The sequence below is a fragment of the Spermophilus citellus genome (genome assembly GCF_964194105.1).
Source record: "Spermophilus citellus genome assembly, chromosome: 5".
NCBI classification, from domain to species: domain Eukaryota; kingdom Metazoa; phylum Chordata; class Mammalia; order Rodentia; family Sciuridae; genus Spermophilus; species Spermophilus citellus.
This window is the reverse complement of record NC_138186.1, coordinates 2,252,349-2,374,244: the sequence shown is the minus strand read 5'-3', so window position 1 is coordinate 2,374,244 and position 121,896 is coordinate 2,252,349. Positions and strand designations below refer to the sequence as shown.

Below are 121,896 nucleotides of genomic sequence, written 5' to 3'. Positions count from 1 at the left end.
TTCAGTGAGCATCAGACCCTGCTGCTGCCAGCTTCCTGGCACCGTTGGGTGGCTGCACACTAAGGCTCTGCACCCGAGAGGCATTTCCCAGCAAACGGCTTTCCCAGTGCCCCGTGAGCACCTCTGAACGAGTTCCGCAGCATTGAGCTCATTGGCTTTTTCTGGATTGTCAGGTACCCATGAAGGGAATCAGCCCCTCCTGCCGACCACCCTCCCGGGTCTCCTTCCTCTCCAGCTTTTGGAGGCAGAAGTGGTGGGAAGTGGTCATACCTGGTCATGTTTTGAAGGTGGAGGTGGAAGGAGCTGTTGGCAGAGTGGGTGTGAGAGCAAAGATAAAGGATGATTTTGTGGCTTTTCTCTTGGCTCATAGAAGCGAGATATGAGACACGAGAGGAGGAGAGTGAGGATGTGGGGGCACAGGAAGAAGAGCAAGGGGGGAAGTGAGGACATGGGGACAAAGCATGGTTGGTGGCTTGCAGGTTCTGGTGACCCCAAGGAACTGGATATCGTGAGGAGAGAACTGGACAGAGAAGGCACACTTGTATTTTAAAATATAATCTTTTATTCAGTCATTATATGAATTTTAACATAGATTCTATTGACAAATGTTACATTTATTTTTAGTGATAAGTGAATATATTACTATATAGTGTAAATCACACAAAAATATTTCCTGGATTCCAAACATTTCTGCTCTGCAAAATATGTGAGGTCAACCAGAAGAATCAAGCCCTATTGGTGTCAATAGGAAGCAGACGACCAGTGTTGCAATTGCCAAGATTTAAGGAGACAAATTCCACCACATTCTGGAATCTTAAGAAAAAGAGGTAGAATATACAATCAAAAAACAGGTTTTGATTTTTCAAATCAGTGATGTGCATTGGAAACATCAACACATAAGACAGAAATCTACCTAACAATCGTATTTTTCTAGAAATTAACTTCTATGTCCCAAACAATTATATGAATATCATAAAAATCTACAGTCATTAACAAAAACAGGCAAATCAGTTGCCCATTTGCACCATTTGAAACAATGTTTTTAAGAGTTTAGAAGAGGGTTACTCACTGTTTCAGGAAATTGAGTTTTTTTTGAAAATTTAAATTTTTTAAAAACTTTATCTTTCCTGTTTCTTCTATGCTTGGATTCATATCTCAATTTGTTAGGCCTTGTTTTGCATACAGGGCTTGTTCCTATTGGATTCATTGTTTCCTTCTATTGAGAATTATGGGTGAGATTTATATATATATATGAACCCAGTACTTCATGCATCTAAGCATATAATCTGGCACTGAGCAACACCCCCAGAAAAATATATTTGCGTATCTGCGTAGTGATCCACAAGTTTTGTAAACATCTCACGAAGGCAGCATGACATCCGTTGCTTATGTGATAAAGCGTAGTTTCTCTGGGATGAACCTGTATCAAGGTGGAGCAGGTAAATTCTTGAATTCTTCATGTGGTCTGGCATCCCTGTGAGTGAAAGAGATTGCTAATGAACAACCATTGAACCTCATCTCCATACTGCCCTTTTTCTTGTTGCATTGGACACATCTTCGTTCTTGCACGTAGTTTGAGCTCTAGAGCTGCTTTATGGTGAGGGAGAATCTAGGATGTGAACTGGGATTCGACTTCCGACCCTTTGCACTTTGCTGGGTGGCTGCCCGTACGTGGCATGGCTCTCCTGTGTGGCTCATAAGGTCCACGTGGCCACCACCCACTGCCCACTCAGCCCAAGCTTACAAGAGTGACCTGTGGTGCAGCCTAGTGGGCCTCCTTAGCATGCCCTCTAGCTTAGGATCATGACCAGAAGACCTAACCCTACGCCTGTGCTAGACTACAGTGTGGAATCAGGGCTTTGCAACTGAGAAGGGTGTAAAAGAAGCTCCGACTTGACCTTTAGTTTTACTAGTAAAGACAACGGGAGCCTATGTAAGAGGCAAGTCTCACTGACAGTGGGAGAGAAAGATGCATGTGTTCCTTTCTTGCTTGAAGTCACGATCGCACTGGGCGCGTGCTAAGCACGGGGCTGGCCAAGTAATAGCCTCTATGCCGCAATCTTGGCTGGGCACAGAATCACGAGCCACTCAAGCAGGAACAAAACTTTATTTTGAAAAAGCCGCCAAGACTCTGTAGGCGCCGGCAAGCCAAACCCGGTCCTCCCACTCAGGCGTCTACCGGAACCTCGCGTCTCTTGGAACCGGGGGTCCCCCCGACCTCCCCCGGAATTTCCTCCTACTATCCTTCCCCAACCAATGGGAACTCTCCATGAGTCCCGTAACATGAGTCTGTAACATGAGTCCGGTAGCAGGCCAAGGTGAACAGCGGGAGTCCAATTTGCATATGAATGTAAATCTTAACATAATCATATCTCAGTGGCTAGCTGGCGTCACTTACAACCAAAGGTGCCATACATCGTATATTTGCTTGTGGCTCCTAGCACCTCTAGTTGAAGGGACTCATCATCTACGGGGAGGAACCGTCACCAGCTTATGGCTGGAAAATGAGAAGGGATCAATTGCTGTCTGTGGAACAAATAAACGAAAGCAAGAGTCAAGGGGAGACTGACTCCGTAGGAAGACTATGTGGTCCTTTCCATCACGTGCATTTGGAAACAGTGTGTAACTCGGCCGATGAAAGGACACCTCAAGCCACAGACAGAGTGGCCCCTTCCGTGTGTACCAGACAAGCTCCCTCCTCCACTCCAGAGAAGTCATAGGTCTACAGGACGCGGAGGGAATGGTTCCCATCTTACTCCGTCTTTAGATTTTCTCTTTTGTTTTGCTGCTGCTATCCTTGTGTGCTCATGATTTATTTCTGAGCGCTCACTGACATCTCAGAATGGATTTTGTTTTGTTCACTAATGGCTGTGTGTTCACGTCAACCTGACCGAGGCTTGTGTGGTCCCTGGACTGGATGCCCTCACTCTCTTTTATTCACTTTCTTTTAAACTTTAGCATTCTTGTACCGTTCACTCTGTCTCAATCCCCGAAAGTCAGGGGCCTGCTAACTTAAGTGACAAAGAGCAGCAGAGTGTCTCCCAGTTCCACAGGATGCTCTACCTGAGGAGTCCCAGGTCCCTCTAACCACAGTGCATCAGGAAGGACTTCCAGTTGGGTGGCGTCAGTGGCAGTTTTATTTGAAAATGATTCCAAAACCTGTAGGAGACATAAAGCAGGGAAATATGTTTTGGAAACCCCCACACCTCCCGTTTTGCCAGGACCTTTTGGATACTGCTTTCAGTTCTCCCTAATGCAGCATTTCTGAACTGATCAGGGCTCAGGAGCTTACAGTTTTCAGGGTGTTGAATACAGAGAGTCCCTCAAAACAGGATGAGCCTGTCTTTTTCATGGCATTGTTATGAGCCTGGCTTTAAGGAATTCTCATAGGTGAAAAAACCCAGATTTATATGCCGTACACAAAAGCATTAGGGCCTCGGCTTGGCAAAAGGGCAGGTGAATGTGTCTTGGGGTACATTATTCATAGGATGAAGAACTGGCTTCCTGAAGAACAATTTGGCAGAGGGCACCAAAGGCCTAAGCCCTGTGTTCACCAGGCCCGTCAATGACACACCCAGGAGTCTGTCCTCAGGAAATCATTAAGAAAGTGTGCAAGATAGAGCTGCATGCTGATCTGCCCAGCCATGGGTTGGGACAGTGAAAGTTTGGGACAACTTAAAGGTCAACCCAAGATGGGCTCCACAAAGTCTGGACATGGGCAGATGGTGTCAGGGAGGTGGGCATCAAAGAGGCTGGGGAGAGTCTGCAGGAATGTGGACAGTCATGATGATAAAGTGTGGAAAGATGCACAGCATTGTCCTATTTTTATTTAAAAAATGCAAGTGTTTGTGAACAGAAAAAGGATGATTAACTAGACACCAAAATTTCATTGCTCTGTCAACGTGATGGGATTATTTGTGGTCTTAATTTTAAAATATTTTTAAAAATTTTCCACAGTGAATTTGTGTGTTTTTTGTAAGGAGAATACTGTTTGGCAAACCCACTCATTCCGTTTTAAGAGCAACAAAGATAAATTGGGCCGTGACTGCATCCTAAGATTCATCAATGCATCCTATCAAAACACGACACACCAAGATCATCTTCAGCATCTAGGGCCTAGAAGTTCCCAAGATGAATTATTTTCATTAAGAAACCTCCAGAATCTCCCCAAAGTTGCTGCATTCTCCCCCCAATCCTGTCAGGACAGGAAGCTGGGTATATGCTCTGTTGAAAATGAACAAAACTTGGGGTACATTTCAGCCGTTAAAAGGCTATGGTGTGCCCTGCGGGTCCCCACGTATTTGGACGTTAAGTTGCACAACAGTTGCACTGAAACCGCATTTAAAAACAACAGCAAGGATACCGCCCCATCCCCAACAACACAGGACATTTTATTGAAAACAAATCTATCTAGAGAAATGCCGAAGGATCCAGAAATGGGCACTGTTATCAAGGGTGACCTTGAGTGGGTGGAGGGTGGGGCAGGAAACAGATGTGGTTTCCTGGGAGGTGCCTGGTGGGGTCACTTTGTGTTTTATATACTTCCACCTTCTTCTAAATTTCAAACTATAAGCATTCAAAGGAAATAAATTTTTAAAAAGTTTGAATAAACGCCTGTAATTGCATTTAGATAGTGGGTTTTTCTGAGGCATTTTAAATGAGAGGATTAGAGGTGATTATAAGAAAGAGTGCTCCCTTCTTCAGTAATTATTTTCCAAGTGTGAAAATGGAAAATGGCCTTTTCTGAGAGTGCAGTTCATGTCTTCCAAGTGTGAGTGCAAAGACTTGCACAGTTGTGAACAGTTGTGAAGGCTGAGCGAGCCGCAGGGAGTGGGCCATTCCCACAAACCAGCTCGTCCACCCAGGTCGCCGTCAGGGCTGGGCGGAGGCGAAGGGGGACATGGGGGTGGACTGAATTCAAGGTCCATCCACTCCTGGTTCTCGCCTTGCTGTCTTGTACAGCCTTTACCATTCCCACTCAACACCGCCTCCGCGAGTGATCAGGACACTGCTACGTGGAGGGGCAAATGACCCTTTGGAAGTCCTTTCCCGGCCAGATCTGCCTCCAGAGAGCTCGCTGAGGAAGGGCCTGCTGGGGGAGTCCCCCAGGCAGGCTGGGCTGGGGCCGGCAGGCCTGTGCACTGCCCCCGCGTCCTCTGCTGTGGCCAGGGGTGGGGGACAGGTGCTGCAGACTTACAGGTGGTGGTATATGTCGGGGTCCCGCTGCAGCCGGGTCTGGAACCCTATGTACAGGTCATCCCAGAGGAGCCCGTTCTTCACCACGTGTCTGATGACGTCCACCCGGCTGCGAATCTGAAACAGACGGGGAGCAGCTCTCAGGGTGGCCAGGCCCAACAGGGCATGGAGCCCCATGCCCGGGGCAGCAGCTGCCCCAGCCAGCAGGGGGACAGGAGGACCGGGTCACCTGGAGCAGAGAGCATAGCTGAGGCGGAGGGAGATCAAGAGCAGTGGCATGGAGGGAGAGAACCAGAGGGGAGTCGGGAGTCTGGGACGCAGGGCCTGGAGCCCACTGAGGCAGACCGCTGGTTCCAATCCAGGTTTCAGTGGCGCAGCCTCGGTACCTTCTGTGCCTCACATGCAAGTGGAATGAACCCAAGAGAGCATTCCTCGTAGGACTGTCATGAGGATTATATGAGCCAGTGCAAATAAAATTCTTAAAACAAGGTCTGGCGCATAGTAAGAATTGGACGCGTGTTTGTGATCATGGTTATTACAAAGCAGAGTGTCCACTTCTCCACCTGGACGTCCAGGGTAACACAGAGCCTGCAAGTTCAGGGCGGCCTGTGTGTCCAGCCTGTGGCAGAGCTGGACTGCCTACTTCAGCCGGTTAGGACCTGAGCCTTAAGCATCCTCCACTGCTATACTGTTGGATGGTCAGAGTAGCACAGGACCGGAGGGGGCAGACGGCCCGTGTCTCCGCCTGTGTGGAGTAACTGTGTGCTCTCATGCCTGCGGAGGCTTGGCTTCTCTATTAGGAAACTGAAGAGAGACAAAAAGTGAATTCATATCAGCAGCAGGAAGGGATGGTATCCTGAGACTGGACAGGTTGTAACAGTCTATCTGTCAGAACCTGCGTAGCATTTACAGAAGCTTAAGGATCAGTCTCACATTTCTTTTTTTCCTGATAAATATCCTGTAAAAGCCAATGAAGGCAAACTTTCATCATTGACAGGTGTCATATTCAAAGGCACGGATGACTGGAGATGGGCGTCTGGATCCATTTCCCTTCCCAGCTCCCTTCCTGTACGACAATCCTATCATTGTGAACTGAGCTTACGAGAAGTTAGAGGATCTGTGTCTTTGCCGGGAGAGATGGAGAAACATAATTCCCCAGTTGGGTGGGTTAGGGTGGCCTGGCTAGGGTGCTGTGTGGGGACTTCCTTCTTTCTAACCAGGAGAGGAGCTGTGTGATCTCATGCCAGTGGAGGCTTGGCTTCTGTATTAGGAAATTGAAGAGAGACAAAAAGTGAATTCATATCAGCAGCAGGACGGGATGGTATCCTGAGACTGGACAGGTTGTAACAGCCTATCCATCAGAACCTGCGTAGCAGGTAGTATCTGTTCCCAGGACTGTGTCGGATTCAGTGACTTAAAACTTGCAACCCCCCCCAAAAAAAAATGGAGAATTGAGGGTTGATCTGAGAAATAGCATGTAAAATGAAGGCCGATTAGATTTGAGGATGAGGGAACAGGAAGAGTTGGGATGGTGTCCCTGTTTCTGCCATGGCTGACTGGGGACCCATGATGCCCACGACCAGTTAGAAAGGCAGACAGGTCAGTTTTTAGAGAAAGGAGATGACAGGTTGGATTTTGAACTGGTTGAAAATGAGGTACCAAGCATTCAGAAATCTGAATGATGGTATCAGCAGGCAGTTGACAGCCAAGAATCCAACACTTGACCAGAGCATGGCAAGTCCAGGACGGATGTGGATCTGGGGGTCACTAGCAGAAAAGTGAAGTCAGCAGATGAGTTCACTCAGGAAGAGACTGGAGGAAAACAGTGGTTTGTGCACAGCGTTCTGGAGGGAAAGAAGAGGTTCTGGATGCAGAGGAGGAACTCTGAAGAATGCCCGAGAGGCACAGGAAGGGAGGGAGGACAAGGGCACCGTGTCACCGGAGCTCAGGACAAGATTTTTCATACATCCCCTGCCTCCTCTGCATTCCCAGACCCAACCAAAATGTTGACAAAGCAGTTACACAGGTGCAAACCACCACGGTGAAAAGGAAGGGGGTCACTGACTGGAGAGTCCACCTAGTTGAGCGAATAGACAGTAGGCAGACAACACCCCTTTTGCTCGGGATGGAGGCTGCAGAGCGGATGTGGAAGTAGCCTGGATAAGGAGGGCGCAGGAGGGACCACAGATGAGCAGAAATGCATGTCCACCAAACAGCTGGCCCCTCACCTACCCCCACGCACGGTCCTCACCAAATACGTTCAGATGATTCTCTGAACGCACAGACTTGATGTCTGGGGAGAATGAGGGCAGAGAGTATGTTTGTGAAGCTCAAAACAGGGCCCCCCACATTTGGGCACAGGGTCCCCAGCCTATGGATGGTTCCTCACCTTCATGATTCCAAGCATACTGGTGACCCCTGAGCAAAAGGGGTGTTGTCTCACCAAGTCACAGTCCTTAACACATTTGAATTAACTATCTATATTTCTGTATATTTCACATGAAAATCTGTATTTTCAAGTTCTCTGTAAAACCCAGAGCTGGAGCTCAGCAGGGCTTGCTGGCTTCTGACCTGGATTTGCTTTCCACATGATGCCATCCCACCCAGCCCCACCCCTCTGTGAGACCTGCCATGGGCCATTCTGAGCAGTGAAGTGTGGGGTCCGCACCTTCAGGTAAAGTCCACGGGTTACCAATCCTGCCCTGTGCAGCTGGCCTGAAATTAGCCTGCACATGTCTTTTTATTGGGAAACAAGGACTCATCATCTTTAAAGTCATCTACAAAGGAGGAAGGGTCAGCTGGCATCCGTCTTCTTTGGAGTAACTTTGCATGCCACTAGTGTCTATGGGAAGGTTGGCCACCTACAACCCCACGTCGGCCACGCTGTCCTGTAACCCAGGCAGTGGGGGAAAGGCACCCTGTCTCGGGCTGCTGGTGAAGCAGAAGTCCAGAAAGGAGGGAGCAAGGAGGGGGAAGACATGGAGGGTCTGGAAGCAGCAGAGGAGGTGGGTTTGCAGCAGACCTGGAGCTCACCCAGTCTGGAGAAGGAGAAAGGCGGGCCTGAGTCTAGGGACAAAAAGGAACGCAGTTACGGCTTTGCAAGGCATTAAGGCAAAACAAACAAGCAAACAAACAAAACAAGGATGGAAGCAATATGAGAAGGCTCTAAGTCCCACCAAGAGGGTCTTTTCCAAGTGTGGACACAAACCACATGTATGGTGCTCTCACTAAGGCCCTAGGAGGTACCACCCACGAGCCCCACCACAGCCCACCGAGGGCACGGCAGGCACGGTTTACCCACAGTGTGTTTGAATCTGCAGGACAGTCACCACTCTATCCAGGGGATGTATTATGAAAAGCTTTGAAAAAGCGACTTGTTATCAAGTTAAATATTTTAAATGACCTTGTGTTAACACTTGCAAAGGTGATTCTCCTTTAAGACTAGCAGACACCTTAATCTAGAGGTTTTCTCAATCCAGACATGAGTGTCCACACAGGGGCTGAAAACATCCACTCTGGAGCTTGACTGCTTGAGCCCAATGCCTTGCACCACAATTTACCCGCTGGATGATGACCTTGGTGAGTGATCTCACTCCAGAGTATCACATCGTAGAATGGGACAAGAGTAGTATCTGTACCTAGGGCTGTGTCAGATTCAGTGACTTAATACTTGCAACACATGTGAAACTGGGCTAGGCATAGAACAAGCTAGGTAAATGTCATATAACAAATCTTGAGAAGATTCCTTTTGCTTAAGATGGGAGTAAACGTAGCCAGGCGTGGTCCTGTTTACCTGCAGTCCCTCCTATTCAGGAGGCTGAGGAAGGAGGATTGCTTAAGCCCAGGAGTTCAAGGCCTGGCAACATAAAGATATTCCATCTCAAAAAAATAAAAATAAGAAAAGTGTAAACCCATTCCTAATCTATATGGTGCTTCGTGCAGGGCTTTCTTACGTGTAAAACCCCAGTTTTCCAAGACCTGTGAGTCAGGTAGGTGATTATGGGTTTTCCTGAGGTTTCAGCATAAGGTTATCTTCAATAACAAGTACTTCATGAAATGTAAAGATCCGAGCCAATGTACTAGAGTGTAATTTAAGAGCACATGGAGGGGCTGGGGATGTGGCTCAAGTGGTAGCGCGCTTGCCTGGCATGCATGCGGCCCGGGTTCGATCCTCAGCACCACATACCAACAAAGATGTTGTGTCTGCCGAGAACTAGAAAATAAATATTTTTTAAAAAATTCTCTCTCTCTCTCCTCTCTCACTCTCTCTTTAAAAAAAAAAAAGAAAAAGAAAAAAAAAGAGCACATGGATTACCTCTGTTATAGCCTCTACAATCAGGGCTTCACACATTTAAATGGTACTTGCAAAAAACTCAAGGGCAGACTGTGTGCCCTTGAAACTTATCTAGTGACTGCAACACTCATACAGAATTCTACTGTGCAAGGCACGCTCATGTAGATTACATTATTTGATTAAGGCATCCACCCAGTGGGAACGTGTCCCATGGAAAAGCCAAGGTGGCCAGATGAAAGAATTTGCTCAAGCCTCAGAACCAGAGACCATGACCAGCAGGGCTGGGGTACCAGTCCCAAGCTTGACCGTCTCTCAAGCCTTGGCTCTCTCCTTGACCCGTGCTGCTGAGGGGTCTGCTCAGAATTGGAGTGTGACAACACACATACATGGGCTTATGTTGACTTCCTTCACCCAGTGGGTCCACCTGGGGAAGGAGACGCCACTGGACAGAGGAAAAGCGAGCTCTAACAGCAGCTGAGACCGAGGGTGTTTGGAAGGAAGCAGGTGGGAAGCCAGTCTGCACAGACGGCTCAGGAAGAGGCAGAGGGGCACTTGAGCTAAGAGAGGGTTGTGAGCTGGGACAAATATACAATCTCAAAGTAGGGGGTCAGCAATACGCGTGCTGTCCCTGAAACGCTGTTAATCTAAAGTTATTGTAAAACCAGAAAGGGAGAAGGGAGGAGGGCGGGAGGGGAGGAGGAGGAAGGGATGGAGGAGGCAGGAGGCCCCTCCACCAGTGCTGCTTACCTCCTCATAGGGATGCTCCCGGCTTGGTCTTTCTTCAGGAAAGGATAAATCCAGGAAGTCCACCAAGTAGTCATACCCTCCAGGAAAGGGGTTGAAGTCCTCATCCGTCTCGATCATCTGTGCACATGGAAGGAGGACATCAACTGGGGGTCAAGGTCTTTGACAAACCCTAAGAATGTTGGGCCCGATGTCCTTGAAGGACAGCAGTGTGTTGGCAGTTGGGTTAGTCCCCCACCGACCCCCAGGTCTGGAGGACATTCGAACTCTAGCCTTCTACAAGCAGAACTGCTTGCTACCACTACCTTCAGTCCGATTCACAGAGCAGGCCGTCAGGATCTTAAGCACATCAGGTGAGGGGATACACAAAACATGGGCTGCTTGTCCGTCGAAGGGCAGCCACGCATCAAGTCTCATTGAAAGCTGCAATGGTTTTCCTCATTTCCATACTAATTGTCCAAGTTAAATATCATTTAGACCCATGTTTCCCAGGTCTTTGGATTTTTTTTAAATCTTTATTTTATTTATTTTTATGTGGTGCTGAGGATCTAACCCAGGGCCTCGCACGTGTGCTAGGCGAGTGCTCTGCTGCTGAGCCACGATCCCAGCTCCCAGGTCCTTGGGTTTCAAAGACAATTTCCTAAAAACATATCTGGGAGCTAACACAGGTAACGACATTTTATTTTGCCAAGTGATGACTTGGGAAAAAAGTCTGACATCTGCTGTCCTTGTATGTCACTCAAGGAAGATGGCAGTGCCTCGAAAACCATCTTGGAATACTGATGACTCATCCCAGGAAAAGAGGTGATATCTCTGTACCAAGAGCATAACCACATCTTGACTTTTTTCACTACTGACCAGCAAAAATGTTGTCACAGGCGGGCAATGACCCCCCCAGGAGGTTTTGGGGAGTCACGGTTTTTGAGCAGGGTGTGGCGTGGCATTAATGTTCAGGGATTGATAGGTAATCTGGGGAATAGCTGTCTCCCTGAGGGTGACCGACGCTTGCCTCTAGGGCCTGAGGTTTTTGCATTCCTGGTGCCATCCCTAGCCTCTGCCCCACTACGTGGCCTTGGCTGGCTGCTCGCTGACCTGGCAGTCCTGATGCCCATTTCAGGCCCCTTTCCCTGCACCCCTGTAGCTGATTTGCCTTCTCGTACACCTCCAGCTCTGCCGGGTTTTAACCTGAGCTCTTCTGGTGGCCCTGAGCACTGCTGTGGCCGGGGTGTGTCCTGGCCTAGCCCGACTCTTGGTGCCTTCTGTCCTCAGCACATCTGTGGGTACGAATTACCTGCTCTGTCTCCCTTGTCTTCACCCTCTGGGTGGCTCCCACCTCCTCGCCCCCCAGTTTGAGTACTCACTCCTGCCAGGCCAAACACCGAGACCAAAATGAGACCCCCACAGACAGACACAGACGACGGCAGCCCACAGTGATGGGAGAGAACCGAGGCCTCCAAATAAAACTGCGCTGGACTTCAGAGCAGCCCCCACTGTACAGGAGGGGATGCTTATCACAATGCCAGATCTGTTCTCTGCCAGACTGGTGACAGAGGGGACTCCGTGTATCCCCACCATGCGAGGGAGCAGTACGAAGGCCTACCCTGACCACCAGGTTATAATTCTTAAATCCAGCCCAGGTGAAGTATTCTTTTATCCAGGATGGGTGCAGAAAGATCTCGTCGCCCACTGCAGCACGCAGGGTGTCCAGGTATGGCTGGAAGTCCCAGGAATCCTTGTAGATCTTGGTCCCTTCTGGAGGCTCCATGATGCCCTTGCTTAAAGACACAGCGGGACAACAGTGAGGGGAGAGTGTGCAGGCGGGGAAGGCAGGCCTCCAGAGCAGAGGCTGAGGCTGCTGGGAAGTTCCGCCTGAGCCTGAGCCAGGGCAGGGTTCCTCCAGCCAGGCCTCCCTGAGGGGTCCTGTCCACGCCTCCTGCTCCTTCTCTCACCAGCCCTGAACTCAGGCACGTGAGACCCCCGAGGGCAGGGACTTCCCCACCGCTGTATGCCCTGTACCCGTGTGAGGTCTGGTGAACGGAGGCGCTTAATGAATCATTCCTAAATCAACTCATGTGTCCATCACTCTGAAATTCCTACACTCACAAAATGCACAGTGCTATTATCCCCTTCTCCAGCACCCACCACTGCCTCTGGCTGGAGCCCCCTGTCCCTTCCCCTCCCCTCCCCCTCCCTGCCTCCAGCCTCCCCCTCCTAAGACATCCCTAAATGCCAAAGACTGCAGAGGGTACCTCTCCTGTCCCCTCCAAAGGAGGCCCTTAAGCGCTTACTCTCTGTGTCCCTTATGCTGAGTGTTAGCACCGAGACCCAACACCAGTGGCTCTGGTTTCCCAGAAGCCCTTGGTGTGGCACCAGGCTACAAATGCAGATTCCTGGACTCCACCTCAGATCTATGGATTCAGAACCTCCACGGGAACCCAGGGAGCTGCATTGTAAGTCCCTCCGGCCCCTGATGTTCATCAAGTTTGCTAACGACTGTAGCAGGATGCCTCTGAGGCTCCGGGGAGATGACGAGCCCAGTGCTGAATGACGAGAGCTCCTGGGCGCCACTAATAACCACCTCTCACGCCTGACCTGAAGAGGACAGCCACTTCTGTCCTGGGGACTTTGGGGACATCTTAAAGAAATTTTAAGCAGGGAAGGAACAGGAATGGTTTCACAATGGAGAAAGATTCACTTGTCAGCAATGAGGACAGGAGCTTTCAAACATTTAGCCTGTAGTCCCAGCGAGAGCTGCCTCTTCATCAGAATCCACGAGCCAGGGCTCTCTGTGAACAGAGGTTTCGTGAAGTGATACCCTTCTTAGGTGCGTGCTCGCGGGTCTTTGCTATTTTGTTCTGTTCTGCCGTATTCCTCCATTCCACCCCATTCTGTCCCTTAATGGAGACGCTGTTTGTGAGAGGTGACATTGATTTTACAACCCCCCTCTGGTGTGGGACCTGCAGATTGAAAAATGCCTGCATGGAGCTGGATGTGGGGGTGGGGGACAGGTGCCCACACAAGTCAGGGTCACTGCAGGCAGCCAGGTGAGGAGCTGTGAGCAGTGGGATGGAGGCCGAGGCCGAGATGCTGGAGAAGAAAGACGGGCGTATAAAAACTTCATGAAGATTGACTGGGAGTTAGTTTGGCGTGGAGAGCCAGCCGACGGGCAAAATGGTCTGACTGACCCTCCATGCAGACGTGGTAAGGCTGGGCCAGGGGTGCACGGCCCTCCCCCAGATTAGTGCACTTCTAATGCCGGGAAGAAACCTGGGCTGCTGTTTGGCTCAAGGGGAGGACTTAGGTCCAGGTTTGTGCCCTCAATGTGAACCCTGCTGTTTGTGACCTCAGTGTGACTCACACTGCCTGTGTGGAGGAGCTGCCTGTGGGCCAGGTGGTCAGCAGGGTCAGCGCTGATGGGAAGACGGGCTTTCTTGTTTGTTGTTTTTACTTATATAAAGCAACATAAATTTTGTTAGAGTCTGTAAACAAGTCAAGATGGCACCTGATATTTTGCCAGGGGGAGTGGTTTGTGAAGTAACGCCAGCGAGCCATTAAGTGTGGAGATTCCTTATTGGTTGACTGATGTATCTAGTTTATGTTAATTAGGATAAGCTGTGAGGAATGTATATATACTCCTCCTGTCCTACAATAAACGGCTCCCACTCCTGCTGTATCAATCTACACAAGTTGTTCGTCACCCCCCGGTTATTTTGCTGCAGCCAGACTGCGGCAAAATTTGAGCTGATCCATATCAGAAAATAACTTACTCTTCACCCTTTAGTAAGGTGATTATCACATAGGATGAAATGTTGGAAGCAGACTGTCTTCTTTTCCCTGAGATTTGAAACATATGTATCAGTTCATTTTACTTAAATAATAAGAGCTGTAGTTTTCAAGGTGCTATGTGGATCTCATGGCATAGGAAGCTTAATAAGCAACTCAGCAGACTCCAAGACAGGAGCCGGTCCAGAGTGAGAGAGAAGCCCTTTTTTTCTCAAAGTCCTGAAACATGTTTGTAAAGCATTTTCATCTTCCAGGAACATTCGAGACAAACCTGTCCGTTGGGTCCTTCAGCACCCTGCCCAGGTCAAGGGTGGCTCCAGGCCGTGGGGTCCACGTGAGCACATCAGAGTTTTTCTTGATAAGGTTGTTGAGTTGATTTGGGTCATTTTTGATGTTTGTTTCCTTAATGTATCTGAGAAAGAAGGGCATTCCCATGTAAGAAGGTTTCTTCCCAGAGGCGGGTCTGACTATGAGAGTGACAGAATCCCCGCTTCCTAACAGCCACCCCCATCAGTCCACGGAAACCTAAGGGCTGGACTGGAAGGTGCGACAGACAGAGCTTGTCTCCACAGTGCCTCCCGAGAGCGCCACCTCTACCCTGCTCGCTATAGGCAGAAGGAACCTCAGGTCTAGAAAACTGGCTGGGGCCTGAGTGGGCAGTCCAGCCCAGGACCCACACAGCCCCAGCAGGCACGGCTGCAGGGAGGGGCTGCCCCCAACTCCAGGCAAGTCTGAAAAGTCCCCGGGTTCAAAGCCATTTAGAACCCTCCACCCTCAACACCCCCGTCCTGAGACCACACAAGGCTCAGTCACAACCCATCCTGGACCCAGCTCCTACTGACCCCGGAGGTGGGGCTCCCAGGTCTGACACCAAACCACGAGCTCTCGGGAGCTGTAGCTTTTCCAACTCTGTGTCACACTGGAAGGCAACTGGTGGGGCAGGGGCAGGGAGAACGGGAGGCGAAGGCGTGGTCTGGACAGACAGCCGGTTACGTGCTACAGCATGGCTGCCTGGACTTAGAATGCTCAGGTGAGACAGACAAAGCACACGGAAGCATTTGTAGCTGGGAATCAATGAGCAGACATGAGCAAAGTCGTTGTCTCTGCACCCACAGGTGTCTAAGCCCTTCCTTTTCGGTCCCCATCAATGTCCCCCCGTGACTGAGGTCCTTCATCTACAGCAGAGCCACCACTCTCTCTTCCTCTTGCTGCCGTTGGACTCCCTGCCTTCAGTGGCCCATCTCAAGCCTCTTCCTAAAACACAATGTGTGGCATCACCAAATTCCACAACTTCTCGATGCTTTGCCTTCTCTAGAGCCTTGATGAAATCTAGAGGCCAAGCTCTGAAGGGCGCGGTGGTGCTGAGGGTGACGTCCACATCCACCAGCTGCTCACATACAGACTTGCTTTCAGTCGCCTCCAAAGGCAGCCTCTGGGTAGCATGTCAACCCCCTCCCTCCTCTCCAAGTCCCTGCAATCCCTCATCACATCTCTTCTGTCTGAGTTCTCGTCCCTGTCCCTGTCCCTGGTCATAGGATCAGCCCTCCTGTCCTCTCCACCATACAGACATGCAACCTGGCATCTAGTTGTGTCCCTGCTCCTCACTGGATGCCCTGTTGGCTGCCCACCACTCCAGGGTGCAGTCCCAGACATGCCCCTCCCCTGCCCCTCACAGACCCCCATTCTCCCTGCTGGGCTGCGGCCTCCTGTCCACACCTGTTCACCTTGCTGGTCTGTGGCCACCCAGTAGTCCTTTCCTCACCACCACCTGTGTCTCTTGGCCATCAGAACATTCATCACACCGTACTGAAGTGCCTCTCTTCCAGTAAACCCTAACTGGGGACGGCCACTGACCTCTCGTCCCCAGCACCTAGCACAGGCTGCTCACTACAAGGAAAGTGCTGGGCACGGGGTGCACACCTATAGTCCCAGTGACCCGGGGGCGGCTGAGGCAGGACAATTGTGAGTTTATGGCTAGCCTCAGCAATTTAGGAAGTCCCTAACCAACCTAGACCCTGTCTCAAAATAAAAATTTAAAAAAGGGTTGGGACTACAGCTCAGTGGTTAAGGGTACCAGGATTTAATCACTGGTACCCACCCCCCCAAAAAAAAACAATAAAAACAAACATAAAATAAGATAAGTGATACATGACTGAGGGACAGCATTGATAAAATAAATCATTTTGGGGGGCTGGGGTTGTGGCTCAGCAGTAGAGTGCTTGTATAGCTCTTGTGAGGCCTTGGGTTCGATCCTCAGCACCACATACCAACAAAGATGTTGTGTCCACCGAGAACTAAAAAATAAATATTAAAAATTCTCCCTCCCTCCCTCCCTCCCTCCCTCTCTCTCTCTCTCTCTCTCTCTCTCTCTCTCTCTCTCTCCCCTCTCTCACTCTCTTTAAAAAAAAAAAAAAAAAAAGAAATGCAATGATGATCCAAGGGACTGGATCTGGGTTATAGAGAAGACAATTAAGGATAATTAAAAGCAAAGGACTTCTTTACAGTTCTCACAGGTGAAAGCCATGAGCTGAGTTCCTATTTACAAACTCACTCCACAACCCATGAACCAACCAAGCTTCCACGGTCCCTCACTGAGAGCTGCCAGGGCCCTGCTCGTAGCACTCGCACCCTAACGTGATGTGAGGCACTGACGCTGAGCCTCGTTCTGACTCCTGACTAATCAGGTGGTCAGAAGCAGCAGATCCAAAAGCAGAATGGGGAGGTGCAGGGATTTGACCCACCAGGAAGAATGACAACTTCTTCTTGGCAAGACCACGAGAAGGACACTTAGCGTCTCTCTGCCTGGGGCTGCTGATGCTGGGGCAAACACCCCGCGGACAATGTTCTGCTACAGCAGCTTCGGTGGATCTTGGGGACAGCAGACTGTCACAGCAGATCCTAAAACCCTGAAGTGATGATACTGCAAGGTCAAGAAGAGACACATTGTGGCCTAAGGTGCTTTCCGAGAAGATGATTCTACCAAAATCAAAAATTTCCATGTCGAGAGCAACAAACTCCAGGACTGTGCCACCCAGCACGGCTCTTATCCACAATGACCACGTTCTGGAAGAACCATCGAGCTGAGAGAATGGAAGGGGAGTGTCCCCGACACAGGAAGGATGACAGTGTGAGGCATTTCGTGCCAATCAGCTAGACTGTCATTCTGCAGGTATATAAACAGCCTGAGACATCATTACATGATAAATATATATGATTTTATCTGTCAACTCAAAAATAGTTCAAACTTTTAATGAGATTTTGGACATTTTTTTTTTCTAATACCAAGTCTTTGGAATCCAATGTGTATTTCAAACTTATATCTCAGTTCAGGTACTAAATTTTCATCAGAAAAACTTTATCTGTATTCATATTTAATAAAATTTATAATTTGAAAAGTAGAATCACATGCTCAAGTTGTTATAAACTTAAATTTTTCTAATAACAGAATTAACCATCAAAAATTCATCTTTATGTAATATTCCAATGTAGATTGACAAAACTGGCTCATTTTTTAGAAGAATTAATTTGATTTTGAAGAAAAAGCATATCTAGCTTCAAAACTGTGTCTATCTGCTGGACATGCTGGCACACACACCTGTAATCCCAGCAACTCGGGAGGCCAGGGCAGGAGGATTGCAAGTTTGAGGCCAGTCTCAGTAACTTAGTAAGACACGGTCTCAAAAAATAAAAAGGAAAGGGATGGAGATCAGTGGTAGAGTATCCCCGGGTTCAATCCCCAGTATAAAAAATAACACCACCAAATATACCTATCCAAGTTTAGGGAGTTCACAAACTTTTGTAGCAACTTGTTAATATTAATACTGACTTCATAAATCATTCATAAATCATTAAGCAACTCCAAATATAACACAACATTCTTCAAATTCTACTTGCAATTTTTCAGTGAACTGTAATGCTGTCAAATTAAAATAAAACTATCTGCATATTTAATTTAGAAAAATATGTACAGCTATAATATTGATTTGTGTCATGAAAAGTTTCCATTTTAACACAAAAACTCGTTATGGGTTGAATTGGGTTCCCCTCCAAACAGATTCGTTGGTGTGCTAACCCGCAGTCCCTCAGAAGTGACCCTTCCAGAGAGGCAGACACTCCACAGAGGTGGTCAAGGTAAGATGAGGCCATGAGTGGACCTTGATCCAGCACAGCTGGTGCCCTGATAGCACAGATATGCGCAGGCAAGGCCACCTGCAGACAGCGTGGCAGAAGCCTGGAGCCGCTCCTCCCCAGCAACCGCAGAGGCCTGACCACTGCACCGGGACTTCAGATGTCTCAGCTCTATATCCATGAGACCACTTGCTGGTGGTGTCCTAAGCTGCCCTACAGTATGTGGCAAGTTTTAAACAGCAGCCCTAGGAAACTAGCACCATCCTTATAGAACCAAGTCACAAAGAAGCCTTGCCTCTCACCACACCTTCAAATCAAGCGGTTCCATGATGAGAAAATGTAACCACACTGCCTGATTTTGTCTTTGATTCTTGAATATCTGCCAAGCATTTCTTTTGCGTCAGGAATCCCGAATTGGATCAACAGTGTAGGTCTTCCTGACTTAACCAACGTGCTTTGGCAAAATGCACGAGATTGGAAAATTCAATCTTTCCATAAATTGGTGTGTTCATAGCATTTGAAGAATTCATGTTGCCTCAAGAGAAATCACATCACATCCCAGGATATGAGAACGTAGCCTCACGACACAGTTCTATTCTGAGGTTCAGGGGGCACAGAGAAGGCTCTGGAGCCAGGCAAACCAGGGTGTGCTGCTCAGTGCCACTCTCCAACAGGGTGGCTGGGGCACGTCCCTTGCCTCAGTTCAGACTCCTGACCTGCAGAACAGGTACATGCCACCTTCTTCACAGGTCATCAGGGGGCTAATTTAGATGGCTTGGCTAACAGCCCTCTGTTCACTTCTTGGCATGCCCTCAATAAATGCCTTGCTCTTCCCTTGGGGATCTCTGAGGCTCCCTCTGAGCTTACTTGGGTGTCTTCTGCCTCGTGCTCCCTGTTCTCTGGTAGCTGTTTAACCAGCTCAGGGCTCCTCCCCTCCCCTCCTCTCTCCCCTTCCCATTGCATTCCAGCACAGTCACCCACTCCAGCAAGTATGAACTTGTGTGTAAAAACCGTACGAAGTGTCCAGCCGTACTTGTCTGATGGGTGGGACTCCACAAAATACCCAGCGAAGGGACAATAGATCCGGGGCTGCAGGTCCTTCACCAGCTGAGCCTTGTAATTCAGCAGCTTCTTCCTCTCTGTCTTAATGAACTGGGCTTTCCACTCCTCTGCAATGACAGTATTTGGGTTAGAGTCTCCTCTGTTCAGAAACCACAGAAAAGCGTATGCTCTGGTAAGCTGGAGCTTGTTCAGAAGGAAGATTGACAACTAGAGCAGAATAAAGCTCTGAGGCACTGGGTTTTCTCCTTGATAGGGGTAATTTTTTGGACCCTAGCTAAATACATAGGTCAGCATGTATAGTCACACCTTGCGTGTGAGCACATTTTAAAGGCACTTAATTCTAACACACATAAATGATTATTACCATACTTTTAGTGTATTATAAAAGTATAATAAAAAGTATTATAAAGTCTATTTTTCATGCCTTTACAATGCAAGCAATTAAGAGTATAAATGTTGAATCAGATTTAGGATCAAGGTCCTGCCCCACCATATACTGGTTGTGCAATATTGGGTTAAACTACCTATTTTCTCAACGTAGGCTTCTTCTCTGTAACTGGAATCCTGATGTCTACTTCACAAGATTGTCATCCACCAATCCATTCTCTTAATCAATATCTGTTGTGCACCTACTATGGGCTAGAAGTGGTTGTAGGCACTGGGAATACAGTAGTGAACAGGACCTGGCAGGTGCCTGCTCTCGGGGGCATTTGCTCTAGTGAGAGAAGTAAATAAGAAAAGTCTTTACAGAGAGTTAGGTGCTAGGAAGAAATTGAAACTGGGCCAGAGGACAGAGGATGTCTGGGGCAAGTGGGTGGGAAGGAGGGTCTTTAGGCAAGGTGGTCAGGGAACCAATGGCCGTTGAGACTTGGACAAAAAGATGGCAGTCACACAGTTTGTGGGAAGGAGGACCCCAGGCAGGGGAAAGAGCCAATGCAAAGCCCTGGCAGGAGGCATTTGGAAAGCCGAGGGTGAGGAACAGAAGGCAGGCAGGGCGGCTGGGAGAGAGCAGGTATCCAGAGATGGGCGGGAGAGGGAGTTGGGGAATTAGGCAGGACCAGAGTGTGCAGGGCCAAGGATCAGAGAGCCGTTGCTATCGGTTATTGCCATGACATTTGATAAAGATAAGAACATAATAAAAACAGTAGCTACCCATAACCCAGATACAGGCACTGATAGCATTTCTGGCTCTTCCAGCTCCTCCCGGATGCTGATGCCTGCACACACACTCACACTGACAGGTACGGTGCTGGCTAACCCGGAATGAGTGCCTCCCTAGCACACCGTGAGTTCCCAGGGCCAGAAGCCTCCCTGACTTCCCTGATCCTGGAGGCTGTGAAGCCGACTGCAGAAGGAAGCAGGGGCATAGGAGAGGCTACTTCATTCCACAAGGAGGGCATTTCCTGCCACATTGTCAGACAGGGATCGTTGCTAACATGGTGATTCGCTAATCAGAAGTAGTGAGCACTCAGATGCTGAGGTGGAGGATACCTAATGAAAGAAATACACCACTTACACATTTTCCTCATGCTAAGCCGTGCTCTGTTCTTGCAGTGCCCTGAGTAAAAGGGCTCCTGTCTGGGACCTCAGACTTTAGAGAGTCTCCTCTGTCTGTGCCCTTCCCTGCTGAGTTTACACAGGACCAAGAGGATGTGCCACCCTGAGGTGCACACAACCTGTTCTGGATCACATTCCAAGGGCATTTAAGCCTGGGCACCAGTCTCACACCTTCCCCATTCTGCTGGGCTCCAGAAACCCCGTTCAATCTTTCTCTTAGCTCTTCCTGTCCTGCTTCCTGATCTTGGTGTTCCTTTCATGTACCACCATCAGATTCTGAGCTGGGAGCCTCAGTTTGCAACATACGTGGCTGTCAGTCTGGTTTCCCTGGAAGGCTGCAAACTTCTTGCAGGGAGGAAGCACATCTCCATTATCTTTGTACTTATTCTCACATCACTGAGCAAAGGGCCATGTCTGATGTTTGGTATCTCGTTGATACAAAATATTACCAGTGAATTTCCCACCGCTGAAGGTCATTGGAAAGCCTGATGCTCCTCCAGCAAAATCACTCATCATCAGAGCAGCGTTCACGGGCAGCCTTCCCCCATTGGGTCTGGTGCAGTCCACCGTGTTGAGTATCTTGTGACCTGTGGAAAGAGAACACGTGTTCAGGTGGAATCTCAAACAGCACAGCTTGAGTTCCCATGCCAGAAGTTTTCTAGGTAAGCTCTACAATCTGACTTATTTTACTATAGAATTGGTTACATTCAAGGAAAAAAAGAAGAAAATTGCAAAATATAAAGACTTCAGTAGCATACTCTAAATTTTCAAGTGAATCACTGCATTTGATTGGGTAGATTCTGGTGTCTCAGGAAGACAATTAGATTGATTCCACTCTGGGTCACAGATAGCTCACCCGTCTCAATCAACTCTCTCCAGACGTTAAGCCAAAAGGATGCAAAGAAGGAAGAAAGACCCGATCATCTCGAATCCTTCTATCTTTTGCAAATTCTATGCAAAGTTCATACTTAAGTGATTATCAAGGCAGGAGGATCATGTTCTCATAAGAAAGTCCAAACTGTATGATTGGATTTCCTAATGAAATTTTAAGATGAAAGTAACTAAAGACATTTATTCACGAAAGATACTTTTGAAAAAATTACTATAAAATATAAAATACTATAAAATATAAGAACTACTATAAAATATAAAATATTGATTGCCCAGTAGAAAAAATCTTCACCCCTCTCATATGTACATTAGATTATTGGTAATTTTTTTCTCTGAAAAGAACATAGGAACGGCTACTAGTCTTACTAAGACAAGGATACAATGTACTCTATCCTCTGAAAATGAAGATACAGAGAAGATGAGCATAGGATGAAGCTGCAGGTGGCTACCACCATCGCTCCTACCCAGAGTATTTTTCATTTTTCATTGTTGCTAAGGAGGAGAAAGTACCTTTGTACTCCACAATAATGCAAGTGTCCATCTCAGGATGAACGCCATCCATCAAGATCATGAATCGAAGATTTTTGTCTACCTGGAATTTAACAATAAAACCAACAACTGTGTATATCAGTTTGGGCTTTAATCCAGTATTTGATAAGGTTGTCACTTCTGGAAAGACTGGTCAACCAGACCTTTTTAAAAAAACCTTTCAGACAATTTTTTAAAAGCCCCTTATTTGGAATGGGATTTATTACCCTGTTACTGTTGCCAGTGGAGATAAATCATCTTTTAATCCTCTTTTACTTAACTGTGCAACATTTGAAGCTTAAATGAAGGCAGTATTTACCCAGCACAGGTCGAAACAACATAGCCTTTTCTCTAAGTCACCTCATCTAAAGTCGACCTCAGAAAGCACAGGTGGAAACTACAGAAGGGAACCCATCTCTGACCTGCTGCCATGCTCCAAATGGCACCACGTTGATGTTAGTCAACTGGACCCCGCTGTGTTTCAGATTCCAAAACACTGGTCTTTCCGTGTCGCCAACATAAATGGGAACATCCGGTCGTCTCTGGGAAAGCTTCTGTAGTGTTGGGTAACTAGGATCAGAGAGAGGGAAAAGTGAAAGATGGAAAAATAGGGTTGTCTAGGATAAGAGACTGTCTGTTCCTGAGACCAACACGTTGACTGCAGAGCAAGGAATTGAAAATCAGACCCTCACCAGAGACCAGAGGAGCATCTCTGCTCACGGCTGATTAAAGTGGTGAGGAGAGTCTCCAGGAGATTGCGCTTTCTCCTCAGAGCGTGCACGCACCACACGGTAGCTCTGTAGAGGGTCGTTATGTGCCAAGGTTGTGTGTGCCACTGGGGGGTATGGCGAGGACGAATGATGAACGGCCAGCCGCCTACTGTATTTCACATGTGCACGAGTTCTAGGCTCTTCTTCACACTTTATTTGATTCTCACAAAGAGCTCTGAGGTTGTTTGTAGACGAGAAAACATCTTCAGAAATACACAACTCACAAATAGTATGTTGGCACTCACATCTGGATTTTCTGATTCTGAACCTGGTGCTTCTTTTAGAAGGCAGGTCTAACTTTCAAGAATGTCCTCTCCAGTTTAAGAATCAGACTCACACACAGAATGAAATGTCAGGTGAAATAAAATATGTAATCATAAGAAAAGTGTGAGCAAAGTCTACGAATGGGATTTATCAACTGTACTGACAATGTTCACAATCCAACACTGTTAAAATAGGTCCAGTGGGGAAGAATTGCCTGGCTTTCTTTGAATAAAGACTGTCTGCTAGAATACACTGACCATTTCCCTTGTTTTTGTGATTCAGGGAGGTCTTATTCAATAAATAAAGATCAGATGGTATGACTGGGGGCAAATGAACTCAACACTTCTTGTTCGACTAAGAAAGAGTTGAAAATGGTCAACCAAAGAAATGACTCCAGGGAGTAAAAGTCACAAGCCTCAGCAACTTTCCACTGATCAGTTCTTGGCAACACACTGCACTGGTGTCGGGCACTACAGTGGAACCTGGTGTCTTGGTGCATGACAACTGTGCCACACAAGCCTCTGAAGCTAACCTAAAAAGGTTTCAGCCAGTGGCTAAAGAATAGACTGACTAGATGACATTCAAAATTCTACCCATGCACCTAAAACTCAGTGCATTCCCAGAGAGTGTTCTCATTTGAACTTTAGGCAATTACATTTTATAGCAGACACCATAAAACAATTGCCTCGTTATCATGATACTGTTATCATGATGTCATGACCAACCATACAAAGTTGTACCACACACCTCAAGTCACTGTGCAGCACAAGAACTCAGGGTTGTGCAAAGTTGGTTCCGAGGGCTTGTGTAAGACAAAGCCATCAGATGGTCGATTAGTGGACTTTTTGGACGGTGGTACCACCACACTGCAGTGGGCTGTTGTCAGTTAAGGAGCATGTTGCAGGTACTCTGTTAGTAAGTCAGTTAATTAAAAGAATTAAACTACTGCCTTTAAAAAATAAAAACAAAAGCGTATCCATGCCCCATAGTTCCCGTGTGCTTTAGAATAGACCAGCAAGGAGCCAGTCCACCAACGGCCAGCCTATTAACCCTGTCACGTAGGAGAAGGCGAAGCCGCCTCAGAAGAACCCTGCGGCCATGGCTCTGTGTGGATGATGGCAACCGAGGAAAGGCGATGACGCCTGCAAACCAGGTAATCAGCACCAGCCTGCAGTTCAGCTGAGGGACGGGAGAAGGTCCTCCCTCCTCTGATACAGCTCATTCACAAATACGAGTGGCTGCTCCCTCCTCTCTCCTCTGACGGCCTGGGTTGGGGATGCTTCTTCGGGATCACAGTGTCCAGTTCCTCTGGTTTCAGCAAAGTGTGGCCTGGGTTTGACTCGGGCTCCTGAGCCCTGCAGGAGCTTCAGGGGCTGTAGACCAGGCCTGGCAAGCCAGCGGCGGGAGCCAAGCCGGGCCTGCTCTCTGCTTTTGTGTGACTTTGCAAGCTGAAGTCAGTTGTGTTCCCCTTTTAGATGATCGTAAAGAAAATCAAACAGACAATAATAATATATGATTCATAAAAATTATGTGATATGAAAATATCATCATCCCTGAAGTTTTATTGGGAGAGTCATTTCCTTTCAGGACCATCTGTGGCTGCTTCTGTATGACAGTGGTAACGTTGACTCTGTCACAATGCTGATTACATGGCTTTCGGAGCCTAAAATATTTACACTGGCTCTTCATATTAAAAAAAAAATAAAACAGAAGCCGATTCCTGTTATAAATGCTGAGCTGAGGAAATAAAACCCCAGCGCCCAATCCTGCTGACCTTCAGCCTAAACTTGCACCACCTAGTCTAAGGGTGGCACGTGAGGGGACAGTGAACCCTGTCCCCCTGGCAGAGCTTCCTCATTCCCACTGGTGCAGAGTGTGGAAGCCCTTGTTACATTGAAATTGCAAAGTGCACGCACACATCCGTCTCTGTTAGTGCTCTTCTCTTCATTCCAAATGAAGTGCTTCGGAGCGAGTGGTCACTGCAGGAGAATTGGAGGACTGTCCTACTCGTATCGCAGCGTTATTGGCCCCCGAGGTGGTGCCAGGGCTCCTTACCTCAGGTGGTCTGAGTGCATGTGGCTGATGTAAATCAGGTCTGCTCGGCACAGCCTCTCCAGCCAGTCTGAGGGAGGCTCATGCAGCAGCCACCATCCTCGGGCAAAGGCGGGACCCATTAGCCAAGGGTCAAACACCATCCTCTTGTCTCCCAACTTGAGGTCCATGCAGGCGTGCGTGAGATACGTTACCTGTGAGCAGAGGGAGATTCCTGTGATTTGAGTCAGTACTGGGCAGCAAAAGTAAACAGAAAGCTTCGCCTGGCTCACTGAGAACTCGAGTCGGAGAGTTTTGTTCCTAAGCAAGGTTAGGCAAGATCTTGGGCTCAAGTGCAGCTCAGCAGGTGCCTGAAATGAACAAATTCCCAGCACAGCCCTGACTCTATCAGAGCAGACGCTCTCGTGTTGGGTCTTAGGTGTCAAACCAATTGATTTACCCAAACTCACTCTATCTAAATCTGGCATTTATGTGTGACCTGCACCATGAATGTCTTTTGTGACCCGTCCTTCAAAGCACAGTCTGCAAGGTGCTGTGACCAGCATTGGGGATCTAAGCATGAGAGTGGCTGTGAACAGGGACATGAGGGAATGACGGTTGGCACAGCTGAGCAGCCTGGATGGACCCGCCATGTCCGCCAAGAGGCCTGCGTGGCCTTCTCTTCCCCATCACCCGCCAGCTCAGCCTGCAGGAGGCAGGTCCTGGGAGACACAGTGGCTTACACAGACCAGCACAGACTGGGGAATTCCAACCCCATTCCTCCTGATCCTGCTTCCGCCTGGCCTGAGAAAGGTAAGGTAGCAGGAGCCCAGCATCAAAGCCAACGGAGCAGGGCAGAAGAGGTCAGGGTCAAATCAGCTCAAATTCTGCCCGTCTGGGGTGCCTTCCCTTGTTTTTCCTGAAGAAGTAACTGCTCAAACATACCCTCATTTCCAAACACACAGAGAAATGAATTTAAGATTGTCTCTCCCAAACTAATGTTTCCTCTGAAAAATCCCAACTTCTAAGTCTGGAAAAATAGATAAGGAGGTTTTAAAAGATATCAGGGCAAGATGTAGAAATACACCACTGTCCCTTGCTGGGGCTTGGGTGTGGCTTGTCCCCCACAGTCTCCTGTATGACCAGCCTGGTGCCATCAAGGCCGGTAGAGGTGGGGCCTAGAGGGAGGCCTCACCCTCAGAGAGACTGATGCAGGATCAGCCCAACCGCCCAGGGGACAAGTTGTCACAGGTGGACTGGCACCTTTCACAAAGGTGCTTCTTGCACGGGCTCCTGCCATTGGGATGCCATCCAATCAGGAAGCCCTCACCAGAGCTGAGCAGATGCCAGCTTCAGGCTCCTGGACTGCCAGAACTATGGGTCAGTCTCTTTTCTGTATAAATTACCCAGCCTCACATATTTTGTTACAGAGACAGAAAACAGACTAAAACACCATTCTGTCTGACGAGGATTTGGCATCCAGCTAATTTCTAAACTTCCTCTAGTAGTTTTGTATGGTTCTCCTTTAGGATCTGTTCTAAAGTTTTGTATTTTTTCCCCCTGAATATACATGAAGGATATTTTTGTTTTATTTCTAAGAATATTAAAACTTTACTGTTTCCTTACCTGCACTTCCCCAAAAGCCAAATCTTCAGGGGGCCTGGGATCTGAATCCCAGGGGTTAGGAGGGTTTAGTTCTAGAAGTAAAAGTCCACTGTTTTCATCCATTTCAACAACTGGAACCAAAGGGAAATAAATTTGGATTATTAACACAAAATGGCTTAAAAAGTGTTACTGAAATAGCAATCTGTGGTTCAAGTACTCAGAGTAGAAAAAAAATCAAAGGAAAATTAAAATAAGTCCACCTTCAACTCACTTTACAGCCCAGAACCCAGAGACCTGCGGCGCTGGACACGCACCACTTCACCGCAGTGAGCGAGGGAGAGGGATGGGCTCGGTGCCGTGAAGTGCCCTCTGGCAAGGGCCATGCCTGTTTTACACCGTGAGTGGCCCCAGCCAGCCTGGGGAGTGGGGTGTCTGGGAACCGGAGAACCCTGGTGATGTAGGCAGGGGGGACCGGCCCCAGCATGTGCGGGTGCCGGGTGTGGAGAGCTCGCTGTTCACAAAGTGCCCGGTAAGTGACAGCCTGGCGAGTCAATGGCCGATGGGGACTGGACCAGTCAGAGCCTGAAGGACCCCACGTGCCATGCCCGGTGGTTGGGGTTTTATCTTGGAGCCAGGAGGAATCAGTAGAGACTGTGAAGGCACTGTGGGGACCCTGGTGGCAGCCTGCTCAGGGCCCACGGTCCCCCTCCTCCTTCCTGCAGCCTCTGTTTCCCCGAGGAGGTGGTGTGTCGCTGAGGAGGGCCACTCAGGAGGCCACTCAGGCATGCCTGCGGCCGTGCGGTCCTAGACAAAGCTCTTACACATTCTGTGCACAGCTCTGGCCGGCGGGATGTGATGGATGTCTGCAGCAGGATTTGCGGGAACACTGCTCCTTCCCTGACCAAGAGGAAGGATCCAGGGACCTGCCCCAGTGGCCTTCCACTTTCCCCTCTTATTTGGGACATGGTTGCTGTTCCTGTAGGGACAGGAGCCGTCATGAGACCCTGAGGAAAAGAGCCACTTACTAAGAGACAAAGCAGAGAGGAGGGGAGCTGGCTCCTAGATGGAGCCTTGGAACCACAGCACTTTGCTCTCCGCATTGCTGTGATGTGAGAAGCAGGCCCCTGTAGGGTCAGGACCCAGGATTGGGTTTCTATTGCACGAAGTCAAACCAGCACCTCAGGATGCAGCAGGAGGGTAATACAGTTAGACTTGGTCTGAGATCATTGAGAGATAAGGGAGGCTCTGCGGGAGGGAGGAAGAGCACCCGGACGGACGGTCTCCCTGTGGTGTGGTGGGCGTGAACTGGAGACAGGTGTCCCCCGCAGAACTCTCACTTCCCCACTTCACAGTGGGTGACCTCCAGCAAGGCACCTGCTCCCCCTCTTTGATGTTCTTATCTTTAACCTTTGCTACTTCCAAGGATACCAGGATAATTGATCCTAATAAACACTGCAATTGTACCAATTGCTATCTGAGGGCATATGTCGTCTGAGACCACGGCAGTCCCTGTCAAGGGAATCTCCAAAAGACAGCAACCAATGGTGCTGGAAAACTGGAAATCCACATGCAACAAAATGAAATGAACCCCCTACCTCACCCTGACAAAACTAACTCAAAGTGAATCAAAGACTCAGGCCCTAGACCAGAGACCCTGCACCTAATAGAAGAAAGAACAGGCCCAGATCTTCACCAAGTCAGCCCAGGACCTGACTTCCTGAACAAGACTCCTAAAGCACAAGAAGTAAAATCAAGAATAAATAAATAAGATGGATTCAAACTAAAAAGCTTCTTCTCAGCAAAGGAATAATCAATAATGAGAGGACAGAGATTACAGAATGGGAGAAAAATCTTTATCACACACACCACAGATAGAGCACTAATCTCCAGGATATATAAAGAACTCAAAAAAAAAAAAAAACACAAAAAACAAACTTAATTCCAATTAATAAATAAATAAATAAAATCCAATCAATAAATGGGCTAAGAAACTGAACAGACACTTCACAGAAGAAGAAATACAATCAACAAATATATGAAAAAATGTTCAGCATCTCTAGCAATTAGAGAAATGTAAATCAAAACTACTCTAAGTCAGAATGGCAATTATCAAAAATATAAGCAACAATAAATGTTGGTGAGGATGTGGAAAAAAATCATACATTGTTGGTGGAACTGCAATTGGTGCAACCACTCTGAAAAGCAGTATGGAGATTCCTCAGAAAACTTAGAATGGAACCAACATTTGACCCAGCTATCCCTCTCCTTGGTCTATACCCAAAGGACTTAAAATCAGCATATCACAGTGATGCAGCCACATCAATGTTTATAGCAGCTCAACTCACAATAGCTAAGCTATGGAACCAAACTAGCTACCCTTCAGTAGATGAATGGATAAAGAAACTGTGGTACATATACACAATGGAATATTACTCAGCCTTAAAGAAAAATTAAATTATGGCATTTGCAGGTAAATGGATGGAGCTGGAGAATATCATACTAAGTGAAATAAGCCAATTCCAAAAAAAAAAAAAACAAAGACTGAATGTTTTCTCTGATATGCAGATGTTGATCCATAATTGGGGCATAGGAGCTCAGGAAGAATGGAGTTAGTTCAGATTAGGTAGAGGGGAGTGAAGAGAAGGGAGGAATAGGGGGGTAGGAGAGATAGTAGATGAGTTGGACATGATTATTTTGTGACACATATGTCTACACAGCCGGTAGGATTCTACATCACCTAAACCAGAAGAACGAGGAATCATACTCCCTTTATGTATGATGTATCCTAGTGCATTCTACTGTCATGTATAACTAATTAGAGCAAATTTTAAAAATGTTAAACAAAAGGCATCTTCACTCTGTCCTAGAAGCTGTGTGCTTTGCAATGACATCAAATGTGGAGATGTCTCACCTGCCCCTTTCAAACCATTGCTAATTATACTCACTTTGAAAAAAACTACCTATGGAAGAAAATGAGGTAAAAGTGACCACAGAATAAAAAATGACTCATTTCAGAATCAGTCTCGGCCACGGTAAACAGAGATCCCTTCATCAAACTTCAAGTTTTCTAGGTCATTTGATGGACCATACAAGAAAAGGACTGAAAATGTAAAAATTCACTTCCTCTAAAAGCCTTTTCTTCTCCCCATGCCCCTCCTGAGCTTCTCCTTCCCACTTGTGTTCCTCCCTCTGCCCTGGCAAAAGGGGACTGCCTGGGAGGCAAACCTGCCCCTGCCTATCAACCTGCTCAGCCTCTGGCTCCACTGGGACCACATGTAGTCTTACCAGAGAGAGCCTTCCTCCCCCTTTCCTTCCCTCTCCCTTCTTTATCCTCCTCCTCCTCCTCCTCCTCCTCTTCCTCCTCTTCCTTCTTTTTCTTTCTCTTTTGGTCTCTTATATATAAAAGGTTGTGGCTCAGTGGTAGAGTTCGCCTAGCACAATGTGCAGCCCTGGGGTCGATCCTCAGCACCTCATAAAAATGAATAAATTTTTTTTAAAAAGTGCGCCCAACTACAACTAAAAAATAAATTTAAAAAATTTACTTGTCACATAGTAATTATATATACCTATGGGATACAATGTAACATTCATACATTTAAGTATGTAAACATATGCACACAGGCTATCAGATCAGGTGATTGGCTTTTCCCTCACCTTGAACCCTTACAATTTCTATGTGCTAAAAACATGCAAAATCTTCTCTACCACCTAGTTTGGTACAACTAGATACCACTAATTCTAATCCCAGCTACGCCGGTGCTAAAGAACAGGAAGCTGCATCTCCTGTGGCACCCTCCCCTGCACCTATGGGCCACCCTGTCCAGCCGGAGGCTGCCGTCCCTCCCTGGCCTCCAAGTCTCCTGTTTTCCTCTCATTTCATATTATCATAGGTGCATGGAGGTTGTTTGCTCATGGTCCATCTGTCCTGCAAATGCACGCTCCGCGAGAGCAGGATCATTCTGCTTGTCATGGTTCTGGGTGCCACAAGCCATGTTGGGACCACGTGGGATTCACTAACTGTGTGGTAGTTGACTCATGGTCTTGGCATCTCATCTCCTGAGACTGTCTTGGGCTGCACGGCCCCTCTAGGTGCTGCTCCTGCCCAGACCTGACTTAAAGAAGTCAGCACCTAAAAGAAGAGTCACCTCAACATGATCGAGAAACATAGTGCATCCCTTTTCTTTGTTCTCCAAGGCACTTTGAGGGCTGGAAAGGGTCCCGGCAGGCAGCCCCCACGGGTCCCTCCTGTCACACCTCCACGTTGCCTTCCCTCACCTGTCCACTCTGCTCCAGGAGTGGACTCCGGCAGACCACACCAAGGGCTTCCAGAGCCTCTGCCTTCCAGGCGGGTCAGTGGGTGGAGCTGCTGACTCCTCCTGCCCTCGCCCTGGGCCACTTTGACCTGGCTGTGCTCTGGGCACCAGCGCAAGAATCATACACATACTTCACGTAGCTGGGGATCAAATGAGATGGTGAATCCTAAAGTGTCTAGCGCCTCGCCTGGGACAGAGCAGACATTAAAAGACACTAGCATTGTTAGGGTGATTATTCGACACTTTAAGAAGACTTAAAAAGAATGTTCACTGCAGAGCAGACAAAGCGGCCTGTTATCAGTGGGCAGCTGGAAGACACAGTGGTGTCAGGGACACCCTCCAAACCTCTCGCTCTGATAGCATTCCTAAGGACTTTCCTTCTTCCTGATGTTTTTCTCTTAAAAGATGCAAAAGAAATTAAGAGCCGGAAACTCTTAACCATTGTTCTGAAAGTACAAAGATAAATTGCATTTATTCAGGGAAGAGAAACTCTCCGCCTCTGTACATAAAGTGGTGAGAAAGTGGTATCCTGATTTTGACCTTGCAGACTATGAAATCTACTTCATTTGGATGATAATTTAATTTCCAGAAAAACAAACAAATGATATTTCTTAAAGTCTTAAGTAAGGAAGAATAATAAAGATGAACTGGAACAAAAACACATTAGAAAACTATAATAATAAAATAATCGATTCTTGGCATTAAGATCACTAAACAATAGATCCTTGATTATATAACTGATTGATAAGGATATTCTAAAGAGAGTATCACAAATTGGCAGACTGTCTAATGAATCACATTTCTTGGTTGGTTAGCTAAACATTCCAGTTAAGTTAGGACAAAGGAATGCGACCTTATCTGGAAAATGTATGATAAATAACTACCAAGGGAGAACTTTTCAGTTCAGTAGCAGTGGAAATAATTCCATGGAAAATCTAAATAAATACAAATGTAAAAGGAAAATGTTTCAACGCTGAAACAATATGTCAAGCATGTTTTGCTAAATGATAGTTAAACAAACTATTACCATCACATTTGTTAGACAGATGTTAAGTAAAAGTAACAAGATACAATTTTTGCCTCAATGAGAAGAGTCTGAGGGCTGGAGATGGAGCCCAAAGGTAAAATGTTGGCCTAGCACACCCAAAGCCCTGGGTTCAATACCCTGCACTGGAAAAAAATAGAAAAGTCTTGAACATACTAAGCTGCTTATGACTAGATGAATTTTTTCTTTGCTTGTATTTTTATTTTTCCTTAAGGCACAGTAAACTTTTTAAAAAATAAAAGTATTTTGAAAACCTATAAAAAAACCGAGAAAAGTCTGAAAACCAGGAATGCCCTGAGCTAGTTAAGGTATGGGAAGAAAAGTCATGCACAGATACTATTTGCTGGGAGCCAAAATTCATCCGTTCTGAAGAATGGGTGGTAACACACTTCTTAATGGAGAATGGGCAATGACTCATGCACTCATGTAGGATCTCTAATTAAAAGGGCTGTGTTCATCCTACTTCTCAATTCCTGAGGTATTTGATCCATGTAAAGCTACTTTCTCTTTTATTTGCTCCCTTTATCTCATTTCACTGCTTTACAGGGTGCCCTTCAGAGTATCTGTGCAGAAGGTGCTTTGCGTTGTGTGCATTAAGTCCTATGCCCAATGCAGGGTCTCCACATCAGTAGACCCCCTGATGTTGAGGTCCACGGTGTTGCCAGAGGCACATTCAGTGCTCCTCTCATAACAGTGCTGAGCAGTCCACGGTGGGTGTACATCCACCACATTTTACTTACTCATTCCCCAGATCCTGCCTCAGCGGAATTTCTCATGATGTGAACAGGAGTAGGATTGATGGTGGCTCTGCCAGACCCTTTCTAGAATGGCTGCACCAGCCACGCTCCCAGCAGATACTTCGAGATCCCTACGTCCCTGAGAACATCCAGCGTCGTCTTAGTTTCTATCTTTTTTTTTTTTAACCAGTTAAAAAGTTGTCAAGTGAAATCTCCTGGCTTCATTGGTAGTTTTCTGGTTACTAATTAACTTGTAGTTTTTTGGTTTATGAGTTAAAGAAATATTTTTGTGTGTTTAGTAGTCTGTGGGTTCCTCTGTAAAATGCTAGTTCCTGCCCTTTCTTCCCTTCTTTGTTGCATTTCCTGTCTTGGTCAACTTGAAATACTTCCTATCATCTGCTGGGTATTAATCTCTTGTTGGTTATGGATACTGCAAAATATTGGAAAGTGTCACATGTCTTAGTTTTTTTTTTTTAATCCATGATGCCCTTCCTTAACCCGAAATCCTAGATATTGATGAAATTATATTTGTGAACTTTCATGACTGTCTGAAGAGTTGAGAAGTGCCACACTGTTTCCAAGCCAGAGATGTCCTCCTGTGTTTCTTCTGTAGCTTTGCAACATTGCTCTTCATGTTCATGTGAAGCCTGCTGTAGGTGCAGGCGTAGGAAGTGTGATGTGGGTGAAGGAGTTTAATTAATCAGACCTTTTGCCAGTAACTCAGCGACTTCGTGGCAACACCACTAAATGCAGAGAAGCTCTTATTTATTTTTGTGGTGCTAAGGATTGAACCCAGGGCCTTGTGCATGAAAGGCAAGAGCTCTACCAACTGAGCTATATCCCCAGCCCATCAGTTTTGTTTTTGATAGCAAAAACAAAAACATAAATAGTTTAAATTCCAACAGAGAAAGGGCTAAATGAATTATATGTCAGCACTTAATACGAACACACTTAAAAATTATATATAGGGTCATGAACCTCATAATGATGCTTCATTCAATGATGGGCCACATGTAGACCGTGGCCCCTAAGATTAAATTGGAGAGTAGAATCCAAGATGGCGGACTAGAGAGAGGCAGCATTCTGTGTCACTCCGGGACCTGGGATCCAAGTAGTGGGAATACTGTTTCTCTGCGAGTGATTAGAGAACCCCCGATAGCTGCTGCCACGCAGGTCTCCAAGCCTCAGAGTCAGCACAGGACTACCAGCACTCATCCACGCAGCTCCTCCAGGTGCCCGAGTAGGACAAAGGCATTATTAGCACTCGTGCAGGACACCCAAGTGCAGCCCATGCACAGGAACTCCTGTGTGGACCCCCATCTACCACGTGGGGCTCCTCTGGTCACCTCCATCTTGGGGCATTGCAACCACTGTCACAGTCCCCTATACACGGTAGCCTGAACCTGGGTACACAGCCCTGGATCCAGAGATAGCCACCAACCACACTACTGCACGCCACTGAGCTGCATCTCTGAACAAGCCGTTCAACACCACTGCCTGGCCCCACCTGACCCAACACCCCATTGCTGAAAGCAGTCACCTCCATCTTGGGATACCTTGGTGGCCATCTTTAGTTGGGGCAACTCCTTGCTTGGAACTCTGGCTGGGGCTTAGAAGCAATATCAAGGTACCAAAAGTCCCCAACTCCCTCCTCTCACCAGCAGCTGCTAACCTGGCACAGTGCCTGAGGCTACGCGGCTGGTCTTTAGCTCACAAAACTGGGTCCTGAACTGTCCAATATAAAACAGCTCTCTGTGACTGGGCGCAGCCCCCAGAGTGCAGCCCACAAGATGTCCAGAGAGAAAGGTTCCCAATTAGGAAGTAGAACGGGAGGGGTGAGTGAGATACAGTTTAGAGACTGTTAGAGACCAGGAATTGTGAGGTCGACAGGGATATAAGGAGATAAGACCAGGCACCCACATCACACGAGCAGGCCCCAAAGGAGATCCTTGGACCAACCCTCCCACCCTGATGATCTTCACCATCCTGAGGGTGAGATATCAGCAAACATCAGATGACCCCACCTACTGGATGAGAAGCGAAGCTGGAAAGATACTAACCTCCCACAAAAGATCTTCTTTCCAGATTTCTTTTTCCTCTCTCTCTCTCTTCTCCCACCCTCACATCCCCAACATTTGTGAAACCAAGAATTGGGCTACTGAGGACTGGGATGTCTGAATAGTATGTCACAATGATGTTGTATATTGTTTTATCTCCTATTTTTACATTTTTTACTTTCTTAATATTTATGTTTGTTTTTGTACTCTACTGTCTTCCCACTTATTGTCTCCCCCAAATCACTTTCTCTTTCTTCTCCTGCAACTAACCCAACTTTTTTTAGATTCCTCTTTCACACTTCCTAAGATCTAATAAGTCTGTATCCTCACCTCCTACCCCTCAACATCTCACCCTACACCTCACCCCTGGTTCTTAGTCCACCGCCAGAAACTGTAGACCCTTTTGCAAACCTACTGTTTATATTGTAGATAATAATTGAACTCACCATTTCTGATATTGTGATAAAACCATAAATGTCTCAATAGCAGCTATTTGGTTTAAGGCTGTATATCTTTGCATTGGGATCTGTTCACATTGTTCTCCCCCTTAAGAGAGAGGTCCTGGAAACCTGCAGGGACACCATAAGCCTATAGGGTAAAAACTGTCACACCTCAGATCCCCAGAGCTAGCAGGGAAGGAACATGAACAACATAAAACCACAAGGGAAGAAAGTGCCCCGACAAACCAGGGTACTACATAATGAGAATCCACGGCCAGCACAGCAGAAGAAATGACAGAGGAGCTCAGGGTGTACATAATTAAAATGTTCTGTGAATTAGAGGGTGAGATTAGAGAGCAAATACAGGAAGCAAAACATTACAATTAGGAGATAGAGGTTCTGAAAAAAAACAAACAGAAATCTTTGAAATGAAAAAAAAAACAATAAACCAAATTAAAAGCTCAATACAAAGCATCACCAACAGATTAGACCACTTGGAATACAGGACCTCAGACAATGAAGACAAAAGATAAAATCTTGAAAAGAATGTTGACCATGCAGTGAAGATGGTAAGAAACCATGAGCAGAACATTCAAGAAACATCAGATAATGTAAAAAGACCAAATTTAAGAATTACTGGGCTAGAGGAAGGCATAGAGGTCCAAACCAAAGGAATGAACAATCTGTTCAATGAAATAATATCAGAAAAATTAACAAACATGAAGAATTAATTGGAAAATCAAATAAATACAAGAGGCTTACAGGACACCAAATGTACAAAATCACAACAGATCCACAACAAGGCACATGATAAGGAAAATTCCCAGCATACAGAATAAGGATAGAACCTTAAAAGCCATAAGGGATAGGAATCAGATCACTTATAGGGGAAGACCAATTAGGATCTCTTCAGATTTTTTCAACCCAGACCTTGAAAGCTAGAAGATCCTGGAACAACATTTACCAAGCTCTGAAAGAAAATAAATGCCAACTGAGAAACTTATATCCAGTAAAATTAAGCTTTAGAATTGATGAAGAAATAAAGACCTTCCATTACAAACAAAAGTTAAAAAGAATTTTACAGCAATAAAGCCTGAACTATAGAACATCCTTGGCAAAATATTTCACGAGGAGGAAATAAAAAACAACAATAAAAATCAGCAAAGGGATATAGTACACTAAAGTAAATACTGATCAAAGGAGAAACCAAGTCATGTTAAATACCAAAAATAAACAAAAATGGCTGGAATACAAATCATGTCTCAATAATAACCCTGAGTGTTAGTGGACTAAACTCACCAATCAAAAGACATAGGCTAGCAGATTGGTTAAAAAAAAAAAGACCCAACAATATGCTGCCTCCAAGAGACTCATCTCATAGGAAAAGACACCCACAGACTGAAGGTGAAAGGTTGGGAAAAATCATACCACTCACATGGACTGTGGAGACAAGCAGGAGTGTCCGTCCTCATATAAAATAAAGTAGACTTCAAGCCAAAGTTAATGAAAAGGGATAAAGAAGGACCCTACATACTGCTCAAGGGAACCATACACCAACAGGACATAACAATTATATATGTCCCAAACAGTGGAGCATCTATGTTCATCAAACAAACTCTTCTCAAGTTCAAGAGTCAAACAGACCATGACACAATAATTCTGGGTGACTTTAACAAACTTCTTTCACCACTGGATAGAACTTACAAATAAAAACTGAACTAAGATATCTATAGAACTTAATAACATAACCAATAAATTAGACTTAACAGATAGAGAATATTTCATCCTTCAATGAATAAATACACTTTCTTCTATCAGATCACAATGGAATGAAATTAGAAATCAATGATAAAATAAAAATTAGAAGCTACTCCAACTCCTAGAGACTAAATAATATGCCATTGAATGAACAATGGATTGCAAAAGATATCAAGGTGGAGATTTAAAATTTCTTAGAGGTAAATGAGAGCAGTAATACAGCATATCAAAATCCCTGGGACACTATGAAGGCAGTTCTAAGAGGAAAGGTCATTGCATGAAGTTCCTTCCTTAAAAGAAGAAAAAGTCAATAAGTAAATGATCTCACATTACATCTCAAAGCCCTAGAAAAAGAAGAACAAATCCACACCAAAAGCAGTAGAATAATTAAGATCAGGGCTGAAATCAATAAAATTGAAACAAAAGAAATAATTGAAAAAATTGACAAAGCAAAAAGTTGGTTCCTTGAAAAAATAAATAACATTGATAAACCCTTAGCCATGCTAACAAAGAGAAGGAGAGAGAAAATTCAAATTACTAACATGTGTGATGAAAAAGGAAATATCATGACAGACACTACAGAAATATAAGATAATTAGAAATTATTTTGAAAATTTGTACTACTATAAAATAGAAAAATATCATAGGAATTGACAAATTTCTAGAGTCTTATGATTTGCCTGAACTGAATCAGAATGATATACACAAGTCAAACAGATCAATTTCAACCAATAAAATGGAAGACACCATCAGAAGCCTACCAACCAAGAAAAGCCCAGGAAAAGATGGTACACAGCCGAGTTCTACAAGAAGAAGAACAAATACCAATACTCCTCAAATTATTTCATGACATAGAAAAAGAGAGAATACTTCCAAACTCATTCTATGAGGTCAATTTCGCCCTGATTCCAAAACCAAACAAAGACACATCAAAGAAACAAAACTTCAGACCAATATCTCTAATGAACGTAGATGCAAAATTCTCAATAAATTCTGGCAAGTAGCATGTAAAAACATATTAAAATGATAGTACATCATGATCAATTGGGGTTCATCCCAGGGATCAAGGTTGGTTCAACATATGGAAATCAATAAATGGAATTCATCACATCAATAGATTTAAAATAAGAATCCTATGATCATCTCAATAGATGCAGAAAAAGCATTGGACAAAATACAGCACCCCTTCATTTTCAATACACTAGAAAAACTAGGGATAACAGGAACATATCTCAACATCATAAAGGCTATCTATGCTAAGCCTCAGGCCAACAGCATTCTAAATGGAGAAAGATTGAAGGTATTCTGTGGTGAGCCATTTTGCTGCGCTGCCTTGTGTGGGTGTTGGCTTAGTTCTTGGACAATAACTCAGTGCTTTGTGATCGGCCAGTTCCAGAGCGAGCCGATATGATAATGTGCTGAGTGTTCTAAGAACCAGTAAAAACTGGTAAGAACCAGTTGACCTGTACTTCCTGGCTCTGGGCGCCAGTGCTGAATTTCTTGCCTTATTGGCTGCTGCTGTGTTGCTATGCGCTTTTGTCCAATCACATGAGACTTAGGCCGCGGCTCTAGTATATTAGGGGTGGTCTTTTCGGGCTCAGGGTCCTTTCTCTCAACGAACCATAATGGAAGCTCCCAATAAAGCGTGCTAGAGAAGAATCCTGTTTGTTGTCGTCATTCCTGCCGGCGGGTAGACGCGACAAGTGGTGCCGAAACCCGGGAATTGTCATCTGTCGGCTACGAGGGGACCCCCGATATTTTGCGGGAGGATTCAGAACTTTACACGCGGAGCGGTGGCGCCGGTAAGTAATCCCCTGATCCGGTGGCTCTGGCTTAGTATAGTGCTCTATCATGGGTCAATATCAGTCTGTTTTCCTGAAACCACTAAAAGGGGACAGGAGATTTTGGTGGAGCATCAGGATACTGGGTCAGAGTCAGAGGAATCTAAGCAAGAAAGACATGAAACAAAACAAAAAGGGGATCTAATGCAAAGTTAAGTGAAAGTGCACTCAAGGAACAAAAGGACGTGACTCCAGCGTTAGGAGCACGCCCGAAACTTTATCCAGATTTATCTGCCTTCCGTAAAGTGAAGATAGTTGATTCAGATGAGTCTGAATCGGAAGGCGAGTCAGAAGGCTTTACCCCAGAAGAAGAACAAAGCTTAGAGAAAATGGCGGCTGAATATGAGCATGGCCGCTATGACGCGGCAATGGCCGCTGCCCTTCTTCCTCCGAAGCCTCCAGCGTATCCTGTAGCCAAACAACTGTTGCCACGTAAAGGGTCCGCCCACTGCTCCAGGCGGAGCTTGTGGCTTCATAAAACACAGTACTTGGAGGAAGCTGGAAGAGGAGGGTGCATATCCTGTTGGTGCATATCCTGTTTTTGAAGATGCACAGGGACAGAGATATTTTGAGCCCATTCCTTATAAATTAGTTAAAGATATAGCTGAATCTGTAAGGACAAATGGTGTCACGGCATCTTTTACAATTGCATTGCTTGAACGCTTACATCTTAATGCTATAGCACCAATGGATTGGTATCATTTAGCAAAGGCTTGTCTCTCCATGGGACAATATCTTGATTTTAAGGCATTATACTTGGATGCCGCTATACAACAGGCTCATGCGAATGCAGCTGATGGTCAACAAGCCTGGGATGTGGAGATGCTGACCGGGACAGGTCAGTGGGCCCAAAATCAAAATGTTTATCCATTAGTAGTATATCAACAGATTAATACCTTGGCCTTACGTGCCTGGAAGGCCCTCCCTAATAGAGGTGAAACAATGGGGAATCTTACAAAAATTATACAAGGCCCTGCTGAGCCGTTTTCAGATTTTGTTGCTCATATGCTTGAGGCAGCCTCCAAGATTTTTGGGGACATAGACCAGACAATGCCATTAGTACAACAATTGGTGTATGAACAGTGTACCTCGGAATGTAGAAGGATTATAACACCAATAAAAGAGAAAGGGTTGGATGCCTGGATAAAAGCCTGCCGAGAGATTGGAGGTCCTTTGACAAATGCAGGGTTGGCTGCGGCAGTGGTTGCGGCAACCAAGGGGAGCCGAGGTTCTTCTTCTTCTTCTTGTTTCAATTGTGGTCGTAAAGGACATTTAAGAAAAACTTGTCCTTTCAAAGAACAACCAAAAATGTCATCTCCTCGCATTCCAGGGTTATGTCCAAAATGTAAAAAGGGAAGACATTGGGCTAATGAGTACAGATCTGTTAAAGACATACAGGGAAACCCACTTAATCCTGTGACCGAGTCAAAAAACGGGCATCGGGGCCCCCGACCTCAGGGCCCTCAAATATATGGGGCGCTACAAGAGAATGCACAGTATCAACCATCTTTTCGCCCGACAGAACCCCGAGGAGAGCAACACAAGGGTCTGCAGGGTTGGACATCTGTGCCACCACCAGACTCGTATTAACACCAAGTATGGGAATTCAGCCAATTCCTTCTGACCTTAAAGGTCCATTGCCCAAGAATTCAGTGGGACTGTTGCTTGGTAGGTCATCATCAGCATTGAAGGGATTGGTTGTTACCCCTGGGGTGATTGATCCTGACTTTGACGGTCAGATAAAGATTCTATGTTCTGCACCTAGAAATATGATAGTCATATCCCCAGGAGATAGGATTGCTCAACTTCTTGTGTTGCCTAGTCTTCATGATTATTTCCCTTCTCAGAAGGATGTGAGGGGGGATAAAGGGTTGGGCTCTACAGGAGTACAATTAATAAACTTGTCTTTACAACTAGAAGAGAGGCCAATGTTGGAATTAATCATTGAGGGCAAACAATTTCCAGGTCTCCTCGATACAGGAGCAGATAGAAGTGTTATCAGTGCAAGATTCTGGCCACAGTCTTGGCCACTGCAGTCATCTTCCCATACATTACAAGGGTTAGGTTATGCTAATGCCCCTCTGATCAACACCAAGTCACTCAATTGGACAACGTCCGAGGGACAAAAGGGTACAGTGATACCGTATGTTATAGATGTACCTGTTACATTATGGGGACGAGATATTTTGTCTCAGATGAAATTAGTATTGACCAATGAATTTTCTCCACAAAGCCAACAAATTATGAAAAATATGGGACATATTCCAGGTAAAGGATTGGGAAAAAAGTTACAGGGACAAACAGAACCATTAATGCCTAGTGGAAACAATGGGACCCGGGGGCTGGGTTTTTCGTAGGGGCCACTGGGGAAGCAATTCCCATACCTTGGATCACTGATAATCCGGTTTGGATCCCCCAGTGGCCCCTATCCTTAGAAAAACTCAATGCAGCCAAACATTTGGTAGATGAACAATTGCAGTTAGGACATTTGGAATCCTCTTGTTCTCCTTGGAATACTCCTATCTTTGTTATCAGAAAGAAATCAGGTAAATGGAGATTGTTACATGATTTGAGAGCAGTAAACGCTCAAATGCAGTTGATGGGTTCTATTCAAAGGGGCCTGCCTTTGTTATCTAGCCTGCCAAGGGAATGGCCTATAATTATAATTGACATCAAAGACTGTTTCTTTTCTATTCCTTTATGTAAACAAGATTGTCAAAGATTTGCATTTACTTTGCCTAACATTAACCATGAAAAGCCTGATGAAAGGTATCAATGGAAGGTTTTACCTCAGGGCATGGCAAATAGTCCCACTATGTGTCAACTTTTTGTGGGAGCTGCCATACAACCTATCAGAGACAAATTTCCTAAACTGAGAATATGTCACTATATGGATGATATTTTGCTTGCAGCACCTAATGATGCTCTATTAGAGGAAGCTTTTGCCTCTATGATTAAATATTTGGAAGGAGCTGGCCTTCATGTAACACCCGATAAAATCCAGCAAGGTGCTGTTGGGCATTTTCTAGGAGCTACAATAGACTCCAAGGTTATTAGACCTCAAAAGATCACTATACGTACTGATCACCTACAAACTCTTAATGATTTTCAGAAATTGCTTGGAGATATAAATTGGATAAGACCTTATTTGAAAATATCTACACATGAATTACAACCTCTTTTTGCCTTGTTAGAAGGTGATTCACAACTTTCCTCTCCGCGAGAGCTGACGCCTGAGGCTCGAAAGGCTTTACACCTTGTTGAGCAAGCTCTTCGCTCTGCACAATTACTCCGAGCAGTGCCCAACCAGCACATTCAACTATTAGTTTTGCCATCAAAAAATGCTCCTACTGGAGTTTTGTGGCAGGATGGGCCACTGCTCTGGATTCATCATTCTTCTATTGCTCATAAGACTATAGCTCATTATCCAACCATGGTGGCTAGTATTGCTTTACAAGGAATCAAATTGTCTGTTACTCCTTTACGTTATAATATGACTGCTTCTGTGGAACAAAGTAACAGATTGTCTAGATTTTTACAGGGAAACTGGACTAAAGAAGGAGAACGGCTCACTCAAGAATTGCTGTCTCAGATTGCCAACGTGAATGGAACACGTGTGGAGCCTCTTTCTGTTGCAGACTTTGCCTCCTGGGCCTCTTCTATATTTTCCTACTTTAAAGAGTGGGTAGGGGTTGGGTTATTCGGTATTATGCTTCTTTTTGGCCTTGTCTTATGCCTTTGGATGATTTGTCGTATGCGGCGCACGCAACAAAGTGATAGGGTCAAGGTGGTTCAGGCACTCGCTGCATTGGAAGCTGGGGCCTCCCCACAAATTTGGCTCGCCAGCTTGGCAAAATCCTAAAACCCCTGTTTTGATGTGGATGGCCTTTGCACACCAAGTGACCTTGTTGTCATTGCACCTTGGAAGGCTTCCATGTCTTAGGAAGACAGCCTTTGCACTCTGAAGGGTAAATGTTGCCCATTGCACTCAGAAAGGTGACTTCCTCGTTTGGCCTTTGAATGCCACCCTTGATCGGAGGGGTCATCATGAGGACACTTCCTAGATCGGGTGAATTTTAAATGGTTCAAACAAAATAAAAAAGGGGGAACTGTGGTGAGCCATTTTGCTGCGCTGCCTGGTGTGGGTGTTGGCTTAGTTCTTGGACAATAACTCAGTGCTTTGTGATCGGCCAGTTCCAGAGCGAGCCGATATGATAATGTGCTGAGTGTTCTAAGAACCAGTAAAAACTGGTAAGAACCAGTTGACCTGTACTTCCTGGCTCTGGGCGCCAGTGCTGAATTCCTTGCCTTATTGGCTGCTGCTGTGTTGCTATGCGCTTTTGTCCAATCACATGAGACTTAGGCCGCGGCTCTAGTATATTAGGGGTGGTCTTTTCGGGCTCAGGGTCCTTTCTCTCAACGAACCATAATGGAAGCTCCCAATAAAGCGTGCTAGAGAAGAATCCTGTTTGTTGTCGTCATTCCTGCCGGCGGGTAGACGCGACAGTATTCCTTCTAAAAACTGGAACAAGACAGGGATGCCCTCTTTCACCACTTCCATTTAACATAGTTCTTGAAACACTGGCCAGAGCAATTAGACAGATGAAAGAAATTAAAGGGATACACATAGGAAAAGAAGAACTTAAATTATCACTATTTGCAATAACATTCTATACATAGAAGATCAAAAAAATTCCACCAGAAAACTTCTAGAACTAATAAATGAATTCAGCAAAGTAGCAGGATATAAAATCAACACCCATTAATCAAAGGCATTTCTATACATCAGTGACAAATTCTCTGAAAGAGAAACTAGGAAAACTACCCCATTTACAATAGCCTCAAAAAAAAAAATACTTTGGAATCAACTTCACAAAAGAGGTGAAAGACCTCTACAATGAAAATTACAGAACACTAAAGAAAGAAATTAAAGAAGACCTTAGAAGGTGAAAAGATCTCCCTTGTTCTTGGATAGGAAGAATTAATATTCTCATAATGACCATACTACCAAAAGAACTATATGGATTTAATGCAATTCCAATCAAAATCCCAATGACATTCTGCATAGAAATAGAAAAAGCAGTCATGAAATTCATCTGGAAAAATAAGTGACCCAGAATAGCTAAAGCAATTCTTAGCAGGAAAAGTGAAGCAGGTGGCATCACTATATCAGATCTTAAACTATACTACAGAGCAATAATAATAAAAACAGGATGGTATAGGCACCAAAACAGACTGGTAGACCAATGGTACAGAACAGAGGACACAGAGACAAACCCACATAAATTCAGTTATCTCATATTAGACAAAGGTGCCAAAAACATACACTGGAGAAAAGATGGCCTCTTTAACAAATGGTGCTGGGAAAACTGAAACTCCATATGCAACAAAATGAAATGAAACCCTCTCTCTCACCATGCACAAAACTCAACTTAAAGTGGATCAAGGACCTAGGAATTAAACCAGAGACCCTGTGCCTAATAGAAGAAAAAACAGAAACCCAAATCTTCATCATGTGGGTTTACGCCCTGACATCCTTAATAAGACTCCTATAACACAAGAAATAAAACCAAGAATCAATAATTGGGATGAATTCAAACTAAAAGCTTCTTCTCAGCAAAATAAACAATCAGTGAGGTGAATAGAGAGCCTACAGAATGGGAGCAAATCTTTACCACATGCAGATCAGATAGAGCACTAATCTCTAGGATATATAAAGAACTCAAAAATCTTAACACCAAAATAACAAATAACCCAGGCAATAAATGGGCCAAGGAACTTCTCAGAAGAAGATATACAATCAATCAACAAATATACAAAAAAAAATGTTCAACATCTTTAGTAATTAGAGAAATGCAAATCAAAACTATTCTAAGATTTCATCTTACTCCAGTCAGAATGGCAGCTATTATGAAGACAAACAGCAATAAGTGTTGGTGAGGATGTGGGGGAAAGGCACATTCATACATTGTTGGTGGGACTGCAAATTGGTGCAACCAATATGGAAAGCAGTATGGAGATTCCTTGGAAAACTTGAACTGGAACCACCATTTGACCCAGCTATCCACTCCTCAGTTTATACCCAAAGGACTTAAAAACAGCATACTACAGGGACACAGCCACATCAATGTTTATAGCAGCTCAATTCACAATAACTAAACTGTGGAACCAAACTAGATGCCCTTTAGTAGATGAATGGATAAAGAAACTTTGGCATATATACACAATGGAATATTACTCAGCAATAAAAGAGATTAAAATCATGGCATTTTCAGATAAATGGATGGAGCTGGAAAATATTATGCTAAGTGAAGTTAGCCAATCCAAAAACCAAATGCCGAATGTTTTCTCTGATATGAGGATGCTGATCCATAATAGGGGTGGGAGGTGGTGAGCTTGGGAGAAATGGAGGAACTTTAGACAGGGTCAAGGGGAGGAAGGGGAAAGGAGGGACATGGGGGTGGAACAAGATGGACATCATTATCCCAAGCACATATATGAAAACAGGAATGGTGTGACTCCACTTTGTGAACAACCGGAGCCATGAAAAATTGTGTCCTGTACGTGTACCATGAATTGAAATGCATTCTGATGTCGTGTATAACAAATTAGAACAAATGAATAAATGTTTTAAAAAAGATTAAATTGGAGCTGAAAAATTTGTGTCACCTAGTGAACCCATAGCTGAAGAGCCAAGAAAAAAGGGAGCCCTCCGAGAAGGGAAAGGGGAGCTCCTAAGACTACGCAGGAGCTCTCAGACCTCCACCAGCTTCTTCAAAAGCTAAGGATCCAGGTCTCCAGCCCCAGAGGTCCTCACTAATAGGATGTTCACAGCCTGTTACATGCTAAAAGCAAATCTGTGGCCAATAAAAGAACTAACCAAGGAAGCTGCCATGGACCACCTTCTCCAGAGCGCAAAGGTCTTTTAGTCTCTATCCACTGCGCTATTGTCACCGTTCCCGCCCAGAACTTCCTGCTGGACCGAGCAGCTGGAGGGCCGGGCTGGAGGGCCGGGTGTGGTGAGCCTGACCCTGGAGGACCCCTGGGTGTGTGCCTTAGCCAGTCACAAAAACCAATTTAAGTCAAAACAAACAAAAACCACTTTAAAGTAGAAGAAAATATGTACAAAAAAGAGGAGAGAAAATACTTTCCTACAGCTACACAACTGTGTTTGTGTTTTAAACTAAGTGTTGATAGAAAGAGACAAAAAAAAAAAAATGTTCATAACGTTAAAAAGTCAGCGTCAGCCAGGGGTGATTCTTTTTTTTTTTTTTTTTAAAGATAGAGTGAGAGGAGAGAGAGAGAGAGAGAGAGAGAGAGAGAGAGAGAATTTTTAATATTTATTTTTCAGTTCTCGGCGGACACAACATCTTTGTTGGTATGTGGTGCTGAGGATCGAACCCGGGCCGCACGCATGCCAGGCGAGCGCGCTACCGCTTGAGCCACATCCCCAGCCCCAGGGGTGATTCTTAAAGAAAACTCAGTCTGTGGATTCAGCGCCATCCAGGCCTGCGCACCCAGCCCCGCGCCTGCATTCCTGGCCCCAAGCCTCCACTCCCAGCCCTGAACCTCCAGCCCTAGGCCTCCACTCCAGGCCCTAAGCCTCTACTCACAGCCCTGAGCCTCCAGCCCTGAGCCTCCACTTCAGGCCCTGAGCCTCAACTCCTGGCCCTGCGCCTCCACCACCGCATGCACCTCCACACCAGGCCCGAGCCCCCACTCCCCGCCCCACACCTCCACTCCAGGCCCCACACCTCCACTCCCAGCCCTAAGCTTCCAGCCCTGACCTCCACTCCAGGCCCCAAGCCTCGACTCCTGGCCCCGTACCTCCTCCATCGCGTGCGCCCATCCAGGCACCATTTAAAGACCCGGGGACTATTTTTACTGTCCTTCTCGGCGCTTAGACACACAAATACCCAGCCTCGTGCGGTAATTGCCTGCAGTACCCAGGAGCCGAGGCTGCCCTGTGCAAGCCGGGAGAGAGGCAGGCCAGGCCGTGGGACTGTGTCCACCACCTCTGCACCGTGGAGGTGGCGAACTGCCCTCTCAGCACGCGCCCCGCCGCCGAGCCGGCTCCAGTGGACAGTGGACAGCGACTGATCCTTATTATAACGTGAACAGGATAAACCTCAAAACGCAGAAATAACCCAGGGTGACTACAACCATTCGTCACGTGAAGCCCGAACAGAAGGCTGGAGAGTGGAGCAACTGGACAGAAGATCAACGGGAAATAGGAGACTTGACCAAGACCCAACCCGGCCCAGAGAACTCTCCACTCAAGGACCGCAGGACTCACGGTCGATCGCCCCAAGGACCTGCGGAGCCGCCTCCCGCACAGACCATCTGTCAGGCCATAAAACAAGTTCCAATCCACTTTAAAGGTACAAAAACATATAAAATACGTTCTGTAACACAATAAAATGAAAGTCGATACCAACAAGAGAACAACATTGGGGAATTCACAAATGTGTAGATATTGAACAACATAGTTCTAAGTAACAAATTGATTGATTAAAGAAGAAATCATGAGAGAAATTACAAAACACATTGGTCCAGGCATGGTGGTATACTCCCATATTCCCAGCTACTTGGGAGGCTGAGGCAGGAGGATCACAAGTTTAAGGCTGGTCTAAGCAACTTAGTGAGACCATGCCTCAAAACAAAATATAAAAAGGGCTGGGGCTATAGCTTAGTGTTAAAGCACCTTTGGGTTCAATCCTTAGTAGGAAGGAAGGAAGGAAGAAAAGAAGGCAGGCAAGTTGGCCAGAAATTGAAACAAATGTAAACTCAAAAACAATATGTCAAAACTAATGGAATTCAGCTAAAATAGTGTAAAGAGGGAAATTTATTCCTGTACACATTTACATTAAAAAAGAAAAATCTCAACCTCTTACCTAAGAAACCAGAAAAATAAGACCAAACAAAATACAAAGCCAGCAAAGGAAATGATAAAAATCTAAAGCAGAAATAAATAAAAAAGTCTAACAAAACAGAACATCAATAAAAATAAAATTTAGCTCTTTGAGAAGACCCACAAATTGAGAAAACTTCAGTTAGACTGAGCAAAAAAAAATAGAGGTTTCTAAATTATTCAAATCAAGAATAAAAAAACAGGACATTACTGTTGATCTTACAGAAAAAAAAAGATTACAAGGTAATATTATGAACAATTATACACGAACAGAATAGATAACCCAGGCAAATCGGAGTAATGTCTAGAAAAAATTAACAAATTAAAAAATCAACCTAAGTAGAAAGAGAAAAATCTGAGCGGACCTCTAACTAGAAAAAATTTTAAACTAGTTGTTTTTTTTAAAATATCCTGCAAAAATAGGGTCAGGCCCAGATGATTCCACTGGTGAATTTGATGAATAGTTTGAATTATCACCTGTCTTTCACAAGGTCTTCCAATAAACAGAAGTAGAGGGAACACTTTCCAACCCATTCAATGGGTCAGAAATAACCCGATAATAAAGTCAGATGAAGACATTTCAAGAAAAGAAAAACAAAGACCAGTATTTCTCATGAATATAGGTACAAAAAGTCTTAGCCAAATATAATTTAGGAATATAAAGGTTAAACATGGCCAAGAAGGGTTTATGCTAGGTGGTCTCAATATTCAAAAAAATCAGTCAGTATAATACATTCCAAAATAAAAGGAAAAGAAAATCACATGGTCATCTCAATTGATGCAAAAAAGGCATTTGACAAAATACAGCACCGTTTCCTGATCTAAAAAAGCAACAAGGAAACTAATAATAAAAGGGAACTTCCTCAATCTGATAAAGGAAAACCCCATTGTTGTTTTTCCCCTAAAGGCAGGAACAAGACCAAGAGTCTGCTCTGGCCACTTCTTCCTGGAGGTTTTATCAAGCCACTGGGCAAGAAAATGAAATAAAAGACATCCAGAGTGGGAAAGAAGAGGTAAATTGCTTCTCTTCACAGAGGACACCATCTTGTGTGCAGAGCATCCAAAGGTCTCCACTGGGAAACTGTTAGACTCAATAAATGAGTTCAGCAATGCTGCAGGACACAAGGTCAACACAAGGTCTATGATATTTCTGTGCATTAGTAATGAACAGTCTTAAAATGAAACTCACAAAACAATTCCATTTACAATAGCACCAAAAAGTACAGAGTGCTCAGGAAGAAGTTTAACAAAAGAAATACAAAACTTACACTCCAAGAACTATACAACATGGTTGAAAGAAATTTTAGAAGACTCACAAGGCATCCCATTGGGGCTGGGTTATGGCTCAGTGGTAGAGTGCTCGGCTAGCACATGTGAGGCACTGAGTTCAAGCTTCAGAACCACATTCAATAAGTAAATAAAGATTTTGTGTCCATCTATAACTAAAAAAAAAAATTTTTAAAGGCATCCCATGTTCATGGATCAAGAAATATCCATGGTTGGTAATATTCAGATGGAAATACTCCCTCAAATTAACAGATTGAATATAATCCCTATCGAAATTCCCATTGCCTTTAATATTTTTTTCAAAAAGTCCAAAAGCTGACTCCAAAATTCACATGGAAAAATCAAAAGATCCACCCAGAAGAGCCAATCAGTCTTGGAAAAGAAAACCGAAGGGCTCACACTTCCTGATTTGAAAATAAACCCTTTCATTGTGATCGACTGATTTTCAACAAAGTTGCCAAAATATTTGAGCCTCTTAGAAGATCAGCAGGAAAGATGGAGAATACAGAGTACAGGAGAGGATGTGGAGGAGGGGAGCAATCACACCCAACTAATGGGCATGGGAAAGGTGTGGAGCGGCAGAAGCACCGTAACAGTCCTCCAGGTGACCACAGGCTGCCTCGTGACCCCACAGTCCCGTTCCCAGGTGTACGGCCAACAGAACCACCCAAGTGTCCGCGTGAAAGTTTGCACATGAATATTTACAGCAGCTTCACTCATCCTCGCCTGAGTGGGATGTAGCCACGGGAAGCAAGGTTTGGCCACTAAAGACAAGGACATAAAGATGTGACACTGTGACACAGACCAAACTTGGACACACTACACAAAGTAAAAGGAGCCAGACACGTGTTGCAGTACCCTGAGTATGTGACATCTACAGAAAAGGAAAACTCATGAAGACGGAAAGCAGATTTCTGGTTGCCAGGGGCTGGGAATAAAGAGAATGCGGAGTGACCACTGGGTCACAGGGTTTCTCTTTGGAGAGATGAAATGTTTTGGAATTAAGTAGTGGTGGTGGTCGAGTAGCTGTGTGAATATGATACAAATCATTAAACTGGACACATTAAAAAGGGTGGATTTTATGGTACATGAGTTGTTTCTTGAAGAAGGAGAAGAAGGAAGAGGAGGAGAAGGAGATGGTGCAGGAGAGAGGGATGGCGGCAAAGTCTGGAATGAGATATATCAAAACGGCTTCCACGAGGGAGAGCAGGTGACCTCTTCTCACTTCTGCCTTTCTGATTCCCAACTTTCTGATTATGGCTCTATATTTTTTAATGATGATAAAACCCCATACTAGTTGAGAGCCTGCTCCGAGGTGGACTGAGCCCACCGATTTCTTGGGACTCGTTATGAAATCATTTCAGTCTTGGCAGCACTGGACTGAAGAGGAAGCTCTGTTTGCAGATCTTCCCAGTCCTCAGTTGAGCAGAAGTTGAACTTCCTGGGGGCTGGCCATTTCCTGGGCCACCACCTGCTGCCTCCTCTGGCTTTGCCCTTTACCCACCAGAGCCATGAGCACCAGCCCCCTCCATCGGCTCCCAGCCTTCATGGCTTTTCCAGCTGAACCGACTCCATGCAGGTAGGGAAATCCCTCTTTCCTCTCCCGAGGATACACGAAGGTTACTTGAGACATACACACCCAGATAAATCATCATGCTCTGTGCATCAAGTACTGAGAATTTAACAAGTGCTAATTTTAAAATTCTTAAGATGGCAACTAACAATATCATTTCCACTTTGCATTTCTGGAAACTGAAACACACAAAGCATCACAGAGCTGGGACTGGAAGGCAGTGTGGCAAGCCCATCACTTTCCCCCCACCAGGGTGCTATGGCGGCTCTCGGAGCTCTTGTCTAATAGACCTCGCAGTTTCCAGAAAAGCACCTAAACAGCTCTAGATTTCCAAGTAATATGTTCACAAATCTGCTCATTTCACTTCTGCAAACTAATGGTATTCATGCCTAAACCTACGTATCTTGTCAGTTAATGCCAGATAAATTTAATAATATTTACACAGCCCAATAACCAGTTCCTAGTAACGAGACTTGTCTGCGGGCTTTCCAGGCCTGCTCAACAGACCTTGTCGACGTTCACTGGGGAAAACAGGTGGTGTTCTGGTGTCCCTTTTGAGAGGTGGAGGGAGGATGAATTTGTAGCCAAAGCAAATAGCAACTGTCTCCAGAAGAGCACTCTATCTCCTCGGGGTGAAGGATGTGCCCCTCAGCAGTGGCTCTCTGCTCCTAGGGGGACTGGGAAGATGCCCAGGTCCTTTCATCCCTGTACAGGTCCTTTCCTTTAGAGATGGTCTCACAGAGATGCGTGGGTGGAAACGGCCCTGGTGTACCATCTCCTATAGTATGGTCATAATAATGTGAGCCCGAAAAAAATGTAAAGATGGAATAATTGAAGTCCACAGTCCAGAGTCCAGGGCCCTGCTCAGCCACTGCCGCAGGTGACCACCACTTAGCCTGCCTTCTATCACCCATGCGTGTTTGTGCACGTAGATCTTTCTCAGAAATGGGATATATTGCTGGGCATAGTGGTGCACACCTGTAACTCCAGCTGCTCAGGAGGCTGAGGCAGGAGGATTGCGAGTTCAAAGCCAGCCTCAGCAAAAGTGAGGCACTAAGCAACTCAGCGAGACCTTGTCTCTAAATAAAATGCAAAACAGGGCTGGGGATGTGGCTTAGTGGTCAAGTGCCCCAAAGTTTAATCCCTGGTACCCCTACACACATACACAAAAAAAGAAATGAGATATACTATATATATTATTCATAACCCGATTTTTGTTTGAGGTATCAAAAATATGTCTTATTGTTTTAGTTTATTCAATTGTATCACTTTAGTATCTATCAGAACTCTCGTGATTAATTTGTATTCGATTTTTCTCTTCTGTAAATAGATCTGCATCGAGGCCTTGCACTGATGATCTCCTTGAGATGCGTTCTGAGATGTGGGCTGGTGAGCCAGAAGGAAGGCGCAGGCCTAGGTGTGCCAGGAACCCCTGGAGGGTTTGGGGTTGGAAAGCCACGTGAATGGATTTGGACCTTTCAAAGATTAGACGGGATGATAACAAACAGAGGGAGACAGCAGACCTAGATACAGGAAGGCAGACATTCAGGCCAAAGGTTAGCACTAAGAGGAGGGTGAAGACAGTGGCGAGGAGAGGTGGACCTGGGCGTCTCCAGACAGCCAGCATCATTTGATTAGTGAGTGAATCTGGGGTGTAAGGAGAGGAAACTCAGGATGACTCCCAGGCTTCGTGTAAGTGGTAGGTGTTGTGCATTTATAGAGAGGGGGAAGGCTGGATGGGGCAGTGTGGAGGACAAGTCGAGTTGTGCATGAAGTATTCAGTTTGGGTTGTGCACTTACAAGCCTGCTAGAAGTGCAAGATACGTTAAATAAGTAGTTGGATGGCAGAGGGCAGAATCGAGCTCAGGGATGAGGTGAAAGCCAGAGGCAAACTTTGTTTGTTTGTTTTTTTTTTTTTTTTGGTGGTGGGGATTGAACCTGGGGCACTTTACCACTGAAACACATTTTAATTTTCATTTTGAGACAGGGTCTTGGTATGTTGCTGATGGTCTCACTAAATTTCTGAGGCTGGCTTCCAACTTGTGATCCTCCTACCTCAGCCTCCCAAGTTGCTAGGGTTCCAGACATGTGTCACTGCACCCAGCTCAGGGCAAACTTTCCAGTCAGCATCTGAGTAAAGACGGTGTTTGGGGCTGTGAATGTAGATGTGATCACTTACATTTGTAAGAAGTTGGATAAAGAGAACTGAGGAGAGAGTTCCAGGGCAACCCAATGTTCCAAGTCCAGCAGAGCCTGAGAAGGGGCGGAGTGTGGTGCGAATGGCAGACAGGACTGCAGGAGGCAGAGTGAGCTCTGAGCTCTGATCCCGGGGACAGAGCAAGTTAGGTGGCACCTTGGAGTGGAACTGACGCTGCAGAGCTGTGGTGGGCGCCAGTCAGCTGGCTTTGGAGTAGGGCAGTTACCCTGGATTCTCTGGCTGAGCCCCCAAGTAATCATTAGGGGCCACCCTCAGTGGGAGGACCAGCAGAAGAACAGGGGGGATGTCATGGCAGAGCAGGAGCTGCCATGTGGCTGGCTTCAAAAACGGAGCAGGGAGCTTGGACAGGCTGGAGACAGCCAGGAAATGCTGGTCGCCTAGAGTTTCCGGAAGGGAACGCAGCCTTGCTGACCCCGCGGTGAGACCCCTGCTGGACTCCGGAGATGCAGGGTGAACACTAACGCCCTTGCGCAGTTCTAAGCCCCAGTGACAGCTTGTGGTAGTTGCAAATAGGAAACGAATACAGAGACCTTGTCCCCCCAAATGCCAAGAGGAGGCACACCAAGGGGAAAGCGAGCCCCTGTGCCGCACGGACCGGCAAATGACCCCGGGGTGGCCGCGGGAGCGCAATGGCCACCTGACAGCACAGTGTTAGTGGAGTAGGAGGGACAGAAGCTCAAGCAAGAGCAAACAGGAGGCGAAGGAGCAGACAGCGAGTGTGGACACCTGTCACAGGGTCCGGCTGTCGAAAGGTCGCAGAAGCGGGAGTGGATGCGGGGCGAGTGAGGGCTTCCGTGACCTAGCAACTGAGGCTCAGCCAATCGCAGTAGGCGAGCCTCTAGCCAATCGGAGGCCGAAAACCTCAAAGGATTCATTCTGCAGCCAACTTCGTTGATCCTGCAGGTGGTTCCCTTTTTTCTTCTGGCAATAAATACCACCTGCACAAGCGGTGGGATACTGTCCAGAATTGTAATAAAGCAATTGTCATCTGCAAGATACATCTGTCCTGACTTCGTCCTTCGGAAGAAGAGAGGCAATTCTTCCCTGTGACTGAGCTTCCTATTCAGTCCTTCCCAGGCAGGAAGGAGGAGGGTGGAGGGGACCCCGCGCTGAGATCTCGGGGACTCAGTTCCTGTCTGTGCCACGAGGAACCAGCTAGTTTCGTGCCCTTCACTTCCCCTCAAGTTGTGAACTTGGATCAAATTGTTGAGAAGATCTACACACGACACAGTTTATCTTTTGTCTCTTCACAGGTAAGATTTCAAACCTACTATCACAGGACACTGTATCTCTGTTGAGGGACCTCCCAGGACATCCTTGTTCTTAGCTCTTTCGGACTTGGCTTAGCCAACCACTGCAGGTGATTATTGTCTCATTCACATTGACTCTATCTTATCCGTCTTTGTAGCTTTCTATATCTAGCACAATATTTATGTGTTAAAGTCTCAACGATTATTTACCAAGCCAATGAATGAATGAAGGGCTAATTTGGAGAAATAGCCAACCTATTTTCAATGTTGGTTATTTAAAAAGAACTCTAACAGTTTAAAACCAGAATTACCCAAAGCTTCGGATGAGCTTAGAGATAGTTCAACATGAAGGACCCCAGTAGGGACAGTAGCAGAGGACATGAGTGGATACAGTTGCCATTTACCCAGCTCATCTTGACAGAAGCTCCCTGGAGGGTTAGTATACTTCATGGTGCTCACATCTAACTTCCAGTTGTGCTTTGTGCATTTAACAGACCTGGGTGAAAAACAAAATCATACTTAGGCTAATGAAAAAGTAAAAATAAAAATTAATTTTGATTAGTTTTAGATGCACTCTTTGACCATGAAATTAAATTAGTTGGGTGAATACAAAATTCAAGAAAGAAAAACTATTCATGGCTGATCCTGAAATATCCAAGGAAATATACTCTAATCATCAAAAGGTGATTAAAAGAATGAAGATAAACTGCATGTCAAAAACTGATATCAATAAGACAGCAGAATTAAGTAGTCTCCAAAACAAAGGAGCCTCTTCTGTTCAGGAGAGTTAAGAGAATAACATTGCCTGGGAACAAAGCAGTGTGAGATCAGGACGAGCCACCTCAGTATTCAACTGCCCCATCTGCAAGAACACTAGAATGTGTTGTTTATCTGTAATTTGAACTTATTGTCTCTTTAGTTGCTTTTTCAATCCCACTTCATTATGAGACTCAAACTGTTACCCAGCAGGGCTACCACCCCATGTACATTATATTTTCCCCAGCAAAAGAAGCTTAGCAGAGCTAAAGGGGTGTGGTTGAAGGTGGTTATAGACAATTTCATTTCTTCTCTTTATTTTAGTAGTGTTTCCAATGAAGCCTTAACTTGTTTGTTTGTTTTCTATAAGAATTGAAGAACTTTTTTAACCAAAAAATATACCTTAAACCAGAAATGTCAGATTTTTTTTAAAAAAATTGAAAAACATGTACTTTAACATATAAGCAAGTCATATGACCTTTCAATCTTAATTCTATCCAGAAACTCTAACGTTCTTTTTGCTAAGGAAAAAGCATATTCCACACTTCAGTTTATGACTGGTTACTTCGCCACCTCTTTTCACAGTGATGAGCAGCCAATGACCTTTCTAAATTAAGACAGAACAATCCAACTGCAGCTACCTGCATGCTGGGCCCTGGGAGGGAGGCTGGCAGAACCAGGGGCCCCTGGAGAGGACAGCGGCTGCGCACACAGGACAGGGTGCCAAGACTCTTAGACTTAAACAAGGAGAAGCACAGCTTATCAGATTTGCTGAGCGTGGTCATGCGTCAAGAAGAAGACTGACAGTGGACGAGAGGACTGAACAAGAAGGCTGGTTACTGTTGCAGACTGCACCCTGGAAAGGCCGTGTCTTCAGGTGGACAGCTGCAAAGAGAACCCCGGGAGAAGGGACAGGGTCTGCAGGTGTGGCTGGGAGGCTGTGGCAGGCCAGCTTCCTGAAGGACCAGCTGCGGTACATACCTCTTCCTCCTGGGCAGGAGAACCGAGGACGGGGGAACCCACTCACCCAAGACTTTGGACGAAGGAGAAGGGCTCGAGTGGAAAAGCAGCCCTGTGTCTAGATGAGCAGGCTGCCTGCGGAGGAAAGCTGTGTTCTATAAATAGCCTGCCCCAGCTACACAGGGGTCAGGGGTCAGGGCAATGACACAGTGATGAACGCACAGTGATTATGCAGCCTCATCATGGGCCACCAAATATTCTTTTCACTGCTTCTTTATATTTGTATCATGTACAGAGATCTAACAAAGTTGGGGCCACTTTCATCTTCGTCTTAGGAGTGAGTAGACCGAGGCCCGGAAAGGCTGTGAAACACGTTCAAGGTCATTGCCAAACTGTTGGTGGGGGAGTCAGGTGCAGGCAGTTGGGGAGGAGAGATCACCTCTTAACCACCAAGTTTTGACAACTCCTTAAATGGTTAGCTAACTGGCACTGTGTGAAACAGCTCACTAAGGAGAGAAGAAAGGAAATCCAGTTTCAAAACTCCCCAGGGCAGAAGAGAAGACCTCAGCAATCCTGAGTGCAGCATGTGTGGACCAGAGACAGCTGTGTTTAAGGCCCCCCTGACCCGAATACACAGGGAAGAGAGCCAGAGATCAGTCCAGTTGTCAACAAATTGCCTGAGGGCCTTCCAGGGTAGACCTGCCAGCAAATATGTCCTGCACGTTACTTTGGACATATTTATACTAGATATTCATTGTTTTTATGAAATGCAGATTTAACAGGATGTCTTGGGCTTTCACCTGCCAATCTGTCAGCTCCAAGGAGCCCCAGAAGCTAGTGAGCTCTGGGGTTTGCCTCTGAAGATCTAATAATACAGGGGGATGCCCTGGCCAAAGCATTTGTTCTTCCAAGAAACTATCAGGGAAGGGATGGCTGGGGCTCTGCCATTTTTAATCTGTAATCATAACTAGGCTGCCAGGAAGGAAAATGGTATCTGCCTTCCTATGGGGTTTGCAAAAGTGCCCCCAACTGTCCCCACATAGCACACTTCCAGGGAGGGGAACGAGAACTGGGAGGAGGCTGGAGTCTTTGAAGACAACACCAGGTAAACTTGTACCCTCCCATTACCCCAAATGCTCCCAAAGAAACTCATACAACCTAGGAGTTTTACTGCTTCTCAAGCTAGGAAGAATTTTAAATTAGAGTGCTTAGAAAGAGAAAGAAAAATGAAAGGAAGCATACTTTTGAGTTCTGAGAGATGTCCGAAGTAGGAGCGAGGATAAAAATGTACCAGGGGAGGCAATCTGCCGATTGGTGCATTTAGAATTTGTAGGTGACATTTCCTGACAAATCGAATTGCAAGCAGGCTGCCCGTGACAAAGGAAAGGACTCTTGGTACCTGCCGTCCAGGTCCTCGATATCTTTGATGAACAGGCCTCCTTGGTGCTTGCACAGGTTCTTACATGCCTTCAGGTGGTTCTGATCCTTGTATAAGATGTAGTCTTTGCCAGTGCTCTTATTTCGAAAAAAATTGATTCCTTCCTTGAGGTTGGCAACTTCAGCAGGTGCCAGATGGAGCAGGACCTCAGTAGTCTGTTTCATGCTATGAAAAGGCAAACATTTTGAAGGGAATGATTAATTGTGTCAGGTTTTAAGGGATGATCATTTGGAACTGATAGCTCAAGAGCAATCTTCATTAAAAATATTCTGTATGTCCTGGCTCCAAGTACCAGGCATGGTGGCCACCCCAGTGCACTTTCTCCCCCCTTTAAATGGATGTGAATCTGCATCTAGTTCTTGAAGCTTCTGATGCTCTTTCCTAGAGAGCTAGCCTCCTCGCACTTGCCTGTTCATAGTCGGCCGGCTCCTGGGTATTTTGAAAGGACTGCAGCTGCTCTCCCCACCTCTGCAGCTCAGTTGCTCCCACAAAGCGTCGCTCAGCCTGGGCAGAATGTTTACCCCAGTTCACTACTTCCGTTGATGCTGCTTCCTCCCCGTCACATCTCTTTTAAAAGCCTGGCCCTATTTTCAGGTCCAAGAAGCTCTGAGCTTCCCGAGCTCCCAGCCTGCTTTTGCCCCTGACTTTCTCCTGCCTGCAACACAGCTCTTCTCCCTGACCTTCCCCTTCAGCCTCCAGGATCCAGAACTCAGTGGCCCCGGCCCTCCCGGCCAAGCTTTCCCAGACACCTGGTGGGTGGAGTCCTGCCCCACACAGGACCCCACACGCGCCTGTTCACCTGCACATGGCACTTGGAGAAGCCCCAGTGTCTTCTCTCCCACCACCTCGCAGACCGTCTTTCGGGTGATGTGTCCACCGTGAAGCTAGTTAACAAACTAACCCTCCCACCGAACCCAATTTGAATAATTTTCTTTTTTTTTTAATTTTTATTTTTAGTTGTAGATGGACACAATATCTTTATTTTTATGTGGTGCTGAGGATCGAACCCAGGGCCTCACTTGTGCCAGGCAAGCGCTCTACCACTGAGCTACGATCTCAGCCCTTGAATAATTTTCAAAAAGCTCCATTGGCCAGTGAAATACTGGATCTTCTATATTTGTTCCAAGGAAACTCCAGATTTTATATTTCTCAAACCCCTACTTAATTAATGCAACCCTGAGTCAAAATGGAATTTAAAGTTTGCTCACAAGTTTTCATGCCCGTGACATAAAAATCCGGGCACATGTTTTATTTAACCTTTTACTTCAAACTAAATGTGGCTAAAATTATCTTCTCAAGGTAACTTAAAACTAATTTGGAACTCAAGTATATTTGTGGCGCTTTTACTTTCATTTTTAGAAGAACTGCAAAATTTTTAGATGGGGGATGGGAACAGTTGAAACAGCATGCTGGGCCCATCAGGAGCCACTTCCAGAACTAGGCTCAGCATAGAACTGCGGTTTCATATGCTTCCTCCAAGCTGAGTCTCACCGTCACTTCTGTCGAAAATCCCTAGTAATTCTGTTCACAATAAACTTGAAATTAACCCCCCACCCCCCCACCCCAAAAATCATTCACACTCACATTTAAATGAATTTGATAGGAAGAAATCTATTCTGAACCTCGGGAATCCTGTTTTTGACTGTTATGATGAGATCCCCTCTCTAATGCCAAGCTAAACTAAGCACAGAGACCATTCTTTGAAAAATAGGAAGTGTGAAAGGAAAACCTGCTCAGATGTTGTTTTGCCTGATTGAATGGATCCTACAGCCAAATCTCTAGGCTAGGTCCCAAGTCCTGGCCACCCCTGAGGAGCAGGAGGTGTTGACTGTGTATGCAGCTGCCCGGTCACAGAGCAGCCTCGGGCGAAAGAAAAAAATGTGTGCTCCTTTAGGCTGGCTTTTGTGTACAGTTTAAATAGTTTACCCAAAGTATTTAAGAGAGATCATTGACGGATTTACTTCCTTTAAAATGTAAAACATAAAATCGTTGTTAATTCTGGTCTTGGTGTAAATAAAATATTTAGATCAAAATAAGTTTTAAAGTATCTGCTTTTCAATGCTCTAATATTTTTCAAATGCTTCAGTGTTCTTAAAATACAACCTTTACAGAAATATGCAAAAACATTTGTATAGGGATGTACATTTTTCCTTTGGCCTCAGATTTGGTGGCTTGGCATGGCAGTGTAATATCCTAAGTTTTTGATATTTTGCTTGTCAATAGAGTTTTTGCTTCGATTTTTATTTTCAAAATACTCTGTTGAAATGACATTTACTTTGATGATTTGTTTCTGAGGCCTCCCTCACCCTTTGGATACAGGCAAACATCCCTTGTCTGTGTCCTCACTCTGGCCTGTTCTTGATGTGGAATTATGACCTAAACTAGGAGCTGCTTGTAGTTCACCTCCATAAGCAATTTATAGACCTCACCTGAATTATCTGCCTGACAATTCTCCATCCTGCTCTTTTCCCAGTGATTAGTAGAAACTAGAACAAGTATATAATAAATAAACTCTTAATATTTGCCTCAATAGGTGTCACAGGAATGTACTTAGGTTGGCAAAGAGAACCCATTGACATTCTATTTCAAGGGCCTTTGGCATGAAGAGTGATGCTTTGGAAACTGACGTAGAAAAGTCAAAATACAGACTTCAAAAAAAAAAATAGCAGAGTTGAGTTCTATGAGGTAAAAATTTCATCATGGTTTGATGCTCCCACAAACCAGGAGGGTCGCTTCAGAAGCCAGTGCAGGGCTTCTGGGCTGGGCGTGAGGGACAGACCGGGGTGGGAATGCCAGCCAGGCTGGGCCCCCTCCAGACACCAAGCCCAGATAAAGCTACCTCTCAGCACCCCAGCACTCCTCCAGAGGGCGCCACTCAGAAACTCCACCCAGGACTGTCAGTTTAGACATCCATTCTGCTACCTGTGATTGTTTTAACTCAGTTATTTTTGTCTTGTTTTGAGTGCAAAAATGTTCAGAAACATACGCTCTAGGAGAGCCCAGGCCACAGCACCTATCTCATGGTGTGTGTGTGTGTGTGTGTGTGTGTGCGCGCGCACCTGTGCTTGGAAGAGATCTGACACTTGTTTCACCCTCACAAGATTGACATGGACACTCCAAGGTCCAAAGGAATTTCCCTATTATTCCCTGGGATGTTGATATTTAACGATACTAGTTTCCACCTCAGGAAACTAGGAGGAGAAAAAGCAAATTGAATCCAAAGTAAACAGAAGGAAAGAAATGAAATTAAAACAGAAATCCATGGAATTTAAAAATAATAAACTAATGGGAAAAAAAACAACAACAGTCTGGGGATGTAGCTTGGTGGTAGAGTGCCTGCCTAGAATGGGGAGGCCCTTGGGTTGACTGCTAACACCACCAAAAATTAAATAAATAAATAAGTGGATGAATGAATAATAATCAGACTAACCACATTCTGCTTCTTTGAAAAGATAAAAAAAAATTAAAAATAAAATGGCTAGAATTAAACTGAGAAAAAAGAAGGAAAAAAGTGGTTCTCAACTTATGATGTCCTGATACACCCATTATAAGTAAAAATGCATGAATATACCTAACCTACAAACATCAGAGTTCAGCGACACAGCACCCTGTAGGCTGTCAGTTGTCCACTTAGCGTTGCCATTAGCAGTGTACATGTATCACCTGAATTATCTGTCTGACGATTCTCCACCCTGTGCTCTTTCTAGAGATAAGATTCAGAACACGTATGCAATAAAATGACTCCTGGTGACCACATGGCTGAGGGGAGCTGTGGCTCGCTGTCCCTGCACCATGGCAAAGGAGCATCGCACTGCATGTTGCTTTCCAAGGAAAATATCTAAATGCAAAATTCGGTCTCTACTGAATGCATACTGCTTTTGCATCACCATCAAGTCAGAAAATCATAAATCAGATGATGCTAAGCCAAGGACCACCTGTGTTAATATGAGAAATGAAAGAGAGAGCAATACTACAGACCCCACAGACATTAAAAGGATGATAAAGGAATGCTGTGAAAATCTCCACAGAGCTCACAAACTTGCTAACCTAGAAGAAACAGACCTTAGCCTTGAAAGACACAATTGGCCAAAACTTGCACAAGAAGAATTAAACAATGTTAATAGACCCATGTCTACAAATTATGCCAAATCAATAACTAATAACCTTCTAAAGCAGAAGTACATTCATCAGATTCATCAGATGAATGGACTGGTGAATTCTATGGAAAATTTAAAGGATGAATACACCAGCTTTCTAAAATCTCTTCCAGAAGACAGAAACAGGGGGAGTATCTCCTAGTCCATCCCATGGGCCCATCATTACCCTACTACTGAATCCAGTCAAAGAACACAAGAGAACTATAGGTCGATATCATTCATGAACACAGATGAAAAATGTGCACTAAATATTATCAAATCAAATACAGTGCTGTATAATAAGATTGCTATGCTGACCAAGTGGAATTTATTCCAGGTTATATAAGACTGGTTCAATGCTTGAAAATAAATTAGTTTAATTTGTCATATCGGCAGACTAAAAAAGAAAAGTCAGGGCTGGGATTGCAGCTCAGTGGTGGAGTGCTCGCCTCGCATGTGGAAGGCACTGGGTTCGATTCTCAGCACCACATTAAAATAAAATAAAGGTATCTACAGCTAAAAAAATAGTAAAAAAAATAAATAAAAGTCATGTGATCATACCAAAAGACACAAAAAAAGCATGTGATAAAATTCCACATTCACTCATGATTAAAAAACAAAAACAAAACTCTCCACAAAGTAGGAATAAAGAAGTACTTCTTCAGCTTGGAAAGACCATGTACAAGAACATACATTATGCCCAGCAGAGAGAAACTGGAAGCCTTCTCACCCCACCACCAGCAATCTGAGGGCATCCGTCCCTCCTACTCCTGCTCTTCCGTGTTATAGGGAAGTCCTCAGTAATGCAACAGACAGGAAGAGGAAGCAAAAGGTGCAGACTGGAGAGAAAGGAGCTGTCTTTATCACAGACGACATGATTGTCTATAAAATTAAATGCAATCATAAAAAATGTCCTGAAGTTAACAAGCTTCCATAGCACGTTTTCAAGGGGCAAGGTTCCCGTACAAATGCCAATCAATTTTCTATACAACAGCAATAAACAAGAATGATTCAAAATAAAAAACACAATATTATTTGTGTTAGCACCAAAAATGAAACACTTTCATTTAAATTAGCAAAAATACATATAAGAGCCACATTTAAAAAATCTACATAACTCTGATGAAAGAAATAAAGAAGTACTAATTCAATTAAAGAGAGGCATTTCACGTTCAGGGATAAGAAGACTCAATGAAGTCACAATGTCAACTCTTCCAAAATTGCTCCGCAGATTCTGTATGATCCCAATCAAAATCTCAGCAAGTTACTTTGTGGACATGGACAGACTAATTGCAAAGTTTATATGGAGGGGTGAAAGCCCAAATGGCCACCAGGAGATGGAAGGAGAAGAGCAGAATCAGAGACCACCCCACCCAGCCTCAACAGCAGCGAGGGGGGCAGAGAGGAGCCGGGGAAAGAACAGACACACGGATCTGGAAAAATGGGCCCAGGAGCAGCCCTCACTCGCAACTGAGTATGACAGAGGAACAGTGGTGACGCAGTGAGGACAGTGTTGCTTTCAACAAGGGGTAGTGGAACCATTAGTCACCTGCTCCCAAACACATGGATCCGGACTGAGACCAAGCACCCTTCATGAAATCGATCCCAGAGGCCCAGAGACCAGAGAGTAGAATGCAAAACTATGAAACTCTTAGAAGATAATACAGGAGGGTGGGGATGTGGCTCAAGCGGTAGCTCGCTCACCTGGCATGTGCGGGGCGCTGGGTTTGATCCTCAGCACCACATAAAAATAAAATAAAGATGTTGTGTCCACCAAAAACTGAAAAATAAATATTGAAAAAATCTCTCTCTCAAAAAAAAAGAAGAAGAAGAAGATAATACAGGAGGATATGCAGATGACCTTGTTTTGGGGGTCAGCTTTTTAGGTACAACGCCAAAGATTTGATCCATAGAAGAAAATCAATAATCTGAGCTGGGCGCACACCTGAGCAGTGGTGCACACCTGTCATCCCAGCTGCTCAGGAGGCTGAGGCAGGAAGACTGCAAGTTAAAGCCAGCCTCATCAACTTAGTGAGGGTCTAAGCCATTCAGTGAGACCCTGTCTCTAAATAAAATACAAAACAGGGCTGGGGATGTGGCTCGGTAGTTAAGAGCCCTGGGTTCAGTCCCTGGTACCAAAATCAAAAGAAAAGAACAATAACAACAACAAAAAACCCTGGCAAGGGGGACTTCCCACAGGCACTGAGTTCATGTGCTGGGATCGCCGATCCAGCAAAGGCAGCAAGGAAGAGAGCCAGCTCTCTCACTGTTGGCGGGGCTGTTTCCACGGGTAAGGGAGGGGTCTAGGGTGGCCTGTGTGATAATGGGTTGGAGTTAGAATCCCCGTCTGCACCCATGCTGAGCTTAACATGGAAATAGTGCGTACACATAGACGCACTCACAAGCATGTGCCTCGGCCCGTATGCACACATGTACCTCCTGGCTCAGTCAGCTGAGAGGTACCAGAAATAAGAAGACCCCATAACAACAAGCACCTCACACCCAGGTCTTGGTTTACAATATTCTCCAATAAAAGGAATTCGAGATCCTTCAAGAAATGGCTGATTCTAGAATTGGGAGAGGAAATACACAAGATGAGCCTGGAGCATCTTGCAGGGTCCAAGAGAAAGAGGTGCTAAGGAGCCAACCCCAGGAGGCCACAGGGATGGGATTGCGTAAGAGACAAAGGGGTCATCTAGAAGAGCCCCCCGTTGCCCAAACTGGAACTGTGCAGTAAAATGAAGCAGTGGTGGATTATGGCCCAAAGCATAAAAGAAAGAAGTGACTGTGAGACCATACCAACATAAATAAGCTGTTGAATGAGGAAATGAGTGGGGGCAGGCAATAATTCCAGATGATTTGTGTAGAGTCTAAATCCCTCAAAGAAGGAGAACTTCAGTCCCCACCTTTTCCTCTAGGCCTCACACAGGAGCTTCCTTTTAGATTGGGTGTGAAAGTAGAATGACCATTACCATGGAGACGTGTGACAAACACTACCTCATGCACATGATCAGCGGCAACCTCGGCAGGGGCGGGCTGAGTCGGCTGGTCATCTTGGATTGAGAGCTATAGTTGGCACTTTATCTGGGTCTTCCTCGCCCAGTGCACAGCCCCAGGCTAGTCCCAAGGAAACATCCGGCGAATCCCAGCAGAGAGCCCCCTGAGAGTACTTGATCAGGACCCCCTGAAACCGCCAAGGTCATAGAACAAGGAGGGGCAGAGGAGCCCTGGCAGCCGAGAGAGCCCAAGGAGGCCTGGCAACCAGATGTCATGTGGTGTCCGGGTCTCACCGGGAACAGAAAGGACACTGTAGAAAAGCAAGAGACCCAAGAAGATTGCTCAGAGATCAAGGCAAGAAAAAGAAGTCGAAGACCTAAGAATTGATATGCAAGAAAAAAATTTCATTATTTGAAGATCGACTATAAATACATAAAATATCACAAAGATCCATGTATAAATTGTAAGACTGTATAAGAGCAAAGCAGAGCTGTCAGATATATGACCAATAGATTAAAAAATCAATTTTTTTTCTCATACCAACAACAAAATAGAAGAAAATTGAATTTTTTAAGACACAATTTAAAATAGCCTAAGAAGATTGATGGGAAGATTTGTCAATGGATACACTAAAGTTCCATAAGAAGAGTAAGTTCTGGTGTTGTGCAGCATGTAGGGTGACTGTAGTCAACGATGTCACAGTGTTTATTTCAAAATGACTGCAAGATTCTAAATGTTCTCCCCACAAAGAAACGATAAATGTTTGAGCTAATGGATGTATGAAGTACCATTATTTTATATATCATATATATATATGCACACACTATATATATATGTGTATTAAAACATCACACTGTACCCCATGATATGTATGCTTATTCTCAATTAAAAGCAAACCAAAACCCGAAATTAATGATTAAACTACCATAAAATATAAAATATCTAATAATAAATGTGAAAAAAGATACAAAGTTTTCTATTGAAAAAATTAAGACATCACATAGATCTGTAAGTGGAAAGTTGTAATATGTCCATGGAATAGAAACAGCATAAAGATGTCAATTCACTTCAAACTAATTTGTGGATTTACTACAAATGCACAGAAAGTTTGTTGCTTCTTTTATTTACATCTTGAAAACTTCTTCCACTAAAAATTATTTGGAAGCATAAAGTGCTAAAATGAAATAAAACTTTTTTTTGGTACTAGACATTGAACACAGGGATGTTCTACCTCTGAGCTATATCCCCAGCCTTTAAAAACTTTTTTTTTTAATTTTGAGATAGGATCTTGCTAAATTGCTGAGGCTGGCCCCAAATTTGAGGTCCTCCTACCTCAGCCTCCTGAATCCCTGGGATCACAGGTGTGCAGCAACGTACCTGGCGTAGACAAAACATTCCTGAAGGAAAGAATAGGGGAAGATTTGTCCTATTTGAATTTGAAAACTATCGTAGGGCTTTAATAATTGGCATAGTGTAGTGCTGGGTCCCCGGCAGAGGAGACACACACAGGGAATGGAGCGGAGACCTGTCCACAGCCCACACCTGCAGGAGCGCTGGCTATGGGACACCTAAGGACAGGGAGGGCTGGGGGAGGGAAAACCTGGAATCCTGCTGGGAATATAAATGGGAGCCCTTCCTTCTACCACAGAGGCCACTCCCAGGCAGGTGGAAGACTTATATCTAAAGACAGACAGTGAAGCTTTGGAGGTTAATTAGAAGAACATCCTTATGATCTTAGGCTAAGGCGGATTTTTTTTACCATAAAATATTATAAAAAGTACTACTCAAAAGAAAATCATTCATATTTTTGCTTATATTAAATGAATAACTTATATCCACTCCAAAATACCGTAAAAGAGTGAAAAGATAAGACACAAAAATGCAGTATTTGCAGTGCACATAGGACAAAAGACTTCAGTGCAGAATGTGTAAGAAATTCTACAAATGATTTTTTTTAAAGGCAACCTATGAGAAAAATGGACAAAAAATATTTGAAGAGTCACATCATACAAGAGAATATGAAAGTTGTAAATAAATGTTTAAACAGAGCTCAGCCTTCCTAGTAATCACAGGAAATGAAAATTAAAGCCACAAGAAGATAACACTGCACCCACAGAATAACTAAGATTAGAACAACTGTAAGCATCAAGTGTCGATGGCGGGAAGATGTGGACACTCTCACACAGGACCAGCAGGAAGGCAGTGTGACCAAGTCCCACTGAAGAACAGAAAACACAGGAGCAGTATACCTAGAGAAACACGTGCACAGCTCCAAGGCACATGTACAGGATGCAGGCCCAGCACAGTCGTGCGTACACTAGGTGTGAATTGGAAATAACTCACGTGTTCGTCAACGATAAGATTCTATGTTTATTTACTACATAAATAAAGTATGCACACAATAACAGGATATGGTGCCATGGAATATAATGAAAAAAATATAGAAACAAACCAAAATAGGTTACTTGTAACAAAATGTACCAGTACCAAACATAACATTGGCAAGTATATTTATTTATTTATTTTTAGTTATAGGTGGATGCAATATCTTTATTTTATTTTTATGTGGTGCTGAGGATCGAACCCAGTGCCTCACGCATGGAAGGCGAGTGCTCTACCTCTGAGCCACAGCCCCAGCCCCTGGAAAGTATATTTATGACGATGTTATGCAATGTGATTTCATTCAAATACAGTTCCCCAGCAGAGCTGTGGTGCAGCTGAATGGTACAGAACTTACCTAACATATGCTAAGCCCTGGGTTCAATGCCCAGCACCAAGAACAAAAGAAAGACAGAAAGGAAGACAGAAGGACCTTCCCCAACAGACAAACTGAAGTGCATTGTTAGGGACGTGAGAGAGGGGACAGCAGTCAGAGCTGGCCATGTCAGAGGGCACAGCCCAAGCAAGACGTGAGGCAGATGTGTAGATCAAGTGGTGTCCTGGAACAGAAGAAAGATCCTAAATCAGTAACACATGACGTCAACAGTAGATCCGGAAAAAAGAAGAGCAAATTAAACCCAAGACAAGGAGAAGGAGGAAATAATGACAGAATGGAAGCTAAAGAGGTAGAAAATAAAAACAGTGCAAAAAAATCAATAAATGAAAGTTATAAAGAGCAATCTTGACAAATCTTTTAGGGTAGACTGACCAAGGTCAAAAGAAAAGTGCAGATCACAGAAGTCAGAAATGAAAGAGGGAAAATTACCACATTACCATGAGTCCCACAGACAGTAAAAAGGTGGTGAGAACATTGTGAACAACTCTGCTCCAACAAACTAGACCACTTAGGTTCAGTGGGAAAAATTCCAGAAGAACACAACTTCCCGAGACGGTCTCATGAAGAAATAGAAAAACGGAACAAACACGTTACAGATAAAGACATTGACAGTAAGTAAGACGCTTCCCACAGGTAGAAGCCGAGGTGAGTGGTGGAGCCTGTGCTCAGAAGCATGTGCTCAGAAGGCACCAGAGTTCAACTCCCAGCACCAAAGAGGAAAACAGGTCTTTCCACTAGAAAACCCCAGGCCCAGGTGGCCTTGCTGGTGAATTCTACCAAACACACAGAGAAGAATTAACATTGATCGTCCAACAGTTCTTCTAGACTGAGGGGGATTTATCCCAGGAAAGTCAGATTGGTTGACATCTGAAAATCGACTAATGCAGTGCACCATATGAACAGAACAAGAGAGAGCCACATGATGTGACCACAGGATGCAGGAAAAATTGAAAAAAGTCCAATACCATTTCATGTTCAAGTAAGAACAAAAGAGAATTTCGTCAATCTAATGCAAGGACTCTATGAAAAAAAACAACCCAGGTAACATTGTACTTACTGGTGAAAACTGAATACTTTCTCCCTAAAATCAGGGGGAGAAAAACAAGAATGTCTGTCTGCCCCCGTCTCGACATTTCTTCAGCATTTCACTGGAGGTCTCATTTCATCCAACATATGCAGTCAGGCTAGTTAGGATAAGTAAGTTGAAGTCATAAGACAGAGAAGGAAGTGTGGAACTATTTGAAGAAAACATTACCTTGCTTTTAGAAAATCCTGTCAAAAAAATTTTCTAGACTTAATAGACAAACTCAGCAAAATTTCATTTACAAAATCAATATACAAAAATTAACTGCATTTCAATATACTAGTAATGCAAGTCCAAAATGGATTAAGGAAACAATTCCATGCGAAATATAGTAAAAAAAAAAAGGCACTTAGGAATAAATTTAATAAAAGAAGCACAAGATTTGTACATGGAAAATTATAAAACACATTGAAAGAAATTAAAGATCTAAATAAAGATCTATTTCATGTTCATAGATCAGCAGATTTAATATTTTTAAGATGGCAATACTCCCTAACTTTACCTACAGATTGAATGCAATTCCCATCCGAATTCCAGAAATTGACAAACTGACTCTAAAATTCCGATGAACACAAAAAAGATTCAAAATAGTTGAAAACAAACTTTAAAAATATCAAAATGTGGAAGATTCACACTTATCGATATCAAAACTTAATACAGATTTACAAGAATCAAGATGGTGTAGTCCTGGCCTGAGTATAAACAGAAATTAATGGCATAAAGTTGAGAGTCCAGAAATAGGCCCATGTATAATTTGTGAATTAATTCTCAACAAAAGTGTCAAGACCATTCAATGGGGGGACAAAATAATCTTCTCAATAAATGGTTCTGGGACAAATAAATAGCCACATGAAAAAGGATGAATTGTACCCCATTCAAAATCACACACAAAAAATTAACTCAAAATGAAACACGGACCTAAACACAATCACTAAAATCATAAATCTTTTTGAAGAAAATCAGAGGGGCTGAGTTCACAGATTTCTGTGCTGATCAAAGAATCAGCTATGCCATAAGACTGCAGGTGAGGCCGTGAGAGGCAAAGCCTTCTTCAGGTGCGGATTGAACAGGCACGCAGGAGGAAGGCCTTCAGCTCCCCATACTGACTGAGGCTCTGGGGGTCCCCTCCAGCTGGGAGGAGGGCCAAAGAACTTCCAGGGGACAGGACTGGACAGGTGGCTTAGCATCTGGGTGATGCTCGGCAGCAGCACGGGGGGTTTCTGGGTCCAAGGGCCCAAAGGCAGCCACAGTTTCTGGTCTTATAACACTTGGGCTGATCTTCTCTAAAGTTTAGGGTGTTGTGTGTATCACCAGGTAAGCAGGGAAGGCTCCAAGGGCTAAACAATTGGATATGTAAAAATTTAAATTGGGGGTTACCAACCTTTGGGCTAACAGGTCTCAGCCTGCTACGAAGAAATAAACAACTTAGGGCCCATATACAAAGAATATCTCTGGTTCACTTATATTTTAAAAATGGGAATAGCCAGGCCGGGTGGCACACACCTGTAATCCCAGTGGCTTAAGAGGCCAAGGCAGGAGGGTGGAAAGTTTAAAGCCAGCCTCAGCAACTTATCGAGGCCCCGTCTCAAAATAAAAAATAAGCAGCTGCCTGGAGATGTGGCTCAGTGGGTAAGCACTGCTGGGCTCCATCCCTGGTACAAAAAGGAAAAAGAAAGAAACAGCCCATGAGCTAAAAGGAAATATTTGCAAATTAGATAGCTGTAAGACCTTGCATCAAGAATGTATTTAAAAACTTTGAAACTCAATAATAAGGAGACAAGTAAACCTGATGTTTAAAGGGCCAAGGGATTTAAATAGACGTTGCTCCAAGGAAGACCTGTGAGTGGCCGCTACTGCCCCTGGGCAGAAGCTCGGCACTGTGCAGGAGCCTCCAGACCCTGTCCCTTGGGTTTCCACAGAGACTTCACCGTGTAGGCATGACTGAAGTCAGGGTAGCGTGTCAAAAGCGGTGGGACAGAGGGGTCTGCCCTCCTGTGGGGTACCGTGGGGAAGCGAGCTCCGTCCAGACTCTCTGGGCCTCTGTGCAGTACGTCTCTCCTCCGGGTGTTGGCAGGGCCTCTCTGAGACGGGGTCTTCTGATCTACTCGGACAAGGTAAGTCGGAAGGTTGGGGCGGGGGAGCAAGTCCAGGGCAGGGAGAAGAGAATTTCTATGACCTCCCTCGGGAAGAGAAATCCTTGTCTCTACGACCTGGGGAGGGAGCTAGGAGCCAGGAACAGTGGGCCGGACTCCAGACCTATGTATTGTGATCTCTGAACACTGACCACTTCCTCTAGCCCATGTTCGACGGTGCTCTTCCTCCTAAAGGCACAACGCTACCTTCTTCTCTTCCTCAAAGCGCAGCCCTAGATGTGGACTCTGAGCCTCTGGTCTCTTCTTCACAGAATCAGCGCCCCTTTTCTGGTCCCCATCCCACGGGTGTCTGCTGGAAGCTCTTCCCGATGGCCTGGTAAGGGGACTCCCACCACAGGGAATGCACGCTCTCAGGATGCCACCTTCTTCCCTTCAGTATGACTTGGAAAAATTGGCATTTTGTTTTTAATTATCAGATTGATTCATGTCCCTGTTCCCTAGAAAGCCATTAGCCACAGGAGAGGAGAAAATGTTATGGCGAGATCGCAATGAACCACAGAGTAGATCTGAAAGTAGGAGATGGAACTATCTTTATTCACCAACCAGCTGGCGGGCCAAGGGGCGGGCTGCAAGTCTACACCTCTGACTTCCTCCAAGGGTCAGAGTACAGCATTTATAGTTCAAAACCACATCAATCCTAAGTGGCTATTGCTATGATTCAAAACCATGAACAAATGTCAAGAGATTTAAAATCATAAGCAGAAGAAGGAGCGGGTCAAAATGACCCTAGTTGAGTACAAGTTGGAGATGGGTTACTAACATCTAGACAGTCGTTCTCTGACGGGGAATGTTCAAGAAAAGTGGGATCCAAAGACAGAAAAATTTTGCAGTGTATAAGAATTTCTTGTTGCCAAACGTGCTATGCTCAGCAGCTGTGGAGGGGTACAGAGGCGGGGTGTTCCCATGGGAGAAGCATTTCTTACATGACATGGAGTCTGCTAGGTCATTGTCCTCATAGCCTGGCCCATAACACTGCCACATCTGTGTCAGTTCGCCTCCCATCCACCACTCGGCAAACTTGGGGCTTTCCCTAAATATTCGCTGAGAGGAAACAAGCATTGCTGGGGATGGCCTGCAGCCATGACCTTGTGAAACCCCCCCTCGAAGCTGGGTTCTGACACACACCCTTCTCATCTTACATGAGCTTCAAGTTCGCTGGGGAACTGGAGCTCAGCAAATGTTGCATTGGCACTTGATAGACATTGAAAAAATCCCAGGTGTGATGGAAAGTGCCCCAGGTCATGAGTAAACGCAGTTGATGTTTCCCCACAGAAACACACCACAGATGGCCAGGGCTTTCTGACCCAGCCCACCAAAACCTCACCTACCCCACAGAGCAGTCAGCCTTTTGTCAATGGGTGCTTTAAGACTGGCTGCACTCTGGGGCCGTAAATTCAGTATACCTCTTGGTCCAGAGCAGCCCTCAAGTCCAGGCTTTGAGTTCCCAGGTCTTTTAAACCTCTGTTCTGAAGCATCTCTCTTGGTCTTAAAGCTTTCTATGCTCTGAGCAAAACAGGAAGAAATGTGTTGAGAGAAGGAAACTTGCCGATTCTTCGGGAAGATCTGCCTGCAACCAGAGAAAACTGAGGGGGCGCTACGGAGAAGGAGGTGGGGGTGGGCAAAGTGGACGCAGGCTCCAGGAGACAGATTGCCCAGGGAAGGCTAGCTCCACGGCCAGGCAGCTGGGTGAGCTGCAGATCAGAGATGCTCAAAGACCCTACGTTTAAAAACTGCCTTCGCATCAAACCCCTCCACCTCCCACCAAGAGCTCTCTGTTCTTATACCCAGTCACCAAAGCAAAGACGAACTACTACAAACGCACACCCTATTTCAGTGGGGAAGGTTATAAACCATACCTCTGCTCCATCACAGGTAGAAAGTGCCAAAAGCACAAAGCAGCTCCCAGGGAGAGTAGAAGATGCTTGCCACACTGGCCCGGAGGGACTGGAAACTTCAATTTGCTTGGTAACACATCTGATAGGATTTTCTTGCAGCCAGAGAGCCGATTCAAGAGCGATTGCAGAAGTGCAGGAGTTGAGAGCACGGCAAAGGGATCCGACTCCCGAACCTCTGTGCAGGGAGTGCTAGTTGTCTTCAGGGATCTGCCAACCCCTCTATTCCCCGCCCTGCTCCACCCACCCGTGCCTGGCAAGTTTAGATAAATTCTGAATTCCTTGCCAACACGGGAGCCAGGAAGAGTGTGTGTGTGACATAAATGTGATCTAAGAGGAGAAAGCACTCGGGAGACCTTGATCCATGCCCTCCCCCCCCCCCCCCCCCCCCGCCCCATAGTCCATGAGCTCTTCTGAAGGTCAGCCGGTTGGGACCACATTTTTAAATGCAGGAATCCTAAGTGCTTCGTTATAAGGAAAGGGTCCCAGTCTCTGGCATGTAGCTGGGTTCTGGCCTCGGGTTTCCTGACCCCTACACTCCTCTGACTGTGGGTTTTCCTGGCTGCCAGGGCTCAGGCTGGTGGGAGCTTGGAGTTCAAGCCTGGCTCTCCTGAGAGGGCTGCAGTTCCTCACGGTTTATCCCCCAGTTGATGGACATCCTGTCTCCTGGCTAACCCCACTTTGGCTCTGGAAAGGCTGTCCCTACGCGACTCTCAGCAAGTGCCCCAGGAAGCAGCCATCTGGAATCTGGTCTGCACGTGGACTTTCAAAACCTCTCTCTCTCCAGGAATGTCAGTCACCACTCCGTTTCTCGTTGATTCTTTCTCCCGAATGTCTGGGGGAAACTGCACCTCTGGACGTGAACCTTTTTTAAAAAGACTAAGTAATACTAAGTTCTCTAAGTATTTCATTTGTGTTTTCTTGTTTCTTATGAGATTCCAGGCTCCTAATTAGATTGTAAGTCTCTAGATTGTAATCTCTGATTAGATTAATTAGACTGTCTCTCGAATTATATTTAGCACTGGAAATGTGACTTTGGGCTTGTTTTCACCACAATGCTTAAAATGCTATGTAGAAAACAGCTTGCAGCCAGATTTCCAGCAAGAAGCAAGAGGACGGTGGCAACCCCGCTCTTCAGGTTGGAGAGAAGTCATCGAGGAGGAGGAAGAAAGGGGCCCATGGGAACAACTCCTCCAGGCCACACCTGGCCCCTACAGTGTTCTTCCCAACATTCTGACCGAGGGACCCACTTGCCTTGGTATACACCGCTGTACAGTACTGTTTTATAAATATACGACATTTTCTTTTCCTTTTTCCACTATTGTTAGATATTTGGGGTTGTTGCCTGTTTTTAGCAATTATGATTAGGTGTATGATGACCATTCAAGGACATGCCCACTCATTTGTATTGAGATACACCTAGGGGAAGGATTTCTGGGCCAATTTGCATCTGAACCTTTAGTTTTGACAGGCATGATCAACCAATTTTCCAAAGGGGTGGTACTCATTTACACGCCTGGAAGCTAGTGCAAGAGTTCACATTACAATACCACAAGCTTTTTGCACCTGGCATTTTGCAGAGATTTTTTTAGGGTGCAATTAGTTAACTGGGCATTATTTAAATGTATGCTAACCATGAATTTTGTGATTGGTGTATTGGCCCTAATACAATCACATAGAGAGACAAAGTGAACTGGCACCCAAAGTAACCAGATGCATCACAAAAGTGAACCCGGATAGTAAACAAGGGCAGAGGGTGACGAGTCTGTCTTGTGCTCTTCCACGTGAGCCTCTGAGAGAAGATCAGTGGGTCGCACCTCCTCGGACACTCCCGGCACTCCACATTTTACTGCTGGAAGTGCCGCGCTTATTACATAGTCAGTAAACTCCACATAAGCCCCACTTAAGAAAAGACATAGGAAGTCACCAGAAAGAAGAACTGAACCCTGACCCAGACAGCTGCTTCTAGGCAACCCACACCTGGTTCCAATACCGAGGAGCAGCTGCCTCTTGAGAAACAGGAGCAGTCTGTTTTTTGCTTATGTATGAGAAAGAATAGATACGTGAGGAAAATTAGCTCCCAGCAGTAGCACCAAGTTGAATCAGCAGAGCAAAGATGTCTCACCCCGAGGACTTGGTAAAGGAAATAAGGAGGAACTTCCAAAATTTTTTTAAATTGATGCATCAGGGCATTCAAAATTTACTAGCAGAAGCCTGAGTTCTCTTAAGGAGAGAAGAGGCAAGAGGTTTTAGACCTAGAAAATGCACAGAGAAACAAAGAGCGTCCTGGAGTCAGATGAAGGGAGTTCTGCCGGCGTCCAGGGGAGGGCAGGAGGAGGGCAGAGGCGCCCAGGTAGAGGCCAGGCCTGTAAGTACAGCTCTGCACTCTGCAGGTTGTGAAGCCCCCTCCCCAGCTAAGGCTTCAGGAAAGTGCACCCCCAAGGTGAACGGCAAGGACACCATCTGGGGGACACACAGCCAGGAGGGGTTCCACACCTGGGCTGGACATTCCACATGGTGATCAGGACATCACCAGCCGAAGAAAACTAGACCCACAGGGACCAGAAGTAGAAAAGCTCAAAATAACAGAAAACAAGAGGAGGCGTTAACTTTCCTATCCTAGAATTAAATATCTTCTATGAATCTCAGAGGACAGGGTGACCTTCAGGAAGGTACAACGAGAAAGTGGGAGGAGGAGGACCACAAACGACTCTTGGAATAAAGTCACGAGTTCCAGAGCTGAGCACAGCACCCAGAAGCCTCGGGCAGCTGTCACCACACCAAAACCAAAGCCAGGACCTGTGACGTAGAAAGCAGCAGAGGCAGAGCGAGGGAGCGGGATGTAGAGGTTCAGAAAGAGGGGCCCGTGGTGACTGTAAGGACAGAGTCGGGGGAAGGAGACAGCAGGTCAGGCTCAGTCCAGGCCGGCCTGCAGAAGGGGCCCACATGGAGATTGGAGCCATGGTCCACTCACAGCTTAGGGGAGTTACAGGGCAGTGAGGGGCGGAGGAGCGTTGTGGTCAAGCCGTTGCTAGGGGTCATTGGGGGGGCATCCTGTGGTCACCCCTCATTCTTTGTGATGGTCACTGCTCCACATCCAACAAGGTGTGCCTCAGGATTTCAGTCCAGGTGACAATCCTCATCAGAGGGTGGTGTCTTGGGTTGAGGTCGGGCTGACCGCTGCTCTGTGTTGGAGTAACCACGGGCGACAGTTGTCTGTGGCTAAGTCCAGTCCTCCCTAACAGCGGCGAGTTGTTATATAAAAAGCTCAGAAGAGAAAAGAGAACAGAGGAGGAGCAATCAAGAGAATAGCAAAGAGGATTCGTTTAGCTTCGTACTGGAGGACCTGAGGTCATCGGGCAGGAACACGGAAGAGAGCCGTGCTATAAATAGTCGGACAGCTTTAGAGGTGGGCAACCAGGGCCAGCCACGCGACAGGTCTTCTCCTGCACAGACGGGCTGCAGGGGACGGCGAGGACTGGGAACATGGGCTGCTGTGCCCAGGGAAAGCCAGTCCCACCACCCCTGATCCCCTCAGCCTGGAGTCTCCACTGAGACAGAAAGTGCCGGAAGGAGCCCCCAGGGCTTCTCTGCTGGAAGGCCTGTGTCCACAGCTCAGCTTCCTCTGGCCCAGGCCTGCCCTGGTGAAGCCGCCCTGCAGTCAGCTCCTTCCTGTCTGCGTGTTGTTGGTGTGTGTTTTCTCAGCCACCCTGCTCCTGCACCCAGGCCCACACTGCTGCCATTCCACTTCTCGGCAGCCCAGTGGCCTCCAGACCAGGGACCCCAGGTCACCGGGCACTGGCTCCCTCCCTAGGAATCTGCGATGCCTCTCTCCCACCTTCCTCTCCCAGACCCCCTGCTGGTTTCTCCCACTCCTGGTGGCTGTTTCCCAGGCTTCTTGGATCAGCACCTGGTCTTACAGAGCCCTTGCCCTGCACCCTGGCTCATTTATTTCCAGAGGTCAAAACCTCTGCAAGTTAAAAAGAAAGAAAGAAAGAAGAAAAGAAAGAAAGAAAGAAAGAAAGAAAGAAAGAAAGAAAGAAAGAAAGAAAGAAAGGAAGGAAGAAAGAAAGAAAGAAATAAAGAGTGGAGGAGTTGGATCTGCAGGAATCCAAGGGCAGGGATCTTAAAGAATCCAAGGGCAGGGATCTCCTGCCTCCTGTTGGCCTTAGGGAGCAACGGTCCCCTCTCTCTGCCTGGGTCTCCAGGGTGTGAGCAGAGGGAAGCAGAGCTCATCTGGATGGTGGATGGCGGCCACAGGCATTCCCAAGGCCAAGTGCATGAGTGGCCTGGTTGTACTCAGACCTCCCCTGTGAGCCCAGACATCTCTCTGTAGCCCAATGGAGCATGGAAGTCCACAAAGACAAAGCCAGGACAGGAAGGAGAGGACCCCACATTGTCTCTGTCCAAAGTCACGTCCCCTCATCTAGCTTTGAGCAAAGACGCTCCCTCTGGGATCCATTGGCTCTTAGTGACTGATTGTAAGTCATGATCACCACCACTCTCAAGTGGACCTTGATGTGCTCTTTCAGATCCTGTTGGCTAGAACCTCCAGAGCCCCTGTCCCTGTAAGCAGCCTGGGAGACGTGACCTCAGGCTAGGTCTATCTCTGTGACGAGTCCTGGAAGGCCAGCCCTGTGCTCTGTTGTCATTGTCCTGGCCGAGCGCAGAGCCCCGAGCAGAGTCACGGTGAAGTCCAATAGATGCTGGTCACCACAGACCTCTAGCACATTTCATAGAAATATTAACTTATTTGCTTTCATCATGCCTTTTAGTCCTGAATCTGCTTTCCATGTTGCCTGCCTTACAAACACTCAGACATTTTTTTTGCTTCCTTTGCCAGTGCCCATGAAGATTTCGAATGCACCATAAGTGTTGCTCTGAACAAGTTAGTTTCCATAGCTGTCCTGCATTCAAGAGCGACCGGGTGGGGAGGGTGGGACCCCTCACTCACTCTTAGCGCGTGCCCAGAAGCCGCCTGGCATCCCAGTGCCAAGGGCAACGAGAGGCAGCTCCGTTCCCAGTGCTACTGCGGTCTTCCCGGGGGACCCAGGGGGACACCGAGGGCACGGAATTGTCTTTTAGCAGCCCCTGACTTGCCTGCTCGGGGTGCCCTCTCTTCAGGGTGGCTTGTCCACTAGACCTGCCTGCCAGGTACCTGCCTGCCAGGCACGAGCCTGTCACCTGCCCCATGACAGCCACACCACGGCCCTCGCTTTATGAGACAGTTCGAGAAGCCCGGCTTCAGGTCGCTTGCCAGCTCCTGAAGTGTCCAGGGCATCTGGTCTGATTCGTGCCCGTATCACAGTTTCGCTTCCTGTAGTTTCTTTCAGTCACCTGGGTCAACTGCAGTCCGAAAGTGTTCGTGGAAAATTCCAGAGATAAACAAATCTTACATTTTAAACCACTCTCCGGGCAGCATGATGAAATTTCTGCCCCCTGGGCACATCCTGCCTGGGATGTGAGTCACCCCTTTGTCCCCCAGGTGTGCTACCCAGTCCATGTCAGCTGAAGGGCACTACACTCCCCACGCGTCACTGCAGCGTGCTGCGGGGGCTGTGGTGTTTCCCGCCTGCCCGTGGTAGTCGCGCTCCACTGTGCAGACTGATGGTCTCTCGTCTGGCTGTGTCTGTGCAGGAATATGCAGAGTGCGTGCTGCAGTTTCAGGAACCTGCTGGGGGAGGGAGGGTCTTGGAATGCACGGGTCCCCAGAAAGGATGGGGGACTTTTGTGTCCTTTAGGGAAGACTGCTGAGAACTTCCTACCACAAATGGCACCTCACTTCAGTCCCTCAGGACTCTCCTGGGCTATGCCAAGGGCTAGGGACAAAAGACCAAATGAAGTGCTGTCCCTCGTCCCCAGAGCCTACAGGCCAATGAGGGAGACGGATGTTCACCCAAGAGATGCCAGCTAAACGCAGGCACAGGGCGATTGGCGCAGGGGCCTGTGTCCAGCCCAGGCCCCTCGGGCCAGCCGGGGTCTCGGGGCCTCAGGCCACGTCTTTCCCAGCTTCGGTCCCCTCCACACACCTGCTCCTTCTTTTCATATTTAGCATGTGGAGGCTCCCCTGGTGAACACCTCAGGACTGCCACCTTTCCCAGTGACCACCTGTCTTCCACTCCGAGCAGCTGTCTGGGAGGGGTGGTCTCCTCCCCCATCTCACTCTCCCTGCGCTCCTCCAGCCACAGCGTGGCCCTGACCCCCACCCTGCCACCAACAGTGACTCCTCCCCCACGCCCTGATGCTCAACCACGGGCTCAGGTCGGTCCTCGCATCTCAGCTGCTGGTGCGGCTGGCGGTGCTCTCTGTTTTGAGGCCCTCTCTCCTCGGGCTTTGGGGGACCATTCTTGACTCTTCCTCCTCCCCACCCCCAGCCCACAGAGCACCAAGTATCTGCCCCTGAGCCACACACTGGCCAAGCCTACGTCCTACACCCAGCAGGAGCCCTCAGCTGGCCTCTCTGCAGCTACCCTTGCCTCCAGCCTGCAGGCCACGTCCAGCCAGACAGCTTCCACGATGTCAGTCTGACCACATCTCGTCCCTCTCCAAGCTCTTCACAATTCCATACTGGGACATAAAGACCAAGGTCTCTGTCATGGCCTGTCCTGGGCATGCTGGGCCTCCAGCCATCTATCAACCACACCACCCCTCACCTACCAGTGTGACCCTCTCCCGGTTCCAACGTTCCCGGACACTCTGTTTCAGCAGTTCCTCTAGAGGAATGCACTCCCTCCCCCTCGTGCCTGGCTGACTCCTGCTCATGGCTCAGGTCTCAACCTAAATGCTCCTTTCACCTGCAGAGCTCAGGCTTGTGAGATCCTGATAGAGCTCTTGCCGCTTGCAGAACTCTGCCTTTTCCTTCTTAGGACTCACAACTCATTACTGTCTTCGTGCCGTCTCCCCTCATCCCTGGACGTGGCTAGCTCAGATCAGGGGCCGCCTCTGTCCTCCTCATGGCTGGGTCTCCAACACCTATCGTGGTGGTGTATAGTTTTAAAAAATATATTCTTTATTTTCAATCGACATACAGTAATTGCACATGTTTTGGGACACTGTGTGGCATTTTAATGCATGTCGACAATGTTCAAATACAATCACAAATGTGATTTCTCAGTTCCAGGGCAATTGGCGTTTTTACCAATTCCAGATAGTTATCATTTGTGTTGGGTACATTCTAAATCTGCTCTAGTAGCCGTTCTGACATAGACAATCAATTATTGTCAACCACAGTTTCCTAGTGAGATATGAAACATCAGGAATGACTCCTTCTGCCAACATGGTGCATGATTTTTGGTAAATGAACGACTACACTGTGTCTTTAAAGCAGATAAGGAGACACCTGTACCAGCCTGCAAGAGGAACCGAGGGTTGAGCAATGTAAAAATGTATCATTTCAATTGCAAATCCAGTCAAAACTGGAGGAAGAGTGTGTAGATGAGCCAGGTACTTATAAAAGACAGGTGTATTTACAGAAACAGCCCAGGAGGGTAGAATGGGTTTAAAAAGAATCGTCGTCATTCTGAAATGTTATAAAATATAAGCAGGATCTAGGGTGTGGCAATATCCAACAACTCTGACAAGGCCATAGAGCTCATAGCTGAATAAATATTTGCTGTGTTAGATAAATTCCTGTTGCAGGAGTCTGGCTAACTAAGGGTGTGGCCGTGAGTGCAAACTCGGGCTTTCAGTATGAGGCAGACAGAACGAGCTCCACCCCAACCCATCAAACACTGGATCTAGAAGGATACAGCTTTTATAAAAATGAGGATTTGACCGTTAAAAAGAAAGCAATCTTTCTGGGCACCGTGATCCCAGCCACTTGGGAGAGGGAAGCAGGAAGATGGCAAGTTCAAGGCCAGCCTGGGCAACTAAGCCTGACGCTGTCTCAAAGTGAAGATTTTTAAAGGGTTGGGGAGGTAGCTCAGTGTGCAGTGCTTGTGAAGAGACTGTGTCAGTCCCCAGTGCTGCGAAGAGAAGAAAGAGAAGCAGGAAGGGAGGGAGGGAGGAGGGCAAGCTCCAAGGGAGGATGCTAGACTGAAAGGCAGCCCCGCCCAGCCCTGGGCACCTCCCACCTCCCACACACTGTGTATCATCAGGCTGAGGTGCTGTGAGGCTGGGTCCGTTCCTAAGTTCTCCTCTCTAGTCCCTGGCCACCCTGATAATGCAAACCGGGGCTCTAGGTCAGCGAATCTTGGTTCTTTGGGATTCTTGATTCCATAGGAAAGGGCTCCACTCCATGGCCTACAAGAGGATTTCCGTAAATCCTTCCCTTCCTCTAGCTCCTGATCCCAACTCACCCTGAGAGCGTGGCGCAGGGGGTAGCACTGAGGCGGCTGAAGTCCACAGCGCGTCCTCTGAAAGCCAAGGGCGACAATAGCCGTCACTGGAGTCCTTGAAATGACCCCATCTAGAGCATGACCTAACCTCACCTCCTTGCCCTCTGGGGGTTCTGAGCCAATCTGCTCCCTTGCTGGCGTAGAATATTTGGGAAACCTCTCATGTTTAAAAAAAAATGTTACTAAGATGATACTGAAATTTCATTCCCATGTCCATATCCAAAAGAATTAAAAACAAGAACTCAAGTGGATGCACATATATCAATGTTCATAGCAGTGCTATCCATGTAGTCAAACGGTAGAAACAGTTCAAGTTTCCATCAGCAGATGGATGGATCGACACATATAGTGGAATAGTATTCAGCCATAAAAAGTTATGTTTCAATACGGATGAAACTTGAAAATATTATGCTAAAAGAAACTAATCAGACACAAAAGGACACACATTATATAATCCACCTGACATGGGGTACTTAAACTAGGCAAATTCACAGGCATAGAAAGTAGGATAGAGCTTGCTAGCAGATGGGGGAGGAGAGATTGGGGAGTGATTGCCTAATGTGTTCACAGTCTTTGCTTGAGATGATAGGAATTTCTGGAAAGAGTGGTGGTTATGCAACCTCACAAATGTACTTAACCCACTTAAAAAAGATTAGAAGGTGCACCTTATGCCATGTATCTTCTACCACAGTGAAACAGAATGACTCAACACTGTGGCTCCAGCCAAGGTAGAAAAGCCCTATTTCTCCAAGATCCTCCCTCCTACAACTGAAAAGCCCCACAAGCACAAAAAGTCAAGATGGAATTCTAAACATGTTCAAGTAATCCACAGGAAGGTGCCAAGAGGGGACGCAGAGGAATAAGAAAGGAACAGAAAACAAAAACTAGGAAGGCAGATGTACACATAACCATTACCTTAGGTATGAATGGTGATTGTTTATTAAAAGACGAATCGAAAAGGTGATAGAAATAAAAACCTGGTCCAACAGTACGCTTTCCATAAGAAACTCACTTTAAGCTCAATGATAAAAGAAGGTTGCAGTGAAGGAATTGAAAGAGTAGACACATACCCACTGGTGGAATCACGGGTCTTAGGGTAGTTCTATTTCTAGTTCTAGTTTTTTGAGGAATCGCCACACTGTTCTCCATGATGCTGTACTCGTTTTTATTCCCACCAACAGTGTATAAGGGTTCCTCTTTCTCTGCAATCTTTCAAGCATTTGGTTTTGTTTTAGTTTTTTAAATAAATAATTCTAACTGGGTTAAATAATCTCTCATTGTGTTTTTAATTTGCATTTTCCTAGTGATGAGTGGTTTTCTGTCTTGTTTTGCAGTTCTGTGGTGCTGGGATCCCGCACACGTTGTGTGACTGCTCTGCCACAGAGCCACATTCCCAGCCCTGGAGATTAAGGATGCCGGGCATTCTGTCATATGCTCATTGGCCATTGTGTGTCTTCTCTTTAGAAATGTCTATTGAGATCATTTGCCCCCTTTTTAGTTGGATTATTTTGGTTTGCTCTTGATTTCTTTGAGTTCCTCCTATATTCTGGATATTAAACACTCGTTAGATGAACAGTTTGAAAATATTATCTCCCATCTACAGATGGTCTCAGTGGATGGTCCCTTTGTTATGGAGATGAGTTGTGGTTTGGTGTGAGCCCATAGGTCATTTCTTACTTTTGTCACCTTGCATTTGGGGTTGTATTCAAAAAATGTTTGCTCAGACAGATGACCTGAAGTGTTCCCTTACATTTATTCTAGTAGTTTCTTACCTTAAGTCTTCGTTTCATTTTGAATTGATAAAGATCAGGTCATCCATGGGGAGAGACGGGTGTAGCTTGTTCAGGTGGAACTCTGAATTGCGTGTGTATCACACGGTTCCTCCTAAGTGTGCAGAATTCTTGTGAAGAAAATGAAGCATTATTTTGAAAAGAGAAGGGCTTGGCCATATCCATATCTATGGAATCAGTGATCATTTAGCCATATTCTAAAATTATAATTTGTAGATAGAAAAAAAGGTCAATATTCAAGACCAAATGAATTCATAATACGGTTTTCCAAACGAGCTAACATCAGGAAAGCACATTGCCTTTCTAAGTTTTCCTCCTAACAAAACACCAGTGTCCTGCCCTGGGGTCTCAGAGATGGGGATGTGCTGGATGGGAATGGACGTGGGCTTCCTCCAGGGGACACACCCTCCATGTCAGGAGCTTCAGGGCCAGCTCATGGAGGCTCTCAGGGGCCTGCGGTGGACTCTGGCTGGACATGTCTCGGGTAGCGGGGGACGGACTCACAGAGGACTTCAGGAACACTGGGCACACAGACCTGCTCCCCTGTCTTAGGAGTGAGGGCGGTTGGACAGGAAAATTCGCAATATTCTTTAGCAAAGAATTCTGTCGGAATCTCGGTGTTGCAGCCCAAGACATTGCAGCATTTGATGGTTAGCTCTCTGCTTCCTCTCTCCTATGAAGTTCAAGGATGGAGACGTCGGTGAGCCCTGTCTGATGCAAGATCAGAATAGATCAGGGTTTCCTGGGCACGAGGCTTGCTCATCCCTCTTCCTCTCCCTCCTCACGCTGTGCAGAGGTCCTGCCTCCCCCCGTCCAGTTTCCAAACCACCTGTTTACTGTATAACATGGATTCCTAGGGAAGGACTGTTCCACTTAAGTGAGGTAAATATTGTGTGAGTACAAATATAATTTCTTAAATCAGAAAACTGTAAAACTGTAAGGGAAAAAGCCACGATCACACAAGCTGTGCAGAGCTCAGCTCAGGGGGAATATGGAATGGAGACCGGCAGACAAGGAGGGCCATGTGCCAGAGATGCAGCCGTCCTGCTGGACACAGGGTCCTCCAGGCTTCGCACCTGGGGGTCTGGACACACAGCAATACAGAGCTTCTGCCCACGCATATTCCTGGGATTTTCCCAACCACCAAGAAGCAAGGAAGGAAAGTTCTACTCTCTGTGTGGTCAGAGTTCAGGTCAGCAATTTTGAAGGTCTGATAAATGTGAAGGGAAATAACTTTACTTAGGATGCTCACTTCCAAGGTGACACAAAGGACAGCAGATCTCTTCTAGTGGCCACTGAATGACACTCTAGGTGAGAGAGAGGGCTGTGTCACCCCTACCATTTCAGGCTTCCCATCTCGAGTTATACTGACATGGTGTAAACACTGGACCACAGACCTCCTCCTTGGAATTAAAGGGATGAGTCTGTGGGAATGAGGAGAGTGGCAGATTGCATGTCACACTGGTGTGGCCTTTCCCTCAGTCCACTTAGAGGGGAACTGCATTCTTTCCCACTGAGAGGTGGGGTCTGTTCCCTGTGTCTGGGTGGGACCTTGGAATGGCCCCGAACAACTGAGGACGATGGCAGCAATGGTGGCTTCTGAAGCTCAGTCGAACGTCGGGGCCCTTCCACGACCCTCTCTCCTGTGTGCGGTCCTTGGCAGCCACCACCGAGCTGTGAGGAAGCCTGGGCTCCACCAGGGAACCATGTGGGGGTCTCTGCAACAGCCCCCGCCCAGGGCCCAGTCTCTGCCAATCCTGGACGTGTGGCTTTGAACAACGTCAGTGCTGACTTTTGCTGCTGAGAAAACATTTGCTGCAAGTTGTCCCATGTCACAGGCTGTTGGAGAAAACCTAAAGGGCGTAAGAGAGCCATGGAGTCCTCAAACTCCCACTGCCCGCAGCCCGGGCCAGGCGCAGGTTGTCTGTAGGAACAGTGGCCAGTGGCCAGCAGGGCAAGGCCGGCGCGCACCTGCAGGCAGAGCACACTGAAGAGCACCGCAGGAGGGAGGACCGCACTGCACTGTGTGACCCGCTCAGGTCCCTCGGCCCCTGGGAGGACACAGGAAGTTCCTGGGCTGAGTGAAAGAAGGTCATGAAGGGTCTCTGAGCCCAGGAAGAACAGCAGAGAGAAGGCGACCAAAGCCCAGGTCTCGGACAAGGTCAAGGTTGCATGTGGGGCCCACAAACAGGCTCAAAGAACCTCATCTGAACCTCGTCACCCGGAATGCAGACATGTGCCAAAGACGGCTCACCCACCTCGTCCAGGGCATGGAGACTTCCCCCGAAATCCCCCCCCACCTTCTCTTCTGCATTCTGTCCCAGGCAAACAAAATAAAATCGAGTCACTTTTCTCCTTCCATATTGACAGAATGTTACACATGAGTGATTGTGAACGTCCGCGAGCGCATTGGGAAAGACATTTCTCCGTATGCCTTCTCTCTGCGGCTGTATAGCGATCCGTTACCTTGAACGTCACGTGGATGTGGCCTCTCCTCCCTCTCTCCAAGTCTTCCTTATAACCCCCCCACCACCACCACCACCACGGGTCACTGAAACCGGATGCAGGGCAATGGCTGTGCCTCGGCCAAAAAACTGCTCCCAGAAAGGTCACATCGGGAGATCGCTGGGGGCCACATCTTGGGGAGAGCCCGGGGCGCTGAACCCTCCACAGCTGATTCGTGAGGTGTGATTTTGGAAGAAGGCAACTGGAACAGAAACCAGGTGAACAGAAGTAAAAGCTAAAAATAGGAGTGATTTTCCTGAGCGGTTTCGATCTGACAGCTGTCAGGGGTCCCTGGCACCCGTCTCAGAAGTCTGTGGCGTTCTCTCTGAAAAGTCCCCAAGCCACGAGTGTCACCAGACACTCGCACACCAGAGTCTGGCCTGCACACTCAGCCCTCCGTTGCCCTCCGTGGAACTTGGTCACAGGACGTGGGAGGTCTCCATCAAGGAAAAGTGACTGTGTGGTTACTTAAGAGGGAAACGTCTAAGTAAGCGGTTCTGCTGAGCTTGAGGTGCACCTGCTGAACCTCAACGGTTTCCGGCTGGCTGAACCCCTGAACAGATACCTTGTGTAAAACAACCAGCACCACATGAAAATAAATTTAAAAAAATAAAGGCCTTGTGTACAACTAAAAGAAATAGATATTTTAAAAGAATAAAAATAGAACAACTTTATAAAACCAGTCTGACAGGAATCTTAACAGAGTCAAAGGAGCGTCAAGAAGGTAAGGAATTCCCAAGCTGGTGACTCGGTGAAGAGGGAGCTGCAGGAGGCTGCAGGAGCACGGGCCACCCCACCGGAGGAGGGGCGAGAAGGAGCAGCTGCTCTAGACACAGCCCGGAGCCTTGGGGGAGCACTCCTACAAAGGAGGGTTCACAGCGGTGAAGACGCCTGTTTAGTATCTCCAGTTGTTTTGGATTTTGCTACCCTGCACTGGCTGTACATCTAATGGGGTCAGTGTGGCCTTCCCACACTTGTGCATGGCAAGGACTAATCAGATCCAACCTGCCTCATCCACACCCGCAATCTTCCCAGCCTCCACTGATGACTGTTTGACATTCGGACTCACTTTTTCTTAATGTCCGCACATGACAGACAACATGTGACAGTTCACTTACTTTGTTCTCCAATTCTGTCCACGTTGCTGAAAATGACAGGATTTTATTCTTTTTTATGGCTGAATAGTACTTCACTGTGGACCTGCACCAGACTTCCCTTGTCTATGCATCTGCTGACGGGCACCTAGGCTGATTCCATATCTTGGTATTGTGGACAGGGCTGCAGTAAACATGGACAGGCCAGTGTTGCTTTGGTGTGCTGATTTAATTTCTTTGGGTCATACGCCCACAGGTGGGATTGCTGGAACTTGGGGTAGATCCACTCTTACTCTTCTGGGGACTCCACGCCCCTGTGCTAATCTGGATCCGCACCAGCAGTGGATAAGAATTCCTTTCTCCACTGAATTGCCAGCATTTGTTAGTTTTTTTTTTTTTTTATGAGAGTCATTCTAATTGGGGTGAGAGATGTCTCATTCTAGTTCTGACTTGCATTTCCCTGATGTTGGGGACTTTTTTCATAAATTTGTTGGCCATTTGCATTTTTTCTTTTGGGAATAGTCTATTTAGATAATTTTCCTTTTTCTTCTCCTCCTCCTCCTCCTTTTTTCTTTCTTTCTTTTATTATTATTATTATAATTATTCATTTTTTGGGTGTGGTGCTGGGGATGGAACCCAGGGCCTCGCGCTTGCTGGGTGAGGTCCCTACCACTGAGCCACACCCCCAGCCCCTGTGCCCAGTTTTTAAACCGGATCACTTCTGTTGGTTGGTGTCTTGTGTTCCTGGTGTGTGCTGGGGCTGACCCTCTGTCAGACACAGCCGTCCTTCTGCAGGCCGTCCCTCCACTCTGCCATTGGTTCCTTGCTATGGGGAACCTCTTGACTTGGTGGTGTCTTCCCATCTGTCCGGGTTGCTCCTCCTTCCTGTGCTCTTGAGTCCTGGACAAAAAGCCGCTGCCCGGGCCAGTGCCTGCCAGAGCTGCCCGCTCGCCCCTTCCATGGTTTCCAACTTGCGGGTCTCAGGTTCCAACTCTGACCCACCCTGAGCTGATCTTTGGGATGAGGGATACCGGTGGCCTTGGTCTTCTGCCTGTGGCAGGAGTACCATGAGAAAACAGAAAGAGTATAAAGAAGGAGAGAGAGAAAAGAAAAAATGAAAAAGAAAAAGGAAAAGGGAACCTGCAAGCCGTAGACTGGGAGAAAACATTTGCCAAACACCTGTCAGTAAAGAACTTGTGTCCATGTGCACAAAGAATTCCTTCAACTCCAAAAAAAGATGAGCACCCTGTTTTAAAACATGAGGCAAAGGATTGAACAGACCCTTCATCAGATAAAGATATGCAGGGATGGGGTCGGAGCCTCAAATACGCGATGACTAGGCTCGATCCTAAGCAGCACATAAATAAATAAATACAAATAAGATACTGCGTGCATCTACAACTGAAAACTAAAACTGTGCGTTTTCCAAAGGCCCCTTTGTTGTTTTTTCTTTTAAATATGCAAATGGCCAGTGAGCACACGAAAGTCTCCAACAGCATCTGTCCTGAGGGAGATGCAAATTAAAGCCAGAATTGCCCGGGGAACAAGAGCCCTGAAGGTGACCCCCTTTTCCATTTCCAGCCAAGACAGCAACCAAATTCGACCACCCCAGCCCCCAAGGCGACAAAATCAATGAAACAATTCAAATCAGGCAGTGGAAAGGGGGGAAGCCCGAGGAGCAGAGCAGGGAGGCGGCCCTTCGAGGGTCCAGCAGGAGGCCCGGGGTCTGCAGGCATGGCGCAGTGGGCAGCTCCCGGAGTCTCCCTCAGCTGAGGACACAGCAGAGCTTGCAGAGGGAGGCGCCTGAGTGCTCACCAGAGACACAGGGCAGCCCAGAGAGAACTGGGGCCTGCAGAGGGCGGCTTCCCTGTCAACGAGTCAGCGGAGACAAGGAGCCACAGTGAGCACAGACCTCCCCACCCCCGGAAGAGCGAGGTCTCCTTGGAAAAACGTGCTCCGTGAAGGCCACGGAAGAGTGGATGAGTGACAAACCCAGTCCTAGAAGGGAGACGGGTCGTGAGAATTAGTGCCCAGGAAAGGGACAGTCCCTCCCATTTCTAGTCGGCCAGTCTTCCCAGAACCTGGCCACCCCCCCCACCCTTTGGACTGCAGAGGACTCCCCTAGGATAGAGACACTTTCCTTTGACGCGTAAACTCCCCCGTGGAGGCTCCAGCCCAAGGCTATCTTCCTGAGACGAGCCGGTCCTTCCCCTAATCCACTCTGCTGCCCCCCAGAAGCCCCCTATAAACGTCATCGGGAAAACTGGGGACAGGCGCTCAGCATTTGGAGTTTGTTTTCCTCTCGACCAATCAGTTTCCTGAAACAGGAGATCAACCTCTGTATCCCTGAACTCAGAAATGTCCTCACTCTGTGGGACATTTCAGCCTGTCAGAGTCGAACGTGCACCTAGCACTTGGAGACGGAAGCCCCACGCAGCCAGCCCGGGCCAAGTGCTTCACAGGAAAAGTGGCCCTCTCCCTGGGTACCTTCATGTGACCACCGACCACTGCTGTTGTCACTGCCTCCGGCCCCACACCCTTCCCCTCCCAGGGCAAGGCCCTGCACACGACACCTCCATGCCGCAGGGGCTGCAGGAAAGACACAGGGAGACAGGGCTTGGAGCCAGCCGGCTTGACCATGTCCCCATAACTGCCATCCGAGATAAAGTCGACACCTTTTCCCCTTCACGGGGTGCATCCTTGGGGACACTCCTCAGGAGAGTCACAGAATATCCCACAGGAGCACATGTCCTGTGGGCCTGGGGAGAGGACAGGGAGGCGGAGAGGTCCCTCAGCGGACACTAGCGTGTCTGCATCTGCTCTGGCTCGGGGTGGGGGCAGGGTGCATCCTGAGCCTGTGATTTTGTCCCCTGATCACTAGAGGGTTCCAGGCCTCCCCACGTGGGAATTCTCCCCTGGGAGGGTGCAGAGCTTCTTTAAGGTGGTTTCCTAAGTAGTTTGACTTATCAACCAGTTTGAGGAACTGCTGTTGAAGCCACGGGTTGGGACTCTCCTCATTGGTGTAAAAGCAGCCTGCTCTGCCCACCCCTGCTGACCTCTGCAGAGTGGCCTGATGGACGGCCAAGCACTGCTCTTTCTGCACCAGCTCCATCTGCATTCAGAGTCCGTGGGAAGCACACCGGGATGGGTGGCGTTTGCTTTTGGTGTCCCCTGCCCTCTCCAACACCCAGGGCTCCCGTCTTCTCCACGTGCCCGTGACCAGGCCCTGCCTGCAACCCCAGGAGTGCCCAGCTGCAGGTACACGGCCCTCTTACCCTGGAGGAAAGGGAGACCGCACACCACAGGGCCTGGGCGCTGACCATGTGTCACCCTTAGGGATGAGCAGGCCCTCCGTCTCTGCACCACGCCTTCCTCGCGGGGGTCCGAACCACAGGGTTGGATTTAGAGAAAGGACGAAGGGGCGCTTGTCTGTAATACGCTAAATACGCCCTCCACGTCCTTGCCGTGTGAGCTTCGCCTCCTGACACCCAGTGTCCACCTCTGTGAGAGGACATAGTGATGTCTATGTGCGTCGTGGGGGCTAAGTGGGGGTATAAATATGAAGTTCCACCGGCTGTCAGCGTGGGGTCTCCTCAGGCGGCCCCCTTACTGCTCCTCGGAGGCCCGTGAGCTTCCGTGGTCCTCAGTAGCTCGCTGTTCCAAGTACATGCCCCACGTTACTATCTTGGCTCGTCTGGGTGGAGAGCTTCTCGTAGCTCAGCTCTGCAGCCACAGTGGTGGCTGGCCCACGGTGGGTGCGCCCTGAACACGTGTCACAGCAGGGGTTGCCATGGCCCTAACTCCCCCTGGCTCCTCACTGTGGCTGGGGATGTGGCTCATGGGTAAAGCACTCCTGGGCTAAATCTCCAGTCCCCTCCCCAAATACATATTTTTCTATATTTTTACAAATTTCTGAAATGATATTGTGTGACTTTTAACAGTGGAAGCTAAACTTTTTAAATTGAGGAAGGACAATGCACACACAGGAACCCAGCGGGAACGAGGCTATTACGTCTCTTCCTGGCACATCGACTGTCAGAGCAGTCAAGGAAGAATAAGCAAAACAAACACATTTCTTCAATTTCAGAGAATCCCAGATGCCTCTGCAGGCTGCCAAAAACTCACTGCACCGCCCAGCCTCGGGGTGCCAGGGGGTCTCTGGCTCCAGTCATTGGCTTCATTTTCTGTAGCTCTATACGAGTTTTCCAAAATTGATTTATGCCTCACACTGTGATCTGTATGAGTCCACACCCCAGCCCCACATCATCACCGGACTTTAACACACACCAGAACATTGCTCATCGTTCATTTCAGTGACCCTTATTCCTAAGATCTATTTGTTACTTTAAGGAATTGGGTGTTTGTGATCTTCTGAGTTAGGTTTGGACAAAAAGGCAAAAAAAAAAACTCTTAAAACTTCATAAAATTTAAAAGTATGTGCCCGTTCATCCTAACAAGAAAAAATCATAAGAGTTTTAAAGTCAACGCGAACTTCCTCGCTTCTGAGACTGACACAGAACCCTTCCTGTGGCCATCCCTCTGAGATAGTGCTGTGTCCAGAGATGGCTGGAAATCCCCCTTGCTCCATCCCCAGGGTGTGACGGCCTGTGATCCAGTGGGGGCTTTGCCTTTTCTGAACCTCATGGAAAACAAAGCTAACTTGATCCACCCACTTTCAGTGTCATAGCCATTTAAAAATCACAACAACTCTTAGTTTTAAACTTTCTGATTATAGAGTATTTCAAAAGTAGAGAGGATAAGGTAACAACCTCCACGTACCCATCACCTAGCCACTGTCTGTCCGCCCCCAGCCCACCATGGTCCCACCCCCCGAATTCCCCTCAGTGTGATTTTAAAGTCCAGACTTCACGCCATCGCATGCCTTTATGAGTGAGTCTCTAGAAGGAATGACCTTTCCAAAGCAAACCAGATGCCAACCTAGCGTCTTAAGCATTCCTTAATGCGGTCCAACGTCCAGGGTGCACGTTTCCTGTGGCCCCACGATGTCAGGACTCTCTCCCTTCAGCTTCTTTGGAGCAGAACTCAGGTGTCTGGCCCCAGTGTTTTCCCATCTGGGTCTGCAGAGGTCATCCCCGCGTCAGGAGAGGCCCAGGCCTTCAGCCTCCCCACTGCCTTTAGGTGACCCCAGAGGCCTGACAGGACTCGGGATCCATCTGCTGCACAGAGTGTAGCACAGGTAACGTTACCCTCTTTTATCAGGATGCCCATGATGTGAGAGTCCTTCGTGTGACGTTGACAGTTGTGTGTTCAGCATTGTGAGTTCTTCTTTCAGTGGAGTCTTGCAAAGTGGCAAAATTCTATCATTCTCTTTTCACACAATAACTATAATCCCTGTAAAAGAAACCGCTTCAGCTAGAGCTTGATTGCCCAGCCGTACTGCTTGTGAAGGAAAGACGTGATTTCATCCTCACTTGCTTCTCAGGTTAATGAGTTGACCTCCCAGGATCCTCTAATACGTTAGCAGCATCATGAACTCATTGAGTTAAACTCTGATGAGCTTGAATCCACTCTGGTTTTTTGTAGTAATGCTCAAGTCATCCCGTCCCATTTTGGCCAGTGGGAATATCTTGTTTTGTCTATTTGTTTTAATCAGCAAAAACCTATATAGATTTAGGGGCTGGGGATGCAGTTCAGTAACTGAGTGCTTTCCTGGCATGAGCAAGACCCTGGGTTCTTTCTCAGTATGTCAAAAATTTTAAAGTATAGATTCAGGGTGCAGGATGAGAGGGTCTGGCTTACAGATATGTTACAGACTGGCTGTGCACATATGCATTACTTACGTTATTTTATTTTTTGTGGTGAGAACATTTAAAACTGACTCACTGAGCATTTTTCTACTAGATATTACCTACAGTCTCCATGCTGTAGAGTAGATCATCGGACTTATTCCTTTAGTCCCACTGAAATTTTGTCTCCCGTGACAATCTCTCCCAGCCTGTTCACCCTCAGCCTCTGGCAATAGCCACTCCACCCTTGCCTTCTGTGGGCTCATCGTTTTTAGATTCCACGTTGTACAGTTTGATCGATGGACCCCTCCAAAACACATTATGAGACTTAGTCTCCAGAGCCGCTGCACTCAGCCACTGGCCGTGGGCAGGATGGAGTCAGCAGGGCTCTGCTGCTCAGGGGCCTGGTGCCCGCCTGGGGAAGGGTGGGGTGGAAGGAGGCCCTGTGTTCCTCCCCTGAGGGGCAGCACTCCTCCCTCCCAGGGGCCAGGAGCAAAGGCACTAGGAACCAGACCCAACCCTGACTGCTGCTGACCTTGACCTTGGACTCCCAGCGCCCAGATGGTGAGAAGTGCAGTTCTCTTGCTTCTGAATCACCCCGTCTGACACGTGGCTGCAGCACCCCGTGGTCTAGGACACGCACCCGAGGTCGTGAGACACTGGTCCTCCTGGGCCTGACACCTCCCTCGACAGCCGCCTGGGCGCGTCCTTGCTGTCACAAAGGATGGATCGCCTTTCCTAAGACCGACACAGGGTCCCATGGTGCACAGCCCACTCTTCCTCCGCCCCTCCTCTGTGGGTGGACCCTGAGGTGGACTCCACATCCTGACTATTGAGAATGGTCCTGAAAGGAAGGGGGGACACAGCTATTCCAGTGTCTCTTTAGAACCCCTCTGACACCCAGAGCTCACTTCTGCAGCTCATGTGCACAGTGGGGGGCTCTGGTCACATGGTAGTTATCTCTAATTTCCTGAGACCCTCCATGCTGTACTCCTTCACTTCCCATCAGCTGTGTCCTCGCCGGCACTCGGTGTATTTGGTCTTTTTTGCTAACAGTCATTCTAAGAGGTGCGGGTGACACGTGGGGAACGTTCGGGTTGGCGCCTGCCAGTCATTTTGAAATGGTCCTGACAGTGTGAGAGCGCCTTGCCTCGTGGGTAACCAGGTGTCCCACCTTCTCCTGTGGATTCCTGCTTCAGACCTCAGACCACGTTAAGTCTCCTGAAAGCTCGGCCCCTCTTGCTGGCAACAAGTAACTCAAGGGAACTGCCGTCAGGGCACTAAGGCAAAGCACTCAGCTTGCTCACCTTTTTTTGGTTGCTGCAAACTGGGTTTGGTGGTAAAACACTTAATTATTTAAGAATCCGTGATCTGGGTATCTTGCTTCCTACAATGCTGTGTGTCTGTGTCCTTTCTGAGACTGGAACCTTGAGAGCCATGAATTCTTCTTTACCACTGTCTAGAGTTCATAGCATGCCAGACTGAGAACTTGTTTGCTGAATGACAAAAATCAGGTTTAGATGCTGCAAGAAACCACCTAGACAGAGTTTCAGAAATACGGAAGAGGCCATGCGTAGTGGGGCAGGTCTGTAATCCCAGCAGCTCAGGAGGCTGAAGCAGGAGGATTGCGAATTCAAAGTCAGCCTCAGCAACTTAGTGAGGCCCAAAGCAACTTAGTGAGACTCTGTCTCTAAATAAAATACAAAAAAGGGTTGAGAATGTGCCTCAGTGGTTAAGTGTCCCTGAGTTCAATCTCCAGTTTAAAAAAAAAAAAAAAACAGAAGAAATGGCAGCGTACTTGGGGTAATTGAGTAGGCTCTGGGGCCATTCTTTCAGTAAGACCTACCTGTGCTTCTGTGCTTAAGTTCCTGTACACTTGCTCAAAAAGCAATCACTTCATATCACAGCCCTGAGGAAGGAATGTGCCTGGGACTCTGTGGCTCATCTGGGGACAGTGGGAGTCTCTGAGAGGAAGGGTGGGACCTGAAGTACAGGATGGAGGGCTTTGGGAGGAGGCGACTGGTGCACCTGCTCTTGTTGGGGTGCCGGGAAAGGTGGCAAACTTGTGCTTCTTCCCCAGCCCCCACCTCTCTTTCTGCGGGGTGAGGCTTGTGCGAACCCCTTTGTGGCCTTTCCCAGCCGCTATTTGACTCTCTCCTCTGTCCCTCCTGCTGGCAACGGCCCCCTTCGCTAGCCCTCAACTGGACATATCTTGCAATAGAGGAACAAAACTTTTGGTTCCTAATGGCAAGAGTTCAACTCTGGCTCTCCAGCAGAGCGAGGGTCACTGTAAGGAAAGGTGAGCCTCCAAGAATCGTCCGCAGGCAGAGTGGCTGTGAGAGGTGGGATCGGGTATCTCTGCGAGTCCCAGATGGGCTCTCAGCAGGGACGGGCTGCCCAGGATGCCCTGCTGGGGAGGAGAGGCCCCCTGCCGAGACCTGGGAGGGCTGCTGAAGGGCGAGGCAGACTCCTGGACTCTCTCCCCAGGAGGCTGCACCTGAGGGGAAGAAGGTCTGGAATCGGCAGGTGCCCCTGGGAAGGAGTAAGTGCCCAGGAGCCAAAAAGAAGAAAAACACGATTCTTTTTCACTCCACAACATGAGCTTATTATTATCATTCTCATCATCATCACCATGATTGACTCAAATTCTGCAAATTGAAATGCTGTTCTTAGAAGCGATTTTTAAAATCAAAACCTTGTGTCCTGGGTTTGGTGTCCCCTCCTCCTGAGTCAGTGACCTTAAGAAATCACCTCACTCCTGGGCCAAGAGGCGGGTAAAAACCCCTGCACTCAGATTGGGAAATCCTGAAAGGAAGCTTCCCCAAACTCTCCTCCTGAGAAGGACGTCAGCCAACGGAGCCAAGTTGTTTTCCCAACTTTATAAGAAAATAGAGGAAATGGTATAATGACCCCACAAGCCAACTTGGACACACTCCATGTGCAACCCCACATGTGATTTTGTCACCCCAAGCTAGATGATTCTGAGCCAGCCTCAGACATTATACGATTTATCTTCAATGCTTACGGGATATGTGTAAAATATAAAGGTGACCACAGTGTCACCACCAACTACCTCAATATTAAAAACCCCTTCATATCACCAAATATGCCATCTGGTCAAACTCCCCCACTCTCTCATTCATTTCTAGATCCAGTGAGATTCTAAATATGGCCTACATATTCCAACTAAATTTTTATTTCTATTTTACGTATATTTATATATTTTTAAATTTTTTATTTATCATTTATTTATTGGTACTGGGGATTGAACCAGGGGCACTTAACCACTGAGCCACATCCCTAGACCTTTTTTTTTAATGTTTTATTTAGGGACAGGATCTCATTGAGTTGCTTAGGGCCTCACACATTCATAATCCCAGGGGCTCAAGAGGTTGAGGCAGGAGGATCACAAGTTTGAGGCTAGCCTCAGCAACTTAGTGAGAGCCTCAGCAATTTAGCCAGACCCTGTCTCTACATAAAATTATAAAAGGGGCTGGAGAGTCAACTCAGTGGTTAAGTGCCCCTGGGTTCAATCTCTTATACCAATAAATAAATAAATAGCCCATTTTTACTTAGAAACTGTATTTCTATGTACATAGAAAGAAACCTGAAATAATAATAAACACCAAATCTTGCAGGAAGGACAAAACTCACAGAGGAGTTTCACTTCCTACTTTTGTGTCATTTAAGTGCTTTTTATAGAAAGTCTATATAAGCTTTATAATGAGAATAAAATGAACATGTCCATGTTAAAATCTTATGTGATTTAAAGATCACGTAATCTGCCTTGAACATCAGAAGTCATTTGGAGTTGAGTCTAACACAGGTTCACTGTCGGCTTCAGCTGAAGAATCTTTGAAGATGTAACGGGGCGTCTTCCTGGAATTGCAGCAAGAGCGTTGAGCCTCTGTGACTGCACACCAGTCTCATACCTCAGCTACCTCATCTTACATTCAGAGTGATTCTGTGGAGTTGATATCATGGTCTGTGACAGGTGAAGAAAAAGAAGCTCAGAGACAGTTCACCTGTGCAGGAACATGTGGGAAACAGACCGCAGTCCCTCCCATGCCAGGGTCCTTCCACATCCTCTACGGGAGCACACCGGCCCTGCCCTGCTAAATATAATAAAACAAAAGCAACTTTCCAATTCAAGGCCATAATCCTCTCCTGCATTTTTTGCAGTGCAGGGGATCAAACCAGAGCCTACATGCACTGGGCAAGTGCTCTGCCGCTGAGTCACACGCCTACACCCGAGGCCCCAATGGGTGCTCTTTTGAGAGCCACTGTGCAGGGAGTCCCTCAGACCCCCCAGGCCCCAGCAGATTGCATATCACAGCCAGGACTTGGCACAGTGAAGGACACATGCATAATCACTTAAAAACAAGGCACAGGGTGGGTTGGGCAAAGGATGGGGAAGAGGACACCAGCCTCCAGGGACTCTCAGAGAGGTGCCTGGGACATGCATGACTCCCCCAAGGTAGGAGATGCCGCCAACCAGGAAGCTCTGTGGCGTCTTAATAAAAGGGCTAGTCACGTAGGCACCCCCTGCTTGGCACGATCGAAACTCCAGACTCCAGGAAGGAAACCAGGCTTTCAGTATAACCTTCTCTCTGATGGCCATTCCACGTTGGTGCCTCAGACAAAGAGCGATAGATTTCAAAGAGCCCAGACTAATAGGATTACTCAGAAAACCTCTCCACTCAGCCTGGTTTGCCACGTCTTGCTTTTGGAACAATTGTTGTTTGCCTTTTGCTTTTTATGTGAACTATTGAACTTTTCACATAAGATCTCTTGCAGTGTCAAATTAGGATGTGGTTTCCATCTGTGCCGGGACACATTCAGGTTTGTTCCAGCAGTTTGACGGTTTCATTCACAGCGCTGGATCAATTTGTCCGGTTCATGTGGAGTGCTTTCCTTGTTTACAATCCAATCTCTATTGAACATGATAAAAATAGGCTGGAGACAGCATTTTTTAAAAATCCGAATAAAAGTGTAACAACTCAGCTCAGCTCAGGCCTGGTAATATTTATCGATGTTTAACTTATAAGCATAAAGGGTTACATTTCCTTTCTAGTCATGCTGACTTGTTATAGCTAGAATCCGTCAGATGTTGCTTCTTTGGGTTTGGAAATCATTAAAGTTACACATCTCCAATTACAGCCCTTAAGAATGATATAACTTCAGATGATACCAGATATCTGCATAAACAATAGCAATATGTTTGAAATGTCTATGTTCTTGTAGGTCACCCTGGGGGACCAGCACTCAGCCTCCACAGAGCACCGTGTGACATGAGCAGAGGCTAGCCGCTGTCCTGGTGAGGCCGGGCTGGCGGAGCAGATGTGGGCAATGGGCTGCCTTCAGTCATGATTATCATTGCTGTCTTGTGGGGGACCACCTAGGCAGTCATGGACTCGGTTTGGGGACAACAGTGACGACATCGTCACTTTCTGAGCCGTGCACTCAGAAGCGGTCCTGCAGGCATGCGGTACAAACTGTACAAGCCGAAGCTTCGTGTTCAGACGGGCTCTGTGTGCCCTGAGGTGAGTCACCTCATCTCCTCACCTGTTAACAATAGAGTGGCTCTGAGAAGTGAAATGAGGTTGGGTCAATGAAGCACCCAGCACAGGGACCCATTTCAATGGCAGCTGTCATTATTAACGGGGAACCCTTGACATCCACACTTCAGTCACTTCTGAACATTTTAAGAATTTTTACATGTGTTGGGGGGGGGGGCGCGGAGCACAGACCAACAACACGAGAAGCAGGCGGAAGGGCGTGATGGGGGTCGGCGATGCATTTGACTCTTAGCATTCAGCAGGAAGACAGCCATGCCCAAGAGAAGGAGAACTGGGGTGGGTTTTGAAAAGCCAAACGTGGCGGTGGAAATATCCTGGGGTAGGCCATTCAGAGGAGGGAGGGCCGAGGAGGGCCGAGGAGGCCCGAATCTTCTGGCCAGCAGATCTGGTGAGGCTTCTAGGAGAGTGCCCAGGAGGATCCGCAGAGGGTCTGGGGCCACTGCAGAACACACACACCCAGTCTCTCTCTCGTTATCCAAAGGAAAGGCAGAGGCGGAAAATAAACCTGTCATAAAAATCACTTGAAATAAGACATTTGGAACGCTGCTCCAGGGCCCCTCCTCCTACCTCATGGGGAAATTTCGGTGAGTTATTTGTCTTTTCAATAGCTGGAGGGGAAAGTCAAACTGAGAAAAACCTCCTGCTAGAAAAGAATGAACACCGTTGAAAGAATTTTTTTTTTACATCTAGTTTTTAGTTATAGTTAGCACAACACCTTTATTTTATTTATTTTATGTGGTGCTGAGGATCAAACTCAGGGCCCTGAACATGCTAGGCGACTGCTCTACCTGAGCCTCAGCCCCAGCCTGAGGAAGGTTCTGGAAGCTGTTTCTACCAGTCGGGTGAAGAGCGGATGGTCACTCCGTCTCCTCCCCTCTCTCTTTGCAGTTTTTTCCTTTCCTTTTTTCCTGTCCTGTGCTGGGGGGACGCAGAGCCTGACCGTGCCAGGCACGTGCTCTCTGGCTGAGTGCCCCGCCACCGCCCACCCTTCTCCATGACACCACTCACACGCCCTCATCCCCAGAGGTGGGCTCAAGCCGGGCACTGCTGCAGGAAGCCTTGGGGCGCCTGGTGTGCCTCTCCGTACCCATCTTACTGAGGATCATGGCTACCATTTTATTTCGTTCTTGGTTAAGGACTCAACAGTAGAGGGAAACAGTTAACTAGACTCAAAAGCACCTCTTTGAGAATGTTTGAAGTCATGAGGCCGTGAAAAAGCACATTTTAAACTCTATGTATTTGTGCCTGTGTAGAAAAATGAGGATACACAATGAATAGTAGGTCGTGATGCTACTTTGCAGGAGGGACAGTGAGGTGGAAGAGGCAACTTTCATTTTTTACTTCACACTCTTTTAAATTGGTTGCAGGATTTTTTTCCTCTCATTAAGTACATATTGCCTTTGGCTTTTAAAAACAGCATCCCACCACTGGTACCTATCCAGGGGAAACACGGTTGGCCATCCTCAGGCTCACTTCCCTGTCCTGCACACCCTGGGTGGGAGGGCCTTGCCTGACGGCCTTGCCTCCGTCACCCCGTGCAGCTTGGGAGAAGTCCTGGGAACCGTGCCTGCCTGGGACCTTTCTCGGCAGCACGCGCACAGAGATGACCCAAGAGCCTGGGGAGGAGGGGCCGATGTCCCTGAGGTAACTCTTCACAGAGCGACAGCAGGGCCGGATGCAAAGTGCTTCCTTCCCTTCCACCATGCGGACATTTCCAGACGCGGGCCACTCTGTAGCAGCTGCGGCCCATTCGCTCGCAGGCCTCGCCACAGCAGCCGAGCTCTCTCCTCCGTGTTGGCAAGAGCACGGCGGCAGCCAGCCACACTCTCCCGCCAGTGACCTGCACTGACCAGATGAGCCGGGTTCAAAAGAGCCGGCTGCAACATTAAGCTAAGAAATCAAGCAACAGAGAAGTCGTTTTCATGTCAAGGGGAGGACGGCTCTGTGACCTCAAGGGCCAGCTTCCATGCCCGACAGTGCTGGAAAGAGAGCGTGAACCCGGAAACCCTTTATTTTATAGGGGGGCCCACAAAGGAGATTTGATGGAATGTTCTTTACCAAATAAGGCAGGGGATCACGTGGTAGATTCTCACTTGGGGATGTCTTGTGGTCAGCAGATTGACATCTTGGCAAGCCACACCCATCTCCGGTGCTGTGTGGGATCAGGCAGAGGGAGAAGAGAGGCGCAGTTGTGTTGCACAGCCCAGTCAACGGCAATGCCAGACCTGTCCCCTCACATAGCTCCAGTGCACGTAGCTCACACAGCCCAGGGGTGGTTCGCGACAACACTCATCTGACCGCTTACCTTAGTAGGACTGTTTCCAGTGAGAGAGGATGTGGAGGACCCAGTTGGAAAAGGCAGAGGATGTGGAGCCACTGCAGCAGCTGGACAAGGTAACACCTTTCAGTCGGATTCTTTGCCCAAGCACAACTGGCCATGGTGGCAGGGTGGAGAGCAGCTTCCCTGCTCCCAGGCTGGCTGACGCCACTGCTGGGGCCTCGTCCGCCAAGAACAGAGACCAACACTGGATCCCTGGCACAGCCCATCCCCAGGAGAATCAGCCAACCGCTGGCAGCGACTGATGGTATCAAGACCCTTCCTTTATGGAAAGGTGTAAGGAACTTGTTTGGATGGCATAATCCAGTGCCCAGTATGCCCTGTAGCTATCAGTAAGGAGCATGCAGCCTGGGGTAACCAGAAACACCCAGCGGGTAACCAAAGAATGCTGAGCTCAGCACCAATAGGAATCAAAAGCACAAGACTGCCCACGGCTGCACCCAAGGACACCTTGATGAGACTGATCACCCTGCCGTTGCATGAGGACGCTGACCCACCATCCTGTCATCTGAATCAGCCAGAAGGAACCATCGAACGATGTTCGCCTCTGGGCCAAGAGACCTCGTGTGGCCTTGGAGGTGTTCTGGGACTTGTGGCCATCCTCAGGATTGACTTTAATTAGTGTTCATGTGTTTACAGTATTTAATGTCTGCGTGATGGTATTAGAAATATTTCTGTGATGTTAATGTAGGCATTGCATTGAAAGACAATCTGCCTCAGTTATCATTCAAGTCAGCTGCTCACGACAAACAGAAAATGGCTTTTTCTCATCAGAACACTCAGTGCCTTGAATGTGAATCAGCGTTTACTGCCAGAATATCCATGGACCAGCACATCTATGATCAGGGGACACCTTGTGTACAGCATGACACTCAACACATCGCTGCTTCTGGTGAAGACCCGTTCCACAGCAACGGAAGCGCAGCCGTGGACTCATCCACAGAACTCGCTGGTCTAACCATGGCCGGGCTGTGGTTAATGCTGGTAATGGGCCTGCTAAAAACTCAGGAGTGAAGGTTCCAGTTCGGGGATGAGACGCTGAAAGAAGAGGTTCTCTGTTAAGCAGGCCACGTTTGAATCCATATGGCAGTAGATAGCTGCCCTGTGGCTCCTGTCAGTGCAGAGGTCCCGGGATGGGTGTGGGGTGGTTCCACTCATTCTCACACCGAGCAATTTGGCTAGAGGGTCTTAACTTCCCATTCCCACCTCCCTGGGCCTGGCTGGCAGTGGGGTCTCAGCACAACGAGGACACAACACGTACCTGGCTCTCTACGTTTCCTGCTGCCACTGAAACCAGGGGTGTGGAAGGGCAGTGCTCCATTGCGGGGCAAGAGACCCTGATCCCAACAGGGAAACAGGATGGCTACTGCATGGCAGGGCTGCAGAGTCCAGGTCTACACCCCGGGACAGCACTCAGCATCCATATGTCCAGTACTAAAGTTAATGGAGGGCCCTGCATCCAGAAGAGAACTACAGCTCGCCCCTGCAGAAACCCTAGCAGAAAACACTGCACCGAGCCTTCAGAAGGGATCAGAGCCTCGGGATCCACCTTTCAAGTTCGCCTGGATGACTAGCCTACCCCTCCCCACTGGATCTTGTGACTGAGCTAGACAAACTCGAAGGACGGTGTCTGTTTTGATGGCTGTTCTGATGTTGCGTTAAAATCCTCCCCAGCTAGTCCTGGGACTGTTTGAGATTCCTGGGGGAGTCTGCCTCCCGTGTCATGCAGGAGGGTGGGGAGATCTGAGCCTCTGCCTCCACCACGCTGGGCGTTCGGCCCTCCCAGGATCTGTCTCCCGGAAGAGCAGATGGAGCTCCGGGCAGCCCACCACCAGCAGACCAGCTCCACCCAAAGCTCTCTTTCCTGGAGATGGGCTTCATCTGCCAGGAAGGAGTCCGCTGGGTAATCCCCCCAGTTCCCTGCCACGAGTGTCCGAGCTGGGCTGATGTATCCCCGTAGACACACCCAGAGAAGGAAAGATGGATCTTGGCTTCCTCCTCCTGGGGCTTTTCTGTAGTAGCTGATCCAGCCTCAATTCCACCTCCATCAACATGGAAATCCAAACCAGTCATCTTTAGAACTACCCCCAAACCAGGCTTGGCACCTGCTCTCTGGGATGCAAGAGGAAAAATCGCTCAAGGATATACTGCAGCAAAATTGTGCGTGTGAGGCTCTAGATACTCTTTGTTCAGCCAAGTCCTGTAGAGGATGAGGGCTGAAGAGAAGCAAGGCAGTGTGCAGGCCCCTTACAGAGAGGCAGGAACTGGGCTCAGCCAGACACACTCCGTGACAGGCCAGGGCATGGGTGTAGCAGAGGAGCTACCTGAGCATGCCTGAGGCCCTGAGTCTGACCCTTTGCCTTGCACAAAGCCAGGCCAGATCACATCAGTGCAATTGGAGACATCTCCCACACCCAAGAACAGAGCATTTACTAAAACAAACAGAAACTGACTTCTGAGTCTACCCTGGAGCAGCTGTGAGGCGTGCGCTCATCAGTCCTCTCCCTACCTCGATAGAGCCCTTACTGACGAGGACCAGCCCTAGGGCTGCTGGGAAAATCTGCTACCAAATTAACTCTAAGTGGAGTTTCTCCATCCTAGGTCCCTTCCGGATGCTACGATGCAACCAGCTGAGTCGGAGCATTCACACTGTGTTTCAAGTGCTGCACCCTTTGAAAGAGGCTTTTTCAAGGAACCTGTGAATGGAGGCAGTGATTGACAGGACGGTATTGTGCCACATAGGGAATGACAATTTCCTGAAACACGAGTCTGCCGATCTGTCTCAGGAGAGGAACTTGCTGCTTGCTGGAGTGCATACAAGTGTCCTTCCATCTAATCATCACGATGACCTGTGAAAGGACCAGGAATTGATTTTGCAAATGCAGCAGAATGAGGAGCTCTTTAGATGTGATTTTTAAATGCCAATTTTTTTTTTCTATTGGCATTTTTTAGCTGCTGTTTTTATATCAAATGTTAAAATAACTAGTGTGGTATGTTGGGGGGTTCTTTTATTCTTTTGTTGGCTTTTTTGTTTGTTTGTTTTGGTGGTACTGGGGGTTGAACCCAGGGGCACTCTAACAACTGACTATGACCTCAATCCCTTTCAGGATTTTACATTTTGAGCCAGGGTCTCACTTAGTTGCTGAGGCCAACTTTGAACTTACGATCCTCGGGCCTCAGCCTTCCACATCTCTGGGATTGCAGGTGTGTGCCATTGAGCCCTGCTAGCATGGTGTGTTATAGGAAGAAAATCTCAGTGTTCTCTTCCCTCGCTGTTAATCTAAAATCACTTTTTTTAAAACCTATAACTATATGGGATTTCTATTTTGTATAACTTATATTTTATATTTCATGTGATTTTTCTCACTAAATGAAAAGTATCTTCTCTACAAATAAATATTGATTTCTGAAATCTGGTACTTTTTACCAATCCAGACATGCTATAACCATACTGTTCACTCACTTTATTCAGGTAATACAAGGTGAGCAGTGGATGATTGAGATATTACATAGCTCACTTGCTTCTAGATCTTAAAGCTTTATGCATTATAGTGAAGAAATTCTGAAAAGGAAAAGAAAACTTTCCAAGTTATGTGTATGTGTCTCATATTATATATTTATATGCACATTTAAAATATATATATATTTATATAGAAATATATAATAAAATATGATATACACACACACATATATATATATATATCAACATAAATACCCTTGTGCTATTTTATATATATTTTATTTATTTATTTTTCTTGAGACAGGCTCTTGCTGAGTGCCCAGGCTGACCTGTAGCTCCTCACGTGATCCTCCTGCCTCTTGCCTTATAAACTTAAGTTTCATACATGTTTTCAGCAGAAAATAACTTTCACTTTATTAAAATTTCCATAATGATCCAAAATCAACAAATATATGAAAAAATGTTCAACATCTCTGGCAATTAGAGAAATGCAAATCAAAACTACTCTAATACTGTATCCCACTCCAGTCAGAGTGGCAGCTATTATGCATACAGACAACAATAAGTGTTGGTGAGGACGTGGGGAACAAGGTGCACTCATACACTGCTGGTGGGACTGCCAATTAGTGCAGCCAATATGGAAAGCAGTATGGAGATTCCTTGGAAAACTGGGAATGGAACCACCATTTGATCCAGCTATCCCACTCTTTTAGTCTATACCCAAAGGACTTACAAACAGCATACTACAGGGACACAGCCACATCAATGTTTATAGCAGCACAATTCACAATAGCTAAACTGTGGAACAACCTAGATGCCCTTCAGTAGATGAATGGACAAAGAAAATGTAGTATATAGACATAATGTAATATTATTCAGCATTAAAAGAGAATAAAATCATGGCATTGCAGGTAAATGAATGGAATTAGAGAATATAATGCTAAGTGAAGTTAGCCAATCCAAAAAACTAAATGTCGAATATTTTCTCTTCTATAAGGAGGCTGATTCATAGTGGAGTTGAGACGGGGAGCATGGGAGGATTAGATGAACTCTAGATAGGGCAAAGGGGAGGGAGAGGGAGGAAGGGGTCAGGGGTAGGAAAGATGGTGGAGTGAGATGGTCATCATTACCCTAAGTATATGTTTGAAGACACAAATGGTGTGACTGTACTTTATGTACAACCAGAGACATAAAAAATCATGCTATATATGTATAATACGAATTGTAATGCATTCTGCTGTCATATATAACAAATTAAAATTTTTAAGAACTTTTAAAAAATCTCCAGATAATAACTGGATAATGCTTGGATATATTCCTGAATTTTTGGAATATGTTTTAAAAAATGTGGTGTTAAATGTAACCATGATAGTGTGGCAATGGCATGGGGGTGGGGGGAGGCATTCACAGGATATCTACATCAAACAAGGAAAGGCAGGACCACAGGGGTTCAAGCCTTCAGAAATGCAGCTGGGGCCACTGTGTCAGGTAAGGTAACTTCATAGCTGGAGTCATCACTGAAGGCAAAGAAAACTGAAATAAGTTGCAGAAGAGGAAGTTATGCATATCTTCAGGTTTTTAGCTCTTCTTCAATTAGTTCTTTTTTCATACATTTTAATTATATAAAATAACAGAGTTCACTGTGGTGTATGTATACATGTATATATTACCTACATTGATCCTACCTATGAATTTAATTTTTGATCCTTAACATTTTTCTAGAAAAATATTGTTCTTTGTTCAAGATTTCAAATGTCTTGACATAAAATTATTTATATTAGTCAGACACTATGACACATACTTGCAACCCCAGTAACTCGAGATGCTGAGGCAGGAGGATCACAAGCTCTGGGCCAGCCTGAGTGATTTAGCAAAACCGTGTCTCAAAATAAAAAATTAAAAGGTCTGGGGATGTAGCTCAAAGGCAGAGCACTCTGGAGTCAATCCCCAGCACCCCCAAAAAATTATTTATAATATTTTCATGGTTTAAAAAAATCTTTGCTCTATTGTTATATCTATTTTTCCATTCCCAATATTGCTTGTGTCTTCTACCTTTTATCTAACTTATTAGATGATAGTTAACTTTAATATTTTCTTATTACAAAGAAGCAATGTTCAGTTCTGTTGATCCTTTTACTTTTTATTTTACTTTATTGGTACTGGGGAACTAGGTTCTTGTGTATGCTAGACAAGCACCCTACCACTGAGCTACACCCCCAGCCCAGTTTTCTAATTCTTTATTTTCTTATTTCTTCTTTCCTCCCCTCTACTTTAGGTTTATCCTAGCATTCCTTTGAGAGCTTTGTGATAGAAAAGCTTAATGCATTTATATTCACTTTGTCATTTATAATAAAGGCCTATAAAGTCATAACTTTGCAGCTTGATTGTAAAGTTTAACTTAATCTCAGAACTTCTGATATGTACTGTACAGCTGTAAATATTTTGTCATTCTGTAGTTCTTTCTTAATTCATGAGTATTGGGGAATTATTTTTTAAGCTTCCAAACATTTAGATTTTTAAAAATCTCTATATCATTCTTGAGTGATTCCTACAAAATGGTCAGATAATATAGCTGTATTAGCTTTTCATCATTGAGACCAAAATACCTGACATGAACTTGCAGGAGGAAGAGTTGGTTTTGAGTTGAGTGTCAGTGCAGTTTTTTAAAGTCCATGGTTGGCTGAGTCCATTGCTCTAGGCTGGAGGGGAGGCCGGGCATCATGAAAGAAGGGTGTGGTGGCAGAAAGTTGCTCTGTTCATGGTGGCTAAAAGAGAAGGTGCCAGGGACAAAGTAAAAACCCCAAAGGTGCAGCACCCCGTACCTACTTCCTCCAGGCAGGCCCTGCCTGCCTACAGTTACCACCTTTCAAAAGACCTCCTCTGTTCAAATTACTAATCCATCAAATGGACCAGTCACTAGTCAGGTTACAGCTCTTTTTAATCTATGACTTCACCCTGAACATGTTTGGATTTCTTCAAAGTTAAAACTTCTCTCGTCATCTAGTGCTTAGGGCAGGGGGGAGATAGGGTAACACAAGACATTTGAATTGAAATGATGAATTTTTAAACAAAACAGCCAAAAACTGACCCCAAAGTCATTAAATCTGCTCAAGATCTCATGAAAAGTCAGAAAAGGAACATTTGGCAGAGCAGGGCTCAAAGCAATAACCGGAAAGAAGAAAGAAATCTCCCCATCTTCCTCTCCCCCTGCACAGGCTCACTTGGTGATAGTCGCCCAGATTCATGCTGTGCAAAGCCAGCGTTCAAATCCTTGCCTTCCACTGGGCACAGCAGCCTGGACTTAAACGTGGAAGGCAGACAGGATGTGTCCTGCACCCTCTAGCCTCTCCTTCTGGTTTCAGCACTCCTCCCCTCCTCCTTCCCAGTCTGCTCTCCAACCACCACTCCATCTGCCCCTGGGTCCGGGGAACCCCAGAGGTCCTTGGATGTCCCCAAGGCAGGCAGAGCCAGGCTCAGGGTGCTCCGCCCCTTCCCGTGGGTCAGCGCGTTCTCCCTGCCCTCACCCTGCGCACCTCCAGCGGTGTTGAGGGAACATTCTAGTTAAATTAAGTCCTTTTGCCTCGCTCTTCTCAATTGGAGAGGTCTTTTCCTTCAAATCCTCGTCTGCTTCCATTCCCAGGTTAGTATAAATTTCTGAATTAAGTTCACTTTGCTCTCACAGAAGTGTGTCAAACAAGCCTTTCCTATTTTCACACCGCCCTCCGGGTTCCTGAGAAGATGCCGTCTTCCCTGGCTCTGCACTTTACAGGGAAGCAAATGTTCTTGATGGGCCCTGAGGAAAACCCAGCGTGGCGAGAGCCTTACACTACTAGGCCACTGGGTGGCAGTCCTGAGCTGCAGTGGATTAAAAAAACAAAACAAAACAAAAAACAGAAAAGCAAAGCAGACCGGAAAGTGAGGGGCACTAATGTTTAGGAAGAAAACACAAAGTCACCAGAGATGGACCACATACAACCGCCAGGAGGCTTCAGCAGCAAATGACCTTCAGGTTGCCTTCCGCCTGCTCACTAGACAGATGTTAGCAGGAAAACCTCCTAAAACAACTTGCCGGATTCGTTGGACCGGATGCCTTCTCCTAGTTGACCATCTCTTCTTTGGAAAGGTTTGTCCTCATTCAACATTCATTCACATGTCTGTGCTAGAGTTTCACGTAATTCTATCTATTCTAACCCAGATTTGGGGGTTAAAAAAAGGTTCATCTTAGACAATATTCAAGAAAATGAAGGAGGATACTGAAATACAACAATGTTGCATCTGTTCCATAGGCCCACACTGTCCAAAATGATGGCCATGTGGTTAGATGAATTAAATGCTCACACCAGGCATGATGACATGGGCTATAATACCACTGACCCGGGAAGCTGAGGCAAGAGGACAGGAGGTCCAGACCAGCACGGGCAACCCAGTGAGACCCTGTCTCAATATAAACAGTTTTTTAAAGTGCTTGGGATGCAGCCCAGTGCACAAGGCCCTGGGTTCAACCCCAGCACCAAACAAATGGGCAAACCATCGCTCATGCCCCTGTTGCTCTAGCCACCCTGCAAATGCGTGGGTGCCACCTGTGGCTGGTGGCTACTTCACTGGATGATCAGAGCATTTCCATCACTGCCCAACATTCTGTTGGACAGCTCACACACACACACACACACACATGCACACACTCCCTGGCCACCAGTTAGGGACTGCTAGAATAGCACTGAAGTAAACTTCTTCACCAGTGCAGAAGTCACACATGGTCCCTTAATCTGCACAACTCCACCCTGTAGTTTTGAGTAATTTGACGATCAAGTTGTCTTACTAAACTAATATGTGTGAAGATGATTTTCCCAGTACGTGTCACTTGCCAGACCCTGAATTGAGTTGTTGAGGATGCTGTAACATCTCCTTCTACTAAAAAAAAAAAAAGTCATTTAGATACTGCCCTTCTTGAAAGCTGGTAAATGAAACTATGAATTCAGGAATTGCTTTCTGCACATTTTCACATGCTAGAACTTAGGTCAGGTCCCAACTGTGCAGTGAACTGGGTAAGTCCCTCCACTTCTCTGAGACTTAGTTTCTTTGACCCTTACAATAGAATTGTAATGTCAATATCAACAATTTGATATAAACATTAAATGAAATACTGTGCAGGAAGGTATAGCCCTGGTAGGACGAGGCAGGAGATTTGAACAGTAACCGTCCCTGGCTCTTTTCCACAGGAGTGTTTGAGATGTGATAACGTCTGAACCTCCATCTAGGAATTGCTTTTGCCACCTGAGAGCTTTACGCTTGCAGATAATTTCCCTTCTAATCACAAAGAGCGGTTAGGGCACAGCAATCGAGTCCACAGTGACAGTTGGTGGAGTGCATTTGGCCAGAAAGTGTTCTCATGATCTTAAAAAGCTGCCAAGGAAAAGGTACTGACATATCTGTTTTGAGAGCATCATTCACAACAGCCAGAAGGGAGAACCAACCCATGTATCCTTCCACCAAGAAATAGGAAAAGCAAAACAAGGACGATACAAGTGAAGGAGTATTATCCAACCCTCTGAAGGAAGGAACTCGGATATGCAGAGCCACCTGTGTAAGTTGTGAGGGTACTGTGCTAAGTGAACAAGCCAGGCTCAAAAGGCACACCCTGTGCGTCTGCTACCTCGGGGCCCCTATAGCATTCAATCCATACAGCCAGGGAGCAGAATGGACCTGACAGGCCTGGAAAGAGAAGGGAGTTGGGAGGCCTTGTTCCCTGGGTTTAGAATTTCATTTTGGCCAAGGCTGGGGATAGATAGAGCTCAGTTGGTAGAGTGCTTGCCTCACATGCACAAGGCCCTGGGTTAGATCCCCAGCACCAAAAAAATAAAATTAAAAAATAATGGTATTTTAGTTTGACCAGATGAAGAGAGTGGGGGGGATTGGCTGACCGTGACGTGCACGTGGTTAACACTGCTGACTGTACCCTCGTGAACGGGTGAGGTCGTAGGTTTCCTGTTAGTGGTTTCTGCCACAATTATTTAAAAAATTTATTTAAAAGCCTCATGCAATTTATATTTATTACTATAGGAGGGGCAGGCTTCATCTTGGGGTGATGGGTCATTTATCTTCAGGTGGAGGTGACCATTTGACAGACTTTAACTGTCCACAGCAGGGCCAGAATGCAGGTGTGTTCATGCGTGGCACTAACACGGGGCCTGGAACCCAGGGCCTGGCCCAAGCTAGGCACGCACTGGACCATGACCGGCACCCCAGCCCACGTCCTGTTCTGAAGTTAATCTACAACCTCCTTTCTGAGAGGATGGAGCCCTGCTACGCAGATCCTGTGGGCGCTGCAGCCCCGATATACAGAATAGTGTCCCTTGGTTTTAGCTGAGAGGAAAAGGTGAAGGACAGCTCTGTAATTTAAAAGAATGACCCTGCAGAAAGCCCTGTGTTGCCAACTGCCACCCTCGTCACTCCTCAGGAGCCCGTTGGCCTTACGGGCCCAGGAGCCCTGACCTGATCAGTCACAGACAAACGCCAGCCTGCCTTTTTGGAAACTCTTTTGCATTTTTTTTTTTTTTGATTTTTCAAATGTTGCATTAATATGCTGTGATTACTGAGGGTGTTTTATTTTTAAATCTCTATTAAATGTTTGTGCCTCAGTTGTGCCTCGTTACTGAAAGGTAATAATTTTCTTGCGGCTGGAAAAACGAATTATGGCGGTGAGGTGGGCCCGTAGGGTGAAAGGCAAGGCCTGTTTGTGGAGGGTGCAGACAGTGCTGTGGGCTGCACATTGTGTTCCCCAACCTCAGGTTTAAAGTCCTAACCCCCAGTGTGACGGTATCAGGACGTGGGGCTTTGGGAGGTGGTCAGGTTGTGAGGCCTTATGGAAGGACAAGTACCCTTGTGAAAGGGACCCAAGTGCACGTCCTTGTCCCTCTGTCATGCAAGGACGCAGCCAGAAGATGACTGTCTCTGGAGCCAGGAGCAGGCCCTTGCACACCACGTCCTCACAGTGCCCCTCCCCGGGACTGGGAGGAGAAACGTGGGTGTTTGTAAGGGCCCGGGCGGCACTACCATGGCTATAGCCAAGACGTCAGGAACCCGGGTTCTCTGGTGGAGGAGGAGAAGGCAAGGGGGATGCCCGACAGCCCTGTGCGAGCCTCCAGGGGCATCGGAGGAGGACCAGCTGGCGGGTTTCCCTCTATGTCCTGCGCTTCTACCCTGTTTCAAAGCCTCAGTGCACTTCCCAGGGAACTGAGGAGAACCCAGGAGCCACCCTTGGCCCAGAGAAGGCGGCAATAGCAAAAAAGAAAAGCCACTTCCTTGAGTAGACCCATAAGGGAGGAGAGAAAAATACCTTGACGTCATGAAGCCACATTCGTGGGCTCTTTACTGCCTACCCACTGATTTAAACTTCAAGTGGCGCAGGCTTCCCCACTCAGCAGGGACGCAGGAGCTGGACTTGCGTAACACCCACAGCGTGGTCACTAGCTCAGTGGCCAACTGGGGTCAGGAAGAGAGGTAAGTGGAAAAGCTCTTCCTGGGTGTGCGGAGTCAGACACTTCATTTGGAACCTGGGGCCTGTTCTAAGTGGAAAACCAGGGAGGCCTGGGAGGAAAAGCCGGCAGCATGGGAGGCGTAGGCGCCATATGGATGGGAACTGCAGCAAGCTTGCCCTCAGCTCCCACGGCCGGCCTGCGAGAGTGACCGGAAGACGGGACGCCATTGGAAGGAAAATACCGAGACGTTATGTTCAAGTAGAGGCAGGTCAATATGATTTCTATCACTTACATCATGTTCCTTAACTTTTGGAAACCAAGACAGTGCAAGCCGGCTCCACATCACATGAGAAAGGATGTCCATGTCCTGATGAGGGTCCTGGCTGGCAGAGGCAACGCACACAGCGACCTGTGGGGACTGTCTCACTTCACCATCTTAACTGGATATTCACGACTGCGCAAGTGACTGCCAGGTCTCTCAGGACACAAGATGGAGTCACTTGTTATGTTCAGCCAGAGAGGGGGCAGTGGAGCAGTAGGGGAACTGGAGGGGCTGCAGGCCATGGAGATGCTAATGAAAGGGGAGGACTGAGGGGAGAGGGGGACCTGGAAAAAGTGGAGATGCTAAGGACACTGGAGGGGCTGGGGACAGGGGAGGATGGGGACAGTGGAGGGGCTGGGAGAACTGGAGGAACTCAGGGCAATGAAAGGGCTGGGGGCACTGGAGGGACAGAGGACAGTGGAGGGACTGAGGGGAGTGGAGGGACTGAGGACAGTGGAGGGACTGAGGACAGTGGAGGGACTGAGGGGAGTGGAGAGACTGAGGGGAGTGGAGGGACTGAGGGGAGTGGAGGGACTGAGGACAGTGGAGGGACTGAGGACAGTGGAGGGACTGAGGGGAGTGGAGGGACTGAGGACAGTGGAGGGACTGAGGGGAGTGGAGGGACTGAGGACAGTGGAGGGACTGAGGACAGTGGAGGGACTGGGGACAGTGGAGGGACTGAGGGGAGTGGAGGGACTGGGGACAGTGGAGGGACTGAGGACAGTGGAGGGACTGAGGACAGTGGAGGGACTGAGGACAGTGGAGGGACTGAGGGGAGTGGAGGGACTGAGGACAGTGGAGGGACTGAGGACAGTGGAGGGACTGAGGACAGTGCAGGGACTGAGGACAGTGGAGGGACTGAGGACAGTGGAGGGACTGAGGGGAGTGGAGGGACTGAGGGGAGTGGAGGGACTGAGGACAGTGGAGGGACTGGGGACAGTGGAGGGACTGGGGACAGTGGAGAGACTGGGGACAGTGGAGGGACTGAGGGGAGTGGAGGGACTGAGGACAGTGGAGGGACTGGGGACAGTGGAGGGACTGGGGACAGTGGAGGGACTGAGGGGAGTGGAGGGACTGAGGGGAGTGGAGGGACTGAGGACAGTGGAGGGACTGGGGACAGTGGAGGGACTGAGGGGAGTGGAGGGACTGAGGGGAGTGGAGGGACTGAGGGGAGTGGAGGGACTGAGGGGAGTGGAGGGACTGAGGGGAGTGGAGGGACTGAGGGGAGTGGAGGGACTGGGGACAGTGGAGGGACTGGGGACAGTGGAGGGACTGAGGACAGTGGAGGGACTGGGGACAGTGGAGGGACTGAGGACAGTGGAGGGACTGAGGACAGTGGAGGGACTGAGGACAGTGGAGGGACTGAGGGGAGTGGAGGGACTGGGGACAGTGGAGGGACTGAGGGGAGTGGAGGGACTGAGGACAGTGGAGGGACTGAGGGGAGTGGAGGGACTGAGGGGAGTGGAGGGACTGAGGGGAGTGGAGGGACTGAGGACAGTGGAGGGACTGAGGACAGTGGAGGGACTGAGGACAGTGGAGGGACTGGGGACAGTGGAGGGACTGAGGGGAGTGGAGGGACTGAGGGGAGTGGAGGGACTGAGGACAGTGGAGGGACTGGGGACAGTGGAGGGACTGAGGGGAGTGGAGGGACTGAGGACAGTGGAGGGACTGAGGACAGTGGAGGGACTGAGGGGAGTGGAGGGACTGAGGACAGTGGAGGGACTGAGGACAGTGGAGGGACTGAGGGGAGTGGAGGGACTGAGGGGAGTGGAGGGACTGAGGACAGTGGAGGGACTGAGGGGAGTGGAGGGACTGAGGGGAGTGGAGGGACTGAGGACAGTGGAGGGACTGGGGACAGTGGAGGGACTGGGGACAGTGGAGGGACTGGGGACAGTGGAGGGACTGAGGGGAGTGGAGGGACTGAGGACAGTGGAGGGACTGAGGACAGTGGAGGGACTGAGGGGAGTGGAGGGACTGAGGGGAGTGGAGGGACTGAGGGGAGTGGAGGGACTGAGGACAGTGGAGGGACTGAGGACAGTGGAGGGACTGGGGACAGTGGAGGGACTGAGGGGAGTGGAGGGACTGAGGACAGTGGAGGGACTGAGGGGAATGGAGGGTATGAGGACAGTGGAGGGACTGAGGACAGTGGAGGGACTGGGGACAGTGGAGGGACTGAGGGGAGTGGAGGGACTGAGGACAGTGGAGGGACTGAGGACAGTGGAGGGACTGAGGGGAGTGGAGGGACTGAGGACAGTGGAGGGACTGAGGACAGTGGAGGGACTGGGGACAGTGGAGGGACTGAGGGGAGTGGAGGGACTGAGGGGAGTGGAGGGACTGAGGGGAGTGGAGGGACTGAGGACAGTGGAGGGACTGGGGACAGTGGAGGGACTGGGGACAGTGGAGGGACTGAGGGGAGTGGAGGGACTGAGGGGAGTGGAGGGACTGAGGACAGTGGAGGGACTGGGGACAGTGGAGGGACTGAGGGGAGTGGAGGGACTGAGGACAGTGGAGGGACTGAGGGGAGTGGAGGGACTGAGGACAGTGGAGGGACTGAGGACAGTGGAGGGACTGAGGGGAGTGGAGGGACTGAGGACAGTGGAGGGACTGAGGACAGTGGAGGGACTGGGGACAGTCGAGGGACTGAGGGGAGTGGAGGGACTGAGGGGAGTGGAGGGACTGAGGACAGTGGAGGGACTGAGGGGAGTGGAGGGACTGGGGACAGTGGAGGGACTGAGGGGAGTGGAGGGACTGAGGGGAGTGGAGGGACTGAGGGGAGTGGAGGGACTGAGGACAGTGGAGGGACTGAGGACAGTGGAGGGACTGAGGGGAGAGGAGGGACTGAGGACAGTGGAGGGACTGAGGACAGTGGAGGGACTGGGGACAGTGGAGGGACTCAGGGGAGTGGAGGGACTGGGGACAGTGGAGGGACTGGGGACAGTGGAGGGACTGAGGGGAGTGGAGGGACTGGGGACAGTGGAGGGACTGAGGACAGTGGAGGGACTGAGGACAGTGGAGGGACTGAGGACAGTGGAGGGACTGGGGACAGTGGAGGGACTGAGGGGAGTGGAGGGACTGGGGACAGTGGAGGGACTGGGGACAGTGGAGGGACTGGGGACAGTGGAGGGACTGAGGGGAGTGGAGGGACTGAGGGGAGTGGAGGGACTGAGGACAGTGGAGGGACTGGGGACAGTGGAGGGACTGGGGACAGTGGAGGGACTGAGGGGAGTGGAGGGACTGGGGACAGTGGAGGGACTGGGGACAGTGGAGGGACTGAGGGGAGTGGAGGGACTGAGGGGAGTGGAGGGACTGAGGACAGTGGAGGGACTGAGGACAGTGGAGGGACTGAGGGGAGTGGAGGGACTGAGGGGAGTGGAGGGACTGAGGGGAGTGGAGGGACTGAGGGGAGTGGAGGGACTGAGGGGAGTGGAGGGACTGAGGACAGTGGAGGGACTGAGGACAGTGGAGGGACTGAGGACAGTGGAGGGACTGAGGACAGTGGAGGGACTGAGGACAGTGGAGGGACTGAGGACAGTGGAGGGACTGAGGACAGTGGAGGGACTGAGGACAGTGGAGGGACTGGGGACAGTGGAGGGACTGGGGACAGTGGAGGGACTGGGGACAGTGGAGGGACTGATGACAGTGGAGGGACTGGGGACAGTGGAGGGACTGGGGACAGTGGAGGGACTGGGGACAGTGGAGGGACTGGGGACAGTGGAGGGACTGGGGACAGTGGAGGGACTGAGGAGAGTGGAGGGACTGAGGAGAGTGGAGGGACTGAGGAGAGTGGAGGGACTGAGGAGAGTGGAGGGACTGAGGAGAGTGGAGGGACTGAGGAGAGTGGAGGGACTGAGGAGAGTGGAGGGACTGAGGAGAGTGGAGGGACTGAGGGGAGTGGAGGGACTGAGGACAGTGGAGGGACTGAGGGGAGTGGAGGGACTGAGGAGAGTGGAGGGACTGGGGACAGTGGAGGCACTGAGGGGAGTGGAGGGACTGAGGGGAGTGGAGGGACTGAGGACAGTGGAGGGACTGGGGACAGTGGAGGGACTGGGGACAGTGGAGGGACTGGGGACAGTGGAGGGACTGAGGACAGTGGAGGGACTGCGGGGAGTGGAGGGACTGGGGACAGTGGAGGGACTGGGGAGAGTGGAGGGACTGGGGAGAGTGGAGGGACTGGGGACAGTGGAGGGACTGAGGGGAGTGGAGGGACTGAGGACAGTGGCGGGACTGAGGACAGTGGAGGGACTGAGGGGAGTGGAGGGACTGAGGACAGTGGCGGGACTGAGGGGAGTGGAGGGACTGAGGGGAGTGGAGGGACTGAGGAGAGTGGAGGGACTGAGGAGAGTGGAGGGACTGGGGACAGTGGAGGGACTGAGGGGAGTGGAGGGACTGAGGACAGTGGAGGGACTGGGGACAGTGGAGGGACTGGGGACAGTGGAGGGACTGGGGACAGTGGAGGGACTGGGGACAGTGGAGGGACTGGGGACAGTGGAGGGACTGAGGACAGTGGAGGGACTGAGGGGAGTGGAGGGACTGGGGACAGTGGAGGGACTGAGGAGAGTGGAGGTACTGGGGACAGTGGAGGTACTGGGGACAGTGGAGGGACTGGGGACAGTGGAGGGACTGAGGACAGTGGAGGGACTGAGGGGAGTGGAGGGACTGGGGACAGTGGAGGGACTGAGGACAGTGGAGGGACTGAGGACAGTGGAGGGACTGAGGGGAGTGGAGGGACTGAGGACAGTGGAGGGACTGAGGACAGTGGAGGGACTGAGGACAGTGGAGGGACTGAGGGGAGTGGAGGGACTGAGGGGAGTGGAGGGACTGGGGACAGTGGAGGGACTGGGGACAGTGGAGGGACTGAGGGGAGTGGAGGGACTGAGGACAGTGGAGGGACTGGGGACAGTGGAGGGACTGGGGACAGTGGAGGGACTGAGGACAGTGGAGGGACTGGGGACAGTGGAGGGACTGGGGAAAGTGGAGGGGCTGGGGACAGTGGAGGGACTGGGGACAGTGGAGGGACTGAGGGGAGTGGAGGGACTGAGGACAGTGGAGGGACTGAGGAGAGTGGAGGGACTGGGGACAGTGGAGGGACTGAGGGGAGTGGAGGGACTGAGGACAGTGGAGGGACTGGGGACAGTGGAGGGACTGGGGACAGTGGAGGGACTGAGGGGAGTGGAGGGACTGAGGGGAGTGGAGGGACTGGGGACAGTGGAGGGACTGGGGACAGTGGAGGGACTGAGGGGAGTGGAGGGACTGAGGGGAGTGGAGGGACTGAGGGGAGTGGAGGGACTGAGGACAGTGGAGGGACTGAGGACAGTGGAGGGACTCAGGGGAGTGGAGGGACTGGGGACAGTGGAGGGACTGGGGACAGTGGAGGGACTGAGGACAGTGGAGGGACTGAGGACAGTGGAGGGAATGAGGGGAGTGGAGGGACTGAGGACAGTGGAGGGACTGAGGACAGTGGAGGGACTGAGGACAGTGGAGGGACTGGGGACAGTGGAGGGACTGAGGGGAGTGGAGGGACTGAGGGGAGTGGAGGGACTGAGGGGAGTGGAGGGACTGAGGACAGTGGAGGGACTGAGGACAGTGGAGGGACTGAGGACAGTGGAGGGACTGAGGACAGTGGAGGGACTGAGGGGAGTGGAGGGACTGAGGACAGTGGAGAGACTGGGGACAGTGGAGGGACTGAGGGGAGTGGAGGGACTGAGGACAGTGGAGGGACTGAGGGGAGTGGAGGGACTGAGGGGAGTGGAGGGACTGGGGACAGTGGAGGGACTGAGGGGAGTGGAGGGACTGAGGACAGTAGAGGGACTGAGGACAGTGGAGGGACTGGGGACAGTGGAGGGACTGAGGGGAGTGGAGGGACTGAGGGGAGTGGAGGGACTGAGGGGAGTGGAGGGACTGAGGACAGTGGAGGGACTGAGGGGAGTGGAGGGACTGAGGACAGTGGAGGGACTGAGGGGAGTGGAGGGACTGAGGGGAGTGGAGGGACTGAGGGGAGTGGAGGGACTGAGGGGAGTGGAGGGACTGAGGGGAGTGGAGGGACTGAGGACAGTGGAGGGACTGAGGGGAGTGGAGGGACTGAGGGGAGTGGAGGGACTGAGGGGAGTGGAGGGACTGAGGACAGTGGAGGGACTGAGGACAGTGGAGGGACTGAGGGGAGTGGAGGGACTGAGGGGAGTGGAGGGACTGAGGGGAGTGGAGGGACTGAGGACAGTGGAGGGACTGAGGGGAGTGGAGGGACTGAGGACAGTGGAGGGACTGAGGACAGTGGAGGGACTGAGGGGAGTGGAGGGACTGAGGGGAGTGGAGGGACTGAGGGGAGTGGAGGGACTGAGGACAGTGGAGGGACTGAGGACAGTGGAGGGACTGGGGACAGTGGAGGGACTGAGGGGAGTGGAGGGACTGAGGACAGTGGAGGGACTGAGGGGAATGGAGGGTATGAGGACAGTGGAGGGACTGAGGACAGTGGAGGGACTGGGGACAGTGGAGGGACTGAGGAGAGTGGAGGGACTGAGGACAGTGGAGGGACTGAGGACAGTGGAGGGACTGAGGACAGTGGAGGGACTGAGGACAGTGGAGGGACTGGGGACAGTGGAGGGACTGGGGACAGTGGAGGGACTGAGGGGAGTGGAGGGACTGAGGGGAGTGGAGGGACTGAGGGGAGTGGAGGGACTGGGGACAGTGGAGGGACTGGGGACAGTGGAGGGACTGGGGACAGTGGAGGGACTGAGGGGAGTGGAGGGACTGAGGGGAGTGGAGGGACTGGGGACAGTGGAGGGACTGGGGACAGTGGAGGGACTGAGGGGAGTGGAGGGACTGAGGACAGTGGAGGGACTGAGGGGAGTGGAGGGACTGAGGGGAGTGGAGGGACTGAGGGGAGTGGAGGGACTGAGGGGAGTGGAGGGACTGAGGACAGTGGAGGGACTGAGGGGAGAGGAGGGACTGAGGACAGTGGAGGGACTGAGGACAGTGGAGGGACTGGGGACAGTGGAGGGACTCAGGGGAGTGGAGGGACTGGGGACAGTGGAGGGACTGGGGACAGTGGAGGGACTGAGGGGAGTGGAGGGACTGGGGACAGTGGAGGGACTGAGGACAGTGGAGGGACTGAGGACAGTGGAGGGACTGAGGACAGTGGAGGGACTGGGGACAGTGGAGGGACTGAGGGGAGTGGAGGGACTGGGGACAGTGGAGGGACTGAGGACAGTGGAGGGACTGGGGACAGTGGAGGGACTGAGGGGAGTGGAGGGACTGAGGGGAGTGGAGGGACTGAGGACAGTGGAGGGACTGGGGACAGTGGAGGGACTGGGGACAGTGGAGGGACTGAGGGGAGTGGAGGGACTGGGGACAGTGGAGGGACTGGGGACAGTGGAGGGACTGAGGGGAGTGGAGGGACTGAGGGGAGTGGAAGGACTGAGGACAGTGGAGGGACTGAGGACAGTGGAGGGACTGAGGACAGTGGAGGGACTGAGGGGAGTGGAGGGACTGAGGGGAGTGGAGGGACTGAGGGGAGTGGAGGGACTGAGGACAGTGGAGGGACTGAGGACAGTGGAGGGACTGAGGACAGTGGAGGGACTGAGGACAGTGGAGGGACTGAGGACAGTGGAGGGACTGAGGACAGTGGAGGGACTGAGGACAGTGGAGGGACTGGGGACAGTGGAGGGACTGGGGACAGTGGAGGGACTGGGGACAGTGGAGGGACTGGGGACAGTGGAGGGACTGGGGACAGTGGAGGGACTGGGGACAGTGGAGGGACTGGGGACAGTGGAGGGACTGGGGACAGTGGAGGGACTGGGGACAGTGGAGGGACTGAGGACAGTGGAGGGACTGAGGAGAGTGGAGGGACTGAGGAGAGTGGAGGGACTGAGGAGAGTGGAGGGACTGAGGAGAGTGGAGGGACTGAGGAGAGTGGAGGGACTGAGGAGAGTGGAGGGACTGAGGAGAGTGGAGGGACTGAGGGGAGTGGAGGGACTGAGGACAGTGGAGGGACTGAGGGGAGTGGAGGGACTGAGGGGAGTGGAGGGACTGGGGACAGTGGAGGCACTGAGGGGAGTGGAGGGACTGAGGGGAGTGGAGGGACTGAGGACAGTGGAGGGACTGGGGACAGTGGAGGGACTGGGGACAGTGGAGGGACTGGGGACAGTGGAGGGACTGGGGACAGTGGAGGGACTGAGGACAGTGGAGGGACTGCGGGGAGTGGAGGGACTGGGGACAGTGGAGGGACTGGGGACAGTGGAGGGACTGGGGAGAGTGGAGGGACTGGGGACAGTGGAGGGACTGAGGGGAGTGGAGGGACTGAGGACAGTGGCGGGACTGAGGACAGTGGAGGGACTGAGGGGAGTGGAGGGACTGAGGACAGTGGCGGGACTGAGGGGAGTGGAGGGACTGAGGGGAGTGGAGGGACTGAGGAGAGTGGAGGGACTGAGGAGAGTGGAGGGACTGGGGACAGTGGAGGGACTGAGGGGAGTGGAGGGACTGAGGACAGTGGAGGGACTGAGGACAGTGGAGGGACTGGGGACAGTGGAGGGACTGGGGACAGTGGAGGGACTGGGGACAGTGGAGGGACTGGGGACAGTGGAGGGACTGGGGACAGTGGAGGGACTGGGGACAGTGGAGGGACTGGGGACAGTGGAGGGACTGAGGGGAGTGGAGGGACTGGGGAGAGTGGAGGGACTGAGGAGAGTGGAGGTACTGGGGACAGTGGAGGTACTGGGGACAGTGGAGGGACTGGGGACAGTGGAGGGACTGAGGGGAGTGGAGGGACTGAGGGGAGTGGAGGGACTGGGGACAGTGGAGGGACTGGGGACAGTGGAGGGACTGAGGACAGTGGAGGGACTGAGGACAGTGGAGGGACTGAGGACAGTGGAGGGACTGAGGGGAGTGGAGGGACTGAGGGGAGTGGAGGGACTGGGGACAGTGGAGGGACTGGGGACAGTGGAGGGACTGAGGGGAGTGGAGGGACTGAGGACAGTGGAGGGACTGGGGACAGTGGAGGGACTGGGGACAGTGGAGGGACTGAGGACAGTGGAGGGACTGGGGACAGTGGAGGGACTGGGGAAAGTGGAGGGGCTGGGGACAGTGGAGGGACTGGGGACAGTGGAGGGACTGAGGGGAGTGGAGGGACTGAGGACAGTGGAGGGACTGAGGAGAGTGGAGGGACTGGGGACAGTGGAGGGACTGAGGGGAGTGGAGGGACTGAGGACAGTGGAGGGACTGGGGACAGTGGAGGGACTGGGGACAGTGGAGGGACTGAGGGGAGTGGAGGGACTGAGGGGAGTGGAGGGACTGGGGACAGTGGAGGGACTGGGGACAGTGGAGGGACTGAGGGGAGTGGAGGGACTGAGGACAGTGGAGGGACTGAGGGGAGTGGAGGGACTGAGGACAGTGGAGGGACTGAGGACAGTGGAGGGACTGGGGACAGTGGAGGGACTGAGGACAGTGGAGGGACTGGGGACAGTGGAGGGACTGAGGACAGTGGAGGGACTGAGGACAGTGGAGGGACTGAGGACAGTGGAGGGAATGAGGGGAGTGGAGGGACTGAGGACAGTGGAGGGACTGAGGACAGTGGAGGGACTGAGGACAGTGGAGGGACTGGGGACAGTGGAGGGACTGAGGGGAGTGGAGGGACTGAGGGGAGTGGAGGGACTGAGGACAGTGGAGGGACTGAGGACAGTGGAGGGACTGAGGACAGTGGAGGGACTGAGGACAGTGGAGGGACTGAGGGGAGTGGAGGGACTGAGGACAGTGGAGAGACTGGGGACAGTGGAGGGACTGAGGGGAGTGGAGGGACTGAGGACAGTGGAGGGACTGAGGGGAGTGGAGGGACTGAGGACAGTGGAGGGACTGGGGACAGTGGAGGGACTGGGGACAGTGGAGGGACTGAGGGGAGTGGAGGGACTGAGGGGAGTGGAGGGACTGAGGACAGTGGAGGGACTGGGGACAGTGGAGGGACTGAGGGGAGTGGAGGGACTGAGGACAGTGGAGGGACTGAGGGGAGTGGAGGGACTGAGGGGAGTGGAGGGACTGAGGGGAGTGGAGGGACTGAGGGGAGTGGAGGGACTGAGGGGAGTGGAGGGACTGAGGACAGTGGAGGGACTGAGGGGAGTGGAGGGACTGAGGACAGTGGAGGGACTGAGGGGAGTGGAGGGACTGAGGACAGTGGAGGGACTGAGGACAGTGGAGGGACTGAGGACAGTGGAGGGACTGAGGACAGTGGAGGGACTGAGGGGAGTGGAGGGACTGAGGGGAGTGGAGGGACTGAGGGGAGTGGAGGGACTGAGGACAGTGGAGGGACTGAGGACAGTGGAGGGACTGGGGACAGTGGAGGGACTGAGGGGAGTGGAGGGACTGAGGACAGTGGAGGGACTGAGGGGAATGGAGGGTATGAGGACAGTGGAGGGACTGAGGACAGTGGAGGGACTGGGGACAGTGGAGGGACTGAGGAGAGTGGAGGGACTGAGGACAGTGGAGGGACTGAGGACAGTGGAGGGACTGAGGGGAGTGGAGGGACTGAGGACAGTGGAGGGACTGAGGACAGTGGAGGGACTGGGGACAGTGGAGGGACTGAGGGGAGTGGAGGGACTGAGGGGAGTGGAGGGACTGAGGGGAGTGGAGGGACTGAGGACAGTGGAGGGACTGGGGACAGTGGAGGGACTGGGGACAGTGGAGGGACTGAGGGGAGTGGAGGGACTGAGGGGAGTGGAGGGACTGGGGACAGTGGAGGGACTGGGGACAGTGGAGGGACTGAGGGGAGTGGAGGGACTGAGGACAGTGGA

The 121,896-nt window shown here is 48.2% G+C and overlaps 1 protein-coding gene across 3 annotated transcripts; it reads right to left on the bottom strand.

Annotated features, from left to right (window-relative positions):
• Positions 1-584: 584 nt before the first annotated feature.
• Positions 585-72,649, bottom strand: LOC308649145 (cytidine monophosphate-N-acetylneuraminic acid hydroxylase). Of its 3 annotated transcripts, none has more exons than XM_081294549.1 (15): positions 72,440-72,649; positions 57,399-57,602; positions 54,688-54,779; positions 26,875-26,984; positions 25,273-25,463; positions 22,606-22,753; positions 22,166-22,247; positions 21,214-21,351; positions 19,179-19,314; positions 14,289-14,429; positions 11,835-12,009; positions 10,238-10,354; positions 5,198-5,313; positions 3,064-3,159; positions 585-1,474 (listed from the first exon to the last, which is right to left on the bottom strand). In XM_081294549.1, exons 1-14 carry the CDS (start codon positions 72,448-72,450, stop codon positions 3,084-3,086), a joined length of 1,737 nt encoding a protein of 578 aa, XP_081150675.1. In that variant the 5' UTR covers positions 72,451-72,649; the 3' UTR covers positions 585-1,474; positions 3,064-3,083. The 3 variants fall into 3 exon arrangements, with proteins under 3 accessions (XP_081150675.1, XP_081150676.1, XP_081150677.1); XM_081294550.1 differs by lacking the exon at positions 72,440-72,649 and adding an exon at positions 57,846-57,928; XM_081294551.1 differs by lacking the exons at positions 54,688-54,779; positions 72,440-72,649 and having other exon boundaries at positions 57,399-57,524.
• Between the last annotated feature and the right edge of the window lie 49,247 nt (positions 72,650-121,896).

Excerpts from the sequence above, each read along its gene's own strand:
- LOC308649145 (XM_081294549.1), bottom strand. Across the intron at positions 25,464-26,874 it reads TGGCTTTTGGGGAAGTGCAG|GTAACGTATCTCACGCACGC; the intron begins GTAAGGAAACAG and ends CTCTGCTCACAG. Across the intron at positions 21,352-22,165 it reads CATTATTGTGGAGTACAAAG|GTCACAAGATACTCAACACG; the intron begins GTACTTTCTCCT and ends CTCTTTCCACAG.